Here is a 143,006-nt window from a genome sequence, read left to right as displayed (position 1 = left end):
TCAATCCTCAAGACATGATCCTCTCACCTAAACTTGATATATATTTTCATACAAAACTATTTTTGTCATTTGAACCATATTATATCACATCCCTAAAAATTTGGAATCAAATTATCAAAACTAGGTCACCCCAAGCCACCTATTTTAGGACCGAGTGATCCTAGTATAACACTTTTTTCTCCAAATTTTGGGAGGATAATATGTCAGTCTCGCCCTATCCAAAAATTTCCCCAATACAAAAATATAATAACTCTAAGTCAACCTAAAGGTGATTTTATTATGAAATTCATATATAAGGCATCACTTTCAATTCATTTCATCATCTAATCTTATTTTTGCATCTTATCACTATGCTCTCATTCTAATTCAAGAGCAACACTTCAAGAGAAAATTTCAGTCTAAGGAGCAACAAACTATATCAAGGCATATTCTTTTATTTTTTAATTACAATTTCATGATGGATTTATGTGGTTTATCATATTATTGCATCAACACATGGAGGAATCATCCCAAGGACATTTCTTCATCAATTGAAGGTATAATCAATTCAATCAATCATTTTAATTCAAGCATTTTCAATTCAATTTTAATTCAATATTCTAAAGTTGAGGTTTGACCTAGGAAAATCCCTATCAACAACACTATTTCCCTTCTTTCTGTGTGTAGACGAAAAAATTTAAAAGATATCAATGAAGATTCTAGTAGAGAATTGGATGATGATCAAATCCAACTTTTGTAGGAGCTAAAAGTGGAGGACCAAGTTGCCTAAAGCCACATAGTGCCATGATTTTTTGACAAAATTTTGGGAATAGATCCTGAGTGACATTCTAATTTTTAAAGTTCTCTTTGTTTGCATATAATAGCTGGAGGACCAAGATACCAAGAGCCTCCTAGTCCTAGGTACTTTCAACTAAATTTCCTGAAACAAGTTCTTCTTTGTTCCTTTTTCTCAAATTTAGCTACATGTTTGCATATAGTATCTATAGCTTGTTGTTCATGTTATTTTATGTCAAATTTTCACCATTTACCCTAGACCTAGCATTCAAATTAAATCCTTTCAATTAAAATTTTAACTCGCTAAGAAAGAGTAGAATTCAATTTGCATTCAACCCTTTTCCTAATACAATTGGGATTGAATCTATTGAGTTCATTTTCCTTTGAATATAATGTATGTGAAATAAGTGGATTCCTATTTCCATACATTACAATAACAACGATTTGAATAAGGGTGAGACATTGAAAGATTTGAATGCAACCCTTTTGAAGATTTTTTCAAGTACTTTCACAATCCTCCTCAATCACCCAAGAAACATCCAACCAACTCCATTAGCAAATAGCCTAACTCTAAAAACTATAAAAAAATTTACAATATAAGAGAAAATAAATTTTTTGCAACCTCCTTGAAAAATGAGACAACTTTCCTCTAAAGTCCACATTTTCTTAAAGTGTTTCAAAATGTATGCTCTAGTGGTTGTGTTGCAAACTTGGGCTATATTCAGCTATGTTGTCAATTGTCATTGATCTCAACCTGTTTGGTATTTTCATTGATGTCATTGTATGTAGTGTGGATGTTGTAGATGGTCTAGAAGTGTGTGTTTGATGTTGTTGTGTGGTTTAGTAGTGATTTTGAGCATGTTTGAGGTGTTTTCAGAAGGTTGGTGTAGTGAAAGTTTCAATATGCAGGAAATAATATTTATTTATAGAAAAGAGTATTTAATATTATAGTGGAAGAATGATTTGCATTCCTCTAGTATGTGAAGATTATGGAGTGTGGTTCTAGATATAATGTTTATGATCTTTTTATGTTGCATTATCAATTGTATAGGTCCTATGCTGCTCAAATGGTAGTTAGTTGTTGTTTTTGATAGTCCAGGGTGTTTGTCACAAGTGGTCTAGAGAATGCTTGGAAATTATCTAATATGTAGAATTTAGTATTGCAGCTTGGAGGACATGCTTATTTTCTTTGTGTAATATTCTAGTTTAGTTTTCTAGTGATGGCTTGATTTGAAAGTGAAGTTATGTGGTTTTGAGTTGAGTGGTGTTAGCTAGTCTAGTTTCTGGTTGACTGTTGTGGTGTATCTTATCTAGATCGTGCCTTTTTAGTTTGGATATGCTTTGGTAGTTGAGTTTGAAAGTTGATATGGATCTCACCATGGCATATGTAGATCCACATTGAGTTTTATGCATTGGAGGATATTTTTGTGCTGACTGGTTGTCCAAGACCATATAGACAATGGAGCTATACAAGTCAGTGAAAGAAAGTAGAAATATAACAAGTTTGTGGACAAGGCAAACAACGATCTGCAAATATACATAGATCCCTTTCCACCTCATTCGTCTAATTTTTTCTATGCATCATCTTTAGATCCAAAATTGAATGAGGTCTCATGCGTGAATATGGTCACTATCACTCCTATCTCGCCTCCTAGCCAGAGGGCGAAAACCATTGATATATCTTTCACCCCTTTGGATGTTCCTTATTGCAGAGATCCTGCTCCTTTAAACATCCCTAAGAAGTTAAATGGTTAGACTATCATAGCTCTGATGGTTGATCCTTCATGTAGAGTTGATTTTATTATAGAGGAGTCCTTATTTACTAATGGATGCCATAGGACGAGATACAATGAGTGTAATGCTCCCCTTCTTACGCATAATGAGTTGTCTCTTAGCCCTTTGGGATATATCACCTTAATGATGCTTGTGGAACCCAAGGTTGTATCAAGTATGTTTGTTATTATTCATGAATTAGATGTATAAAGCATATTATGAGTATAAGACGACGGAGTTGGCTCCTAAGTCAGTTTAGCTTGGGTATTCGTTCCCTCTTCCTACATTGATAGCTACTCTACTTTCTTTATCTACTCTTGTGTTGCAGTAGGTCATGCCTTTTGTCCCTTCTTTATCAGGGGTTGGGGATAGATTTGTTCCTCAGGGTAGACCTCCTTGCTCGCTTAGGACTGCACAACCCCTAGCAATGTCTTCTATTCTTGAGGCTTATTTTAATTTAGACAAGGAAAAGGCACCCATGTTGTCAAATTTTGTACCCTACCCATCATTTGATCTTTCAATCCTAGATAACATCCCTCCTCCTTCCTAGTAGACTAAAGGTAAGTGTTCATCTAATGATCACTTGTCACCATTGGCTCCTACTTCACAACCTCTAAGGGTGCCTCCTATTCCTCTAGCTATTCCTTGAGAAAAAAGAGGAAGGGCATCCATTGTTATGTTTGTAGTACCTATTTGAGTTACACCTCCTGCTCTATCAGTGGAGCCTTCTCCTTCATCGACAATGGTCTCAAAGGAATATCCTATGGAGAAAAATGTTGCTACTCCTTCTCAAACCTCCATTCCTAGTCTTGATTTACATCAAAAACAACTTGCGCGTGAGCGTAAGTGTCATCGAAGGACAATGGCCTAGGAGCATGAGGTCTCTTTGAATGCTATGAGTGAGTCATCGATGTCTACTCCTTCTTCTTTTGTTTCTAGGCCTACTTCCACTCCTGCTCTCATTATTCCTATTTCCATATCATCCATTTCATCTTCCATCCTGCTCCCACCTGCTTTAGGAATTGTTGGTGAGCCTCACCCTAAATGGGTCCAGGTTTTCATCTCTTCTTCCTTAGAGGCTCCTCTCATCATATTTTTGTTTTATGTGCCTCCTCTCTCTTAGTCGCTCGATATGTTGCATACATAGGTGGTGTCTAGTGAAGCCTCGATTGATCCTATAGCTTCGTAGCCATATCTTCGTCAGAGATTTCTTGGAATATTGCAACCTACCACGATTGGTCAGAGGCCCGTGTCTCTATTTCATCCTAAACACATGTCTCTATCTTGATCTATTGTGCTCTCTTTGAGGACCCGAGTTACCCCATAGGTGCTCGAAAATAGAGGTTTTTTGTCATAAAACTTCTTCTATTTGTCAATCGCTCTTCCTCTATTTGTCATATTTTACTTTTCAATATCGGGGATGATGCAAAGAGTTGGGGGAATTTAGGCCCTCTTCCATGTTGACATGATTTTTATTTTATTTTTGTTTTCCTGTGTCTTCTTTATATGATCCACACACCACCTTCTTTATTTTACTTGCTACCCATACTTGCACATACCCTACTATCTTCATGTCTTATCTAATTTTTCACTTTTTTGTTTGACATGTTTGTTTGCAGCTAACATATTTATGATGGAATAACCTAACAAAGATCTTACGAAGGTTCTTGACACTTTCTTGGACCGATAACTTTGGTTCAAGGATTCTTCTTCTTCTATGTGTCTCAGTGAAATCATTCTAACTCTTATCACTACATTAGCTTCGCATCTTGTAACAATGATATGCTTGCTAAAGTGGGGAAAAATGCAATTTTCTAAAGTGCACCTTATACAATTCCATGCTACACAAATGCCTTCGTTTTATGCTAGTTGGAGAACATCTTCACCTTTTGTCATTTTTGCTTGCATGACTTGCTTTGTTAGCTTTCACCTTGGCCTTTACTTGAATTCATTTACTATAGACTCATGGACACTAGCACGTCGCAGAGATGTCTACACCACTAATGTATCACAAATCTACAAACTGGAGGTGGCCATTTAAGCATTACACATGCTATTGGTAGGGTTTGTAACACCTGTATGCATGCCCACTAAAATCATATTCAAGCCAAATCTGTTTATCTTGCCTTGAGAGCTTCATTTGGGCTCTCTAGCAATTGATCCAAGCCTCCTAGACATTCTTTGAGCTCTCAAACACCAAGTTGCAACTTCTTGATCATTGTTCTTCCATTCTACCATTGTTGCATGCCATATATCTTGCCACTATCTTTGCAACAGTATATTAGAGGAGTTCTTGGTGCTCACCTTCATGCTAATAGACTCTTATTCTAAAGGGGCATTTACAATCTCCCATGCGTTGGTTTGAGCACTTGAATCATAGACAACATTACCAAATAATTCTTTAGGCAAGGGAGGATTCAACCTTTTTCTTCCTTCCACTGAAATGCTAGCTTTTGTTTTCACATCTCCATCAAGGCCTCAAGCTTTTGTAATGCATTTCCACATATGGGCAACAAGGATTTCAAAAGTAGTATAGGGTTTCTTTGATTTGTAAGAACCATTTAGCTTTGACTTGAGTTTCTGTAAAAACATTGCATCAAAATGAAACTCTTTTGTGGTTAGAGTAGACATCATTAGAGAGTGCTCATGGAACATATTATTATAGTCATAATGATCGAAGCATGGTTGGCGAGGATCCCCTTCTTTTAATAAAGATCGGTCATGTACTGGAGGTATAATACTCTCTCCTCTAATAATTTTCCCCCACGAATTCATGAAAAAAGTAGCTGCTTGTCCGTCTACAACATGATGATGACTAGCTATGCCTATCACCAACCCTCCATAAGTGAATCGAGTAAACTACATCAACAAATCTTTCTTAGTTTTAAAAAATAACTAAAACAAATCTTATAATACATCCATCAATCCTTGTTAGGGTTATCATACCTGAATGAGTAAGAGCTCATTGACCATGGTGGATGTGGGTGGCACCAACTTGAGGAGGAATGCAGATGGGAGGAAGGGCATTGCATCTACTATTGCCCCATCTGCTTTGCCTTCTACGACAAGCACACCCTTGTCATTCAGATTGATTCCAAGGAACCCACTAGGTGTGCCTTTCGTGTATCTCCCTGCCCATTCTCTGAACTCTACCAGAACTTTGGCGAGTGTTTCCTTCAACACCTCTAAGCTTGGGGTGGGAGCTTCAAAAACATGCAGCACCTTGTCGTACATTGGGTATGCAACTAGATCCAAATTGATCAGTTCAACAAGCTCACGATGATCTTTACCCGCATAGGGTTTGATGAAGACACCTTCACCTCTCAACACTTTCATTCTCCTTTCTCTTTCTCTTTCTCTCTTTCTGTCTAATGCAAATGCAATGTCTTGTCTTGTTTTTTCACGAGAGATTTTGTAAGGGACAGAAACCTATTTAAATACCTGACCAACGAACTCTTAAAATTTTTAAATACTTATTAAAATCTTTGATCATTTCTTCTTGAAAGTTTCCAAGAGCTCATCCCCACGTGCTCTCGAGTCTGGACTACAATAGAAAATGATTTCAATCATAGGAGGGACGTCGTACAACTTTATTAAAATTTAAAGAATTTATTGTTAATAGATATGCAGAGCTCATCTGTTCTAAATTCTATTCACGTAAACTCTTTCAGACCAATCCTATCTCAAATTGGCAATATAATAAGAAAGTTAGCCAACAACTCAATCTTTCAAAAAATGGATAAGTTTACTAGGCCAAATACTCTTCTAGAAATTTTTTGTTTAATGCTTCTTGGCTTTTCAAAGTCTTGGACATTTTCCTTTGCCAAATCTACAGGTAGCATATGCTTGATCCTAATTCATAATTCCTTATTGGCATTCTCCTAATTCATAATATAATCACATTTGTGGTGTATGCTTATTCCTTACGGATGCATCCCATTTAAGTAAAACAAAGCATATGCTTTATATGCTTTCTACTTGTTGGTCATTTTAATAGTAAAATATAGATCAATTGATAATAGATTATTATTAACAATATATTAACCATATTTATATTCATATTTTTAATTTACAATTTTATATAATGTTGAAAGTGTGGAGATGATTATAATGATTAAGTGATAATTTGAGAGATTAAATAATAATTAGAGTACATGCAAAAAAAAATGAAATGAGTTAAAAATATAGAGAATGCATTAAAAAAGTTAAGTTAAAGAAAATAGAGAATAAGCTTATGTTAAGAATCAATATGTGAGAAATAGTGGTTGAAATATAGGATTATAGTGTCTCTTTTTTAATAAATATTTGGTTTTGGAAAAAGTAGACTTCATGAGGTACCTTTAGCTCCTTATTTCTAAAAGTTTTCATTGATTAAAGCAGGATAAGCCTGAAACATTGCATAACTACTACATAGGTGCACAAAGGGAGGAACTCACAAGTAGTGAGACCTCCAAGGCCACAAGATCCAAAAAAGGACAAACCCTTTTTTGAAAGGAGGCTTTTGACTAGAGCACCCAACCAACAAGACACAGGCCCACACTAAAATCACATAATCAGAATAGAGGGGTTTAGGATAGCACCCCGAACAAACTTTCAAACAAAAACCCTTGCACTAAAAACAAACCAGTCAAGAAAAAGAAAAACAAACAGTGGATTTTGAAAGGCTTTCCACAACCTTCTTCCTGAAGAACCGACTTCAATAGAGGCATGTAGAGACAAGGATGAAACCACAAAAACTAGATTTGGATGGCACCTAGAAACTACATAACAATTGAAGTACCTAGCCATTCCCAACAAACACTGAACATTGGAGAATGAACTAGAATAATAAAGTTCAAAGGGTTTCGAAAGGTGTCCCTAAACCTTTTACTGGTAGAAACCCTTATAAACAAAGCATTTTGGACCTCCTAAATAGGTCCACACATAGCGGTATCCATAGTCACTGCAGAATAGCCAACACCAGAAGAGGTGTCGTTGTCCATTGAATAACGTAAATTGTAGAACCACCAAACTCCAAAAATTCTACCTCAAGAGCACCAAGAATAGGGAAAACAATAGAAAACACCATGTTGTTGAAATAGAAAAAGAGAACACAAATAGAAGGCTCCTAGAGAGAAATGGAAACCTCAGTCCAACCCTCCAAGGGAGAGCCAGTTCTACCCAACTGAGTAGACTCAAACTATAGAGGAGGCTCAACACAAAACACATGGATCAAGAAGATGAGAACCCCCACTAAGATGAGCCATCTACCTACTACATCTAGATTCACTACCGAAACCAACTCAATAGTAACAATAGGAACTAAGAATGTAGCAGAAGCCTCATGAATCAAAGCAGAGACACCCATTCCACTTAAATCCTCAAAACAAAGATGAAAGTTTCTCTCATCACCAAGAAAGGAGACCACACCAACTACATCCCCCAAACCTCTACAACATCAACCATAGAGTCCAACATAGCGCATGCAAGCAACTCACCCCTTCCCCACAAAAATCCATTGAAAGAGACTCTAGTAGCAAGTGCAACCCTTCTCAAAAGAATACATAGTCATGGGGAAAATAGGAAATCTCAAATGTAAGATACCATTGAGAAAACACCAAGAAGAAGGGAACAAGTCCCAACCACACAGAATCTAGGAGAGCTGAAACAAATCTGCCCACCACTAGCCATAGAGGAGGGAAATACATAGTACAAAGATAACTTTAAGAAACCCCCCCTCAAAAACAGATATAAAATCTTGGCGAATTTTTATTTATAGTAGGTATGCTAAATATTAGTATCTGTATTTACTTCTTTAATAGTGAGTAGGTATTTATTTGTTTTATTTTCTCTCATTTTCTCTAGGAGTAGAGGGGTTTGATATAAAATTAATATTTTAATATTATTTCTCAGTAATGTGTTTTTCTTGTGTTTGAAAAGATGTTTTAATTTATTTATAAAATTATTTCTCATGAATAAGTTTTTGTTGTGTTATAAAAGATACTGTATTAAAATTTATATAAAAAAAATGAAAGTTTAGGTTAGTTGACGTTTTAACTTGATTAATTTTTTAAAATTGTCTCTATCTCTCTACCTATCTATTTGCCCTCGTCTACCTTTCTCCCTTTCTCCCCCCTCTTCCCTCTCTCTCCCCTACTTCTCTCTCTCCCTCTCCTCCCCATCTTCACTCTCTGCCTCTACCTATTCTCTTCCTTTCTCTCCCTCCCTCTTTCCATCTCTCTTTATATTTTCCTCCCTCTATCTTTCTATATCTCTCTATTTATTCACTATCTTGCACTATTTCTCTATCTTTATCTTGATTATTGTTGTCCTCTATCCTACTCTATATCTAAACATGACTCATTTTCTCTATCCATCCATCTTTCTCCCTCCCTCTCTCTCTTTCCCTCTCCCTATAATTTTGTATATATATTTGTTCGCCTCTCTATCTCTAACTCTCCATATTTCTTCTTCCATCTCTCCGTTTATCTCTATCTCGTTATTGCCCAATCTCTCTTTAACTCGATATCCCTCCCTCTCTATATATGTATCACTTCCATCTCTATCTATCCCTCAATCATCTCTCTTTATCCTTCCCTCTCCTTCTCTTTATATCCCTCTCTTCCTTTATCTCCATCTCCATCTTCCTCTCATCTCTATATCCTTACCACTTGTCTCTCACTCTTCCTCCTATATCTCTCCCTCTTTATATCCCTATCTCTCCCTCTATCTCTCTCCCTCTCTCCCTATTGCAAATATAATATGAGTCTAGTGGTAATGAAGCTTGATTATCTTTTGGCTTTAGAGATTTTATTTCAGTCATGTTGGGATCCATATATGTGGATGCATAGTTGATTTGAAGCTATCACTTCTCTATTCAAACCTTTTTTGCACAAACAACATCATTTGCTAAATGGACTACCAGTTGACCTCATGTACTACACAAATGTATGCAAACAAATAGACCATTCTTTCTTAATCAACCTTCCACACATCATTGACATACTTATTACAAACCAAGATACAATTGCTATTTTATATTTTTATATGGGTAAGTATTGTATCTTCAATTTTCTATCATTGTTGTCTAACTATTATTTTATTATTATTTCAATTATCATAAATTAGTTTGTTATGGTTATCATATATTAGTTTATTATTATTTCAATTATTATATATTAGTTTATTATTATTTCAATTATTATAATGGCCTACCAGTTGACCTCATGTACTACACAAATGTATGCAAACAAATAGACCATTTTTTCTTAATCAACCTTCCACACATCATTGACATACTTATTACACACCAAGATACAATTGCTATTTTATATTTTTATATGTGTAAGTATTGTATCTTCAATTTTCTATCATTGTTGTCTAACTATTATTTTATTATTATTTCAATTATCATAAATTAGTTTGTTATGGTTATCATATATTAGTTTATTATTATTTCAATTATTATATATTAGTTTATTATTATTTCAATTATTATATATTAGTTTTTTATTTTGATTATCATATATTAGTTTGTTATGGTTGTTTGTTTACAAAACATTAGTTAGCCAACTTCTCACTTTGTTGGAAAAATGAATAAATTTTCTAGCATAAATACTGGTATATTTGCGATCTTAAGCCTGCAATATATTAAAAAAAAATTGTCGACTGCCTACTCTTTGTTGGTGTTTAGAAGTCTCCGGAGATGATGTGTTTGACAAGTTATCTGTTGTCATTGACTCTTCGAGCGCCTTATAACCATGCTACCACCTTGTAGATTTTCCTTTTTCAAATCTCTAATTTGTTTTTCATTTTATATTTGTATTAGTTTGGGTGAGATTTTAACATTCAAGCTTACAATTTATGGAAACATTTAAATATAATTCATCTTTCTATGTTCTTATTAATTTTTATTACAAAATATTATAGCAATTAATATTTACAAACACTTTTAATTGATTTCTGAGTTGTCTAGGCAAGGTCATAATAAACTCCATTAAACTATTAAATTCAAGAATATGATTGTTTGCGAAATTCAAAGTTGGAAGTAAAGCTCGTGGAAACAACCATTTGATGAATTGACCCATGGCACATGAAACTGTAAGCAGTATGACAAAGTCAACAAGGAATTATGAATTGGGATCATGCATATGCTTTTTCATTTTCAAGTGGCATATGCTTGATCCTAATTCATAATTTCTTGTTAAATTAAAATAATTCATAAATGTAATCATAGTTGTGGGCTATGTCTATTTCTTACCGGACGACCTAAATCACACACACTAAGCTTTGACCTTTTAGGCTTAAAAGTGTTAAAACACTGAGAGTTGATTGACATTCTCTAGGCTTAATATGTTGCTTAGTGTGGGTGGTTTAAGGCTAGTTGTACCTTACCAATGTTTCATATATACATATAACAAAGCATATGTAGGGAAATGGAGTTTGACAGGTCATATGAAATAATTATATTTACCTAAGAACTCTATTCCAATATACTCTAAGGGTATAAGCATTAGAATGGTTCTACGCCTTCTTAAATATTAATGACCATATTTTAGCCTTAGTAAAAAGATGTGTGAAGCATGTTCTTACAATATGAAATTTGCAGTTTATGTGATGGATTTATGCAACACTAAGCAAAGAAATTATAAAAGATTCTCTTCCTTTGTTCAAAGATGGTAAAGCTTGGCTAGTTGATTCCCTTGGTCCATTCCTATGAATTAATTAGTCAACATCTTTATCACTAACTTGAATCAAGAAATGGGCTTCCATTTACAAGTACATTATTATGTATTAAAACTTGATGAAAAATTAATAAGGGATCACAAATTGAAAGGTCCCTTGTTACTAAATGACTAGCTAAAACATACAACCAATTTTAGAATTTAAAATCAATTTAAAACGCCTAAGTTTTTTAATAAAATCACTAATATTTTTGGCACAATGAACTAATTAATTCCAAACACATTCAAGTAATCCAAAAGTCACCTAGTATCACATCTCTTTATTAAAACATAAACAAGAGCCTAAAAATTAGTTTACCTCCTTATATGAGTCTTTCGAAAATATGTTTCATAAGTTAGCCACCACAAACATGGTCCTATTTCCTCAACTAAAAGCCTTTGATTACAATAAGATCAAAACCACATGGTACTAATAAAATTAATATTATGAATACTATAAGCTTTAAGGAAATTCTATCAATTGATGCAAGAATGTAAGGGATTGTACTCCTGATATCATTCACAATAGAACTAGTGAAGTAGAAGGAAGCACACTGACATCATCAATGCACACTTGGTGATATATCAAGATCATATTCTCAAGCACAATCAACCTTATTCATAGGGTAACAAGGTCAAAATAACAATGTTAATAATATTTATTACAAGAAACATCCTCATATTATGACCCCATTAGTGATCCTATAGATTATCTAAATAGTCAAATAGCTACTATAAAAATAAAAAAATTCTAAATTTTTTATTACAATAATCAATGTAAAAAATTCACTATTTAATAGCTCCCTCTAAATATTCCTAAGGTGTAATATCTCCTTATCAAAAATCCTAAGAAGATTGTAGTGTAAATCTTACTCATGGAACTTCTTAAAACATATGATTTTCACAAGGATGTCTTGAGAAAATTCATATAGGATTCAAGAGTCTTGAACAATATTGATCCATCTCAATTCTAATATTTTATTTGGAATGCATCCTTGAACTATTATCTCACATTTAGAAAATGTAACATACCCCCCATAAGATCATATCATAACCTTCCCTTGTAAACTTAAAAATTTATGATTGAATACAAAGAGAATAGAGTTCTTGTGTTGGAAATCTAAGTTGTTTGATTGGTATCTGAGTTTGGTTGTCACTGAAGTCAAACTTGTTTTTTCAGATGGAGTTTGGTTCGGATATGATCCTGTACAGTTCAAGGTTTCTTTGTCTAGTGTTTTGAGTTGTTGTTGAGTTTGATGCTTTGGCGTTAGTTGTGGCAAGTCCAATATGTAGGAAAGAGTTTCTAATGTATGCCAAAAAGAGTACTTAATGTATGCAAATAATTCTTAATGTCTCACTGGTATAATTCTTTGCATTCCTTCAAATGGTAAATATTATATTTCGTGGAGAGTAGAAGTTGGTTGTTGTTTTTATCTGACAGTAAGGGTTTCTCTTAGACTAGTCTAGAAAGTCTTATGTGACCTCCAGTTATGTTGGATCTTATGTTGTGATTTCATGGACATGTTTGTGTGGTTCATGTAGTGTTTTTCAATTCATTCTCTGGTGGTGTTTTTGTTCCACAAGTGAGTTTGTACTTGGTATATGCATTTATGTTATTGTTATGTGTGTCTAGTTGGATTATCTTGTTTGGATTGTACCGTTTTGGTCCAGATATGCATTGAAGGTTGAGTTAGAACATTTCTACAAGTCTTACCATGTTGGGTAGAGATGTCTTAGGAAATTTTCATTAGAAGATGCCTTTTGACTAACTGAGTGCTAAGCCTTATTGTTTATCTACATGTTTCATTTGGTAGCAACTTTGGAGGATGTTTTAGTTTGTTCAATTTGTTGGATTTGACTTGGAAGGATGTATTGTGATTTGTTTGGTCTCTTGTTTCTCCTAGAGTGGACTGCTTTGATTATTTTTGGTCCCCATGGCTCATTTTGTGTAATAATATTTATTTGGTTCTTGGTCGACCCTCAATTAGTTTTTCGATGATCTATCTTATATTTAAGGAGTGCAAATTTGTGAGTTGTGCATGGGTAGTGTATGAATTGATGTGAAGAAAATGTGAATGATATGCAAGCAAATTTGAGATGGAAGATGTGTGAAAGTCAATGTGTGAAGAGCTTTGAAGGTGATGTATTCAATGAGATAGTGTGTTGTGAAAGTGGTTATTATTAGAGAATATTTTCCATGATGTTGGTCAATTGGCACAGAGGTTCATGAAAATTTCATGATCAAGAGATTATTCTCATATCATTTCTACTATTCTTTTTGTTTTTAAAAGATAGTGGGTCTCTTGGTACCCTCTTTTGTATCTTGTCCTAAAATAGTGTGCCTCAATTGAGCAAGTCCATGTATATTTTCCTAAGGAAGTGTGCCTTATTCTTGCAAGTCTAGCAGGTGCATGTTTTTAGTGTTGTTGTTAATCATTGTTTAATATCAGTTAGATCAGATTTAAAGTGTTCTAGACTAATTCACCTCCCTCTTAGTCCTTCCATAGGTTTAACAATTGACCTATCAAATTTGAGTTCCTCTTAAATAGATTAACCACTTGAGGTAGACCCGAAATGGCACAAGAACTTAATTTAAATGAACTAAGGTTTGATGGGAAAAAAATTTCTTATTGGAAGGAGAGGATGGAATCTTATTTGGAAACTTTGTCGGAAGGTATCTGAGAAAATGTTCAATTTTCTTATACACCTCCATAGAATGGTCCTCTGACTTTGGATGAACACAAGAAGCATGAGAATAATTCAAACACTAGAATTATAATTATCAATTGCTTTAGTGATGGAGTGTTTGGTAAGGTTAAAGGATTGAAAGAAGCCAAAGAGATTTGGAACAAATTAAGTCAATTATATGAAGGAGAACTGAAGACAAAGCAAGTTAGATTGATGAATCTAAAATAAAAATATGAATATCTAAGGATGGCTAGTGACGAAGGTTTTGAGAACTACATACACAGGGTAAATGAAATTGTGAATGGTATTAAGTGTTGGTGAAAATATAGAAGAAGGTGATGTTGTGAGAAATATTTTTTTGACTCTGACTAAACTCTACAAGCTAAAGAATTGTGCTATTGAATAATGTCATAATTTGGATAAGTATATAGCTAATCAACTCCTTGGTTCATTATCCACCTATGAAGTATCATAGATGGAAGATATCAAAAGAGAAAGAAAATATGTTGCATTCAATATTTCAAAGATAGTTGAAGATGAATCAGAAGGAAGTCTAAACATGGATGAAATTGAGGCCAACTTTGTTAGAAGATTGAAGAGATGAACAAAAAAAATACAAAGGTAAGTTACCTTTGAAATATTTTATTTATGGCAAAATTGGTCATTATTCTTCTAATTGTATGTACAAGGAACATTATAAGAGGTATGATGATGATTAGAAGTAAAGTAGACACAAAAGATATGATAAAAGGAAGAGGATAGATGATAGAGAGAAAGGAAAAAGGAACCTATGTGTAGGATTTTGCCAAGATCAAGGGCACAATGAAAAGCATAAAAGAGACAATAGAATGACAAGAACAAACTATATTATCATCAATATGCAAATGATCAACTAGATTAACCAATACAATGAATAGAGGCCTGCTTATATAGGCAAGGCCATATGGATGTATGAGCACACCAATATGACATGTGGCTCAATGAGAAACAAGGGTAGGTAAGAAATACTAACGGTAGGTAGGAGAAATAATATAATATTCCACAAGAGGTGGATGACCCATCGAATGTGGATTTTAACAGCAAAATAAGACCACACAAGGTGGAATTTCTCCTACAAGCTCTATCCCTAAGTGCACACTTCCCTAAGTGTCTCAAATCCAAACTACGAAGAGATGCATTATCCTAAGTTAACTTAAATAAGTGTAATAATATCCATAATGAATATTTATTTACACCAACACCCCCCCTTAAGTGCAACTTAGGGGAATGAAGACTCAAGTCAACAATGCAAGATGGGTCCTGGCTACTAGGCCATGATAGGTACCCATGTACAATATGCAAATGCAAGCAAAACTATGCAATGCAATCTCTCACAAACGGAGAAAGGGAGAAAACCCAGTGGGAAAAAACTCCCCCCCAAAAGAGAGATGAATGTACAAAAGACTCTCAAAGAAGAAGGACAAAACCTCAAAGAGGAAAAAGTCCCCCTGATAAGAGAGGAAGGAGAAGTCAGCTGACCCCCCCTAATGACACATCCCGCACCCCCAAGAGAGCTTGCAACTGCTGGAACTTACTCTTAGTGAAAGGTTTGGTGAATATGTCAGCAACCTGCTCTGCTGTAGGACAATACTGCAAATTAATGACCTGCTCCTGGATGAGCTCTCAGATATAGTGCATATGAATCTCGATGTGTTTGGTCTACTGGTGTTGGATCGGGTTCTTCAAGATTGCAATGGCACTCTGATTGTCACAATGTAGAACTATCGGCCGTGGAGTGGTGAAACCAAACTCTGTGAGAATCTGCTGAAGCCAAATGGTCTCAGTCGCTGCGTTAACAACGCCTCAATACTCAGCCTCAGTCAAAGAGAGAGCAATAGCATGTTTCTTCTTGCTCTGCCAACAAATGGGGCCCGAACTAGGGTGAAAACTGTAACCAGAAGTAGACTTACGATCAACAAGATCGCCAGCCCAATCAGAGTCTATGTAACCAACCAAGTGAAGTCCTGTGCCTGCTGCATAGTGAATCCCATAGTGATGTGTACCCTGGATGTAATGAAAGATGTGTTTGGTGGCTTTCCAATGAAGTTCATGTGGATCTTGCATGAAGCGGGAAACCATGCCAACTGCAAATGAAATATCAGGGTGTGTATGAGTCAAGTAGATGAGACTACCCACAACCTGATGATATAAAGTGGCATCAACTGGTGGAGAAGAACAATGAGCCTCAAGCTTGACTCTTGAAAGAAAGGGAGTCGGGGTAGGCTTACAATTAGCCATATGAAAGCATGCAAGTAGATCAAGAGCATACTTGGGCTGCGATAGTGTGATCCCGGAAGGTGACTATGAAATCTCTATCCCGAGAAAGTAGTGCAAAAGACCCAAGTCAGTCATAGCAAATCTATCATGCAAAGCATATTTGACCCTGCTAATGATGGATGAAGTACTCCTTGTAATGATCAAGTCATCAACATAGAGCACAAGTATCAAGTGAGAGTCATCCTGTCGCAAAATGTAGACATTTGGATCAGAATGACACCTGGTGAACCCAACGGAGAGAAGAAAGGAATCCATCTTGGCGTACCAAGCCCTAGGGGCCTGCTTAAGGCCATAGAGAGATTTCCTTAGTCTGCAAACCAAGGAAGTATCTTGGATGAAACCCTATGGCTGCTCCATATAAATCTCCTCATCAAGATCACCATGAAGAAAAGCACTCTTCACATCCATCTGATGTACAGCCCAACCATGAGCTGCAGTAATAGCAAGTGTCAAACGAATGGAGTTCATCTTGGCTACGGGTGCAAAGGTCTCAGTATAGTCAACACCTGCAACCTGTGAGAAACCTTTTGCAACAAGTCGAGCCTTATACTTATCCACACTACCATCTGCTGCAAACTTGGTCCGATAGATCCACTTACATCGAACCATGTTTCTCCCCTTAGGGAGATGGAATAAATCCCATGTGTTGTTCCTCATCAAGGAACTATACTCTTCCTCCATAGCTTGGTCCTACTCAGGAACCCCTGATGCTTCCCTAGATGTCTGTGGATCGGAAGCGGTAGCAATGAATGCATGTGGAAGATCCTGATGTTGTGATCGAGTTCTCTATGTATCGAAAGGATCCCCAACAAGAGAACCCACGGACTCAAGTGTCTATCAAGCCCAACGAGGTCTAGGTGGAGGTGGAGAACGAGGCTCCTCAACTGCAAGTGGACCCTGCAAAGGTGTAACCCTGCGAGTCGGAGTTGAGGGAGTCTCATCATCTGAATCACTAACATCACTATCCACAATGGAGGAAGGTGGAGGAGGTTGAGAGGCTAATCTAGGAGAGCTTTCCTCAAAGTGAACACTCCTCTCAATGAATACCTCATGTGTCTCTAGATCCATCAATCTATATGCCTTAACACCTTCAGGATATCCAACAAATATGCAAGGTCGACTCTGAGGTTCCAATGCCTTGTGTTTCTGTGGAGGTATGCGAGCCCATGTTGGACACCCAAAGACTCTGAAATGTCTCACAATCGGTTTCCTACCAGCCCAAGCTTCAAAAGGAGTAATACCTTGCAAAGCTTTGTGAGGAACCCGATTCTGGATGTGTGTGGCACAACTGATAGCCTCTGCCCAAAAGGCGGGATCAAGAGAATGTGCATGTATCATACAACTAGCCATTTCTTTGAGAGTTCTATTCTTGCGTTCTGCAACCCCGTTCTGCTGTGGAGTGTATGCTACAGAATGCTGAAGATCAATCCCCTCAAATGTACAAAAATCCTCAAGTCTCTTGTTCACATATTCCCTTCCATAATCTGTGCGAAGAATCTTGACCACTTTCCCTGATTGCTTCTCCACACGAGTCTTGAAGTCCTGAAATTTATCAAATACTTCACTCTTATGAATGAGAAAGTAGACCCAAGTGAAGCGGGAGTAGTCATCAATGAAGGTAAGAACATAGCAGGCCTTACTGAATGAAGGTACTGGAAATGGACTTGCTACATCACTGTGAACAAGTTGAAGAACTTCCAAAGCTCTCCAAGTTTTCCCTTTATCAAACTTTTCTTCGGGATGCTTGCCCATGGAACAACCTGAACATACACCCTCTGAAAAATTGATTCGAGGTAGACCTGTGACCATGTCTTTAGTGCTTAGCTGCTAAAGATAGTGGTAGTTGAGGTGACCAAACCGCTCATGCCATAGCTTACTTTCTGAATTTGAATGAGTAAGCAAGGCCCTAGAAGGTGAACTTGGCACAAAGTGGGAGAATGAATAAAGCCTTGAGTTGTCATTGACTTGTCCCACTGCTACCAAGGCATCATTATCAAGTTCCTTTACCACAACTGAATCTGGTGTAAACTCAACCTTTTTCCCATTCCCATAGTGAGTGATTTGGTAGATGGAGAGAAGGTTGGTAGACAAGTTAGGAACATAGAGAACATTCTCAAATGTTCCATCATCCATGTCAACTGAACCTTTCCCTTCAACCTCTACTTGTGTGTCATCACCTATGTAAATGTGAGGTACCTTAGATGGCTCCAATGAAGAAAACTGCTCCTTTGTAGAACCCATGTGATATGAGGCACCCAAGTCAAGTATCCATTGCTGTGAAGAACCTGTTGTAGCCACAAATGCTTGCCCTTTTCCCTTAGACTGTGAGGAAGAGGAAGGAGTTGAATCCTTCTTTGTGTAGGCGGATGGCAAGTTGATGTTGTTTTTCTTGAGAAGATTGGTTAACTCATCAACTTGCTTTGCGTGGCATCAATGCTCATCATGACCATACTTTTTGCAATATGCACAAGTTGGTTTATCCTTCTTAGGTGGTGTCCCCTTCTTGGAAGAGGATGAAAAATTGCCTTGTGATGGAGAGGATGATTGTCCTTTTTCCTGGTGTGGCTTAGACTTGGATTGCTTCTTCTTCTTGTTGGAATCTCTGCCTTGACTTCCTTGATTTCCTTGATTTGCTACCAAAGCCTTGGACTTTGAAGACTTGAGAAACCCCATGTTCAACAACTTAGTTTGTTCCAATATTAACATTTCCATGAAAGCATCAAATGAAGGCATAACATAAGAACTCCCCACTGTCAAACGATGAGTTTGGAAGCTAGATACAAATGCTGCATATTTTGGTGCAAGCTTGTCCAACAAGTTGAATATCAATTGAGCATCCTTCTTGTCAATTCCACAATCCTTTAGCTTTGCTCTTAGCTCATTTGCTTTGGTTACATAATCTTGGATTGTATCAAAACTCTTGGGATCTAAGTTGGTGAGCTCATTGTCAATCTGATAGCCTCTGATTTCATCAACTTGTCCATACAATTTCTGAAACATATCCCAAGCCTCTTTAATTGTTTTACACTTCTCAATGTGGAAAATGAGGTCATCTGATACATACTTGCGTAAGGTTCCAAGAGCCATGCAATTCTTTGTGAGCCATTCTAATTGAGCAATTGGATCAGCCTTAGGATCAGGTGGTGCTGTTATTGTTCCATCTATGTAGTGTGTGAGACCCTTTTCCATTAGTTTACTCCATACTTTAATTTTCCATGATGCATAATTATGTGGAGTTAATGGTGGAAACTTATTAGGACTCATTGCAACAAGAATGGAAAGAGAACAAAGAGAGGCACAGTCACACAAGACACCCCCCCAAATTCACTCAATCAAAGAACCCCCCCCAAATGTGATGATTTGGCACTTTATAAGTAGTGCATATACAATGAGCCACTTGCAAAAAATGGCAAAGTGGACTTCTGATTTACAATTTTACAACTACCTCAATAAGGCCAAAAGAGTCTCAAACTGATAATGTAAGAGATCTAACTAAGATCCAAGCAATTTACAAGTACCTAATAGGCCTGTTGGATTTTGCCAAGATCAAGAGGTCAATGAAATGTACAAGATAGAGACATAATATGGGACAAGAATAAACTGTATTCTCATCAATAGAAAAATGATCAACAATCAACTGGATTATCGTTGTTACATACAATGTAGATGAGCCTGCTTATATAGGCAAGGCTAGGGATATGTATGAGCACACAAATATGACATGTGGCTCAATAAGAAACAAGGGTAGGTAGGAAATATGTGTGGGTAGGTAGGAGAAATAATATAATATTCCACATGAGGTGGATCACCCATCGAAGGTGGAATTATCACTCCACAATAAGTGGATATGATAGTGTAATAACAAGATCAACACCATAAGAGGTGGAATTTCTCCTACACACACTATCCCAATGTGGCACAAACACCCAAGTGTCTCATATCCAAACTACTATGAAATGCATTATCCTAAGTAAACTTAAGTAAGTGTAATAATATCCATGAAGAATAATTATTTACAAGGTGGGCTTATGATGCAAATTTTACAACTTCCCAAATGAGATACAAGAGACTTCAATCAATAGTGCAATGAATCTAACTGAGATTCAAGCAAATATACAAGTACCAAGAGAGCCAAAAATGGCCAAGATCTGAAAGTACAATTTATACTTACAATGACATCAATTTGATAGCATCATATGAAAATAGACAAAAAAATACGCACTTTCAAAAAAAACGGCACCTAAAAAGGAGGTCGGATGACCCCAAACGAAGCCTCTGAAGTTGCAAAAACTGGGATTACTCAGGGACAGTCACCAAAAACTGCATTTTCTGAAAAATCCGTACATAAAAATCAAAAAATTCTTTCACCACTGCGGAGAGAACGAAATTCTAGCCCATTTCAAAAAAAATTGCACCCAAAAAGGAGCAAAAATGAGCAAGTTATGGCCATTTGAAGTTGAACTGCAAAATCAAAAATGCAAATGAGAGGGGGTCAAAAAATTTTCAAACCCTGCTGATGTGGCGCTGACGTCAGCAAAACACTGTGTTAAATTTGACGGTTGTATGACCGTCGCCAAAACTTCGCTGCCTGGCTGACTGGGCGTCCGTACCGTACGGACAGATAACGTGTCCGAGTGACTGTGCGTACGGAATACTGCGTGTCACTGTACGGAATATCGGCGTGGCAGGCTGATGTGGATGTCCGTACTGATGACATGGCGTACGGAAATTGCTGATGTGTCTGTGTTTAGGCCACGGGCCACGGGCCTCCTGCCACGTGGCGGGCGTGGATTCGCCTGTCTGGTTGCTGCGTGTCGGTGCCCGAGAATTTGCGCAGACGTGGGAGCAGGGAGGAGCCGCTTGTGGCGACGGAGCCCGGGAGAGGTGGTCGTGGCGGGAGCGGAAGACGGAGGCCCTCGCTGCTGGCAGCGAGCGCAGAGCGTGAGCTCGGGCGGCGGCTTTCGTGCACGACAGGGAGGACGCAGCTGCGGTGAACCGTCGGTGTCGGGATCTCGGCGAGGTACGGGCGCCGGCGGGACGGACAGTCGGGTGCCGGTGGGACAAGCGCGGAGGAAGCCTGAACGCAGAAGTCGAGGCGGAGGTGTCGGTACGGGCTCTGCGGCCGGAGCTGACAGACGGCGTCGTCAGGGTACGACGAGGACGCTGGCTAACCTGCGACCTGTAGGTTACGGAGGTACGTTCTCTGCAGACAACCTGCAACACGCGGGGGTATGGGGGGGGGTCTGCAGACCCCCCAAACAAATATATATATATTTTTTGATTTCTTTTTCGTTTTTTTTTAATTTTTTCGAATTTTTTGAAATTTTTTTTTGATTTTTTCGATTTTTCGAAAACAATTTTTCAGAAATAAACGAAATTTTTTTTCGAAATTCCGTACGATATAGCAAAATTGGGGAAAGAAAATTTTCTCACCAAAATAGGCCAACTTTATAACCAAAATTCATGGAAATGGCCTTCCGGACGCAATGGAGAGGTCGGATCTGGTCTAGGATGCCTCCAAATGATGATGCTCCTCAGATCTGCCTCTTGACGTCACAATAATGCCTCTTCAAGACGAATCAATGAAGCCCCAATAGCTCTGATACCATGTTGGATTTTGCCAAGATCAAGAGGTCAATGAAATGTACAAGATAGAGACATAATATGGGACAAGAATAAACTGTATTCTCATCAATAGAAAAATGATCAACAATCAACTGGATTATCGTTGTTACATACAATGTAGATGAGCCTGCTTATATAGGCAAGGCTAGGGATATGTATGAGCACACAAATATGACATGTGGCTCAATAAGAAACAAGGGTAGGTAGGAAATATGTTTGGGTAGGTAGGAGAAATAATATAATATTCCACATGAGGTGGATCACCCACCGAAGGTGGAATTATCACTCCACAATAAGTGGATATGATAGTGTAATAACAAGATCAACACCATAACAGGTGGAATTTCTCCTACACACACTATCCCAATGTGGTACAAACACCCAAGTGTCTCATATCCAAACTACTATGAAATGCATTAGCCTAAGTAAACTTAAGTAAGTGTAATAATATCCATGATGAATAATTATTTACACCAACAAGGCCAAATAAGACCAATATCTGAAAGTACAATTTTCACTCAAAATCTTTGAAATCTGATCATAGATTCTGAAAGTAGACAAAAAAATAAGCACTTTAAAAAAAAACAGCACCTGAAAAGGAGGTCGTATGAGCTCAAACGAGGCCTTTGAAGTTGCAGAATTGAGGATTGGACAGGTACAGCTGAGAGAATCTAAAAATTCTGAAAAACCTGTGCACCAAAATCATAAAATAACCACACCACTACGAAGATCATGAAATTTTAGCCCATTTCAAAAAAAAATTGCACCAAAAAAGGACAAAAAATGAGCAAGATATGGCCTTCCAAAGTTGGATTGCAAAACTGAAAAGCCCAATGGAGAGGGGTCAAATTTTTTTCAAAAAGTGCTGATGTGGTGCTGACATCAGCAAGTCACTGTGTTAAATTTGATGACCTTATGACCGTCACAAAAACTTCGCCTCCCTGCTGACTGGGCCTCCGTACTGTACGGACTGTTGACTGTGTAGGTGACTGTGCAGGCCGTACGGATGACGTGGCACTGCACGGACGGACTGCGTGGCAGACCGTACGGTTGATGTGGCATACGAAGGGCTGTTTGGGAGCCACGTGGCATTGTCGGTATGCTGACTGGACGCGTCGTAGGTTTTTTTGCCGACGGCGGGAGTCTGCACGTCGCTGGAGCTGGAGGCACAACGTTCGGAGTGGCTGGCAGTCAGAGCGGCGCAGTGGCGGGTCAGTGGCGGCACGACAGTGACCGGTGGGCATGGGCGGTGGGACCTGCAGGTACGGGCGGCCCTGCAGCTCAGGTACGTACCTGCAACCTGCAGTACTCGTACAGCGGTGGGGGGGGTCTGCGGACCCCCAAAACAAAAATTTTTCCCCCTTTTTTTTTTTTTTAATTTTTGATTTTTCAATTTTTCGAATTTTTTGAAAAATAAATTTTTAAATTTTTTTTTTTCGAAATCCGTACGACATTAGCCAAAATGGGGAAAAAAAATTTCTCACCAAAATAGGTCGACTTTATAGTCGAAATTTATGGAAATGGCCTCCCGGATTCAACGGTGATGTTCAAATCACTGTATGATGCCCCCCAAAAATGAAGATCCCCAAATCCGAAAATAGAAGCCTTCCACGATGTCTCCAAAAACCGATCAATGAAGCCCCAATGGCTCTGATACCATGTAGGATTTTGCCAAGATCAAGGGCACAATGAAAAGCATAAAAGAGACAATAGAATGACAAGAACAAACTATATTCTCATCAATTTGCAAATGATCAACTGGATTAACCAATACAATGAATAGAGGCCTGCTTATATAGGCAAGGCCATATGGATGTATGAGCACACAATTATGACATGTGGCTCAATGAGAAACAAGGGTAGGTAAGAAATACTAAGGGTAGGTAGGAGAAATAATATAATATTCCACAAGAGGTGGATGACCCACCGAATGTGGAGTGTAACAACAAAATAAGACCACAAAAGGTGGAATTTCTCCTACAAGCTCTATCCCTAAGTGCACACTTCCCTAAGTGTCTCAAATCCAAACTACGAAGAGATGCATTATCCTAAGTTAACTTAAGTAAGTGTAATAATATCCATAATGAATATTTATTTACACTAACACTATGTTCTATGGAGACACATTCATCTAAGGATGAAGATAATGATGACTCAAACAAAGAATCCTTATTTTTGGCTATAGAAAAAAATAGTAAGGAGATGTCTGGAAGATAAAAAATAATGAAGAATGAAATAAATTCAGTAAGAAAACCACATTACATGCTAAAGTAGAATCGAAAGTTTGGATCATTGGCTCTGGATGTTCAAATCATATGATCGATGATAAGGAGAAATTCGTTAAGCTTGAAAAATATGATGGAAGATCAATAAAATTTGTAGGAGAAGAAGATACACCAATTTTTGGAATAGAAAGCATTACAATCGATGCTAATCATAAAATCGATGATGTTTATTATGTTGAAGATCTGAGACATAACTTGTTAAGTGTTAGTCAAATATAAAATAAAGTCTATGAAGTTTTATTCAATGAATTCAAATATCTAATTAGAAAATGAAAATTAGGAAGATTATTAGTAGATTGTGTTAGAACAAATAGGAATATTTATTATATAAAAGATAAGAGTGGAAGTAGCTTTTTGCTGGCACACAGAAGTGACTATTGGCTATAGCACAAAAAAATGGGACATGTCAATTTTGATAATATGGTGAAGATAAGTACTATCATAGTTGTGAGATATTTACAGACAAAGAGATTCAAGAAAAAAGAATATTTTACTTCTAAACCTTTAGAGCTGATTCACACAGATCTTTGCAGACCTACGAGAACAAAAGGACTCAATAGAGAAAGGTACTTTATGTTGCTTATTGATTATTACTCTAGAATGACATGGGTTACATTCCTTAAAAAATTGAGGCTTTTGAAAAATTGAAAGTGTTCAAGTCAATGGTTGAAAATCATTTAGATTCTAAAATGATGCAGGAGCATCCTCGGTCTATGAGCAATCTTGCATCAGCCAAAAATATTTAGTTTCGTTCTTGTTCAGTTCATGTAGCATTTTTCTGTGTTTCTTTCAGTGTATTTTGGTAGCTATTTATCTTCCATTGCAGATTAGATTTTTGGGTTCTAGGCGTGCTATTGTGCATTATTCCAGATTTCTAGTTTATTTGGATTCTTTTCTGGTGAGTTGTTCCTTCCGAAGTAACTATTTCTGGGTTCCAGAGCAGTTTTGAGCTTATCATCTAAGTTGGAGACTTCTTATTTTCTGAAGAAATTTCTTGGATTGTGGATCAGTTTGGCACCACACTCGATATTCTTAGGCCCTTGACTAACCTTCCTTTGTGATCCGCACTTTCGGATTGTTCTTGGCAGATGAGATCTTCATGTTTTGGGGCCGACCTGTCTTACACATTTCATTTTCCTTTCTCAGTTAATGCAATCTTTTGTGGCCGACTCGGATGTGTTTGAGAGGATATATATATTGTTTTTAATAATCATTAGAGGAATATTGATTAGTATGAGGTTCTAGATTCATGATTAGAGATCCAGATAACTCTGAGAGTTCCAGATGGATTGTAATCTTGCATGTTAGCCTACATGTAATCGGTTGATTATCGGATGTTCAATTATGAATATATGATGATGTGGATGTCTGATTCTATAATATTTTTATGTGTTGTTTTTACTTCCATTGTATTTCTCTTGCTACATGATCTGGTCAGATCTCTTTGATGACCCATCAGACCATGGTTGCATCAAGTGGTATCAGAGTAGGTTGTGAACCTTGAGGCATTCCTTTGGGTGAACAAATCATCGAGTGGAGGTAGGTTGCGAGTGTGTTCAATAGATTGTCGAGTGTGGGGCAATTGAAACCTGTAGTTAGATCGCCAAGTTGATGCAGTTGCATTGGAGTAAAGGAGGAGATGTCATCTAGAAGGATGAATCCCCGAAGAGTAGAGCAGATGATGGAGGATTTCAAGAAAGAGATGAGGAATGAGATCCATATTGCATTGGTTGGTTTGCAGAGGAATCTAAAGTCTAAGGATGAATATGAAGAAGCTAGAGAAGAGATTGAGGCGGAAGAGGTTGATGGACTGGAAGACGGAAGAGAGGAAACTAAGAGTGGTGGCACAAGCAAGTAAAATAAATAAAGTGGAGATCTAAAATTTTTTCTAGAACGCTAAATTCGGAGGATTTGATTGATTGGATTGGAGAGTTGGAGGACTACTTTGAATTTGAGGATATTAAGGACCTGCGGCGGGTTAGGTTGGCACAAACTAAATTGAAAAGGTATGCTTCCTTATGATGAAAAGAATTGCAGAGAGACAGAGTGGATAATGGTGAAATGAATCTCACCCGATGTAGACAGATGGTTGCAATGTTGAAGGCTAAGTTCATTTTGAGAGACTTTGAGTTGGAATTTTTCAAGAAGTTGCAGAACTTGAAGTAGAGAAACATGAGTGTGAAAGAGTATACTGAGGAATTCTACAAGTTAATGATTAGATATGGACATAGAGAGATGGATAGGGAGATAGTGGATAGATAATTAAATGGACTTGCATTTAACATTCAGGATGAGATGAGTAGGAGAAAGATTTCTACAGTTGAGGAGGCTTACCAATATGCTTTGAAAGCTAAGGAGAAAGTGAAAAGAAGATACTAAAATAGCCCTAGAGAAAAAGAGATATATAAGGGGCAGATGAGTGACAGTTTAGAGAAGTAAAGTGGATGAAGAACTAAAACATAAGTGAAATAACGAACCAGATCAGGAGACAGAGAGAAAAGGCAATAGCAGTAGTGGATTTTTGGGCAGATGTTGCAAGTGTGGAGAGACTAGACATAGATCTTATGAGTGCAAGCAAGAGGTGGAAAGAAATCATGTGGAAAATGAGGACCAGGAAGCTAGAGTCACTGAATCTGAATGTGCACTGGAGCAGGTAGAATCTCTTATGTTTAGGAGAAGCTTGATGGAGTAGAGTAGTGAAGACATCAGACCTACTCAAAGAAGGAGTCTTTTTCAAAATTTATGCAAATCAGTGGGTAAGTGTTGTAAGGTTATTATGGACAGTGAAAGAAATTGTGTGGAAAATGAGGATCAGGAAGCTAGAGTCACTGAATTTGAGTATGCATTGGAGCAGGGAGAATCTCTTATGCTTAGGAGAAACTTGATGGAGTAGAGCAGTGAAGATATCAGACCTACTCAGAGAAGGAGTCTTTTTCAGACTTTATGCAAATCAGCTGGTAAGTGTTAAGTATTGTGGACAGTGGAAGTACTAATAATTTGGTATCTGAGGAGATGGTGGAGAAGCTTGGATTACAGAGGCTTAAGCATCCTTGTCCTTACAAGGTAAGTTGGTTACAAGATAATGAAAAGATAGAAGTGAAGGAGCAATGTTTAGTGCATTTTAATATTGGACCTTTTAGAGATGAGGTCTTATGTGATGTTGTGTCTATGAGTGCTTGCCATGTTTTGTTGGGTAGACCTTGGCAGTTTGATAGAAGAGTTATTTATGATCGTAGATGAAACCTGATCACTATTGAGAAGGATAGGTAGAAGTTCACTTTGAATTCCTTGAGGGAGAATGAGAAAGAAGTGATTCTTGGGAAGAGTTGCAGTAATGAGAAGCCAGTTGCAGAGGCTACATTGGCTGGTGGCATGGATTTGCAGAAGGATCTAGTAGATAAGTCTAATAGCAGGATGAAATCAGATGGCTGTAAGGTTATGGTGGTAGACCGGATGAAGTCTTGTGGCAAAAATAAATCCAAGTTATAGAGTAAAGAGAGAAGCAATAAGAAGAGACAGTGTGCAAGTAAGAAGCAAGGAAAGAAGAATAAAGAGAACCTGAAGTTGGAGAATATGGTTGAGGTTCTAGAAGAGGAAAGGAAGTGGTTTGTAGAAAAGGAAGATGTTTGGATCAGAAATGAGCATGGGGTTTATATTCTGAATCCTTTTCGATTTTCATGAGTTGCCACTCATGGAACATCTCTTTCTACCTAGGGTGTCTGATGCGGAAGCATCCCTGGTCTCTAAGAAATCTTGCATCAACCCAAAATATTTCCTTAGTTTAGTTCTTGTTTAGTTCATGTAGTAGTTTTCTATTTTATTGTGCATTATTCCAAATTTCCAGTTCTTTTCTGGTGAGTTGTTCCTTCCAGAGTAATTGTTTCTACGTTCTGGAGCAGTTTTGAGTTTATCATCTAAGTTGGAGATTTCTTCTTTTTCAGTGTGATTTCTTAGATTGTGGATCAGTTTGGCACCACACTCAATATTATTAGGCCCTTGGTTGACCTTCCTTTATGGTCTACACTTCCGAATTGTTCTTGGCAGATGAGATCTTCACATTTTGGGGCTGACCTGTCTTACACGTTTCATTATCCTTCCTTGGTTAATGTAATCTTTTGTGGTCGACCAAGATGTGTTCTGGAGGATATATATATTATTTTTTGTTGTCATTAGAGGGATATCGATTAGTATGAGGTTCTAGATTCATGAATAGAGATTTGTATAACTCTGAGAGTTCCCGATGGATTGTAATCCAGCATGTTAACCTACATGTAACCGATACCCAAACCAATAGATAAAAATGTAATAGGAACTAAGTGGGTCTTCCAGAACAAGCTAAATAAACATGGAAAGGTTACAAGGAATAAGGCAAGGTTGGTATGTAAAGGTCATTCACAATTTTAAGGTATAGATTTAGTGGAGACTTTTTCTCTGGTAGAAAAGATGGAAGCTATAAGGATGTTTCTTGCCTTTTATGATTATAAGAACTTTATGTTATATCAAATGGATGTTAAGTCATCCTTTCTAAATTGAGAACTTGAAGAAGAATTATATGTTAAACATTCAAATAGGTTCAAATTGTCAAAAGATCTAGATATGTTTTGAAAGTTGAAGAAAGTGTTATATGGACTCGGAAAAGCACCCAGAGCTTTCAATGATATACTAGATAGATATTTGTTACAATGAAATTTAAGAAAAGGTATTGCTGACAACAATCTTTATTTTAAATTTGAAGGTAACAAATTACAGATTGTTGTTGTTTATGTTGATGGCATTATGTTTGAAAGAAATAATGGTCTATACAAAGAGTTTTCTAGAGAGATGCAGAAGGAATTTGAAATGTCAATGATTGGTGAGTTATCTTTCTTCCTCGGTTTGTAAGTTACATAGATAGAAGATGGAATTTATATTTCTCAAGCTAGCTATGTCAAGGAAATGTTGAAGCAGTTTGAAATGGAAAATTGTAAACCAGTTAGAACTCCCTTGGTTGTTGCTTGTAAGTTGAGCAAAGATGATAAATCTCTAAAACTTTATCAAAACAAGTACAGATCTATGATTGGAGGACTGTTATATTTAACTACCTCTATATTGGATATTATGCAAGCTATCTATTTAGTATCAAGATTTCTGGATAGTCTAAAGCAATCACATGAGCAAGCAGTGAAGAGGATTTTCAAGTATTTAAAAGGCACCCCAAATTTTGATCTTTGGAATAAATAGAATGGAGACTTCATCCTAAAAGAATGTATAGATGTAGATTGGGTTGAATGTGTTGATGAAAGAAAAAGTACTAGTGGTGGTGCATTTTTCTTGGGAGGCGGGTTGGTCTCATGGCTAAGTAAGGAGTAGGATTCATTATCTCTATCTACTGTAGAAGCATAATACATTGCAGCAGTGTCTTGTTGTACTCAGGTTAGAAACAAACTCTTAAGGATATAAGAGTAACGTATTATGAAGCTATTCCCAACATATGTGATAATACTAGTGCCAGATAAACATTTCAAAGAGTTCGGTAATGCATTCAAGAACTAAACATATTCCAATCAGGTATCATTTTCTAAGAGGTAAGATTGCAAAAAGGGAAGTCAGATTGGAGTACATTTCTACAAAAGAAGAGGTTGTAAATTTTTTTAATAAAGCATTGGCAAAGGATACTTTTGTGTATCTTGGGTTGAAACTAGGGTTCATTTCCCCTCTTTTCTTTGACTAGATGCATATTTGAGGTGCATATTTCTAGGGGAAGATTTAGAGCTTATCCTTTGTCTCCTAAATTGATGTTGGTGCTGCTCTCAAGGGGAGCAATGGAGTATGTTGATTGTTGGATGATTAGCATGTCATTTTATGTCCTTTGTCTTTGATATCAAAGGGGAGAAATAGAGATATTTCTTGAAGGGGGAGAATTTTTTATTTTTCCATCAATGGCAAAGGGGGAGATTGTTGGAAATATGATTTATTTGATTGATATATAATTTTTTTATCATTGATGTCAAAACTGGTTGTCTGAATGGAATTTGGTCTAGATATGATCTTGTACTATTGCAGGTTTCTTTGTCTAGTGTTTTGTGTTATTGTTGAGTTTGATACTTTAGTGTTGGTTGTGGCAAGTTCAATATAAAAGAAATAGTTTTTAATGTTTGCAGGAAGCAATATTTAATATCTCATTGGTAGAATGCTTTGTATTCCTCTGCATGGTAAATATTATGTTTTGTGGGGTGCACAAGTTGGTTGTTATTGTTCTCTAATGGTAAGGATGTCTGTCAAACTAGTCTATAAAGTATTTGGTGGACTCCATATATGTTGGATTTTAATTTTGTGGTTTCATGGACATTTTTTTGTGGTTCATGTAGTATTTTTTAGTTCACTCTCTAGTGATGTCTATGTTCCACAAGTGAGCTTTGATAGTTTGTACTTGGTATATTCATTTATGTTATGATTATGTGTGTCCGATTGGATTAACTTGTTTGGATATTACCTTTTTGGTCTACATATGCATTGAAGTTGAGTAAAAAAAATTATGGGTCTTACCATGTTGGGTAGAGATCCACATAAAGAAATTTGCATTGAAAGATGTCTTTTGATCAACTGAATGCTAAGACTTATTGTTTATCTACACATTTCATTTGGTGGTAACTTTGGAGGATGTATTAGTATGTCCAGTCCATTGGAATCGACTCAGAAGGATGTATTGTGATTTTTTTGTCCTCTTTCTCCTAGAGTGGATCACTTTGAGTATTATTGATCTGGGTGGCACACTTTGTGTAATAATATTTATTTTGTTTTTGATTAAGCAAAAATAGGTTTTGAGGGGACCCGAAACCCCTTATAATATTTATTTTGTTATTGGTACACCCTCAATTAGTTTTTTGATTATCTAACTTATATTTAATGTAGATGTGTGAGTTGTGCATGGATAGTATGTAATTTTTTGAGAAGTAAATGTAAATAATTTATGCAAGCAAATTTGAGATGGCAGATGCGTGAAATTTAGTTTGTAAAGAGCTTTGAAGGTGATACATTCAATGAGATAGTGTGTTATGATAGTGGAACTACTATCAGAGATGTTTGCCATGATGTTGGTCACTTGACACAGAGGTTTAGGGATAATTTCATGATCAAGAGACTATTTTCATATTAGTTCTATTATTCTTTTTGTTGTTAGAAGATAATGGGTCTCTTGGCAGCCTCTTTAGTACCTTGCCCTAAAGGAGTGTGCCTCAATTAAACAAGTCCATGTATCTTTCCCTAAGGTAGTGCGCCTTAGTCTTGCAAGTCCATTAGGTGCATGTTTCTCCTTGGTTGTAAGCCTAAAACTTTGTAACCAATTATATTTATATTATGAGTATGATTATCATCATGGTCTCTCCTTGATTGGGTTTTCCATTTAAATTTGGTGTTCATGTGTTGATGGTTGATGTTTTTAGTGTTGTTGTTAATCATTGTTTAATATCAGTTAGATAAAATTTAAATTGTTTTGTACAAATTCACACCCCCTCTCAGTCTTCTTGTGGGTTTAACATCTTCTAGAAAATAGGTCAACCATAAATGCTTAAACATTGATATTAATGCAATATCTTTGTTACTCAAATCTCGTATGATTCACAAACTATTTTTATCAAGGAATATGATAATACAAAATATTTGTTTTCATTAATGAAGTTTATGAAAACTATTTTTATTTTGGCATGTCCATGCATGGTTGCTTGATTGGGTGTTTTTTTTATTTTTCTTCCATCTACATTAGCTATTAGGGTATTTCATAGCAATATCATTATGGTTTTTCTTTATCATGTTGTATCCTTTCATATGCCTACTTGGGTGTTAGTCCTGTAACACATAAATAATATCATCATGGTTTTATATACCACGATGCATCTTATCATATGCTAAATAAAACACAAAGTTTCTCAAAATATTTACAATTTCAAGAAATATGTGTATATAATTTATCCCATATGTAATTCATCATCATTTTTTCCTCTTTCATAATTTCATTCGTCATTCTCTAAAACCCTACAAGATACCCATTACAAAAATCAATATATATATATATATATAATAGTTTCATAAATTTATTATATTGAATTTCTACATAATAAAATTGAACCAATAATGTGTTTTATATAAATTAAAGTTATCACAAATAATTATGTTCACATACACATATTACAATTACGTGTACAAATTTGAAGCAGTGATATTATTCAATTGAAATATGTAATCAAACATGAAAACAATAATGTTCAAGTTCAGTCATATGTGCTCTTGACAAGCAAACCACAACGTCGACACCTCCAACATTAGCGTATGAATCAAATAGGATTATAAGACCTTCAACGAGCATCAATGAAGGGCCTACATACAAAGGCTGGCCCATTCCAAAATGAAAACTATTTATAGGAAATTTCATCCAGCTTACTGGTATCACATCAAATGCATCATTAACTCTTGCCGGCCCTAAACTTTGCTTTCTTAGCTCCAAAAAGTCAATTGCTGAATGTATAAAACTATCATCCACCTTAGTAATTGCCATGTGGATCAACTCTGCAATAATGTCTAAAGGCCTATTTATTATTTCTGATGCAATGGATTGAGCACTTGAATCATAAACAACATTACCAAAGTATTCCTTAGGCAAGGAAGGATTGACCCTTTTTCTACCATCAACTGAAATGCTAGCTTTTGTTTTTATAACCCCATCAAGGCCTCGAGCTTTTGTAATACATTTCCACATATGGGCAACAATGACTTCAAAAGTAGTATAATATTTTCTTGCGTTGTTGGATCCTCCTTTTACCTTTAACTTGAGCTCCTGTAAAAATATTGCATCAAAATGAAGCTTTTTTATAGTTAGATTGGAATCTATCGAACAATGCCCATGAGTTATATTACTATATTCATAATGATCAAAACATGGTTGAGGAGGATCTCTTGCTTTTAGCAGAGACCGATCATGTACTGGAGGTAGAATTATCTCTCCTCTAACAACTTTTCCCCATGAATTCATGAAAAGAGTAGTTGCTTGTCCATCTGCAACATGATGGTGACTAGCTAAGCCTATCACCAACCCTCCACAAGCAAATCGAGTAAACTACATCAACAAACATATTCATCAAAATCTTGTTAGTTTTTAAAAATAATTAAAACAAATCTTATTATACCTGCATGAGTAAAATTATTTTCCTTTTTAGGTTTATCATACCTGCATGAGTAAGAGCTCATCGACCATGGTGGATGTGGGTGGCACCAACTCTAGGAGGAATGAAGAGGGATGGAAGGGCATTGCATCTGCTATTGTCCCATCTGCTTTACCTTCTATCACAAGCACACCCTCGTCATTCAGATTGATTCCAAGGCACCCATTTGGTGTTTCTTTCGTGTATCTCCCTGCCCATTCTCTGAACTCTGCCAGAACTTTGGCCAGTCCTTCCTTCAACATTTCTGAGCTCGGGGTGGGAGCTTCAAAAACATAGACCACCTTGTTGTACATTGGGTATGCAACTAGATCCAAATTACTCAGTTCAACAAGCTCACGATGATCTTTACCCTCAGAGGGTTTGATCAAAACACCTTCGCCTCTAAACACTTTCATTCTCCTTTCTCTCTCTCTCTTTCTCTCTAATGCAAATGCAATGTCTTGGATTCTGCCTTCACAATGAGCGATTTCTGAAGGGACAGAAACCTCTTTAAATACTTGGCCACCCGAATCTTGAAAGTTTCAAAATCAATAAAGAAAGTTTTGATGTTTTCCCCTTGGAAGTTTTCAACAGAGCGTCCCGTTATGAGCATGGGCTGTCGAGTATGGATGGATTTAGATGATCACAGTTGACATTTCAAAAGATTTTATAATATTGTTAACTTCCACTAGCTAATCGGCAATGTCTGAAAAAAGTTAGCCAACTGCTCACTCTGTCGGAAAAATGAATACTGGTAATGTCGTTTTCATAACATAGTATATTTGCGATCTCAAGCCTGCAATACATTAAAAAAAATTTGCCTATTGTAGAAAAAATTTCATTTAATGGCTTCTTGGTGTTTCGAAGTCTTCTAAATTATCATTGTTGTTTACTTTTTTGACGACTCTTCGAGCGCCTTATAGCCATGCTACCACTCTTCGAGCGCCTTATAGCCATGTTTTAATATATTGTTATTTTATATTACAAAATTATTATTAGTATATTTTTATTTTATATTCTTTTGTATTCTTATGCTTGAGAAAAGAGTGGACTTTGGGTAAGGACACTTTCAATCCCCAACAATTAATAATATTAGATTGAGATAATTGTGAAGTTTTAATTGATTGCATGATGGAGACGGACAAATTGATATATTAGTTAAATGTAGAGGGAGTGGAGTTGAGAGATAAAAGTCAAGATATAATTAACATTAAATAAATAAAAATTAGTTAATTAACATTAAACCTCAATCCCCTACATGCTGCACCATGTCACCTCATCTAGATTGTAAGTTTTGATGTCTTCTTATTTTGGTACCCAGTATGCTACACTCCCAAAACATGTACACAACACTGACAATTCATTATTCCGTTAGGATCAACATTTCATATATATTCTTAATTAGGTACCTCACTCCCAAACCCTATTATTTTCCCTTGGTTTGTTAGGGTTTCAAACTTGTCCCTATTGGCACGCCTCCTATCCAAACTATGACTCCCCAATCCTTACACTAAGTCAACCATCAAAGATAGATTGTTTTCTTTAGCCCTTCTCAAGTTCCTTCCCATAGTACCCCAAACTTTGATCTCCAAAAAGATGTAAGAGACATCATGAGGTTCCTCTAGCTCCTTAATTCTACAATTTGTAAAACTTTTCTATATTCAATCACATCTACCTCCCTACACGACCCAATATTTCATTACTGACCAAATTAGATGCCTCCATTACTCTATAAGTATTTTTCACACATAAAATTATTGTTAAAATTCTAAGAGACGATTTCACATGCATTCATGATGTTAGATGTTAATGAAAACCATGCTTCATTAATGTAATAGTTGCATGATTTATTACCCTTGGTCCATTGTGGATATTAGCTATTATTTTTGAAGGATATTATAATATTTATTGATTTGAAGGATATCAGGAGTGAATGCATCCATTCAAACATTATTATGCATATTCTCTCTAAAACTCTTTTGAATGGTCTCATGTTTAATAAAATAGATATCTAAGTATCACAAATCTTAGGTTTGCTAAAAATTAGAGGATGAAAACCATTTTTATTTTGAGGATCAAAGGATGGAATCTGTTTGGTTCTATATGAAAATCTCAACCAAGGATTATGAGTTAGCTTTGCAGTGGTAGATCATAGCATCATCTAGTTTGCATGATTCATAATTGGTCATAGACTTTAGGTTCATCATGTTAGTATTATTTGTAGTTGTATGGGTGTAAACTTATTGTTTATTCAATTTTCTATCATAGTTGTACAACTATTATTTTATTTATCATATATTTTAGTTTATTATTGTTGTTTTTTATTAGTGTAAAATAGGTTTTACAAGGACCCAAAACCCATACAAAAAGAAATAGTTTTTAAAGAAAAACTAGTAGTGAAGCCATAGCAGGCTAGTAGAAACAAAAAATATAGAAAATGGGGTCAAAAGAACCCAAGATTACACAATTTCATTAAGCATTTGAACTGTCCTAACAATTTTCTTAATAAAAGCCCTATTGATATTAGCTAAATCTTCCATATCTGTGGATTTAACCTGCCTCCCTTTATCCCTACTTCAGGTGCAAGCTGAAGGTCCCTGATTAGTCAGGGTATCAACTTCTTGGATAAACTCCTTTACCTTGCCTTTGTTGCTATTGGGAAAATGGTGTCTACACCTTGCATTTACTGTTAGGAACTCAGAAGGAGAACTGAGAGAGGGGGGGGGGGGGTGAATCAGTTGTGAACCAGTTGTCAATAAATTATTCCAACTTAAGACTCAGTCTCGGTAAAACAAACTTTTAATGCCGGTAAAATAGATTAATTGTTATAGCAGTACCAGTATAACTTAATGCATGAAACAGAAAGGAAAACAACATCCACAACACATGACACAAAGATTTTGACATGGAAACCCTATAAGGGGAAAAACCATGGTGGGAAACCTTACCCACAATCAAATGATACTACTATAGATAGTAAGTGTATACAAATGGGGTTTGCACATGCAGAAAGGCCAACTGCCTAAAGCTCACTACTCAATCACAAAATAGGAGTCACACTGACTACAGTTGAATGGTTAAATCCAATGACAATCTACTGCTTCAGAATAGAATCTGCAATATTGGATTCAATTCTAGTTTAAGCTCTGAACATGTGTGCCAAACACCTTCATAATGATCCTTCAACCTTCAGATAATATATATGTGATTCACACAAGGATCTACTTATTTTCGCTATTCAATATTCACACACACTCATCTATTACATCTCTCAAATGAGATCTTACATTTATTTATACAAATCCGAAGACCTTAACATTAGGTTGGCTCACTAAAGATATTATATTTACAAGATAAGTCTTGATGCGATATAATATGTCGGCTTCAATACATTTACACAATATAGAATCAATAAACCATTTCCAAAACGTGTCATGTTGATCTGGAACATGATATCTTGTACCGGTCCATAACCTAGACCTATCTGTCAGTAAAGGCAAAAATGTCAACCCGATTAGACCAATAAGAAAAACACCAAATCCAAACATCCAATCCATGTCTTCGACATGACCAAATGATCTCCAGATGATAACAAGTCATCATCACTGTCGGTGAACATATGTCGGTGACTATGCATAAGCCACTAACCATGTCGGTGAACACAATGTGTCATTTCAACAACAAACCAATATAACTAGAGTGTCAAATCAACAATGTAGACCTCTAGAAGGATAAGTGTTGACATCAATGACAAAACCAATGCAACACATAACGAAGTCATCCATAATACCAACAATCTCCCCCTTTGGCATTGATGGCAACACTAGATGGAAAAACATCTAAGTGCCAAAAATAGAATGCCAAAAACCAATAAAGCAACAATCTCTCAAAATAGATCAATACCAGAAATCAAAACCAAAATACATCTCTCCAAGTAGAATGTTCATCTCTCCCCAAAGTACAAAGTTTTTCCATAGATATCTCTCCCACTTTCACATCAAATGTCGAAGTAGTTAAGAATAAAAAATCAGAACATAACATACAAAGCTAACTCCCCCCCTGAGAAGTATCTCTACTTCATCAAAATCGGAAAAAGATTTTTCTGCTAGTCCTTGTCAGTTTGATGCCAATCTTCATCTTTCAAGTCTCTGTCGGTGGGGAAATTACCCCAAGCTGCTCTCTGAGATATTCAAATATTTCCTTAGGAAAAGGCTTTGTAAAGATATCTGCAATCTACTCTTTAGTATTCACATAAACCAATCTCATTTCATTTGCTTCAACATTCTCTTTCAGAAAATTGTACTTAATAGAAAAATGCTTTGTCTTAGAGTGAAATATCAGATTCTTTGATATAACAATTGCTGTTGAATTATCACAATGAATAATTATCGGTAATTTGCATTTTATCTTTATATCCTTCAACATTTGCTTAATCCATAATACCTGAGTACAATTAGTTGCTGCTACAACATATTTTGCTTCTGTTGTAGATAATGATATACAACTCTGCTTCTTGTTGATCTCTGAAATCAATCTTCTGCCAAGAAAGAATGCACCACCAATGGTACTCTTTATGTCATCTACATCTCCTTCCCAATTTGCATCTCTATATGCACATAACTCAAAATTGTCATTCTTAGGATACCATAAACCAAGATTTGTTGTTCCGTGTAGGTACCAGAAAATCCTTTTTACTCTTGATTCATGATTTTTTTTAGGATTGCTTTGAAATATTGAAATAATACGTACTGCATTCATTATATCAGGTCTATTTTGTGTCAAATATAGTAATCCTCCAATCATAGATTTGTACCTTGTCGGATTAATAGGAGTTGAATCATCCTTTAATGTCAATTTATCTGTTGTAGTCATAGGAGTACTTACTAGTTTGGAGTTTTCCATACCAAATTTATTCAAAAGTTCCTTCAAGTATTTTGTTTGACATATGAATATACCTCTATCTATTTGTGGAATCTGCAAACCTAGAAATTTTTTTATCTCTCCATCATAGACATTTCAAATTCTTCCTGCATCTTGTTAGCAAAGTCTTTAAATAATTCCACTTCACCTCCAAAAATGATGTCATCCACAAATACTTCAATAACCAAAATGTCATCAATGGTAATTTTGTAGTACAAGTTACTGTCAGCATTACCTTTTGTGTATCCAAGCTTTAGAAGATATTTATCCAATCTAGCATACCAAGCTCTAGGAGCTTGCTTCAATCCATATAAAGTTTTCCTTAATCTGCAAACCATATCCTTATCATCTGTTAAAGAAAATACATCAGGCTATTCAATGTAAACTTCCTCTTCAAGATCTTCATTCCAAAATACACATTTTACATCCATCTGATAAACTTTATAGTTCTTATTTGCTGCAAATGCAAGAAATAGTCTAACTGCCTCAATTCTGGCTATCGGTGCAAAAGTTTCATTATAATCAATTCCTTCTTTTTGAGAATAACCTTTACAAACTAATCTTGCTTTATACCTGATTACTTCACCATCTTCATTAAGTTTATTTCTATATACCCATTTAGTTCCAATTACATTTTTGTCTTTAGGTCGGGGAACTAATGTCCAAGTATTATTCTTTTGAATCTGTTCTAATTCATCTTCCATTGCTTTTATCCAATGTTTATCCTGACATGCTTTAATAACAGATGCTAGTTCAACTTGAGAAATTAAACATACCTCTTCATTTGTCAATCTTCCTCCTGTCATAACACATTGATTTTTGTTTCCAATTATCTAATTCTCTGAATGATTCAATCTTACATACCTAGGTTTATTCACACGCTATTGTTCTTCAGTCACAGTTGAGTTTTCTAATGATGTCGGTGTGACTGGATCTTCACTCTGTATCAATGCAATTTGTGTCTGTTCATTTATAATCATTTCAACTACCAGTTCAGAATCTACAGAGCTTGATTCACCTCTAAAATGTTCATCTATCTTCACATTAGTACTTTCAATTATTTTCTGCACTTTTATTATAACATCTATAAGTCTTGCTTCTAGATGAATAACCAAGAAATCTTCCTTCATCACTTCTAGGATCAAATTTTCCAATAAACTCATCTCTCCTAATGTAGCATTTTCTTCCAAATATTCTAAAATATTTTAAGAATAGGAGTATGACCAAACCATAGTTCATAAGAGGTCTTATCGGTTTCACTTTTGATGTGAACTCTGTTGAAAGTGTAAACCACTGTATTCATTGCTTCTCTCCACTACACATGAGGTAGATTTGCTTCCATCATCATGGTTCTAGCTGCATCCAGAATAGTTCTATTCTTCCTTTCCACAAACCCATTCTGCTGAGGTGTCTGGGGTGCTAATAGTTATCTTTTGATTCCATTCACTTCACAGAATACATTAAATTCTCTAGATGTAAATTCTCCTCCTTGATCAGAACTCAAACATTTGATTTTCTTGTCGGTTTCATTCTCTACCATTGCCTTGTATATCTTGAATTTCCCAAAAGCTTCTGATTTCTCCCTAAGAAAAGTAACCCAGCACATTCTAGAATAAACATCAATTATTAGCATAAAGTATCTATCACCCTGAAGACTTCTTGTTCTTATCGGATCACATAAATCAGTATGAATTAAACCAAGAATATTATTGGATTTTTCATAAATGCTTTTAAATGTTGTTCTAACTTGCTTTCCCATTTGGCATTCCTTACATACCGGATTATGAGGTTTCACAATCTTAGGTAAATCCCTTACTGCCTTAGTTGAACTGATATTTACAATGCAATCAAAATTCACATGAAAGAGTCTCTTATGCCATAACCAACTTTCATCAATGTGTGCAATCAAACATGTCTTATCATTGGTATTCAAATGAAAGATATTACCTTTAGTCTAATTACTGGTTGCAATCTTCAATCCAGTTATGTTTATGATTTTGCATTTTCCATTATTGAATTGTAACTGAAATTCTTTTTCCACTAACTGAACAACACTCAAAAGATTATGCTTTAAACCTTCTACATAATAAACATTGTCTGTATTGTGCTTACCATCCAAAGAAATAGTGCCTCTTCCTTTGATTAAATAGGCTTTATCATCTCCAAATCTTACTAGACCTCCATTACCTTCCCAGAATGACAAGAATTTTCTTTTATTACCAGTCATATGATGCGAGCATCCACTATCAATGATCCATTCATCCTTTTCTTGAATTTTTTCTTCCATTGCCTGCTCTATCGGTTTGACAATAGGTGCTGGTTGATCTTCTTTTATAGCAACAAATGCCCATCCATTATTTGTTGGATCTTCATCTGAATCATCTATAACACCTTCATCTGCATAGTAACATGACTTATCTCTTTTTTTCTTAAATCTATATCACTGATATTTAGGGTTTGGTTTATATGTTCTTTTTTCTTCCTCCCTTAGTCTTGCATGTCTATCAGGACACCTAGACGCTATATGACCAATTTTATTACAATTAAAACATTTGAAAGGTGCTTTACTTTCATACTTACTTCCTACTGGGCCTTTAGGCATCTTCCTTGCAAATAGTGCTTCAAGTTCTTCATTTTCTCTTCTCATATCTTCAAGTTCATTTGCATAAAGTGCTTTCCAATCAGTTTTGTCAGATGATGATGATGATGCTTTGAAAGCTATATCATTCTTGACTGTAGCAACATGACCAAACTCTTCAATCTCAAATGTTGAAATTTTTCCAACCAAGGTATCTCTAGATACTAATGTATTAGGCATTGTTCTCAACTCATTAATAGAAGACACTTTCATTTTGTAAGCCGGTGGCAAATCTCTTAAAACTCTAGAAACAATTTCATCTTCACTTAAAGATCCTCCACAACATTGTATTCCTAAAACAATTTCATTAACTCTTTCAATAAATGCAGAAATTCTTTCATCTTCTTCCATTTTTAAATTTTCATACCTGACCCGGTAACATTCCAATTTTAAAATTTTGACAGTGGTATCTCCTTCATTCAATGTTTCCATTTTATCCCAAATAGTTTTAGTAGTAGATCGGTCTGATAATCCCATAATTTACTGATATGATAATACGCTCAGAAGTGCTTCTCTTGCTTTGCAATCATTCTCCAAGTCCTTAGCCAATGTTGATGGATGAGGGTAATTTGAAGTAGGACCAACATAGCCATTATTAGTAACATCCGATATATCTCTTCCAATGCAGTTCACATGTGTTTCTATTCTGATCTTCCATATACCATAATTAGTTCCATCAAGTTTAGTACTGTCCTTCCTGAAAATATTTGCTGCCATATGATCTCTTCAAGTTGTTAGGCTTCTGCAAAAAGAGGACTTAGCTCTGATACCAATTGCTAGGAACCTGGAAGGACAACTGAGAGGGGGGTGAATCAGTTATGAACCAACTCCCAATAAATTATAACCCAAAACAAATTATTCCAACTTAAGACTTAGTGTCGGTAAAACAAAATTTTAATGCTGATAAAATAGATTAACTGTCATAGCAGTATCGGTATAACTTAATGCATGAAATAGAAAGGAAAACAACATCCACAACACATGACACAAAGATTTTGTCGTGGAAACCCTATAAGGGGAAAAACCACGGTGGGAAACCTTACCCACAATCCGATGATACTACTGCAGATAGTAAGTGTATACAAATGGGGTATGCACATGTAGAAAGGCCAACCGCCTCAAGCTCACTACTCAATCACAAAATAGGAGTCACACTGACTCCAATTGGATGGTTAAATCCAATGACAATTTATTGCTTCATAATAGAATTTGCAATGCTAGATTCAGTACCGGTTTAAGCTCTGAACATGAGTGCCAAACACCTTCATAGCCTTCCTTCAACATTCAAATAATATATGTATGATTAGCACAAGAATATGCTTATTTTCGCTCTTCAATATTCACACACACTCATCTGTTACATCTCTCAAATGAGATCTTACGTTTATTTATACAAAACCTAAGACCTTAACATTAGGTCGGCTCACTAAAGATATTACATTTACAAGATAAGTCTTGATGTAATACAATATGTTGTCTTCAATACATTTACACAATATTCAATCAATAAACCGTTTCCAAAACATGTTGTGCTGATCTGGAACATGATATCTTGTACCGGTCCATAACCTAGACCTATCTGTCGATAAAGGCAAATATGTCAACCCAATTAGACCAATAAGAAAAATACCAAATCTAAACATCCAATCCATGTCTTCGACATAACCAAATGATCTCCAGATGATAACAAGTCATCATTACTGTTGGTGAACCATATATCCTGCTTGTGAACATATGCTAGTGACTGTGTATAAGCCACTAACCATGCTAGTGAATACAATGTGTCGGTTCAACAACAAACCAATATAACCAGAGTGTCAAATCAATAATGTAGACCTCTAGAAGGATAAGTGTTGACATCATCGACAAAACTAATGCAACACATGATGAAGTCATCCATAATACCAACATTTACATGAGGTTACTATTTATAATAAGTTTTTGTTTGAGTATGAAATAGTGTGAAATTATCCCCAAAGCTGTTGGTTGGCTAGATGAGCATGCCAATAAATTTTCATTGCAAGATCATAGCTAGTTTTGAAGATATTAAAGTTTTTTGTTTTTGGAGGGTGCGATGAAAGGTTTAAAAATTAATTTTAAGGACTTTAGAGGCTGTGAAACACCTTGAAAAGTGGGTGTAAACAGCCTATCAAGTTACAATTTGATAGAGCACTTTGCGAGCTTTTCGACGCTTCAAAGGGTTCGTCAATCGGACACACAGTTCACAAGTTATGGCCTCTGAAAGTTTGGACTCTTGAAATAGGAAATATAAATTACCTCGAACACATAAATGAGTTGTAAAAGGGAGGAACGCGTGTTGATGTGTTTTTTGACATGTCATAAGTCATCTAGAATGGAGATAAGGTCAGCTCTACATGATTGGGTGGTTCTAGCCCATGGTTTTGTAATACCGTTTGACGGTTTCTTGTATTGTATCTCCTAAATATGAGGTGTATGAGATAGAGTTTGTGTGCAAGAGTCTTATGGCTATTGAGTTACGTATGAGTCTTTGATTAGTGGTACTCCTATGAAGAGCTTTCTTTTCAAGTATATTGTAATGTGATATTAATTGTTGAATAATATATTGAGCTTATTTTGGAGTGTGGGATTTTTCTCTGGAAAGAATTTTTCCCACGTAAATCATTGTGTTGTTATGTTGTGGTATGCATTATATTTTGTTTATTTCTATTAATTTTATGTAACTACTGTAACGATTTATTAAAATTTTGCATTACCCTCCTCTTAAGGTTAGTGTAGTTGTTCCGCTACATAACTTCCTTACATCTGCAGATCGAGATTGAGGGGGACACATGAGTGGTTGAATGGGAAACATTAAGAGATTGAGCCTTTTCATTTAACCTCTGAAGGCCTTCATGCTATTGGTCATGGCTTTTTTGGTCACTGCAATGATCGCTCACAGCTTCTCATTATTGCCATTTGGAGGAATATGTGGTTAATTGATGTTTTGTCATTGATGTCAACACTATCTATTTTGGATTCTTTACTAGCACCCTTTCGGTTCCGGTAGGTTGAGTAGTTTCTGGTTGGTTTGGATTTGGCATGATCCGATATGCTCCGGTATGATTTGGTAATGTAATTGGCTTATTCATGCTACTCATGTTCATATTCAAGCAGTTGGTTTTGGTCTAGTAATCAGATGCTATCTTGTTTGCTTGGAAGTTTGGTTTGAGGTTCCGGTGAGGGTTTCACTACCAGAGCTTTTGATGAATATCTTTTATGAATTGCATAAGTGGTGTTTATGGAGCTTCTGGTATGTATTCAGGATGTTGGTGGTGATCATGTTCGAGACTTGGTGGGTTGGCATCATTTCTTTAGCGTGTGGACCTATATTGGGTCCCGGTTGATCTAGGTTATGGATCGACTTAATGTAACATGTGGATTGGACCTTTCGATGTGTTTCCACGATGTCTTATGAGTTGGATATTATTTTTTTGGGCTAAGGCCGACCTGTTTTGTAATTATGTAATTGGTTTATTGTCTGGTGGCCGCCATGATTGATTATGGTCAAGGGTTTGTATATATATGATGTAAGATCTCATTGTAGATGATAAGGATATAGAAATGGGATATGGATATGTAATGTGCGAATAATGTAATATCATTCAGGCAGAGGATTTGGTCTATTATTGGAGATCGAATTGGGTTTATGTAAGAGGATTTTGTCCTCCAGTATTGAGCTTAACCAGAATTGTACTTAGGCATAGAACTTTGATAGGATTTAGTCCATTCATTCTTTCGGTTTTATACAAGTGCAGGCCACTCAATTGTAATACTCCTTTTGTGATGAGCAGTGTGCTCTAGGTTGTTGGCCTTCCTGCAAGTGTAGGCCACTCAATTGTAATTCACATACTTACTACAGAAGTATTATATGACTGTGGGTAGGCTTCCCACATAGTTTTTCCCTTTACCTAGTTTTCCATGTATAAATCTTGGTTTCATCTAGATGGTATTTATTCTCTGATTATTATTTATGCTTAATTGGTTTAATTGGTATTGCGGTATTTGGTTTAAGCATTCTGGTATTAAAGTTTTAATTGATAAATGTTCTGGTAATCCATGACAACTGATTCACCCCCCCCTCTCTCAGTTGTCTTTTGGTTATTTAAACTATCTAACAATTGGTATCAGAGCTTTGGTCCTCTTTGCAAAAATCTTAACCGCTTGAGGAAGATCCTATGGCGACTATTAATTCAAGTTCATCTAGAGCTATCTTTCAAAGAGATATTCCTAGGCTTGATGGAACAAATTACACATTATGGAAGATTCAGATGGAGACTCATCTAAGATGTCTTGGCAAGGAGTTTTGGGATATCACATAGAATGGTATTACACCTCATAATGTGGCATCTGACAATCCTCCTTTGGCAAACTTGGATAATGAGCTTGAGAATGATTATAGTGCAAGAGAAGCTCTCTTGTGTGCACTTTCTGATCAACAAATAGAGGAATTAACTGACAAATCATCTAGAAAGGCTATATGGGATAAGTTGGAGACTCTTAATGAAGGTTACCCTACAGTGAAGATTGCTAAACTATGACATGAAAACCTAAAGATGGAAGAATATGAAAGGATTACTGCATTCATGGAAAGGGTAAATGAGATTGTTATGGTAATTCAATATTGTGGTGGAACTCCGAGTGAAGATGAAATTGTTTCTAAAGTTGTGAGAGCCCTACCACCAGCTAATAAGATGACGGCTACTACAATTAATGAATTGAGAACAATGGCTAATACTTATGTCAACAAAGATACCTTGGTTGGGAAATTATCTTCTTTTGAGATTGAAGAATTTGGACCTTCTGGAGTTGTGAAGTCTCAACCTATTTTTCATGCATATGCATCAACAACCAGTAAGGAAGACTGGAAAGATTTATATGCAAAGGAATTGGATGATACTAAGAGAGAAGATGATGAGTTTGAGCAAATTGAAGCACTATTTTCTAGAAGAGTACCTAAAGGACCGGTAGGAAGTAAGTATGAAGGAAAAGCATGTTTTAAATGTTTTGCATGTAATAAGATTGGTCATTTTGCATCTAGGTGTCTAGAAATGAATTCAAGATTTGAAGAAAGACTTAGAAGATCTTTTAAGCCTAACCCTATATATCAGAACAAGTATAACTATAGGGAAAACAGAGACAAATCATGCTACATAGTGGATGAGGAAGGTGTTACTGATTCTGATGATGAACTGGCAGAAGAATCTTCTAATGGTTTCGGCAATGGGAAGGAATGGGTGTTCCTGGCTATCAAGGAAGATGTTCTGGCACTGGACAAGACTGTACCTAAAGAGAAGGTATTTGCTGCTAAAATTGAAGACAAGGATGAATGGGTAATTGATAGTGGTTGTTCACATCATATGACTGGAGATAAAGGGAATTTTATTTCTTTGCGAGAATTTGATGGCAGTTTGGTTAGATTTGGAGATGCCAAAACATTTATGATCAAAGGAAAGGAACTATATCACTGGATGGTAAGAACAATACTGATAATGTTTATTATGTTAAAGGTTTAAGGCATAATGTTTTGAGTGTAGGACAATTGGTAGATAAGGGATTTCAATTATAGTTCAAGGATGGAAAATGCAAAATCATTAACAGATTTGGTTTGGAGATTGCAATCGGTACATAGACAAAAGGTAATATATTTCATTTGAATTCCGGTGAGAAGACATGTTTGATTGCACAAATTGATGAGAGTTGGCTATGGCATAAAAGACTGTCATGTGAATTTTGATTGCATTGTGAAGATCAGTTCAACGAAGGCAGCTAGAGATATACCTAAGATTGTGAAGCCCTATAATCTGGTATGTAAAGAATGTCAAATGGGTAAACAGGTTAGCACCTTTTTTAGGAGTATACAAGACAAATATAATGATGTTCTTGATCTTATTTATACTAATTTGTGTGGCTCTGCTAGAGTTAAAAGTTTTCAAGGTGATAGATAGTTTATGCTAATCATTGTTGATTATTCTAGAATGATGTGGGTTACTTTTCTAAGGGAGAAATTTGAGGCTTTTGAAAAGTTTAAAACCTTTAAAGCTAAAGTTGAGACAGAGACAAGATTGAAGATTAAATGTTTGAGGTCAGATCTGAAACTTCCTTTAAAGCTGAGAAAAGCAGCCAATCACATCAATTCACCTGGATTGTGCTTCCTCTTGGAGAATCTCTACTGCTCATCATTGATCGATCTTGACCATTGGTCTCTCTCTGGATTTTCTATAAATTCAGGCCCTCATCTCTCATAAAAAAGAAAGAACCTGGAGATTATTGTTTTTATACCATTTTTTTTGCTCTAGGCTTATTGAGATTTGTGCATTGAGAAATTACATGTTAGTTATTGCATATTTGTTAAATCATCTAGCTTAATGTTCATTCATATTGCTTAAAATCATGTTAGATTAATCATGCATATATAGCTTAATCTTGCATCTATTTAGCTCAATATCAAACTCATATAGATTAAATCTTTCATTTAGGTGTCGTCTAGTCACTGGTGTTGCATATGGAAATCTGAGAGAAAAACTAAACTCACATCTATTAGAAGGCAATGGGTCACTTTGTAATGTTTTATTGTTCATTGTTGATTATTGATTTATTAACCATGCATCTAATGAATTAATTTTAAAGTGTTGTGTATTTAGATACAGATATAGATACAATTCCACTTTTCACACATATTTTTGGCGCCCATCATGGGGCTCGAGAATTCAATTTTTGGTCTTGCAATATCGTTATTTGATTTTTCAAGTTTTCGTCTGTACAGCCTTTGCAAAAGGTCATAAGAGTTTTTGTGCATTACAGGATGAGTTCTAGGAATACTCATTCGGCTTTGTGGAAATCATCGTACGAGTTCTTGCTTTGTCATCTTCTTTTGGGGTTTACTCATTCGGTCTGGTGAGAATGCTCGTTCTGCGCTGTGAGAATTGTCGTATGAATTTATGAGTTTCTCATTCTATAAACAATATGTTTTTTAGGGTTTTCTTGACTTGGCTTTGAATTTCACTAACGCTAACCCTGAATTGTCTTCTATCTGCTTGATATTTTCACAACCTAGTTCATTTTTAGCAGAATACCTGTCGAAGAATTTATCAAATCAAATTCACGCATGTCATAGAATTGAAAACAACATGACTACTGATGCATTGATTTTGCAGGTTGCCTAAAGAGAATCATCTAGATATTGTGTATTCTTTAATTTTTTTTTTTAGGCACTTCAATTGCTATTTGGTTAATGAACAAATTTGTCTTTTGTGTTTGAAGAAAAATCTAAGAGGTAGGAAAGTATGCTCTTGTCTGCACAGACAATTAGAATTCTAGACCCTCGAAGCTTTTTTGAAGTTTATGATTTTTGTACCTTTTAGTGGGCCTGTCACAATGGGAAAAAGTAATCACCCTGTGAGAACAACCCAAGTGAGTACAACTAAACCCAAGCATTCCAACTCACTATAATAAATAAGCCTTTCAGGATTAAAGTCTCGGGGGACAGGATTATTTGAGTTTTCTCTTTTGAGATCTCTCATATCGGGCATTTTGTAGGGTCTCCTGGTCTCAATCATGCTTGTGTGACTACAACTTGTTTCAGTACCTTGTCAGGCTATAGGCCTCAATCGCACTTGCACGAATTCAAGGGGTAATTTTGAACGAAAATCCTTACTACGAACTTTAAAATAGAAGCTACCCAATTCACCTCTGAAAGGGGGATAATCTTTGTGCAAGAGAAATAGTAACTCTCCCAAGATACTTTCCATTTTGTGCCCCCATTAAAATTTGGAGTCGGTTATTACGGTGTTGGTAATCCATTGCATGAGACTCAACGACCGTATTCTGATTGGCTATTGGGTGTGTACCTGAGTCTGCAAGCAAAGGTTTTCTCTCTCAGCCAATTTCCTTAGGATTAGTGTGTTGTGTTTGATGACACTTTAGATCTCATGTGTTTGTTGTGTTTTTTGTCTGAAGCTAAAACTGAAAATCTAAAAAACTGAAAAAACTCAAAAACAGCGAAAAAAAAAAGGTGGTTGAAAAAATCAATCTCCTTGTCAAAAATTTATCTTTGAACATAATTGTCGTATGAGCTTCCTCATTTATCATACGAGTTGACTACATTGTCATTCGAGTCTTCTAGTTTGTCATTATAGCTTATTTAAACTGTCGTTCTAGTCACTGAAGATTGCCATTTGAGCTTATAAACTCTGTCGTATGAGTCATTCTAATCTGTGATAAGCTATCATCTGGTTAGCATTAAATTGTCGTTCGAGTATAGGCAACAAATCATACGAAAAACTATTTGTGTCATTTGGAGCCTATCAAATTGTCGTCCGAGTCAGTATTATCTATCGTACGAATCTCTGATTTTGTTAGTCGAGAACTTGTTTGTTGGCATACTTTTCCAGAACTAACATACTTTCCTAATCAGCCCGCAGTGAGCATAAATCTGATTTATAGATTGGAGAAGGCCAATGGAGGCCCAAGATTGATTTTATCATGAAGGGTTGAGATTCATTTTAGATAGAAGGCATGGATCAAGGGTGCCTTGGGAAAACTTGACCATAAACAGCCTCGATAGAGTACGTCTGCCATTGTGTTGTACAAAATTTTCAATTATCTCCCAAGCTAGTTCAAATCAATCGATTATCAAACTTATAAATCACTTATCAATTTCTTATCAAACTTAATCAACCTAGGTTAATTAGATCATGTCTTATAGAGCATGTAGATCATTCCTGAAACCACACCGAGTCTTAGTCACCTTTCTTAATCACTATGTTACAACACGTAACTAACTTTGATTTAATCTTGATATTTACATCACATTTGATTCTCGGTCATGTCGGTTGTAAATTCCTATTCAAACCAGGAGCTCCTCTAAGGACAAGAACAAGAAAAAGGAAGAGACAGTAACATTGCAAACCAATCCTTTTTACCAAGAACAACCAATTTTTGATGAATCTTTTGAACAACAATACTCAGACAAACCTTCGTCTTCAAACAAACCATTTTTGGATGAATCCTTATCTTCTAATATGTCTGAAGGAAGATAAGAAAAAGAGACTAATAAATGTAAAGCTCGTGATGACCTTAGTGTCCAGGATAATGATAGTGATTCCTCTTCTAGCGATTCTGAAGTTTCCAAACTCGAAGAAGAAATAGTAGCAAAATATCAAAAAGACAAAAACTTTAGAAAAATGATGAAGATTATCATGGCTTGAGAAAAAGAAGAGCACTTTCTAGAATTGGCCAAATAATGATCTAAACTCCCCCTAATTACAATGTTGAAAGTGTTATCACTAAAGAAGACGATACTCCACTAGCATTGGTGACAAAACAACTACAAGAACCACAAATTGATATTAAGAAAATGAAAGACAAAGACAAATATTTTATGAAATATTCCTTGGATACAATTTGTCCTTTTCCATTCGATGAGAGTCTTTACATTCCTTCGTTTCCTTCAAGAATGAAAATTCCTAATTTTGATAAATATGATGGCAACTCAGATCCCCAAAACCATGTCCGAGAATTTTTTGCCCTATGTATGGAGTTCATGCACAAACAAACTTATCTCATGCACCTCTTTCCAAGAAGTTTAGGAGGACCAGATATGGAATGCTTTTCAAGCCTACCTATAGGAATTAAATCTTTTGAAGAACTGGTTGAATTGTTTGTACAAAAATACTCCTATAACATTCGCCATCTGATCACAATGATCAAGTTTTTTAATACTAAACAGAAGATAGGAGAACCTTTTTTTACTTTCCTTCAGCGTTGGAGAAAGAGGTTCTCTAGGTATTCACAGCCCATTCCTAATTTTGAGAAAATGGACATCTTTGTCAATAAGCTGATTCCTGAGTTGAAATATAATATCCAAATGCAAGTATACCCTTCATTCAACAAAATGGTAGATAGTGCTCTCAAGATAGAAGATATGCTTGTAAGGAAAGGAGATATATCACTTTATAAATTAACACATCAAGGCTCTAGTTCTAAAGAAAAGAACAAAACTAGAAGTATGACAAAGATAATAACAAAAATGTTGTTAATGATGAAGTAGTTGATAATGTCAAACCAAAATCAAAACCTATAGTATTCAACTTGACTAGCAGAACACAATCCCTTAAAGAAACAGAAAGCAGTACAGAAAACCCACCTAAGAAATTAAAAGAGTGGTTTAAAGAGAAACCTTGGGTTTCAAAACCTAAGCGTGATTTTACTCCTCTAGGTGAATCCTATGAGTCATCTTTTAAAAATTTATTGGCAAACGAACTGATCACATTGCCAGACAACTCTAAGCCATATGATCCTGAGGTCAAACCTAAATGGTGGAGGAAAACCGAGAACTATGAATATCATTGAAACAAGGGTCATACAACAAATAACTGCATGAAACTCAAACATGAGATTCAAGACCTCATCAATGTTGGCAAAATTGTCGTTGGAAACCATATGACTAATGTTGATCACAAAGCCTTCAAAGATCCTTTACTTGCTGATGAGTAGGGTGATTCCTCAAAATCCAAGGGAGGTGCAAAAGTCAATTACACCTATGCCAACAATGACAATGTGATCAACATGATTGAATCTTCCCCATCTAAATATTGCAACATGATCATAGTTGAATATAAGAAAAATAAAACATAAACTGCAAATATCGTAACTCGCACTCAAAAGAAGGTTACTCTCAAAGGAGCTAGCTCTTCCTCTCCTGATAAAAAATCATCAAATCCATTGACAATGTCAAACCTATCGACTACTTCAAGCAAATAGCCATATACGATCACGGCTAAATCAAAATAGCTAGCTTCATCTTCTTCTTCTAGTTATAGCATTGTTGAATAATTAAAGTGAACCACTGCTCAAATCTCCATTCTTGAACTACTTAAAATCTCTTCTGGTCACAGAGAGATTCTAGACAAAGCTTTGCTCACTACTAATGTCCCTAAAGACTTAGATGTGGGTCGGTTTCAATCTATGGTGGGTCACCTGACTTCACCTCACTACCTATCCTTTTCTGAAGAAGATGACAATTCACTGAATCATCTACATAACCAGCCATTGCATATTGAAGCTATGATCCATAAGCACCGAGTCAAGCATGTTTTGATAGATGGAGGCACTGGGATGAATATCTGTGCCTACAATTTACTAATACAATTGGCATTTTTTGATAATATCATTGATCCAACAAAGAAAATAACAATCAAAGCTTATGATGAAGAAGAAAGAACATCTAAGGGTCTGGTACTATTGTCGTTCAAGGTGGGACCTATCGAACAAGATGTTATTTGATAGGCACTTGATCTTCCTCTCTCCTACAACACCTTGTTGGGTAGACTATGGATTCATGAGATACAAGCAGTGCCATCTACTTATCATCAATGTTTGAAATTTTCCTACAATGGGGTTGAAGTCTGTGTTCTTGCAAATACAACCTACACTTGTAATGCTTTAAAGAAAGGTGGTAATACCCTTGTTCCTCATAATAGATAAGCCTCTGCAGCTGAAAGTTCAGAAACTTTGATGAAAGACTTAGAACAAAAATTGAAAATCATAGGCATTGTTTATGGTGAAAGTGGAAATAATCAATATTGAAAGACTAAATGAATTCAACCACAAAACCCTAGCCTAACAACAACAAAGATCCACCATAACATATGAAGATTACCTAAGACAATGCAAATCAAATGAAATCACAAAGATTATACCATCACATGTCCAATAGGGTTTGGATCCCCATTCTTCCTATCTCCATTGATCTTGCTTGATATATTTGCTCTCAGATTTTATGTCTGCACACGAGCTCAACAAAGAACAAAAATGTGGTTGCAAGTAGGCCTGATCGCATATGAAAGTTTGAAAGCATAGTCGAGGAGGTTGATAATGAAGGAAGCATCTCCTTATATAGAAGACACTATAAGAAATGAAGGCATAAGATTGAGAGGTATAAAAGATAAATGGTCAGCTATGATTAGAGGGTAGGTAGTGTAGGAATTAAGAGATGAATGACATGTGTCATGGGTAGAAAAGGTTAATGAATTAATTAAATAAATAAAGATTCATTTAATTAATAGAAGAAGTGGGATCAATTAAATAAATAAGATATTTATTTGATTTAGGAAAAGGGGAATTTAAATAAATAAAGGTATTTATTTAAATGAGAAATAAGGCTGGAAGAGGATAAATAAATAAATTAAATAAATAAAGATTTATTTAATTAGATAGGATAATTTTAGGTGTCTACATTTTGTCCCTCTTTGAGACAATGTAGCTTATTGTGTTGTTTCAAAGAAGATAAGATGAACTGATACAAAGTTGCCCCAAGATGGGAATGATATGCCCCCTCGAGAGATTGGATGAAAATGTTTGAAAAGATCGCAGACAATCTCTTGATAAGAAAGAAAGGCTAGAATGGACTGACAAGCTAGGATAGAGTGATAGAGCCATGGGATAACGAAGACTGACATGGGAGACTAGGGCTAGGCTAGGGATAGGCTAGTCTATAAGATAGACCACGAGGGGAAAACATCCTCATTGTCATCCACAAATCCAAGAAATTAGAGTGCAGAGAGAGAATAGAGCAGCAGCAGTCAACAGCGATGGCATTGGTTCATAGATTCGATCGCATTCATCGATTTCAGAGGCTAGTAGATGCAGGAGAGCCGATAAGTAATGCAAAACCTCCTTGTACCTTTGTTGCATTAATTGTTGTCATAAATGCATGTTAGGTAGCGCATTTAATGCATTTGAGATATGTCAAGTAGGGTCAAAAAATGCTAGGGCACATCTGTGTTGGTGCCAGGCGTGTCTGGGTTGGCTAGGTTTATCTGTATTTGTGTCAGGTGCATCTATGAATGCAAAGGCATTTGTGTCAGATGCGAGCGTGTCTGTGTTGTGCAGGTGCTTTTATGCTATATGGGCACGTCTGTGCAGAGCAGAGGCACGTCTATGTATGTCAGGCGTGTCTGTGCAGAGTAGACGCGTATGTGCAGTATGTAAGCGTGTTTATGTCATAAAGGTGCATTTATGTATTCTAGGTTGAATCGATAGTTTTGTGATGAACATACGCTGTTGATTGGATAAGTTGCTGAGAGGATACACTCAAGGAGGTCCTCTAGGGAAGACTAGGATAGCAGATAGGGCTAGGATTGACAATTCCATGATAGAACATATGTTACCAATTAGGAAACTACTCAAGAGGATACACTCAAGCAGAGGCCCTAGGATAGGATAGATCGAGGCACTTTGTGATGAATAGAGAATGCCAAAACATAGTACTTTGTGATGAACATGGAGTACTAAAAAGAGAAGCATTTTTTGATGAACAAGGAGTGCAACTAGGATAGAGTGCCATAAGCACTAGGATAAAAAGCAACATTTTGTGATGAACAAGGAATGCCACTATGATTGACATAGTTGATTTGCTTGACTGGAGGAGGACCTACCTGTGCTGGAGTCACGAGAGAGATTCCCATTGACTCAGAGTTTGTGAGTAGAGCTGACAGTCGAGGAGAGAGCAGTAGTTCAAGCTATGGGCCTATGTCATATTTTGTATGTGCCTAAGTTTCGGGCGAACATGGGGTTGTTGACTGCACAACGATCGAGACAGAGACAGGGATGCATTGAGATGAGTGTTCTAGGATCCAGGACTAGAGATGAGGGCTGGACACATGGCCTGAGATACCATGACATGGACAGAAGTAGTATTACTAGTAGTACTGGTAGGAGTGATCAGTGGGTTCCTTTGTCCGGATAGGGCTACATGAGGATTGGTTGTGGGCTGGGGTGGTACACTAGAGACATTGGTGACAATGAACACCAGGTTTTTATGGGGACCATGTCTACTGGCACACTTGTACTATGAGTTACATTAGTTTGTATACCATGGATCAGCAGGATTGGGCATATGAGCATCTGCCGGTGACACGACTAATTCATTTCAGAGGCAGGGGCCATGGGTGCAGTTTTGTATATGTGTATGATATGATTACATCTCAGTCACGGATTGGGAGATTAGAGTACTAGTATAGGGTCATTGATGAGATTGACACTGTAGTATGGAGGCCATATCGAGAGTGCGAGGAGTGGGAGGATGATGTAGTGGATCTGTCGTATGTATTTAGGAGTAGGTATCTAATTGGGTGGATGCCATATGTTCTTGAGAGGCAGTTGGTGGATAGGGCGGACAGGCAGTTCGGTAGGATACAATGGCTGCCACGAGGTTCTGGGATGTATGCTCAGACAGTGAGAGATTAGGCGCACTTCAGGCCATTGTTGTCTTATGATCAGGCAGTGATGCAACTGGTAGAGATGATTCCCCTGCCTTGGGATATGTGGCCAGAGATAGAGGATGCAGGGATGGATGCAGAGTATACTGCATATTGGGCAGAGCATCCATTTCCATGGCTAATAGATCCAGGGGAGGTGATAGATGGAGATGGCGGAGGTGATGGGGATAATGATGGAGATGGTGGAGGTAGAGGCCGACGGAGGAGGTAGGGTGTAGTAGTAGAGAGGAGAGTGGCTCCAAGCAGAGAGGGAGGAGAGGAGAGACAGGCTCAACAGGCTGTAGTGAGGGGCAGAGGTGGAGTGCCTTTACAGGTGCCAGCAACATAGGTGCCCAAACAGGGATAGGGACAGGGGCAGCCATAGGAGTAGCCACAGGTACAGGGACAGGGTGAGAGTGGAGAGGAGGAGGATGAGTTACTAGATTTGAGGGATATCTGCCAGGGACAAACATATGAGATCGAGGATCTTGAGCGGGAGAGGGATGGGCTCAGGAGACAGCTGAGGGATACTGAGTAGGAGAGGGATTAGGCTATCCAATGGTATACAGAGGCTGAGACAACACTGAGGGCAGGGAGACAGGTAGCAAAGGACACAAGAGCTGGATATGCCTATGTTCTACGAGCCGGGGAGGAGATAGGCTATTGGAGAGACCTATATTATGGAGCAGTGCCACCAGAGTAGCAGCCTAGGAGATTTCATAGACCATCGTGGATAGTGACAACCATTGGAGGGAGGGATAGGAGACAGGTATTGAGTGGTGGGTTCATGGGTCCTCCACCACCACCAGAGAGAGGGGACAGGAGAGATGATCCTAGGGTGGGTCCTTCTAGGGCTCAAACTCCATCAAGGCCAGCCGGCTCCGAGGGAGGGAGTTCATCATAGCCTAGAGGGCTCCCTATGTATCAATTTTGTACCATTTTGTATGATGACACCTTCGGGTGATTGTAGCCATATTATTTTGACATCATTGTATCATGACACTTATGATTTTGATATATATGAGATGATTCATCCTTGGGGCAGTTATATGCATGTGTACCTATGTGATGCTTCTATATGTTTTATGATGTATGTTTCTATGTGATGCTTATGATATAGATGCAAATATGTACATGATGAAATGCAATATTTTTGTTCTTTTATGTTTTATATGTTATGCATATGCAATTGTGGATGTATGAAATGCAAATGAATATGATAATGCTAATAACTATTTACATGATGAGAATGTAAAATGTGCTAACATGTGTTGTGTGCAGAATGTGATGCAATTGTGATATCTATATGTATGTATGAAATGCTAACATGTGGTAATGCAGGTGCAACTACATGAAATAAAAACATTTTTGGTGTGTCATTATACTCAGTCATGTGATAGTAGGCTACACGGACTCAGGAATGATGATGGAGGTCACTCAAGAAAGGGGGATGGAAGGTAGAAGATATGAAAGTGAAAGAGCTTCTTATGCATTATCATCATTGAGCGTTTATTATGGCAAGTAGGTTATGACAATCCCGATATATGTTCGACGCAGAAAGTCATTATACCCATTTGCATGGAGATAAGACAGTCGCAAACAAGGAATGCCCTAGTTCACACTAGATCCCAGTGTCCTCATATCCTTGGACAAGTCATAGCATTACTAAGAACAATCCATAGATAGCAAAAGAAAAATAGGTGACGATACCCCATCCTCGCCTTTCTAGTCAAAGACATCCTAGAGATAAAATCTCTAGTCAGAGACATCCTGGAAAAGCTAAAAGACATGTCACCAAAAAGATAAAAATCAAAAGAAAACCAAGACTCAACACCAACATCGATTGTAGTCCTCAAGTTGAGTGTCTCTTGTCACTTGTATAAGTCAATTTGATTGTGGCCACAATGTTTAATTTAACAAAAGGATAGATAACATTGAACCATAATGTTGTCTGACTTTGTTGAAAGATTTGATTTGTTGAAGCCCAATGCTGCTTGTGTCTCATCTGAAACTAACTGAATCCATGAAACTGATAATTTATTGCGAAGAAGGAAAAACTTTATTGTGGATTGTGATGCAAGTGTTGCTTTATTGTGGATTGTGCATGGATAGACTGAAGAAAGTTGGAAGAAACTGTACTCCTCATAACGTGTGATGTTCTCAGTTCCACACCCATCACTAGATGTAGGATTTTCCTTAGCCACATATAGGAGCTGATTTATTATGGATGGAAAGAGATGAAAAGGAATGTTTATTATGAATGGCTAACCAATCTTAAGTGGATCAATAACAAGCCATGATGGGAATGGGTAAGTTTGTTATGAACGAATAGGTTGTGAGTGTGTGCAAAGTGAAAGGATGAAAGGGAATCATGAAGGAGGGAGGAGCAATGGCTCTACGCATGGCGCTGATGACCCAGTTTTCACCATGGTACTTGCCCAGGGCACCACTGAAGTGGTTTTCACCGTTGGACGAATTTATTTCTCTTTACTTTTTTTTATTTTTTCAATTTTTTTGTGTCACAAGGCGCCTGTTTGCTAGGTTTTCACCAAGTAACGATTTTTTTATGTTTATGATTTTTTTGTATTTTTGAATTAGGATACTCTAAAGAGCTATGTGTAAAATCTGCGAAGGTGTATGTTGTTGATAAGATCCTCTAGAGGTTCACCCTCTATGGTTGAGAGATGATATGCACCAGATCCATAGACTGCTATGATGATGTAAGGACCAAGCCAATTCGGTTCAAAGTTGTCCTTCTTCTCTCTGTCTTGTTGATTTTTAGGATTTTCTTTGAGAACTAAGTCACCCACCTCTAATGTGTGAGGCTTTACCTTATGATTGTAGCTGTGTCATTCCTGGACTAAATGATATGTAGCTCGAGTGACTGTCTTCCTTGATAAAGGAACTAAGATAAAATTACTATTGTGTGGACTACACAGGCCCATATGCATATCACCTAAAGAAGTTTCGGCATCCCTGATAACAAATTCCTTCGAGGAAGCTCCATTAAAGGTCCATGATGTATCACCAGATGAGAAAGGATGTGCGGAACAAGTGGATGAGTGATGAAGGCTTATGATTGTGAAAAGAAGTGAAAGTAGGATAGCATGATGGAGACTTAGGATCAACAAGTATGCTTTATGACTTGAAATTTTAGAAATTTTGCCTTGTTATTTTGATATTAGGGGAGATCATCTCTTGTTCTTTTTCTTTCATAGGATTTTTATCCTTGACCTTGATTTTTGCAGAGTCCAATAGCTTTTGATTTGGATTTGGACTAAAGGACTTTTCTTTATTTTGACTTTTAGATTTTTCTTTTCAAGGCTTGATTTTTGATCCCCAATTAGTAAGGGCTTTTGTGATTCTTGTCGATCCAAGTCTGGAAGTTGAGTGGAAATGGAAGGAGTGGATGAAATGGTAAAACTATGTGAGTTCTCAAGAGGGCTGGCGATACTCTCAATAGATTCTTCATTGGAACCACTCTTAGGAATATTGATATCAAGAGATTCTTGCACCACTAGAGGAGATTTGCATTCAGACTTAGTAGCCACAACACTAGGTGGTTCATACCCAGTTCCTTGGTATTGCAAATTATTTGTAGATTGTTCTTGTCGACTGAATACCTTAGGAGATAGTGGGAGTTGATCAACATGAAAGATATACTCACCACATCCCAGGTCTTTAACCTTGAATTTTTCTTTGAGCTCTGCTTGTTTTGATGCAGAAGCTTTCAAGGATTCTGGATCAAAATATTTTGAAGATGGAACAACTTCTCGATTGACTGGTATTTTTATTTCTAATCTAGGTAGCAAATTATTGAAATATATGAATGGATTTGGGTCAGCTTTGATGGTTACTTCAACTCCATTGTATGGAAACTTGATACATCGATGATATGTAGAAGGGACGAATCTCATTTCATGAATCCATGGACATCCTAGCAATATGTTGTATGTGAGATCTAGATCAAGGATTTGACAAATGACATCCTTTGTAACTAGCCCAACTCTGAGAGGTAAGGTGACCGTGCCTTTGGAGGATCACTCTTCATCATCATATGCCTTGATAGTAATTTTGTTTGTAGCATTCACAACTCTGTTTGAATATCCCAATTGTATTATTGTGTTCAAAGTACATATATTAAGACCAGCTCCTCCATCTATCAGGATTCACTTTATTCGATGTTTGTGTAGGAAGGATTCAATGTGTAAAGGTGCATTATGTGGTTGGCTCATGGAGGCGTCGTCAACTTCTATGAATGTAAGGGAGTGTGGAATGGAAAGGTATCCCACCATGGCTTGAAACTGGTCCACGTTCAGATTAGTGGGGACAAAAGTGTCTCTCAAAGTTTTGTCAAGAATGGCTTTATGTGCGGGGGCTATGCGTAAAAGTTCAAGGATGGAGATAAGTGCGGGTGTCTTCCCTAACTATTCTACAAGGTCATACTCAGGTTTAGTTGATGAGGAAGCAGTGGTTTTAGTTGGAGCACCTTGCAAGGTGAATTTTCTTTGATGAGTTGTAACATTACATTCAGAGGTAGGTTCGGAAGAAGATCCAATGCCTTTTAGGACAATCTTGGTTCTTTGGGTAGAATTCTTAGGCATTTTGTCCTTGATAATAATGGTAGAGACATAATTATCCATTGAAATGTGAATGACAGTTGAATCATAGTTATAGGATGCTTTTGTATAGTTGGTCTGCTCATCTGTGGCTTTGGCTTTTCCCTTGTCATGTTCTGGGAATGGTTCTTTAAACATTTCATGTTCTTGGTTAGATAAGTGTCCCTTGATCTCAATGACACCTCTATCAATAAGACCTTGTATAATATTCTTCAGCCGATGACAAATTCATGTTTTATGGCCCTTTCTTTTGTGATATTTGCAGTATTCATCGTCATTCCACCAATTTGATTTGACCTTTGGCTCATATGGAGGTATATCTAGAATTGTTATTATCTTGTTTGCCACTAGCTTTTTGAAAACTAACTCTAGTGGTTCTCCCAATGGGGTGTACTTCCTTCATGATTTTGAAGTTGTTTGAGTATTCACTTGATTGTTTGTAGAGATTGATCCCAAAAAAATGATTTTGGGTTGTACTGTATTGGCATCAACAACACCATCATTGACTGCGTTCTTGTTTTTATTCCAAAATCTTTGCTTGTCTTTTCCTTTAAAGTCCTCTTTGTTTTCTTTGAATATTTTAACGATGCCTTGCTCAATTAGGACCTTTTATGTCACTAAGCCTTTTTCAATGACATCCTTGAAGGTGGACAAACAAGATTTTCTCAAGTCATAACCAATGTCTTTGTTAACATTTTGGGTGAACATCTCTACCATTTGTTTTTGTGGAATTTCACAAGAGCATCTGCTGGCTAAATTTCTCCATCTTTGTAAAAATGATGAAAAAGACTCTCCATCTTTTTGCTTGGTGTTGCACAAGGTAGTAACTGATATGTCTGTCTCTAAGTTATATGAGAAATGTTGGATAAATACCTTTTCTAAGTCACCCCATGACTTAATTCCAGGTGGGAGTTGGGAGAACCATTCCATAGCTTGATCACCTAAGCTCTGTGGGAATAATCTCATCAAATTTGTCTCTTCCACTGCTATCTCAATGCAAGCTATAAAAAATTGTCTTATATGTGCCTTATGATCCCCTTTTCCTCTGTACTTATCAAAATTAGGTGTCACAAAATGTGTAGGAAATGGAGGCATTTGAATTCTTTTGTCAAATGGATATGGATATATGTCTCTCATTGTGTAAGTTGGCTTCGGTGTATTTATGTCCTCCATTTTCTTTTGTAAGTCCTTAATTTGCTGCTCCAAATTGTTCTTAGGTGGAGATCGACTTCTTAGACCATATCCCATGCCTGAACCACTGTGTGGAGGAGGAGCATGTTGCATATATGGATGGTATTGATCATACACATGTTCATATGGAGGAGGTCTATAATGATGTTGTGCATAGGGACCATTTGGTATAGAGTCATGATGAGGAATAGAATATCTGTTTTGTCCATGTATACCATACTCTACAGGTATGCCATGAGTTTGTTCCAATGTGTTGCCCCCAAATTTGACACGGGGTTTCCTTGTGTCCAAATTTTGATCAAGCCTTTGGATATCCAATTGCTTTGGTGGTTGGTCCTTAGCATTGATATGTGATTGAGTATATTTTTCTACATAAGACCTCCATAATGATCTGTGAAGGTGAGTGTCATATGCTTGACCATGTGTATGTGGGACCTCAGGTTTTTGAAGCAAAGATGATGGTGATTCAGGCATAAGATGTGGTCCTCTATTGCCTCCACTATTAGGCCTCCATTGATCCATGTTGAGGTGAGGTTGTTGCAAAGGTCGATTTTCCATTATTTGAGACATGTGAAAATCATGAGGGATCTTGGCTCCACTTTGTGCCATCACTTGTAAGAAATATTGTCTATCTCTCCTCATTATTTCCTCAACCAATCTATTAAAATGGGGATCCATAATGGAGTCTTCCACTTCTATTGAATGTACAGAAAAGTTGTCCATATTGTCATTGTGTTTATCATTGTTGTTTGTAGTGTCCATGTTCTCAACATTTGGAATGTTTCTATAGGCATCCATGTCAGGTAATGTGGTATGATCCGAATTGAAAAAGACATCATTATCATACTCATAGGCACTCATGTTTGCGGACTCTTGAGCCTCTTTAGTTTCTCTCCTATATTTTTGGGAACAGGTTTCAACCATGAACTAGGTATTGACCAAGATGTCGGAGACTAGATGAAAATGGAAAGAGTATGGAAGACCAAGAGTTGGATGGATGTAAATGAATCTAAGGTTTACTTACAATGTCCAAAGTGTAAGACAAAGTATGTATGTAGTAGAGTAGGTCTGGCTTCCAAAGAGATGATATTTTCTCTTGATGAGGTAAGTTGACCTTGACTCTAAGTAAGACCAAATGAGACCCAAAGGTGATAGACCTTGATGAGGGACCACTTAGCAAAATGTTGTTGTATGTAATGTGTTGACAAAGTAAGATGAGGACAAGAAAGTAACCTTTTGAGTCAAGTTTAGACAAATGTGAATGTAATGCAAGGTGTAAAGCAATGATGGACTTTGTGAGACCTAAAGATAGGTTGAATGTTAGATGAAAATCCAGAGAGATAACCTAGGAAGCTCAATAAGTCTAAAACTGATTGTTCTTGTTTGTTGGACTATAAATTTTGTCAATACTAAACACAGACATGCCTGTATACTTTACAGACACTGTTCTCAAATCTGAGTCCAATTTTTTCCAATTTTTTCCAATTTTTTCCAATTTGTGAAGTTATTATTGTGACCAAATTTGAATTTTTTGACTGTTTTTCATGACAAGATGACACAATATTGATGAAGACTCAATGTTTGCAAGTGTTTAGACTCAAACTGACTTAAAGAAAAGTGTGTTGTTTGATGTAAAATGTTTTGCATACACTTGAAGACACAAAAGACACAATCTTATGATGTTTGGTCTTGAATGTTTGAATGTTCAAAAGAAGACAAGCACAATTCTTATGGCTGGTCAGGACAATAGTTTTTGATCCCACATGGGGTTTCCCCCGAGGCTATGCTATTCAGAGTAGATACTTAGATGTTTTACACCACTAGCTCCACCCTCAGAACTCACTTCTTTGGGGTAGCTAAGCATCAGTCCCCACGAAAACTCCCCATGGCGAACTTTGTATCTCTACTAAGAATCGTATGTGTGTGGGTCACTCCAGAAGTCCGACCTCGTGACCCAACAACTAGAAGGATTTTGGCTTTCTAAAACAAAAAGGTGCTAGTAAGGGCATCTACTCATGTGGCCATACATGCGGCACTTTCAGCTCTGTAAATATAGAAGGCTCCCAGCCGATAGGGGTTATGCCCTACAACTGATCAAATAAATTTGATCAAACGGGTTTATGGGGAGACATAGTGTCGGTATGAACTAATCAGCACATGTTACCCATGGCTTTCACCATGGATACAGTTGTTTATAGTGGTTCGTAAGAGGATGGCTTTTCCTCGCTACCACTTGGGTCGTTCTCTCCTCACTAGTAGTCCTAATGACCACACAGGGAGACAGGCCCTCTAGAGATTAAACAAAAAAGAGCCTATTGCCCAAGACACAAAAGACACTGGTTCAATTTTAGTGCACCAATTGAAGTGTTTGATAATCTATGAAAACAAGGCACACAATAAAGATCAAAAGAAAATCCTTGTCAAGGTCCTGCAACAAAGATCTGTTAGTAGTTTGGGTTGTTTCAAATGATCACCCCTTCCTGCAAGCACACAAGTTAGGTAAATTTTTAGATCCAAAAGACTTTGTGAAATAGGGGCCTTCAACAAAACAATTTTTCTTTCAAGACAAGCTACACCAATTTCATTAGCTAGATCACAAAATGTTAGCTTGAAATAAACCAGATCTGACACATTAAATGCAAGACAAAATGGTGAAAAATGAAAACCTTAAATGAGGAATTTTTTTTTTTTTTTGAAAACATAGACTTGATTCTACCCTACACAGACGCGATTTTGTAACACAGATGCGTTTTAACACCTCACAGATGCGTTTCTACAAAAAAATGCAAAAACATAAAATCCTGCAGGCCACAAATGCGATTAAAATGATCACAAACGCGACTAGATATCACAGACGCTATTAAATCGCCCACAGACGTGCCTATAATGAAAGCTTGCAATCTGGAAAATGAAAATACTGTCGAAAACACAGACGTGGTTCAGAGGTTCATAGACACGATTAAGGAACACATATGCGACCCTGCAATCTGCAAAAAAAAGTGAAATAATGTCGAAGACGTAGACGCAATTCTAGATGTCACAGACATGATAGAAAAGAAAAAAACGGGATCTCAAAATGCACAGATGCGAAAAATGTCAAAATGTTGTCAGAAATGTCAGATCTGCAACTTCAGAAACACAAAAACTGCAACAAAAGATGTTAAATGCAAAAGGGAAAAGAGTCCCACCAGGTGTGCCAAAATGTTTATGGTGAAAGTGGATAATAACAATGTTAAAAGACTAAATGAATTCAACCACAAAACCCTAGCCTAACAACAACAAAGACCCACCATAACATATGAAGATTACCTAAGACAATGCAAATCAAATGAAATCACAAAGATTATACCATCACATGTCCAATAGGGTTTGGATCTCCATTCTTCCTATCTCCATTGATCTTGCTTGATATATTTTCTCTCAGATTTTATGTGTGCACAAGAGCTCAACAAAGAACGGAAATGTGGTTGCAAGTAGGTCTGATCGCATATGAAAGTTCGAAATCATAGTCGGAGAGGTTGATAATGAAGGAAGCATCTCCTTATATAGAAGACACTATAAGAAATGAATGGATAAGATTGAGAGGTGTAAAAGATAAATGGTCGGCTATGATAAGAGGGTAGGTAGAAGAAATAAGAAAATAATAAGAGGGTAGGTAGTGTAGAAATTAAGAGATGAATGACATGTGTCATGGGTAGAAAAGGTTGATGAATTAATTAAATAAATAAAGATTCATTTAATTAATAGAAGAAGTGGGTCAATTAAATAAATAAGATATTTATTTAATTTAGGAAAAGGGGAATTTAAATAAATAAAGGTATCTATTTAAATGAGAAATAAGACTAGAAGAGGACAAATGAATTAATTAGACAGGACAATTTTAGGTGTCTACAGGCACTGGTATGGATGGATACAAGATCGAACTTGTACTCTCATTGATGTCTCTTCCACCATCACCAAGATAGCCTAGAAAACTTTAAGAGGCTATGAAGCCACAAGGTTCAAATACAAATGTCATCTATGATGGTATTTTTATACAGTCCTCTACTTCCTTTGTAGATGAAATAAAAGAGGCAGCAATTCTCAAATGGATTTTCAAAGAAGAGAGTGAAAATAGAGAAGGGCAACACAGTGATATTTCCCCTGCCCAATATGGTTTAGGATATAAGATGATTCAACATATGGGATATTCAAGTACCGGCCCTTTGGGAAAGAGCCAAGAAGGAATCACTGAACCTATCAAGTTACAAACTAAGTCTACAAATGATAAAACTGGACTCGGATACCATCTAGAAGAGTCATGAAATAAAAAACATACTTCTCATCAAGAGCCTAAGTGGAAGAAAAAGATACTACCTCCAACATCACAAGAAGAAAATACTTAGAAAATTCAGGATGAGTATGAAAAAGAACAAGAAGAACTGGAAATCAAGAGAGAAGAAGCAGCTTGTAATCATGTTTCAACTATATCAGCAATAACATTACAAGAATTAAATGTTCCAGAAGACATGTGAGAAGAGGTCGAAGGAATTAAAAACCTGTTTGCACCACTAAATATTAATGTCACAAAAATAGGAGGAATACAAGCAGAGGATTCAGAAATACACTTGAATGAGTATGAATGGAGTCCAAAGCCTCTCTCAGATACATCTACTGAAGAGCCTAATGATATCATAGACAAAGCACAAGAGATAATACACTTGAAGTTGCAAAAGGAAATAGAATAAATCAGACTTTTAAGACAAGCAGATTATGAACAACAACTGAAAGAAGGAAAAGTACAAGAAAATTCTTCACCTACTATATTTCCCTCTAATGAGATAGAGCAACTTAGGTATGGGACTACAAATGAAGAATTGGAGGCTACAAAAGTAGGGCCAATCATTAGTCCAAAGGAAGATGAATGGGAAAGATGATAGAGACTAACAAAATCATCAAGGTTATATCAATAGGTATGTCAACTACAAGTGATCATTGAACCAAATCATGAAGGAAATTGCAACATCAAAGATGTAGATATTGATACTATACATTCTTTCACTAAGCCACTTGAAGTGGAGTTAGAGGCTTCATCTTCTGACTCTAATCACTCTGAAATAAGATCTATTTATGACATTTCCTATTCGACGCCAAACTATGACTACTTCGTCATGAATGTCAAAACTCTGTTTGATGACCCTATTACTATTGAACCACAATATGTAGTCCAGTCTGAAGTAGAAGACGGTGCTAGTGGGAGGTCTGTTGGGTTAGGTCTCCTAAATACTAATGTAAACTTTGATAGTCATGTTCTAACTATTCCTGGTCTCGAGATGCTTACGCAAGGTAGTCTTCTAAAACTCAACTTTTCGGTTCGAGGTTGTGATGACAATACCATGAATTCCCTTGAACCTATTAAATCTTTATCCCTGGTACATCCTAAGCTTATTGACTATACTCTCTAGGTTCAACCTTTGAATATACCTACCTTTTCCAATGACTATACATTAGCCTATTATCTTAATGCAGTTGATCAAATGGGCTCTTCCTCCAGTGAACAAAATGAGAACATGACACGAATAAATGTCAAGTTTCTTAGTCTCAAAAATTAAAAAATTAAAAATAAGTCTTCTGATGGCGAAAATGACACTCTGGCGGTGTCAGAATAAAAAATAGTAAAAGTAAAGGACATACCTAATGATGAAAGTACTCTGAGGCACATGAAGGTAAGATACTTGATATTTTGCCTGATCACTTTCAAGAGCAATCATAAGTGCTGATTGAACCTACACAGCCACTGAACATTGGAACAAAAGAAGCTCAACATACCATACATGTAGCTCAATCCTTATCAATAGAAGAACTGAAAGAATTTGCTGATTTCTTCATGGAAAAGAAAACCAATTTTGCATGGACATATGCTGATATGCCAGGTCTATATCCTGACCTCATAATGCATCATCTTTCTATCACTCCCGGAGTTAAACCTATTAAGAAAAACTGTGAAAAATGCATCCTCATGTTGCATTACTTGTTAAGGCTGAGCTATAAAAATGACTAAAAGATGGATTCATTAGAGAAATTGATTATGCTGAGTGGATATATAATATTGTACCTATTTCCAAACTTGATAAATCAATACGTGTTTGCACAGATTTCAGATATTTAAACAAAGGTTGTCCAAAAGACGATTTTACACTACCCAACATAGACATGATAGTGGACATGACTACTGGTTATGAAATGTACTCTCTGATGGATGGTTTTTCCAGATACAATCAGATCAAAATTGCACCTAAGGATCAAGAGAAAAAAGCGTGCACCTATGCACAGGGAACTTTCTACTAGAATGTAATGCCCTTCATCTTAACGAATGCAGGTGTCACTTATCAAAGATCTGTAACAACCATTTTTCATGATATGATGCACAAAAACATGGAGGACTATGTCGATGATACTCTACTCAAATCTATGAAAATATCAACACATCTATCTGAATTGGGTCCAATCTTAGACAAGATGGAAAAATTCAAACTCAGATTAAATCCCATGAAATGTGCATTTGGCATCACATCTGGAAAGATCCTAGGATAAATTGTTTCAGAAAAAGGAATTGAAGTAGACCCAGAAAAAGTTAAGGCTATCATGGGCATGCCACCTCCAAAGAATGTCAGTCAAATGAGGACTCTACAAGGGCGGCTCCAATCTATAAGACATTTCATCTCTCAACTCACAGATAAAGCTCAACCATTCACAAAAGCTTTAGGGAAAGGAGTTACCCACAACTGGGATGAAGAATGTGAACATCATCTAAAGCAAATCAAGGAATATCTTTCTAATCCACCTATCTTAATGCCACCGATTCAAAGGAAACCCTTGATACTCTACATATCAGATACTGATAAATCACTGGGGGCACTTTTGGCTCAACAAGATGAGAATAAAAAGGAAAGAGCTATATATTATATCAGTCAGACATCAGTGTCCTATGAGATGAACTATACTATTATTAAGAAAGCTTGTTTGGAATTGGTCTTCGCATCACAGAAGTTAAGACATTACATGCTATCACATTCTACCAAACTAGTAGCTAAGATAGATCCACTCAAATATCTTCTTAGCAAAGCAACGCTTATAGGGAGATTGGCTAAGTGGGTTATGATTCCTACAGAATTTGACATTGAATATATAAAATGCAAAGCTATCAAAGGACGGGTCATTGCAGTTCAACTTGTTGATGCTCCACTTGAAGACAATCAATCTTTACACATAGAGTTTCTGGATGAATCCATCATGCACCTTACTCAACAAGGTTCTGGTGCTGGAATTCTTTTTATCATTCCTCAAAGATATTCAATCCCAAAGGCTTACAAGATCCTCTTTCCTTTCACAAACAATATTGTAGAATATGAAGCTTTGGCAAATGGAATCAAGCTAGCTATTGAATGGAAGGTTGTTGAGTTACACATCTATGGTGACCCTCAGCTAATAATCAGCCAGATCAATGATACATATCAAACTCAAGATGAAAAAATGATTCCTTATAAAATAATGGTTGATGACTTTAAGAAATACTTTAATTTTGTATCATTTCAGCAGATATCTAGATCAACAAACAGATGCTATGGCTACAATGGCATCTATACCATAGCTACAAGAATTAGAGTATCACTATGAATTCTTAGTGGAAGAGCTTCATTATCTTGCTTATGATTCCCCTAGGTCCTAGATGGTCTATTCTATTATTGGACATGACTCATCTCGCTATAGTCATATCTACTCTTACTTGCGTGACCAAATTATTCTTGATAACCTTACTCATAATGAGAAAATAAACATAATCCAAAATGCTTCACAGTATGTCATCAATGCTAATGATTTGTATAGGCGAGGTTTAGATAGTACTTTTCTTAGGTATCTAGAACCTGAAGACTCCTTGTTACTACTTATCAAGTTGCCATTAGTTTTTATATTCAAAGTCATACTATATATTCTAGTCGGTTAGGACTACCAAATCATGCAGTTGGTATAACAAAGAAGTCGGTATGCACAGTCTAGTTGGTTACAGAAGAAAGCAGTCACAGAATGCAGTACACACCAAGCTGTCTACCGAGTATCTTTCTATGACTACCGAGTAGTAAAGATGACACACCGAGTTGATATTCACTGAGTGAAACGTGTTACCAGATACATTGAACCTGGACATGCATATGAAAACGTGTTACAAGATCAAGGCACATCTAACCGTTATTACATTGGAAATTGCATTAGAAGATTGTGTATGATTACGAGATGAATCTAACCAATGAAATATTTTGTTTAGTTATTCATTCAAGGAATCTTGTTTGTAAGATCGAAGCAATGAATTGGATCACCATTTTAAGAGATCTATTTATACAGCATGAGTTAAGTGCATGTATGCAAGAAGGAAGACTGTTATAGAGACACAAAGGTCACCGAGAACAGTCAAAGAACAGAGTAAACAAAAGGGTTTACCGAGTTACTATATGGGTTACCGAGGTATGCTATAAGCTAGGTAATCTATTTTGAGCACATAGAATCTTCTATAACATTTTAGATGTAAAGTTGCAGATATTTGTAATATTTTATTGTAATATTGTGAAGTTGTAAGAGAAACCTTTAATAGGGTAAAAGACTCTAATTAAGTCTATAAATTGCAAAGCCTCTAACCAAGTGCAACATTCAGAATAAATGTTGTAAAATCCTTTAGCAAGGTAGATCAAACAGATCTTGTTACTTATAACAAGGTAAGCTATCAGAAATAGCTAAATGTAGCTCTAAGCATTCTTTATTATTGCAGTAGTGAAGTTGTGGGTGCCATCCCCACCGCAGTTTTTCTCTCTAACCAAAATATATGTGTTATGGAGTGAATCATGTATGATTGTTATCTATTTGTTTTAACTTTATTTTATGTTACTGCATTATTATGTTTTTGCATAACAGTAAAGTTATTATTCAAGAAAATTTTTGGAGTATTGATTCATCCCTCCCCTCTCAATACATTAGCTTTCCATATTGGGCCTAACAATGGGTATCAGAGTTTGAATCTTGGAAAAGGGTTTAACTGCCTAAAGAGAAAGATCTTATCAATGGAAGGCTATAAACAATCTCGGAAGATTGTGTATCTGCAAGAAGAGTTGGATCATGCTATTCAAGTGATTGCAGACATGCAAAGGCAAATGCAAAAATCTCTGAATGTAAGAAGAAGATTATCTGATGACTTGTAGGATTCTCAAGAGTTAGTGGAACAAATTGAGACATCATCTGAGAACAGTATATCTGAAGAGACTGAAGAAATGATTGGAGTATTGAAAGAAAAGAACAAAGCATTGGCTGATCAACTAAAAGCAATGAAAAGAGAACAAGAATATTTCAGTACATAGATGACTGAAAATCTAGATGCATTGAGGACAACTGAGGATAAAGCAAGAAATCTATAGAGAGAGAAACAACAACTTGAAGTCTTAGTATCTGATAAGAATGATGAAATCATAAGGTTGACTGGAATTCAACAAAATATGACAGATCAACTAGGTTATGCACATCATGAAGCAATTCTAAAGAATGATGAAAATCAAGCATTGAAATCTAAAGTATCAAGGTTGACCGATGAACTTGAAATAGAGAAGAAATCCAAATAAACATTGAAGAAGAGCTATGAAGCATCAAAGATGTTGGATGAGCAGCTGAATATAAGAAGACCCAACAAAGATGCAGGACTCGGTTACAAAGGAAAAGACTCTACCGAGAAAGGAATTCTTACTACCAAGAGAGGATAATCATCAAAGCAAGTTGGAAATAGGAATAACATCAAAAGAAAGAAGCCTATTTGCTACTACTGTGGAAATCAAGGTCATACTGCCAACATATGCCAGATCAGAAAAGGTAAGCAATCGAATATCACTAAGTCCAATGGTTATTGTTACAATTGCAATAAATATGGTCACACATCTAATCAATGTAGGACAAAGTCTATTAACAACTATCAGAATGCAAAATTCAAAGGGTTTTGTAGAAACTACAATAGATATGGACATAGTACCGAGAAGTGCTGGTCTAAGAAAAAGAACTACATGTGGTCTGCACACCGAGCAAACACTAGAGGTTACCGAATTCACACAAATCCTTACCGACAATATGCAGTAGTACCATGGGATTACAATACAAGGATATGGTTTGAATGTTGTGGAAGATATGGACATATAAGTGCCAACTGTTTTATAAGGTTTGGAATGAACAACCGAAGATCATGGACAAATCCTGGTATGGCATGTTTTCATTGTCACAAGGTTTGACATTTAGCTAGAGATTGTAGAGATCAACCTAGAAGAGACACTGAAGAGATAAAAGAAAAATTCAAGATGATTTGGAAAAAGAAGGAAATCATGTCAGATGAAGAAAGTACCTTACCTACCGAGTTAGGTGCACCTATTCCAAATTAATCAGAAAAGGTATGAAGGGACTGCATTCTCTGAAAGTTAAAATCATAACAGTTCCTACTCTATTATGTACTAAATTAAAAATCTGCATAGTCAAGATGCATTAGTAAGTTTGGAATTCCATCAAAAGTACTTTACAGGAAACCTATCAAGTCGGTGTATACAAGAAGCCTATCAAGTCGGTAAATGAAGGAAATTTGGTTACTCGGTTAAAATGAAAGAAAAGAGAGTAAATCGGTTAAAGGTGAACTGAGTGCATTTAATGTTTTTGACCTAAACCCGCACAAAGCCCGATAAGGTATTTTGTGTACTTAAAAGTATTCTTGCGGTCATTTTCATTCACCAAGTTTTTGAGAGAGCAGAGCAAAGCGAATCAAGGCGATCAAAACTTCATTCAGAGCGAATCCAAGGTATTTACATCAAATCTCATCACTGATAAGCTAGTTTACCGATCTTGTCAAATTGCTATTATCTACCGAGTGTGAATCATCTGCCGTTTGTAAACCATCAAACCCTAAGGATAGTTTGCTAGTTTTATCTGAAATTTATAAATGGCACCCAAGATCCAAGATCCCGTAGTTTTCAAGAGTGTCAAGAAGCCTTCAGTAAAATACACTTTGACTTTGAAAGTCGCCTCTGAAATGGATGACAAAAATGCCTTTTCACTCATCCTGGATCGAGTCTTGTTAGTCGAAGATATTAGATTCTTCACCAAATGTCGTGTTGAAGAACTCGGTCATGTTGAGATAAGTGACACATATGATGAGCTATGTACCAATGGAAAAATGGATAGCAAGTACGAGCATATCAAAATCAAGGGATTAACTGAAGCCCTAACCTATCTTCGTGTGTTCAAACCCCAGTGGGTTAAGTTTGTTTTGAGCAGAGTTCATGATGATTTCATGTGGCTAGAAGAGAAACCATTCAAAATCACCAAGGAAATCATTCATGTGATCACCGGGTATCCTATCTATGATCATGCACGAGCATAGAAGATGATATCACATAAGGAGTTAATCAGTTTAACTGGAGTAGAATCTAATTATAGAGAACTGAAACTGAATAATGTCACTGATGCAGAACTTAAGTTTGCCATTAGAGTAATTGGTTACTGTTTCTTCCAATCAGCAAGGGAAAACAATGTACCCTGTGTCGCAGTTGACTTAGCCTATAAAATAGTGAAAAAGGGAATGAAAGTTGATTTATGTGAAGTGTTATTGAAAAATTTGTTTGACAACCTAAACACAATAAGGAAGCCGAAGAAGAACAACTCAGCAAATACACTAAAGTTTAATTCACTTCTTGTATGCATGTTTTTCTACTTTGAGAAGTTCTTTCCCTCAGTTGGTAAAGTAGTTTGGGAGCTACATCGACCTATCACCCATCAAATTAATGATTTTATCAAGAAGTTGGGAGATAATTTTAATGATATCATATATAATATAAAGATGATATATGCTTTGAGGTAGACACTAATTACTATTATGTGAATGTTGTGGAACCAAGGACTCAATCTTTGCCACCAATGGGTTACGAGATTGACTATGATATCACACAACAACAAATTGATGCCTATCTTTCATTGCCAAGGCATGCTACCAAGCTGAGATATGGAACTTATGAAGAAGTTAAGGAAAAAGTAAAAATGATCATTGTAGTACCCAAAGCTACAAGAAAGGGTAAAAAGATGATAAAGGTTCTATCTGAGAAATTCAGAAAAGACTCTTCCTCTACACCTGTCAAAGGCACTCTTGCCATTACTGAAGAGGAATTAGAAGCTCAAGAGGCAGCAATAAAATTGAGCACCGAATTGCCTAAGGGTAAAGTGTTGAAAAGAAAGAAACTGGACACTACAAAGGCCCTACCGACTCCACCTCCAACAAAGAGACCTAACACTAGAGCATCAACTACATCACCGAGTAAGAAACAAAAAAGTGTTACTGCTCCCAAGATAACCAAGACCTATAAGAAATCTACTTGAAGACTCATTCTGGCAAAAGAGTCTAGTGATACAGAATCTGAGGATGCCAACAAATTCTAGATTGTCAAAAGCAAGAAGATAAATATTCATAGTGTTGACAATTTCTGTGCCAATCTAAAAGAATATGGTGGATTTGGAGGATTTAGATATGTCAAGTATGAGACTAGCAATAATGATGAGAAGTGACAAATTGAAGAAGTTGTCATCTGCACACTTCTAAAGTTTTGGCTAGCTCCATTAGAACTAGTAAAGTCACTTCCAAATGAACTTTACTTGCATATTGATAATAGGTGGAAATATGCAATGGACTCGGAGAAACAAATTAGAGAAAGAAGCCTAGTCCATCTATTTCCTAATATGTCTGTAGCAGAAATAAAAGAGCATTTGACAACCTACAATTCTAAATTTCTTGTCAAACAGAGAGCCTTAAAACTGATGAATGGGCTATATATTGATGTAGAAAATGAGACAAAAGCAAAGTGGCAGGAAATCTTCAAAATAAAAGATGTCGGTGAACAATCTAAAGTTGAAATTGTTGATGTTACCGAGCACGATCCTGATGTCACCAAGCAAGGTCCTGATGCTACCAAGCAAGACCTAGCTAACACCATCATAACCATTTGTGGGGTTAGATCAATCTGGAAATAAAATATACAACATTTTCATGCTCACTATTAACCCTATGGCAGGGATATGACTGTTTTCACAAGAAATTAGACATCTTCACCAAAACAAAACCAAATCACTTCAAAATAAAGCCAAAATAAATTTATTTAATTATAGAAACATCTCCAACCATGAAGGAATGAAAACTAATTCATAAAAGCACTCAAAATAATGGAAAATCAGACTGTTCTATGTGGAAACCTGGAAAATATACATGAAAATCAGATTTTTATTGCTTCAAAACTCCAAACCCAATCTAAACACCTTTACCAACCACCAAAAATGATTAAATTTCATCCATTTATAACCCTCAATGCCTTCTAGGTCGAAATCCAACCTAAAACCAACTTATAACTAACTTATGACAACTTTTTGCATTCTTGACAACTTTTTGACAACAAAAAGTTGCTCCAAAGTTGTCAAGTTTGACAACTATGTATGTCAACTTGCCAAAACTATATATAAAACTTCTAAAACATTAAAATGGTCATTAGATGACCTTATAAACATATTTTATCCACCTAAACACACTTCTACCCCAAAAACCCAATTTTAGCCTTTTCTAGGCCTAATTGCTCAAAATGGCAATTTTACACTTTTTGACCATTACATTGCATTTCACTACATTTTATGGCTCACATGGCCATTTTACATCATTTAAAGACCTTATAAGTCTTGTTTGTCTTCATTTTTTCATCAAATCTTCCATAGCGCCTACCAGTGACCCTGCTCCACCTTGTCTTCCTGGGTGCTCCTACACCATACTCCCGAGGATAAAAAGAATACAAGGTCCCCTTGCATGGCTACCTCCTCTTCCTAGTTTTCCAATTCATGGGAACTTGCATTTTATTCCTTGCAAAAAATTGTACATGCTTTGGCAACTCATGGCACCCCCTCTCAAAAAAATGGTACTCAAGGTAAGCACCTCCAACATGATCATCCTTGTAAACACTCAGCAAACCTACATACAAAACATTAGGATAAACAAAAACATCATTTTCATTGATTACAATATCATCTTGTTCCAGCAAACCAATTGAAATCTCTTCATATTTAAAATGCCATTCTCCCTGGCATGTCACCATAACCTCACCCATAATCAAGGCTTCATCATGAGCCTTCTTCTTTGTTGCAACTAGCCTCTTCACAGGCCAAACTACCTTCTTGTGCACCCTCAACTGCCAACTCTTTGCTTTACCCTCGAGGTTTTCCAATTTCAACTTCATTTGTGCTTCCCTAAGTTCATCTTCCTTTCTCTTTTTCTCTATTTCCTCTTTAAGCTCCCTCAATCTTGCTTCATTCGCTTCTAAAGCCCTTCTTAAACTTCTCAACTCATCTCATGTCTTTTCTTCTTCTTCTCTCTTCATTATTTCTACTTCTTTTTTCCTCAACTCTTCTTCCTCTCTTTTCTTCTTTCCACCAAACATTAGTTATTTCCACTTCTTGTAAACACCTACTATCTCTATCTCGGATTTTGTTAACTCCATCTTCACCCCTATATCCCAGACCTTTCACTGGCTCTGATACCACTTTGATAGGGAGATAAATGGACCCAACTCAAACTTAACAATACAAGACCCTTTGAGACTTTACAAACTGCCTCAATGTATTGACAAAGAAAAATCATTGCAAAACTACCACCTTGCTGCCATATTGATAGACCCTTACACAGTCACCCATAACTTTTGCAAATGATCAAATTTATTCGATCTCTTCGGTGAAATTCTTTTTAACGTGGTTATACAAAACATATCCAAAACTCAGAATAATCCAACAGTGGAAATATGAGATATGGCTCCCGTATTAGGACTATATTTTCTGCAACAGTCTGCCCCTAAAATTTGATACCTTTACTCCCACAATGCACATGCCATCTTGTGCATGGCCTCCTGAAACCAAATCTTATGAAAATATACAATATAATACAATAAAATACCTATTTGTGGGGTTAGATCTATCTAGAAATAAACTATACAACATTTTCATGCTCACTATTAACCCTATGGCAGGGATATGACTGTTTTCACAAGAAATTAGACATCTTCACCAAAACAAAACCAAATCACTTCAAAACAAAGCTAAAATAAACTTATTTAATTATAGAAACATCTCCAACCATGAATGAATGAAAACTAATTCATAAAAGCACTCAAAATAATGGAAAATCAGACTGTTCTATGTGGAAACCTGGAAAATATACATGAAAATCAGATTTTTATTGCTTCAAAACTCCAAACCCGATCTAAACACCTTTACCAACCACCAAAAATGATTAAATTTCATCCATTTATAACCCTCAATGCCTTCTAGGTTTAAATCCAACCTAAAACCAACTTGTAACTAACTTATGACAACTTTTTGCATTCTTGACAACTTTTTGACAACAAAAAGTTGCTCCAAAGTTGTCAAGTTTGACAACTATGTATGTCAACTTGCCAAAACTATATATAAAAGTTCTAAAACATTAAAATGGTCATTAAATGACCTTATAAACATATTTCATCCACCTAAACACACTTCTACCCCAAAAACCCAATTTTAGCCTTTTTTAGGCCTACTTGCTCAAAATGGCAATTTTACACTTTTTGACCATTACATTGCATTTCACTGCATTTTATGGCTCACATGGCCATGTTACATCATTTAAAGACCTTATAGGTCTTGTTTGTCTTCATTTTTTCATCAAATCCTCCATAGGGCCTACCAGTGACCCTGCTCCACCTTGTCTTCTTGGGTGCTCCTACACCATACTCCCGAGGATAAAAAGAATACAAGGTCCCCTTGCATGGCTACCTCCTCTTCTTGGTTTTCCAATTCATGGGAACTTGCATTTTATTCCCTGCAAAAAATTGTACATGATTTGGCAACTCATGGCACCTCCTCTCAAAAAAATGGTACTCAAGGTAAGCACCTCCAACATGATCATCCTTGTAAACACTCAGCAAACCTGCATACAAAACATTAGGACAAAAAAAAACATCATTTTCATTTATGACAATATCATTTTGTTCCAGCAAACCCATTGAAATCTATTCATATTTAAAATGCCATTCTCCTTGGCATGTCACCATAACCTCACCCATCATCAAGGCTTCATCATGAGCCTTCTTCTTTGTTGCAACTAGCCTCTTCACAGGCCAAACTACCTTCTTGTGCACCCTCAACTGCCAACTCTTTGCTTTACCCTCTAGGTTTTCCAATTTCAACTTCATTTGTGCTTCCCTAAGTTCATCTTCCTCTCTCTTTTTCTCTAGTTCCTCTTTAAGCTCCCTCAATCTTGCTTCATTCGCTTCTAAATCCCTTCTTAAACTTCTCAACTCATCTCATGTCTTTTCTTCTTCTTCTCTCTTCATTATTTCTACTTCTTGTTTCCTCAACTCTTCTTCCTCTCTTTTCTTCTTTCCACCAAACATTAGTTCTTTCCACTTCTTGTAAGCACCTACTATCTCTATCTCAGATTTTGTTAACTCCATCTTCACCCCTCTATCCCAGAACTTTCGCTGGCTTTGATACCGCTTTGATAGGGAGATAAATGGACCCAACTCAAACTTAACAATACAAGACCCTTTGAGACATTACAAACTGCCTCAATGTATTGACAAAGAAAAATCATTGCAAAACTACCACCTTGCTGCCATATTGATAGACCCTTACACAGTCACCCATAACTTTTGCAAATGATCAAATTTATTCGATCTCTTCGGTGAAATTCTTTTTAACGTGGTTATACAAAACATATCCAAAACTCAGAATAATCCAACAGTGGAAATATGAGATATGGCTCCCGTATTAGGACTATATTTTCTGCAACAGTCTGCCCCTAAAATTTGATACCTTTACTCCCACAATGCACATGCCATCTTGTGCATGGCCTCCTGAAACCAAATCTTATGAAAATATACAATATAATACAATAAAATACCTATTTGTGGGGTTAGATCTATCTAGAAATAAACTATACAACATTTTCATGCTCACTATTAACCCTATGGCAGGGATATGACTGTTTTCACAAGAAATTAGACATCTTCACCAAAACAAAACCAAATCACTTCAAAACAAAGCTAAAATAAACTTATTTAATTATAGAAACATCTCCAACCATGAATGAATGAAAACTAATTCATAAAAGCACTCAAAATAATGGAAAATCAGACTGTTCTATGTGGAAACCTGGAAAATATACATGAAAATCAGATTTTTATTGCTTCAAAACTCCAAACCCGATCTAAACACCTTTACCAACCACCAAAAATGATTAAATTTCATCCATTTATAACCCTCAATGCCTTCTAGGTTGAAATCCAACCTAAAACCAACTTGTAACTAACTTATGACAACTTTTTGCATTCTTGACAACTTTTTGACAACAAAAAGTTGCTCCAAAGTTGTCAAGTTTGACAACTATGTATGTCAACTTGCCAAAACTATATATAAAACTTCTAAAAAATTAAAATGGTAATTAGATGACCTTATAAACATATTTCATCCACCTAAACACACTTCTACCCCAAAAACCCAATTTTAGCCTTTTCTAGGCTTAATTGCTCAAAATGGCAATTTTACACTTTTTGACCATTACATTGCATTTCACTACATTTTATGGCTCACATGGCCATGTTACATCATTTAAAGACCTTATAGGTCTTGTTTGTCTTCCTTTTTTCATCAAATCCTCCATAGGGCCTACCAGTGACCCTGCTCCACCTTGTCTTCCTGGGTGCTCCTACACCATACTCCCGAGGATAAAAAGAATACAAGGTCCCCTTGCATGGCTACCTCCTCTTCCTGGTTTTCCAATTCATGGGAACTTGCATTTTATTCCCTGCAAAAAATTGTACATGCTTTGGCAACTCATGGCACCTCCTCTCAAAAAAATGGTACTCAAGGTAAGCACCTCCAACATGATCATCCTTGTAAACACTCAACAAACTTGCATACAAAACATTAGGATAAAAAAAAACATCATTTTCATTTATTACAATATCATCTTGTTCCAGCAAACCCATTGAAATCTCTTCATATTTAAAATGCCATTCTCCTTGGCATGTCACCATAACCTCACCCATCATCAAGGCTTCATCATGAGCCTTCTTCTTTGTTGCAACTAGCCTCTTCACAGGCCAAACTACCTTCTTGTGCACCCTCAACTGCCAACTCTTTGCTTTACCCTCTAGGTTTTCCAATTTCAACTTCATTTGTGCTTCCCTAAGTTCATCTTCCTCTCTCTTTTTCTCTAGTTCCTCTTTAAGCTCCCTCAATGTTGCTTCATTCGCTTCTAAAGCCCTTCTTAAACTTCTCAACTCATCTCATGTCTTTTCTTCTTCTTCTCTCTTCATTATTTCTACTTCTTGTTTCCTCAACTCTTCTTCCTCTCTTTTCTTCTTTCCACCAAACATTAGTTCTTTCCACTTCTTGTAAGAACCTACTATCTCTATCTCAGATTTTGTTAACTCCATCTTCACCCCTCTATCCCAGACCTTTCGCTGGCTTTGATACCGCATTGATAGGGAGATAAATGGACCCAACTCAAACTTAACAATACAAGACCCTTTGAGACTTTACAAACTGCCTCAATGTATTGACAAAGAAAAATCATTGCAAAACTACCACCTTGCTGCCATATTGATAGACCCTTACACAGTCACCCATAACTTTTGCAAATGATCAAATTTATTCGATCTCTTTGGTGAAATTCTTTTTAATGTGGTTATACAAAACATATCCAAAACTCAGAATAATCCAACAGTGGAAATATGAGATATGGCTCCCGTATTAGGACTATATTTTCTGCAACAGTCTGCCCCTAAAATTTGATACCTTTACTCCCACAATGCACATGCCATCTTGTGCATGGCCTCCTGAAACCAAATCTTATGAAAATATACAATATAATACAATAAAATACCTATTTGTGGGGTTAGATCTATCTAGAAATAAACTATACAACATTTTCATGCTCACTATTAACCCTATGGCAGGGATATGACTGTTTTCACAAGAAATTAGACATCTTCACCAAAACAAAACCAAATCACTTCAAAACAAAGCTAAAATAAACTTATTTAATTATAGAAACATCTCCAACCATGAATGAATGAAAACTAATTCATAAAAGCACTCAAAATAATGGAAAATCAGACTGTTCTATGTGGAAACCTGGAAAATATACATGAAAATCAGATTTTTATTGCTTCAAAACTCCAAACCCGATCTAAACACCTTTACCAACCACCAAAAATGATTAAATTTCATCCATTTATAACCCTCAATGCCTTCTAGGTTTAAATCCAACCTAAAACCAACTTGTAACTAACTTATGACAACTTTTTGCATTCTTGACAACTTTTTGACAACAAAAAGTTGCTCCAAAGTTGTCAAGTTTGACAACTATGTATGTCAACTTGCCAAAACTATATATAAAACTTCTAAAAAATTAAAATGGTCATTAGATGACCTTATAAACATATTTTATCCACCTAAACACACTTCTACCCCAAAAACCCAATTTTAGCCTTTTTTAGGCCTAATTGCTCAAAATGGCAATTTTATACTTTTTGACCATTACATTGCATTTCACTACATTTTATGGCTCACATGGCCATGTTACATCATTTAAAGACCTTATAGGTCTTTTTTGTCTTCATTTTTTCATCAAATCCTCAAAAGGGCCTACCAGTGACCCTACTCCACCTTGTCTTCCTGGGTGCTCCTACACCAGTCAGCAAGCCTCACAAGCTATTGTCTTGGTACAACCGACCAAAGGTAAAGAGAAGAAGGTGAAAAAGAATAGTTTTAAAGTTGATTTAACTAAACTGATAGTGTTTCCCAATGTGGATCTTTCAAAATTAAAAGGGAAAGCACTTATTCATTTCGGTGAACTATGCAAAGCAAAGGCCGAACAAGAAAAACAGAAGGTAAAGACACTACTGACAAATATGCTACCTTCAGCTACAATGTCAACCGATGCAGCCATCCACATTCAACTGGATGAACTCTTTAATCAAATAGAAACATCTAGAGTTGATGCATCTAAGTACTTGAGCAAGCTAAAAGACAAAGAGCTTACTGCAAAAATGATAGAAGAGGTACAAAAAGCTCTAGCTATTGGAAAAGTCAAGCTTGTCAAATTAATTGCTGAGTTGTCCCCTCAACTCAAGCATATTCTTTATTTATTTCAGAAACTTTGTACATTTTCCTTATTCATTAAAGATATCAAGAATAATACTGATGCAATTGAGAAAGAGATCACCGATCTCTCGAATAAGTTGACCACTGAGCCCAATTATGTTCAAAATCTTTATACCAAGCTTCAATAGCTCATGGCTCAACAGGTAGAACTCAGAAATGAAGAACATAAGATCAGAATGGATATAATGACACTCCAGACATTATTTCTTCCTCATCTCTCATCAGTTCAGGAACAGATTAACTGAGCTACACGTCTATCTACTACACAAGAGGGAAGCACTCTTGATGGCTTAATATCACTATTGGCTGATATTCAAGCACAAAATTCTTTAATGGAAAGTGTAAAGGATGCACTCTCAGTCTCTCTCACCGATGCCCGGAAAAAGTATAAATCTATTTTTGATCGGTTACCGCCCCTGGATGGAAATTAAGTTTTTTATGTTTGTCAAAAAGGGGGAGTAATACTATATAGGGGGAGTAATATAATATATTTGGAGAGTGATACAGTTTTGATACATTATTTAGAGTATAGTATATAGGGGGAGTATACCAAGCAGAGTATACAGAGTATGCAGAGCAAGCAAAGCACACAAGCACATAACCAAGCATGCAAAATCAGAGTTATTTATATAATAATGATAAGGGGAGTATATCTTAATATACTATTTGATAGGGAGGAAAGTGCTGGGTGGTTGTTAGGTGATTAGTATGTTTGCTTGGCAAAAGTTCCTTACTGTTTTCAAGGTGTAAACACTAAGGTCAGAGTGCAAATAGATCAAAGGCAGTCTAACAACTCACCTTTCTCCACCTCCCTATGTCAAACTCTTCTTGGCTACTCAAAAGCTCCAACTCCCTAGTTTGATGACATCCTTCCAAGGGCTCCAAAACCATCTTATGAAGCCAAAATCACAAAATAGGTTGAATTCATGTTAGATTGACCTGTTTCAACTTGTTTTGTTGGATTTCATGCTTTGCAACCTTCACTTGCTTACCCGATTTGACAAAAACTTGGTTTTAGGCCTAAAACGGGCTACTAGGCAATTAACCCTCCATTAGGGGTTTTGTGCTCGCTCTAATGAACCGATGGACTTCCAGAACAAAAGATTTACATTTTTGGATACCCTTTTGGGAATAATTGAATATTCATAAAGTTTTAGGGTCTCTCAGACCTTCTCCATGATTGTCCCAAAAATGGGTGGAAAAGGAAGGTTTTAAAGGGTTTTGATGGTGAAAAACCAAGATCCAAACTATAAACCTCCAATATTGACAAGAGACCTTAGTGCCACCCTACTACTGACTATTTAGGCTACAAATAAGAAGATTTACACTTCAAAGTTTGAAAAACAAGTATTTACAAAAAGTTGCTTATAAGGAAAATGCAACATTTTACAACATTTCTAATATTGCCTCTTTCAAACACATCATTTGCAAACAAAACCAATTACATTCAACATGTGAACATGTCTACCATATAGAAGCAAATAAGATTCATGTTAGCCCTACATACAAGCATTAGGTAATTAAAAAATGGAATTAATTCACTATCAAGTTGACTGTTGCTGCCCTTTGTCTTTCATTGTTTTTTTATAGTTCACTGTGCCCTGCACTTTCACTATTAGAACTCCTCACAAAAAATCTGTTTAGTGATCCTTAACAAGGCTCAATCTTTGTTGACTTATTTTCCTTCATACCTGTCATTTGGAAGGAGAAGAATACATGTATAACTTCAAGGAAAAAGTAAAACTCAGTCCTAATTGACCGTGACAGCAAGTTTGCATTTCAAGTCTTGCCTCAAAGATCATTGATTGCAAGTCTTGCCTCAAAGATCATTGATTGATCTTGGCAACTTCAAACCCTTAGTTAACATTAATAACACTCCTTTTTCTTGTTCACAAGCAATTAGAAGGAGGTATAACAACCTTACAAGCTCCAATGCATGATGGAGAGTAGGCTAATGCAAGAAAATTGACTCTAAAACAGTGACTCACTGTTTTTTACATTATTTTCACAAAGTAAACTTGCAAACAATCTCCTCATGGCTTAGAAAGCCTCTTTGCCTTGGCATACAAACTTCTTCATCAAGGCAAGTCTGTTCAACTTTTAAATGCACTTTTTATAGTAAAGAAAAGCATTAAATTCCTTCAAGACCCTAGCCAAATGGCACACTTGCCTAGGGCTTAATGGCCACAAAAACTCCTTACACCTGCATTCTTAAAAAAAAAATATGTATTTACATAGTCTACAAGCTGACCAACTGGTTCTTGGGAAGCCATGAGCATTTTAGGACTCCAAGAAACCAAGTTGGTCATGCATCCTTGCCAATTCCTAGACAAGGCAGTGAAACTGTCAAATCAAACTAATTTTGCCACAAACTCAAAAATTGATAAAATCAAATGACACCAAAGGGAAAAGTTTAAGGAAACATATTAGAAACTAAAAATGCAAGAACAGTATGGCCAAGTACAGCTGGTGTACGGACTGTTGTTCACATGGAGCCAAAAACTAGAGAAAAACCAAAAAAACTAGTGTAAGTTTGCAAAATGCTTCTTAACTTTGAATGATCAACCCTTACAATAGTTAAAACAGGAGATTAAATACCTCTCCAAGCTGGTTAACCTCCTGTACAGATAGGTACATGTCCAAGGGCACTTAATTTTGACATTTTGATGCCTAAATGACAACTTTTGGTGCCTAGAAAATGCAAGATTGACCTCCAAAACTAACCCTCACCTAAAAATACTTCTCATACCTTAAACCCAAGCATAAAACATGTCTAAAACCTTTTCAAAACAAAAACCACAAAAAAAAACTCATTTTTCCATCATTTTGCCAGGCAACACCAAACTGGCAACTTTGAGCAAAAAGATGAAAACAAGAAACCAAAACCCCATAATGAGTTCAAAACTCATCAAAACAACCTAGAACAACTTCAAAAACATCCTAAACCACTTTCCAACTTAAAACAACAAAAATCAAACCTGAGATGAAAATGAAGCTGAGAATGAAGCTAGGTGCTCCTACACCACTATTTCATTGACTACTGTATATATTGTCAAGTATGGTCATTTTGCAAAGTATATAGATTTTTGAGTTATGACTTTGAAAGTAGTTTTTGTCAAACATCTCAACTGTATATGGTGAAAATGGAAACAACAATGACAATGTTGGAAGACTAAATGAATTCAACCACAAAACCCTAGCCTAACAACAACAAAGATCCACCATAACATATGAAGATTACCTAAGACAATGCAAATCAAATGAAATCACAAAGATTATACCATCACATGTCCAATAGGGTTTGAATCTCTATTGATCTTGCTTGATATATTTGCTCTCAGATTTTATGTGCACAAGAGCTCAACAAAGAATGGAAATGTGGTTGCAAGTAGGATCTCATATGAAAAGCATAGTGTAGTCAAGTGAATAAATTGATTAGCCAGGGTTTGATAATGAAGGAAGCATCTCCTTATATATAAGACACCATAAGAAATGGAGGGATAAGATTGAGAGGTGTAAAGGAGGTCGGCTATGATTAGAGGGTAGGTAAAGAAAATAATAAAATAATGAAAGGGTAGGTAGTGTATGAATTAAGAGATGAATGACATGTGTCATGGGTAGAAAAGGCTAATGAATTAATTAAATTAAATAAAGATTTATTTAATTAATAGAAGAAGTGGGATAATTAAATAAATAAAATATTTATTTAATTTAGGAAAAGGATAATTTAAATAAATAAATGAATTTATTTAAATAAGAAATAAGGCTAGAAGAGGATAAATGAATTAATTAAATAAATAAAGATTTATTCAATTAATAGAAGAATTAGGCTAAAATAATTAAATAAATAAAATATTTATTTAATTGGACATGACAATTTTAGGTGTCTACATCAACTAATGTCAAAAGGGGAGATTGTTACTACTTATCAAGTTGTCATTAGTTTTTATATTCAAAGTCATACTATATATTCTAGTCGGTTAGCACTACCGAATCATGCAGTCGGTATAACAGAGAAGTCGGTATGCACAGTCTAGTCAGTTACAGAAGAAAGCAATCACAGAATGCAATACACACCAAGCTGTCTACCAAGAATCTTTCTATGACTACCGAGCAATAAAGATGACACACCGAGTTGATATTCATCGAGTGAAGCGTGTTACCAGATACATTGAACCTGGACATGCATATGAAAACGTGTTACAAGATCAAGGCACATCTAACCGTTATTACATTGGAAATTGCATTAGAAGATTGTATTATTACGAGATCAATCTAACCAATGAAATATTTTGTTTAGTTATCCATTCGAGGAATCTTGTTTGTAAGATCAAAGCAATGAATTGGATCACCATTTTAAGAGATCTATTTATACAGCATGAGTTAAGTACATGTATGCAGGAAGGAAGACTGTTACAAAGACATAGAGGTCACCGAGAAGGTTTTTAGAGAACAGTTGAAGAACAGAGTAAACAAAAGGGTTTACCGAGTTATTATATGGGTTACCGAGGTATTCTATAAGCTAGGTAATCTATTCTAAGCACATAGAATCTGCTATAACATTTCAGATGTAAAGTTGCAGATATTTGTAATGATTTTATTGTAATATTGTGAAGTTGTAAGAGAAACCTTTAACAGGGTAAAAGACTCTAATTAAGTCTATAAATTGTAAAGCCTCTAACCAGGTGCAACATTTAGAATAAATGTTGTAAAATCCTTTAGAAAGGTAGATCTAACAGATCTTGTTACTCCTAACAAGGTAAGCTATCAGAAATAGCTAAATGTAGCTCTAACCAAACATTCTTTATTATTGCAGTAGTGAAGTTGTGGGTGCCATCCCCACCGCAATTTTTCTCTCTAACCAAGAGTTTCTGCATAACCAAAATATATGTGTTATGGAGTGAATCATGTATGATTGTTATCTATTTGTTTTAACTTTATTTTACGTTACTGCACTATTATGTTTTTGCATAACAGTAAAGTTATTATTCAAGAAAATTTTTGGAGTACTGATTCACCCCTCCCCTCTCAGTACATTAGCTTTCCATATTGGGCCTAACAGTCCCAACATGCATTATCTGAATTTCGTGAAGGTATTTGTGGATCTCACTCAAACAATCTAACTTTAGCTCAAAAATTGCTAAGGGTTGGCTACTATTGGCCAGATATGGAAAAAGATGCTATAAAATTTGTTAAAACTTATTAGAAATTTCAACTACATGGGCATCTCATACATGCTCCAACCAGAGAGATACATGCTCCTGCCAGAGAGATAATACCTTTTATCACACATTGGCCTTTTCAGCAATGGGCATTTGATCTCATCAGCCAAATCTATCCTGCACCCTCTAATGGACACAAGTTTATCATAACTGCTACTAAATACTTCACCAAGTGGGTTGAAGCTTCCACTAATCAAAGCAACTGACAAACAAGTAGCTATGTTTATCCTTAACTATATCATCTACAGGTATGGCATACCTTCTTTGATTTTAACTAACAATGGAGGATAGTTCAAAAATAAAGACCTAGATGAGCTCTATGAAAAGTTCAAAATCAAACAACATTGGTCTTCTATATATTACCATCAAGGTAATGGCTAGGCTGAGGCATCTAATAAAAATGTGCTGACTATCTTACGTAGAGCGGTCAATAAATCTGGAAAGGATTGGCATTTGTAGCTCAATCCAACACTGTGGGCTTATCGAATAAGCATCCAAATACCTATAGGAGCTACACCTTTTGCTTTGGTATATGGGGCTAAAGCAGTCTTGCCTATAGAAGTGGAAATCCCTTCTTTGAGAGTTTCTCTGCAAGGTCATCACTGATGAAGATCATGGAATATCTAGATTGCAAGAACTCAAATTTGCTAGATGACTGTTGGTAAGTTGCATTTGATCATCTATGAGCTTATCAGAAGAGAATGTCTAGAAGTTATAACAAGAAAGTTTGACACAGATAATTTTAGGCTGGTGACCTTGTTTTAAGAGAGAATCCTAAAAATCAACAGTTTTGAGAACAAAAGGCAAATTTTGAACCCAACTGGTTGGTGTTGGCATTTTTGATGTTCATGTTGTGATTGTCATTGATGGACACACACTTGCATTAAGATCCTCTTTATATGTGTGAGTTAGAGCACAACCAGTATTTGTTCCAACCGGTATGTTGTATTATAGTCTTTAGACTAGTGATGTTTTGCAGAATGTGTTTACCAGTCTAAAGCGGCATGTCGACCCCAAGCGGTTCGTGGATACCAAGCGGTACGAGGGATTAAAGTGGCATAACACATTTTTACCAGTCTTCATTTTGACAAACCGATAATTGGTATTTTGTATGAACTAGTAATACTCTATGATGAGTTACCAACCGACATTTTGTGATGAGTTACCATCCATCGATCGTTTCACGATGCCGACTCTCTGGTGGTTCTTTTTGTGTCGTGTTACCAGATATGTCCAGATGCATTGAACCTAGGAAATTGTATTATAATCCTATTGGACCGACATGAAATCAAATTCCTTTATAAGGACATCATGTCTAGGGTTCTAAGGTTGTTGTAGTTGAGGTTGATGTTGTTGCTAGGGTTCAAGGTAGCTGAGGAGTTAGAGAGAGTATGAATGTGTAGAAGACTGAAGTAATGCTGTAATGCATTAAGATCGAGCTATCAAGGATCTAACCAAGCAATCTATGCTATTTGCTAGATCACTCACTTGTTGATTACTCACATCTTCAACAAGTCTGTAGCTCTTAACCGGGTAGGCCCAAAAGCCTCTTGTAAATCCTCTAACAAGGTGGTTCACATCTGTGGATCTAAAATCATCTAGAAAGGTAGTCTTTAATCGGACTTATCTCCTAATAAAGATTGAGATTCCTAACAAGATCTATTCTGGTAAAGAACGTTGTAAGACCTTAACCGGTCTAGTTTGTATTCTATAGATAGTTACTTGTGAGTTCCATCTCACCGTGGTTTTTTCCCATTTTGGGTTTCCATGTCAAAATCTCTTGTGTTGTGGTGTTTGTGCTTCTGTGGGTGAATGCATTATTAACTATTTGGTTTGCATGTTTGTTAACTGGTTTGTCTGCTAAATTGTTTTATCGGTTTACTATCAGTCTTGCAAAGTGTTTAAGTGCAAAGATTTTTGGCATACTAATTCACCCCCCCCCCTCTTAGTATTCATCGATTGGTATCAGAGCCAACCTTTCTATAAGTTTAACCACTTGGAAAGACATATGGGGGAATACACCTTGAGGGAACTTACTCAATGACTCACTCAGTCTGAGCAAGCCTATGATGATCTTATGGTCAAATACAAGGCATCTCAAGTGAAAAGGAGAGAACATGCAGAAAAGTTGATGGAGCTATCTGAAAATAGTTCTGTAGATGAAGCAAACATGGAAGTCCTAATTGTAGAAGTAAATAAGTTGAATGAATCAAACTCCAACCTGAGAAAGGAGTTGGAAGGACTGACTATCCGGATGTGTCAAGAGCTTGAGAACCAGAGGAAAGTTGAAGATCTGGTGAAAGAAAGAGATCATGAGATCTCCAAGCCGGAACAAGAGATCATGCCCTAACTGCTCAACTCCATGCTATTAAAGTGGAAAAGGATGACATGCAAGGTGAACTGAACAGTGCCATCTCTAAGAATGAAAACTTGATGGAAGCAAATGCTGCTATTTCCAAAGAACTCTCTAAGTCAAAGGAAGTACTTGCTAAGTTCAACAAGAGTACTGTCAAGCTTGAGAAAAAGCTTGAATCTGCCAAACCGGTCAAGAATACCAATGGACTTGGTTATTCCAGTCATGAGGAAGGTGAGACCTCTGGTACAAATGCTGGAGCATCAAAGAAACAACTGACATCAAAGGATAAAGGTAAGCAAAAGTTTAAACCTGTTTGCTTTAACTATCTTAAAGAAGGACATACTGCAAATGTGTGTAGGAGTAAGGCTTACAACAATTTTTCTTATTTCCTAAATGATAATCCTAGATCCTATGGATTCAATGGTAACTGTTATGCATGCAACAAGTATGGGAATAGAGCATTTGAATGTAGGTCTATCATGAATGACACTGGAAGATATCCTCAGAGGACCCAAGGAGTTGGTCCTGAACCTTTTGTGAAACAGAATCACAACTGGTTTAATGTCTTCAATCATCATCCAAGAAGCGATGGCTATCAAGCGGCAACCAGATGGAGAGAAAATTGTTGGATTTGTCATGATCATGGTCACACTACTGCAACATGTAGAAGGAAGAATGGAAACATGAACAATGGACCTTGGAGAGCACCTGGATTAGTTTGCTATCACTGCAACAAACTGGGTCACATTGCTAGATTTTGTAGATCAAGAAAGAATATATCTGATGATATACCGGTCACTCTGATAGGAGATATTGATGTACAAATAGTTCAAGTGGATATGAACAAAACTTGGAAGAAGAAACCAGTAGTGTCACAAGAGGAACCAGTTTCTGCACCTAGTGTGGAAATATTGGAACCGACAAACTAAGCCTCAGAAAAGCTTAGGGGGAGCAAACGGCGAAATGTCTCGTACCCCTTGTTAACAAGGTAAAAGACCTTAACCAATATGTGATACCTGTCATTTGGCAGAAGATCAGAAATAGTAAAAGGGCAAATTAGGGTTTACACCCTAATAGAGGAGCATTAATGGCAGTAGGTGAGAGATATGTTTAAAGGCATTTTTCAAATCATTTCTCACTATCTGTTTTTGAGTGAAGAAAAGTTTTTCAAAGAGCAGAGAAACGAAAAGGCGATTTGAGCTAAGATCTTGAGAAATTGACAAACCGTGAAGGAGATTCAAACTCAAACTGCAAATAGTCAAGTGGAGAACACAAAGTGGTGATTCAGCAACCGACGAAGTGTGGAGTGAAGGAGAATCAAAAAGCCCTAAATTCATGTGTTTTAAAAGGTATTTCTCAAAGTTCTTAAAGTTTCTATCATGGCTTCCACATCACATACCAGTTCTAGTGCATCCATTGAGTCTGAAATTTTTATTCAATGAAAGTCCAAGTATAATGCCCTATCACAAGTTCCTGCTGGTGTGATAGTAGAAGAGGGAATTTCTAACTACATAGACTGCAAGATTGAAGACCTAGGGTCTCTAGCTATCCACTCCCAGTTAGGTTTGTTTTGTGACAAGGATAAGAAAATCAAACCGGAGTATAATATCTTGGAGAAGAAGAAACTCCACAATGCTGTCTACTTCCTGGAAGATTTTATAGATGATCACATAAGGATCATTTTGAGCAGAGTCCACAGTGACAAGATGTACCTGGAGAGGACGCATGATATCATGCTACAGGCAATTCATGCAGTCACCATTTTCTGCAATATAGGGGATGTGCCAGCCCTAAGGACGGTTAGCAAAACTGAAATGTCCAAGCTCACCAGTTCAGTGAGTGACTCACGTGGCATGATAGTCAATTAAATCAAGGATGATCTGGTGAAGTATGCATGTATGGTGATTGGTTATCAGACGTTTTCAGCCAGCATAATTAACTCTATATCTGCTGCAGCGGTAAATGCTGCTTACCGGATGATAAAGGAGGATGCATCATTTCACCTATGCACCGGTATGGAGAGGCAACTCCTATTGAACCTGAAATTAATCAAACAAGATAATGCACTAAGGTTCAAGTTTGGACAACTATTGGTTGGGTTGTTCTTTTACTTTCAAGGATACTTCCTAGAAGTGGGAGACATTCAGTGGTCTGTGGACCAATCGGTTACCAAATAGATAAAGGAAAGTTTGCAAGCAGTGGGAACCGGTTATCCTGAAGTTCTGAACAAGTATTTTGATGAGTTCAGATGAAAAATGAGCCAAAGGATGAGGATCTCAGGTGATATCATCAAGAAATATGAAGATGACATCTGTTTCACCATCCAGGTGGACAAATGCATAATGGAGGCTGTTGAGCCTAGAATGGAAGAAGTGTAGCCAATGGGCTATGAGGTGATGTATGATATGCTGGAAGGGTATTCCTCTACCCTTATTGCCTCACCTCTTGATCCTAAGGCAAAGAGGACTAGAACCTATCTAGAAAGGGTTACACCGGCCGAAGAACCCTCTGCAAAGAAAGGAAAATAACCTATAGTAAAGAAGGCAAAGGTAGTGCCTGCAGCATCAGCATTGGTTACTACTGCAACTCCAAAAGTGACCAAGCGGTCACCAACCAAAAAGAAACTGGAAGAAGCACCGGCTAAAGTCTTTGAGAGAAAAAGGAAGACAAAAAGCAACTCTCCGAACTCAGAAGAAATTATGTCTGAGGAGCAACCCAAGAAGGGGAAACAGACAAGAAAGAAGACAAAGAATGAATTGGTATCATTTGCACCGGTAAATATTGATATCTCCTCCTACAAACCTTTGACAAATTGTCAAAGAACTATCAAAAACATTAGGAGAAAAGTATTGAATGATTTAATTGATTATTTTGATGACTTTAATGATGATGAAAAGGAGGCGGTGGAAAAAGAAATAATTCAATATTTATGTGTTAATGATTGGTCCCCTTCAAAAATTAGATCTGAAACACCGAATTCTTTGTATAAGTCCTTAGACAATAAATGGTGCATTGCCATAGAGTAGGAACAGGAAATGAGAGAAAAAGTTATTGCTGAACATTTTCCTGATGTATCAAATTCAGAATTGTTCGATGTAATGAACAAATACAAAGGTCGACTCCTATTACTAGAAGGAAAAGGTAAGGAAGTGCTCAAGGATACACACACTCATGCTCTAGATGCTCTAAAGATGCATCGAGTGGCTGAAGCCAACTGGCAAGCTAAGAAAGAACCGGTTATATCTACACTGGGTGAAGTACTTGATGATGAAGGAAATCCGGTTGATGAACTAGTCGACACTATTGATGTCGATGCCCTGGATGAAGAAGATGTTACTTAGGAAACACCATCTAAGGAAACCGGATAGGAGCAATAGGCTAAATAGGTTGATAAGCAAGCTGAGGACAGACAGGAAGTGGCAAAAGAACAGGCAGAGAAGAGGAAAAAGGATGAAGAGGAGAAGAAGAAAAAGGATGAAGAAGAGAAGAAGAAAAAGGATGAATAAAAAAAGAAGAAGAAGAATGAAGAAGAGAAGAAGAAGAAAGATGAAGAGGAAAAGGAGAAAAAGGAGGAAGAGGAGAAAAGAAAAGAAGATGAAGAGAAAAAGAAGCAAGAAGATAAAAGGAAAAAGAAGGAAGAGGCAAATAAGGAACAGGAGAAGAAGAAGGAAGTAGAGAGGAAGAAGAAAGAAGAGGAAGATAATGAAGAAGAGAAGAGGAGAGAAGTAGAGAAAAAAAAAAAGGCAGAGGAAGACAAAGCAGAGGAAAAGAGAAGAGAAGTGGCAAGGAAGAAAGCATAAGAGGATAAGGAAAGAGAAGCAGCAAAGAGAACCCAGATGGAGACTCCAAAGGTAACTAGTAGTCAAGCCAAACCAGCTGACCTCACTAGTCCTATCGATCTCCAGTCTGCAAGTGAAATGGAGCTAATGTAAAGCATCAAGGTTTCTCAAGAGCGCCTTGAAAACATACGGAGGAAGAAGGAGTAGGATGTAATTCAAGCGGCTGTGGACACTCTTACCGATTTGATACCCAGTACTAACCTTCCCAGCACTGAATCATCACTGGCTAAACTTAAGCTCCTATGTACAGTAGTAGATGATCAGGTGCAGAGCCTAGAAGAGGCAGCAGAGTCAAATGTCAAGAAGGAGCATCAAAAAGCTCTTAATATAGCTCTGGTGAAGAAGTTGAATGAGCTTTGGACTAAACTGAAGAAAGAACAAAAGGATATAAGGGATGCTCTAGATGAGGGGAATTTGCTTCTTAGCAAAATCTACCAACCCCATCTATTCTATGATGATGTGCTAGCTCAGAAGCAAAAGCTTCAAACAGACTTACAGTCCTACATGAGCACATTCAAGATGCCTTATGATTCCTTTGCAACTTATGGGCAAAGCGTTCACCGGTTTCACATCTAGTCAGCCAAAATGGAGCAAGAGATCAACACACGGTCTAGAGATTTGCAGGAGCTACAACTGGTTCTACTCCCATGTCTGCAAATTCTTCAGAAGTGTTATTTGAACTTGGATGCCTTGACAGTTACACAGGAGATGAGCACAGTTGATGCCATGTAAGAACAGGTCTCTTAGATGTAGACAGAGAAAGAAGTAGCCACCTCCCTACTTGGGTCCTGGTCTCTATTGATGAAACAATTATTGCAGGACTATAAATCTATTTTTGACAAGTATTATTCCTTATTGTCATAAACTTTTATTATTTTAATATCAAATGGAAACAGGGTTGTTCAGCAGTACTTTGTCATTGTTGGCAAAGGGGGAGAAGTACTCTATCAATTTTGGAGAAGTATAGGGGAGAAGTATCTGGATTTAAAAAAATTCTATATGCTTTGATATATGCTCTGATATCTCAATGTTTATGCTCTATATGCAAAATTTTTATACATCGTATTGTTAAAGGGATAGTGTATATGCTTAGGGGGAGCAATTTTGCTAATGGCATGTTTTTGTTGTAAAACACTTAGATGTCAAAATTTTATTTTCCTAAGTGTTTCCATCAATGCCAAAGGGGGAGATTGTTGGAATTTTTGATGTTCATGTTGTGATTGTCATTGATGGACACACACTTGCATTAAGATCCTCTTTATATGTGTGAGTTAGAGCACAACCAGTATTTGTTCCAATCGGTATGTTGTATTATAGTCTTTAGACTATTGATGTTTTGTAGAATGTGTTTACCAATCTAAAGTGACATGTCGAACCCAAGCAGTTCATGGATACCAAGCGGTATGAGGGATTAAAGCGGCATAACACATTTTTACCAGTCTTCATTTTGACAAACCGACAATCGATATTTTGTATGAACTGGTAATACTCTGTGATGAGTTACCAACTGACATTTTGTGATGAGTTACCATCCACCAATCGTTTGATGGTGCTGACTCTCTGGCAGTGCTTTTTGTGTTGTGTTACCAGATATGTCCAGATGCATTGAACCTAGGAAATCGTATTGTAATCCTATTGGACCAACATGAAATCAGATTCCTTTATAAGGACATCATGTCTAGGGTTCTAAGGTTGTTGTAGTTGAGGTTGATGTTTTTGCTAGGGTTCAAGGTAGCTGAGGAGTTAGAGAGAGTATGAATGTGTAGAAGACTGAAGTAATGCTGTAATGCATTAAGATCAAGCTATCAAGGACCTAACCAAGCAATCTGTGCTATTTGCTAGATCACTCACTTGTTGATTACTCACATCTTCGACAAGTCTGTAGCCCTTAACTGGGTAGGCCCAAAAGTCTCTTGTAAATCCTCTAATAAGGTGGTTCACATATGTGGATCTAAAATCCTCTAGCAAGGTAGTCTTTAATCAGACTTATCTCCTAACAGAGATTGAGATTCCTAATAGGATCTGTTATGGTAAAGAACGTTGTAAGACCTTAACCAGTATGGTTTCTATTCTACAGATAGTTACTTGTGAGTTCTATCTCATCGTGGTTTTTTCCCATTTTGGGTTTCCATGTCAAAATCTCTTGTGTTATGGTGTTTGTGCTTCTATGGGTGAATGCATTATTAACTATTTGGTTTGCATGTTTGTTAACTGGTTTGTCTACTAAATTGTTTTACCGGTTTACTGTCAGTCTTGCAAAGTGTTTAAGTGCAAAGATTTTTGGCATACTAATTCACCCCCCCCTCTTAGTATTCATCAGTTGGGTTCCTACATAGTTACTGCAATCTTTGGCTTTGGTGCTTATCAACTCTCAACATCAGAAGGAGAAAATATATGTGAACTGATCAACACCATCCACTTGAAGAAATTCTACACCTAGCATTCATTGCTCCAACAATCTGTACAGCGAAAAAGTCCTGAAGAAATTCTAAAAATAAAAAAAAAGTCCTGAAGAAAAGAACAAAAAAATCAAAATATAAAAGAAAAATGCCTTGGTGAAAATCTAGTAAACAGACACCTTGGTAGTAAAATAAAATAAAAGAAAGAATCTTTTCCAAGCAAGTGAAAACCTAGTAAACAGACACCTCTTGTACTCAAGTGCTCCATCTATCAACACAAATTTGGCATTTCCTACTTTATTTCCTTCTTTATTGTATATTTTCTTTATCTTGTATATATTCTTCCGTCACTTACATGACACCTTGGTTCTTCTTGGAACCCTCATGGCTTGAAACCGATCAACATCCTAGTCTTAGGGAAATGAACTGGTCAATTTACATGTCCTAAGTAGTTCAACCAGCTCATCTTTCTGTCGGTAGTATCAGGTCATCCAATCTAAGTTAGTTACCTGTCTCCTATCCACTACTGAGTTTTGCCACTGAATAAACACATAAAACAAGAACATGGAAAACAATCAATGAAAACTGTTTGAGATTTCATTGAAATTTTCTTTGAATGTTGTGTTTTAAAAATTGGTTTTTGATTATTATTCCATCTGAGTAACTTAAGGAAATCTATCTCAACTAAGAGGAGCAAGGACAGGGGGCATAATACTTTTTTTGTTTTCTGCTTATACGAATAATTCTGATTATTTGAAAACATCTCATAAGCTGGGTGTTTGTGACAAGTGCCTTCACATCAAGGTGAAATAACCACACATATCTCGACTCTATTTATTTGTATGCTACATGGAGGTTGGAATAATTTCCTTGTCTATTTTGAGTAAATTTCTTTATTATGCAATCTGGATACATACTTAATCTGTCCTAGGATATGAATGATACAAGGATCATTCTAGACATGATAATCAATATTGCATATAACAAGGATGGAACTCTGCCTTGATGCTTATGTTGTCTTGCTATATTAAAAATGACATGACATTCAGGTCATCCTGGATCTTCATGCCTTGATGCTTATGTTTATTTTTGACATTGTAAAATGCTCAGTGATGATAAAATACAAATTAAAATCTAGTGACTCAGTCCTAGTTTTGATACACATTCATTTGAATTCATACTATTGCATGAAAAACAAAAAAATATATAATTTACATCCTTAGCTCATCATTATTATCATTTGTTGCATATGAAAAAAGAAACAAAAACATTCATCTTCATTTGCATTACATACATACATACCAAAATGAAATGCATTCATATAGAACAAAAGCATATAGAAAGACATCTCACAAAACATCTAATGTAACTCAATACAAGAACAATAAGATTGAATCACGACTCATATATCTCTCATCAAAAATATCAATGTCAAAGGGTAAAAATGACATCAAGCATCATATATATTTTTTATCAGAGCAAGAAATACGTCGAGTATGAAAAATGGGGTGTACAAAATAACATAGAACATCAAAGTCTAACTATGACCCTCTCTCTCATCACCTGGTGGTGCAGGAGGTGCCTGCTGAGGATGAACCTGGCTGGGTGCCTGTGCTCCCTTAGATTGAGTCATGTACTGGGAATATGGCACCACTTGTCTATTTGTTGGCACTGTTGCACTATATGCTGCCACATAATATGTTGTGTAACTAGTCTAATGAAGGACCTCATGCTGAGAAGCAGCTAGCTCTTCTCTCAATCTCTGAAACTCTTGGTCCCACTCTGCTCTCACTCTCTGCATCTCCTGGTCCCACTCTGTCCTTAGGCTCTATAGCTATCACTCATGCTCTATGATTTGTGCCTGTGCCATTGCTACCTGTGTCTGCAAACCACACACCATCCCCCTCGAGGTACGGATAATATCTCCAGGTGTTTGTCATCTTGGTCCAGCCTCCTCATATCCACCCCCTACTCCTCTCTCCTCTATCGTACCTACCTAGAAACATCATCTCTACCAAGTTCTGCTGCCTCACCCATCTCTACATCTACTGTAGCATCTCCTCCCTTGTTGCCATCTGCATCTCCACCAACTGCTCCCAAGGATCCACCCTCTCCCCTCAGTCGTTGTCGACCTTCCATAGGTGCTCTACTGCTACTAGCATTCAGATCTCCTCCTGCCCTCCTAGGTGCCATCTCTCCTTGAGCTCATGCAAGAATATCCTCAACCTCATCTATACGAGGTACATGATCTCCAAGATTTGTAAATCGAGGAAAGGGGTGTCTCTCAAACCAATCTCTATACTGGGGAAATACCCCCACGTCTACAACATCCTCTAGGTACTCCCACCTCTGCGACTGTAAACCCACTAACTCCTGCATGGTCAAGGCATATGAGAGTCTAGGTGCCCATCCTCGTCTTTCCTCATCCCCAAATCTAGCATAAGTTGTAAAATCTTGGGATATACTCTGTGGTCTCCCATACTGCCTCAAAACCCTAGACACTACAAAATGCTCAATAGTAGTAGACAATCTGCCGATGAGAGGTCTAGTCATAAACATATCTCTTTGGTGTATCCTCCAATCATCCCACAGCTCTAGACCCCTATATGGCCTCCATACTACAACTATCAAGTCATCTTACTGCCTCCTCCAAAAATCAGTCTTGCCCAGGTGGGCCTATGTGATATAACCTGAATATCAGCACACAATAGGCTGATGTGCCTCCCTCAAATCATCCACAATAGGTCTGGAAAATGGGATATGCTCCCATGCCCATATTTGCAAAACTAGAACACTTTTCACCATACTCTTTGCCCCTCTATAGGCAATCTCATGCATCTAATGGTACATATGCGCAAGTAAGCATGAACCCCAACCTAATCTAACTGGATGAGTAAGCAATCTCTCTAGAATTATACCCCATCCACATAAGAATCCCTGTTGTCCTCTGTCAGGCATCACGAAACAGCCAATAATGCCAGCCAAAATGCAAGCAAGAGGGTACTGTGCACCATACCTACTCAACAAATTTTCCCAATTGATAAAATTATCAAGGATAGTGTTATCATGGAAAATGCATCTGAGAGCCTCAATGCCCTATCGTGGAGTTGAATCATAATCTTCCTTATCTCCAACAAAAGGAATCCTCAAAATCATGTAAATATCCTTAGGAGTGATCGCCATCTCTCCAGTCGGAAAATGAAATGTGTTATACTCAGAATGGAAATGCTCAACCAATGTAGTCAACAAACCATGATTCACATGGATATCGGGCATCTCTAACAAGTATCCAAATCTGCACTATCCAATGTGACCTCTTTATACGTCTAATAAGTCACACACTAATCTCATAATAGGTGGATATGTACATCTGAACTGAATATCAGGCAACTGAACCTGTAAAATAAAACAAACAAATCATCACTATGTGATCAAATTTGGGCTAATGATGTGTCAAAATTGCTAATAAATCCAAATTTACAAAAATGACAACCAAAATTTGATGTTTTGGTCCTTAAAAACAAACACTCTTTCCCATACGAGTTAGTACAGTCAAGCAAAAACTCGTAGGACAAAACATTTCGAGACGCATGAGTAAACACTCCCATATGACAATTAGTAACATGCAGAATGATTAAATGGTCTATGAAGAACATCCTCATACAATGTAAGGGTAGACACCATACGATAAACCATACATGACCATACGACTAAACACAAATTGCCAGATACTTGTATGAGAAAAACTATTGAACCGAATGATAAAATGACACAAGACAACCTTACATGAAATTAAAAATGAGAAATTCAAGAAAAATTCAAATGATAAGAAATGAAAAAGGCTTGAGATTGATTGCATATTGCTGGGGGATAGTTCTGAGGTCGATTATGTCATCTCTGGCACTCGAATCGATGATCTTGAATAAGAATTGCCATTTTTCTTCATAGGAGGTTTTTCAAATTTTGAACTTTGAGAAGTAAAAATGAATTGACAAAGACACATTGCACCCCTTATATAGCCCAAACCCTAATTTTCAAACTTGATTCAATGGACATAAAATTTATACTTTGAGCTAAATCCACTATCTTGAGTACATTTTCAGAATTGAAAACGAAATCTGACGTCAATTTTCTAGTCGAAATTTCACAATGTTGACCCCTTAGTACTTTCCTCAAGTCAATTTGCGAATCATTTTGCACTCAATTTAACTCTAATCTCAAATTTATTCTTCAATCAATATCTGTGCTCAAATTATCATCAATAAAACAAATTTTTTTTAAGAACTTGCCTATAATCACTGCGCTCTCGCTATCTTTCGATTTCGCTCCCGAGGGGGCATATTCATTACATCTTTTCATTATTAGTGATTATCATTATCAAAAAGTCAAGATTTTTCTTTTAAATCTTCATCTAAGTCGAGCAGAAAATATTTTTAATCAAAGATTAATAAAACAAAACCCTATTGTTCTTCAAAATGGAATCAATCTCTAGGGGCATATCAGTTTCGTTGCACCAAATCAAGTTGATATTGTCTTCATTTGAATTAGTCTCTTAATAGTAATCAGTTTCATCGCATCTCATCAAACTAGTTATTCGTTTAAACTTAATCAAGGGTTTAAAGAGTCTTTTTGACAACAATCACATGCTTAATCCAAATAGGTGTTCAGTTTCATCGCATCACATCAAGCTGGACATTTTCTCTAACCGGTTCTTGTTCAATCAAGTTCAGAATCAGTTTTGTCTCTTCGCTCAATCTAGTTCAATCAAGTTCTAGATCGATACTCATTTCTTGATCTATCAAGTTCAAGATCGGTATCTCGCTCTTTGTCGGTCCTAGTTCAATCAAGTTTAGGATCGGTGTCGCTGTAATCACCCTGTTTAGCTTCATCACTTCAAATCAAGTTGAACATCTCGCTCTTCATCCGTTTGTGATCCATCAAGTTCAGAACTAATAATCTGTTTGATAGTAAATTTTCTTTGAATCAATGCACTTCTCGCACATCAATTCAAAGAGGGACAAATGTAATACCCTAAAAATGGTCACCTAAACCATAGGCCCCTAATTTCGACTACATCACCAAGATCCTAACCAAAGATAAATTAAATCAATCATGAACACCTAATTAATTAATTCTCGGTCATCAATGTCACATGGCAAATAAATCATTCAATATTAATTAAATAATCATTTAATTAATTAATCATTCCAAGTAAATCATTTTAATCATTAATCCTATTTATTTAATTAAATATCCTAGCATATTTAATTAATAAATCAATTTTCCATAAGATCATCAAAAAGAATTAATTTGAAAAAGAATTTAAAATTGAGAAAAGAAATCAAAATGGAATTAAATTGAAAAAATCTCAGAAAAGCAATTAAATGAATTAAATATCAAAATATAAAATATGAAATGAATCAGTTTCTTTTATTTTATCTTAAAATTAGTTCAACTTCCTTTAAAGCTGAGAAAAGCAGCGAATCACATCAATTCACCTGGATTGTGCTTCCTCTTGGAGAATCTCTGCCACTCATCGTTGATTGATCTTGACTGTTGGTCTCTCTCTAGATTTTCTATAAATTCAAGCCCTCATCTCTCATAAAAAGCAAAGAACCTGGAGATTATTGTTATTATACTATTTTTTTTTCTCTAGGATTATTGAGATTGGTTCATTGAGATATTACATGTTAGTTATTGCATATTTGTTAAATCATCTAGCTTAATGTTCATTCATATTGCTTAAAATTATGTTAGATTAATCATGCATATCTAGCTTAATCTTGCATCCATTTAGCTCAGTTTCATACTCATATAGATTAAATCCTTCATTTAGATTTCGTCTAGTCACTGGTGTTGCATATGGAAATTGAGAGCAAAACTAAACTGACATCTACTAGAAGGTAATAATTTTCTTTGTAATGGTTTATTGTTAATTGTTGATTATTGATTTACTAACCATGCATCTAATGACTTAGTTGAAGTGTTGTGTATTCATATATTGATATAGAAACAATTCCACTTTTCATACATACACCTTCCCCTCAATTTCGGTGTGTGGATGTAAGGACGTTAAGTAGCAAAACAACTTCCTACACTAACATTGAGAGGAGGGTAATGCAATTTTTTTATAAATCGTTATACAACAGTTACATAAACTTATTAGAAATAAACAAAATATCATGCATACCACAACATAACAACACAATGATTTATGTAGAAGAAGAATAAGGAGGTCTGGGAGGAAATCTTTGATGGTGGGATGGTCCCCTATCTGGAGAGACTTCATGGTAACTCTCCCCTGGTTACTGAAAGCTTTGTCAAAGGATGGAATAAGGGTGTGTTAGTTGTTTATGGGGTAGAATTTCATGTTGATGAAAACCTGGTTGCCACTATTACTCGACTTGCTATGGAGGGAAAGAAATTTTATAGAGAGAGGAAGTCGAGTGAGGAGGCCATCGTTTCTTTTTTTGACAAGGAAAATAAATGACAGAGGGTTACTAAAATGGTGGACGGTGGCTATAGCAGGAAAGAGTTGAATTCCCTCTAGGCCAACATGGTGGAATTCATCATGAGGTATATCACTCTTGATGGTAGATATACTAGTATTTTCTCGTATCATTTTACAATCTTAAACCATTTTAGACATGGTAAAATTATTTCCATCCCCTTCTACTTGGTTTGTCCTTGGAAAATAGTTTAGCTAAACATGCTGAGAATAAAGATAATTCGGTGCTTCATGAGGGGCTTATGTTAGTTCTGATACTAATGTAAAGTACAGATTCCAATAGCTAACAAGATGAGAGGGGGGGTGAATCATACAAACTTAAACTTCCATAAAATCAACAGATTCAGCCTCGGTAACTTCTACTTCAACACCATAACCAAAAACTGCTAAACATGTTAACTCATAACCACATAATCATCATAACACTCATAACACCAGATTTAACATGGAAACCCAAATAGGGAAAAAGAACTATGGGATTTTGGACCCACTAAGAAATATACTCTTCTAGAGTATGCTCGGTTAAAAGAAAATCTTGTTAAAGATTACAAACACATTGCTAGATGTGACCTGGTTAAGGGATTTCCCTCAGATCTGTTAGGATCTTCACTTTGTTAGAAGTGACCTTGTCAAAGGATTTCAAACACTCATTTAGAATGTTACCTTGCTAGAGGGTTTACAAATAAGACTGTTAAGTCCACTTGGTTAAGAGATTTTCTGTTACTTACAAAATAACAGTAATACAATATATCTGCAACTTCACATCAAAAATGCTAAAGCAGATTCTTATTTGCTCAAAACAATCTAGTCATAGGACTTATCTTGTCCCTTTGCTGGGCTCTCTACTCTTTTATTCAAACAGGTCTTCAAGCTTCTATGCTAGGTAATTATTATGTAGCATCCTTGTGCTTACACTTTCCCACATACATTGTTTATTAACAATTCCTTATTTATAAACAATTGCTAACCGCTTAATCTCCTTGATCACATTTCCCATGATTAATCTTAGCCATCAGATCTTCAAAATTGACCAGGTTCAATGTATCCTTCCGATTTGAAATTTTTTTACCTTGCCTTGGGACTTGCATTCCTATCTTGGAACTTGCACAAGGTTATTACGGCTCAATCTGCGATGTAGATCTTCTTGCCGATTTTCCTTTGCCATAGATCTTTAACAAACTTCATGCACGACATTCCAATCATTTATACATCTCCAGCTAATCATTGTCCTCCATTAAATAATGCTTGTATTCATCTAATGCGCACTGTCATAACTCGGTAAATACTAAACTTTACTCGGTAGACATTCTGCCTTCATTAATCGATATTGATAACCTTAGGGTTTACCAACTAGGTTCTTTGCTTGGTGACATAGTATAGTATTAACCTTACAATCAACAACATATGTAGGATATCAAAACAATCTAAACATCACGATCTCATCATTGTCTAACTCAGTAATAGTTTCCCATTGAATAACTTATTTCTCCCCTTATTCATCACATTCAATCTGTGTCTTTTACCGACATATTAATTCTCCTCAAATCAATCTTCTCAAGATATGGCAACATCATACTGAATCAGATAATCAATTTCTTGACATCAATGACAAAATAATGTTATAAAGATAGTTATCATCCTGCTTCAGTTATATCAACAATCTTTCTTACTGTAACGCCAACAATCTCCCCCTTTGGCATTGATGGCAAAACCAACAATTTAAATGGTAATAGCAACAAGATATTCAAATTGATTCAAATTCAGATTGTTGTTAGACTTCTCCTGTTATCCTTGAGCTATTAAAATCTTCTGAAGTCTTCTCCCTTTTTCATTAGGCTTCTAGTTGTGGACTTGCATTTAGTCTTCTCCGTTTTTGCATTCTTCTCCCCCCGTCATTAGTCTTTTGTTATTTTCATCATTCAGGGCTTTATCATTCAGTCAACCATTTAGTCTTCCAACCATTTAGAGTCTTCTCCCCCTTTGACAACAATGCCAAAAAGTAAAAGAACTAAATCATGATTTCTTCCACTGTGAAGTGATTTGCCTTGCTGTGTATCATCTCAGTCTTGGTCAGATCAACTTGTCTCTATTCACTATTTCCTGCACACCTTTTAGAAAACCTTCTAAAGTGCGTAAATCAGCATCAATCCACACATAATATTCTATAGATTCATCGAATTGATGCTTTCACCAAACTTGGTGAGATACTCAAAAGTGTCCCTTGGCAATGGCTTTGTGAAGATGTTTGCTAATTGCTCCTTTGAACTGATATATTACAGCACAACTTTCTTCTCTTGAACTTCTTCTCTGAGATAATGATACTTTATAGATATATGCTTTGTCTTAGAGTGCATTACTGGATTCTTTGAAATGTTAAAGACACTAGTATTATCACAGAATATAGTTACTAGCTCGGTAACTTTCTCATTTATACCTTCCAACAGTTGTTTGATCCATGCTATATTGGTACAATTCAATGCTGCAACAACATATTCAACTTTTGTTGTTGACTGTGAAATACATCCTTGTTTCTTGCTAAGCCAACTCACTAGTCTTTCTCCTAAAAAGAAAGCTCCACTACTTGTGCTTTTGCTGTCATCTATGTTGCCTACCCAATCAGCATCAGTATAAACTTTTAAATCAAAATTATTCTTTTCATATACTAAGCCATAATCTTCAGTGCCTCTCAGGTATCTGAAAATTCTCTTGATTGCTGTCATATGAGTTTCCTTAGAATTTGCAGAGAATCTTGCTACAATACCTACTGCATGTGCTATATCCGGTCTACTATGCACAACATATTGCAATTTCCCAATCATAGATCGGTAAAGTGTCTCATCAACAGATGCAGATTCATCATTCTTTGATAATTTACAATTAGTAGTCATAGGAATACTTACTGGTTTAGAATCCCGCATTCCAAATTTCTTCAAGATTTGTTTTATGTACTTGGATTGAGTAATAAAAATCTCATCTTTCATTTGTAGTATCTGTAAACCTATAAAATACTTTATCTCTCCAATTAGTGACATCTCAAATTCTTTGCACATTTCATTTCCAAAGTTCTTGCATAAGGAGTCATTTCCACAAAATATAATATCATCAACAAATATGGTTGAGATCAGTATTCCATTGTCCTCATCTTTCTTCATGTACATATTGTTGTTTTCACTTGTCCTTATAAAACCAATCTTGATCAAAGAAGAGTGCAGTCTTTCATACCATGCTCTAGGTGCTTGCTTCAGACCATATAAGGCTTTGTTCAGTTTGCATACTTGATCTTTACTTCTATCTTCAACAAATCCTTCAGGTTGTTCTATGTAAACTTCTTCTTCTAGTATACCATTCAAAAATGCAGATTTAACATCCATTTGATATACCTTAAAATTTTTGAAAGTAGCATATGCCAGCAATGTTCTTACTCCCTCAAGTCTAGCCACAAGTGCAAAGGTCTCACCATACTCTATTCCTTCTTCTTGAGCATAACCTTTGCAAATTAGTCTTGCTTTGTTGCAAATAACCTCACATTTTTCATTTGGCTTGTTTCTGAAAATCCACTTTGTACCGATTATATTTTTGTCATTCGGTCTTGGGATCAATGTCCATGTGTCATTCTTCTTGATTTGATCAATTTCTTTTGTCATAGCATTTACCCAATCTTCACTGTTAAATGCCTCTTTTACTATTCTCGGTTCAAGTTCAGAAATCAGACATGTGTTCTGTCTCAGTTTGTTCCTTGTCATCACTAGATCATCCTTATCTCCTATAATCTGACTTGATGCATGATGTCTTTTTACATATTTGGCTAATATAGGCTTGGTAGGTTCTGTATGATCTTCTTCATCACTTGGTAACTGGACATTATCTTCATTTGCTCCAGCAGCTTTCTCGGTAGGACTTCTCGGTTGAACATAAATGAATTCTTCATAATCTTTTGGTTATTTGGAATTTCCTTCATCATTTCTTTCTACAAATTCATCAATTTTCACATTTGCACTTTCCACTATTTTGCTAGATGATTTGATCAGACATTTAAATGCTTAACTTCTGGAAGAATAACCAAGAAATGTTCCTTCTTCACTTTTCTGATCAAACTTTCCATTTCTGTCATCTTTGTGAACATAGCATCTACTTCCAAAGATTTTAAAATAACTTACATTATGTTTCTTGTCATACCGGATTTCATATGGTGTCTTCATAGTTCCTTTCTTTAGTTGAACTCGGTTCAGGGTGTAAACTACAGTGCTGATTGCTTCTCTCCTAAATGTTTGAGGTACCCTCTTTTCTATCATCAGGGTTCTTGCACAATCCACAATTGATCTGTTTCTTCTCTCGGCTATCCCATTTTGTTGAGGAGTTCTCGGTGCAGATACTTGCCTCTTTATACCATGATCATTGTAGAATAAGTTAAATTCATCAGAAGTGAATTCTCCTCCTCTATTAGATTAAGACATTTCAACTGTCTTCCTGTTTCATTTTCAACTCTTGCCTTGTACCATTTAAACATTTGAAAAGCTTCTGATTTTTCTTTTAAAAACATAACTGACATCATCCTTGAGTAATCATCCACAAATAATATCAAATATTTATCACCATAATAACTTTGAACTTTCATAGGACCACAAAGATCAGTATGTACTAGATCTAAAATTCCTTTAGAAGTGTAGGACTTACTTGTAAAGCTTGATCTTGTCATCTTACCCATCTAGCATCCATGACACATAGCATTCTCAGGTTTTTCAAGACATGGTAGACCTCTTACTCGGTGCTTCTTACTTATTTTGATTAGATTATCAAAATTTACATGACAAACCTTTTATGCCATAACTAGGTATCATCTATCTTTGCATAAAGACACTTGTTCCAAGTTGAGTCAAGATGAAATGTATTACCTTTTGTTTATGTCCTGGTAGCAGCTAACATTTCATGTTTGTCATGAACTTTGACAATTCCTTTCTAAAATTCTATTTGGTATCCTATATTGTTTAGCTGTGCTACACTCAACAAATTGTATTTCAAACCTTCAACCCAATATAGATAATTACATTTAGCATTGTCAAGAAGTGTTATAGATCCTTTACCTTTCACCGGACATGGTGCATCATTACCAAATCTTACATAGGCTCCATCATAGTCTTCTAATTTAACAAACTTGTGTTTATCACCTGTCATATGATGTGAGCATTCACTGTCTATGATCCAAGAATCATTATTATTTATGTGAGATATTAGGGCTTTTTCTTCATACCTTTCTTCATCAGATCCATCTTTAATAGCCACATAAACAACTTCCTTAGTATCAGTTTCATCAGATTTATCATCGTTGGATTCCCCATCAGCTACTAGACATGTCTTTCTATCTCTCCTTCTGAAGTCTCAGTGTCCTCTGTATTGGTTGTCTTTCTGCCTGCTATCTTGGTATTCTCTCTTTTCACTAGATTCTTTGTCAAGACAGTTAGAATCCATATGTCCTATTTTATCACAATTGAAACATTTTAAAGGTAGCTTCCCTTTAGACTTACCTTTACTTCTCGATAACCTTCTGGCTAATAATGCTTCAAATTCTTCTTGCTTCTTGATTTCCTCATATAGTTTGTGCACTTTTTCCATGTTCTTGCAAAATCTTTCACTTCCTCCACTGTGGTCCCCTTCAGAGTACTTACTCATTCTATCATTGTAATCATCAGATTCACCAATATGAAAATAACTGACTGTAGATTCTACTTTATTTACTGAAGATCCACTGTTATCAAAATTACTTAACTCAAATGCATGTAGCTTACCAATAGTAGCATCCAAAGAAACTGGTATGTTAGGTACAGACCTCAATTCATTAATTGTAGAGACTCGAATAGCATAAGTTGGTAGAAGGGTTCTCAACAACTTACTTGTTATATCCTCTTCTTCAATAGTTCCACCCACTCCTTTAATTTGATTGACAATCTCCTTTAGTCTTGTATTGTATTGTGTTATGTTCTCACCTTCATTCATTCTCATGGATTCAAGTTGTCCTCTTAGACTATCTACTTTTTCTCTTTGAACATGTTCATCACCTACATACATAGATATGAGCTTAGTCCACATTGCTTTTGCATCATTACAACCTTCTAGATCATTAAACTCTGAGTCAGTCAATGCTGATGTTATTTCAATCATAGCTTGAATATGTTCTTGTTTTTCCTTAATCTCTTCCAAGGTCATAGGGTTGGTGCTTGGTGCAATGTAATCATTCTCTAGATAATATGTTGCATATTCTCCAATTCTTGATAAATCTAGCTTCATATTTTTCTACCATGTGGAGAAACTTGACTTGTTTAGCTTCGGTGCATCCCTTTTATACATCTTCTGATCTTTGCCTCAAGTAACTTTATAATTTTTCTTCCAGAGTCCAAAACTCTGGTACCAATTGTTAGTTCTGATACTAATGTAAAGTACAGATTCCAATAGCTAACAAGATGAGAGGGGGGGGGTGAATCATACAAACTTAAACTTCCATAAAATCAATAGATTCAGCCTCGGTAACTTCTACTTCAACACCATAACCAAAAACTGCTAAACATGTTAACTCATAACCACATAATCATCATAACACTCATAACACTAAATTTAATGTGGAAACCCAAATAGGGAAAAACCACTGTGGGATTTTGGACCCACTAAGAAATATACTCTTCTAGAGTATGCTCGGTTAAAAGAAAATCCTGTTAAAGATTACAGGCACATTGCTAGATGTGACCTAGTTAAGGGATTTCCCTCAGATCTATTAGGATCTTCACTTTGTTAGAAGTGACCTTGTCAAAGGATTTTAAACACTCATTTAGAATGTTACCTTGCTAGAGGGTTTACAAATAAGACTGTTAAGTCCACTCGGTTAAGATATTTTCTGTTACTTACAAAATAACAGTAATACAATATATCTGCAACTTCACATCTAAAATGCTAAAGAAGATTCTTATTTGCTCAAAACAATCTAGTCATAGGACTTATCTTGTCCCTCTACTGGGCTCTCTACTCTTTTATTCAAACAGGTCTTCAAGCTTCTGTGCTCGGTAATCACTATGTAGCGTCCTTGTGCTTACACTTGCCCGCATGTACATTGTTTATTAATAATTCCTTATTTATAAACAATTGCTAACCGCTTAATCTCCTTGATCACATTTCCCATGATCAATCTTAGCCATCAGATCTTCAAAATTGACCAGGTTCAATGTATCCTTCCAATCTGAAAATGTTTTACCTTGCCTCGAGACTTGCATTCCTATCTTGGAACTTGCGCAAGGTTATTGCAGTTCAATATGTGCTATAGATCTTCTTGCCGATTTTCCTTTGCCATAGATCCTTAATAAACTTCATGCGCGACATTCCAATCATTTATACATCTCTAGCTAATCATTGTCCTCCATTAAATAATGCTTGTATTCATCTAATGTGCATTGTCATAACTCGGTTGCAACTCAATAATTACTAAACTTTACTCGGTAGACATTCTGCCTTCATTAACCGATATCAATAACCTTAGGGTTTACTGACTAGGTTCCTTAGGGTTTACCGACTAGGTTCTTTGCTCGGTGACATAGTATAGTATTAACCTTACAATCAACAACATATGTAGGATATCAAAACAATCTAAACATCATGATCTCATCATTGTCTAACTCGGTAATAGTTGTCCATTGAATAACTTATTTCTCCCCTTATTCATCACATTCTTTCTATGTCTTTTACCGACATCTTAATTCTCCGCAAATCAATCTTCTCAAGATATGGCAACATCATACTGAATCAGATAATCAATTTCTTGACATCAATGACAAAATAATGTTATAAAGATAGTTATCATCCTTCTTCAGTTATATCAACAATCTTTCTTACTGTAATGCCAATAGCTTATCATGTTAATCATGGAGTATGCCAAAGCTCATGAAGTGAAACCATCCCCCATGGATAAAAACCACATTTCTTCCTCTAACCCTAAGATGTAGTTTGTTTCTGACACGGAGATGGAAGAGGATGACAGTGGCATTGCCCTGGATTGGCATGATATCAAGGATTCAGAGGACCCTAAGTATAGACCGAAGAAAGAAGGGGAGCCTATGGTGACCCAATGAATGAACCATAGTAGGAAAACTAGTCCTCAAAGGTGGGCGACAAAAAAATTTAAATCCAGTAGCAGGAAAATGCAAGACCTGGAGACCCCCATCAAGAAGAAAATAAAATTGACAAAGTCAAGTGGATCTAAAGACAAGGACCACAAGATTAGGTTAGGCATCCCCATCAATGTAAATAACGAGAAACATGAAACTGTGAATAAGGAGAATGAAGGTGACAAAAAGGGGGAGAAGGTGTTGGAAGACCTGATTTTGGAGGTCACTAGGGGCCAGGAGAACAACTGGAAGTGGGTGGATAAGGAAATTGGAACCCTAAAAGATGGAAGAGTATGTGAATGACATCAAAGACAACCTGAATAATTTGGTGGAAATCAGTAGGTAGGCGATGAGTAATAGTGCTGGAGGTTTGGAGTAAATCAATGCAATGATGGTTGACTATAGAACTAGACCCATAGCTAGTGATCCTCCCTTGGGGGAAAAATAGAAAAAGAATGCTTCGGAGGGCGGCCAGAGTGCTATTGGAGGGAAGATTAGTTCGGGTCCCTGTACTAGGACCAGGAGCCGGAGCCAAGACTAGGGTACCTCCAGATTCATCATGGTGGATCTAGAAAAAATCATCAAGAAGATTATTCAGAAGAATACTGAATTGGTGCACTCTCTCAGGTGACTGCCTTTTCCTATTTTTTTGAGACTTTTCATTTTTTTTTGGTATTAGGTCTTTGTGGGGTTTATCCCCTATTTCGCTTTTGTTTAATGCTTTTTTGGCTGCTGGCCTTGATCTGTAAAAATAGGGTTTCAGGTCCCTATAAAACCTGTTTATCTTTATCAAAATAAAAAAACAACACAATGATTTACATGAGGAAAACCCTTTCGGGAGAAAAACCCCACACTCCAAAAGAAGCTCAATATATTATTCAACAATCAATATCACATTACAATATACTTGCAGAGAAAGCTCTTCATAGGAGTACCACTAATCAGAGACTCATAGGTAACTTAATAGCCATAAGGCTCTTGCACACAAACTCTATCTCATGTACGTCCTATTTAGGAGATACAATACAAGAAACCATCAAACGATATTAAAAAACCATGGGCTAAAGCCACCCAATAATGTAGAGCCGACTTTATCTCCATTCTAGATGTCTTATGACATGTAAAAAAATACATCAACACGTGTTCCTCCCTTTTACAACTAATTTATGTGTTTGATGTAATTTATGTATCCTATTTCAGGAGTCCAAACATTCGGAGGCCATAACTTGTGAACCGTGTGTTCGATTGATGAACCGTTTGAAGCGTCAAAAAGCTTGCAAAGTGCTCTATCACCTTGTAAATAGATAGGCTATTTATGCCCACTTTTTAAGGTGTTTCACAGCCTCTAAAGTCTTTAAAATTAATTTTAAACCTTTCATCGCACCCTCCAAAAATAAAAACTTTAATATCTTGAAAACTAGCTAGGATCTTGCGATGAAAATTTATTGGCATGCTCATCTAGCCAATCAGAAGCTTTGGGGATAATTTCACACCATTTTGTGCTCAAATAAAAACTTACTATATGTAGTAACCTCATGTAAATGCAAGGTGTGGATACCATTTTCCCAACAATGACAAAGGCAAGGTAAAGGATTTCATCCAAGAAGGTGAGACCCTGACTAATCAGGGACCTTCATCTCACACCTGAAGTAGGGATAAAGGTAAGCAGGTTAAAGCCACTGATATGGAGGAGTAAGCTAATATCAATAGGGATTTTATTTAGAAAAATGTTAAGACAGTTCAAATATTGAATGAAATTATTTAATCTCTGGTTCTTTTGACCCTATTTTCTATTATTTTTGTTGCTACTAGCCTGCTATGGCTTTACTACTAGTTTGTCTTTAAAGACTATTTCTTCTTTTATGGGTTTTGGGTCCTTGTAAAACCTATTTTACACTAATAAAAAACAACAATAATAAACTAAAATATTATAAATAATAAAATAATAGTCATACAACTATGATAGAAATTTAAATAAATAATAAGTTTACACCAATACGACTACAAATAATATGAACTTGAAGCTAAAGTCTATGACTAATTATGAAACATGCGAACTAGATGATGCTATGATCTACCACTGCAAAGCTAACTCATAATCCTTGGTTGATATTTTCATATAGAACCAAATGGATTCTATCCTTTGATCCTCAAAATAAAAACTGTTTTCATCCTCTAATTTTTAGTAAACCTAAGATTTTCATCCTTATTTATCTATTTTATTAAACACGAGACCATTCAAAATAGTTTTAGAGAGAATATGCATAATAATGTTTGAATGGATGCATTCACTCTTGATATCCTTCAAATAAATAAATATTATAATATCATTCCAAAATAATAGCTAATATTCATGATGGACTAAGGGTAACAAAACATGAAACTATTACATTAATGAAGCATGGTTTTCATTAACATCTAGCATCATGAATGCATGTTAAATCGTGTCTCTTATAATTTTAACAATATTTTTATGTGAGAAAAATACTTCTAGAGTAATGGAGGTATCTAATTTTGTCATTAATGGAATATTGGGTCATGTAAGGAGGTAGATGGGATTGAATAAAGAAAAGTGTTACAAATTGTAGAATTAAGGAGCTAGAGGAACCTCATGATGTCTCTTACATCTTTTTGGAGATCAAAGTTTTGGGTACTATGGGAAGGAAAACAATCAATCTTTGATGGTTGACTTAGTGTAAGGATTGGGGAGTCATAGTTTGGATAGGAGGCGTTCCAACAGGGACAAGTTTGAAACCCTAACAAACCAAGGGAAAATAATAGAGTTAGGGAGTGAGGTACCTAATTAAGAATATATATGAAATTTTGATCCTAATGGAATAATGAATTATAAGTGTTGTGTACATGTTTATGGAGTGTAGCATACTAGGTACCAAAATAAGAAGACATATGATCTTACAATCTAGATGAGGTGATATGGTGTAGCATGTAGGGGATTGAGGTTTAATGTTAATTAACTAATTTTTATTTATTTAATGTTAATTGTATCTTCACTTTTACCTCTCAACTCCACTCACTCTGCATTTAATTAATCTATCAATTTGTCTATCTCCATCATGCAATCAATTAAAACTTCACAATTATCTCAATCTAATATTATTAATTGTGGGGGATTGAAAGTGTCCTTACCCAAAGTCCACCTTTTCCTTAAGGATAAGGATACACAAGAATATAAAATAAAAATATACTAGTAATTTTATAATATAAAATAACAATAAATTAAAACACAATAATATAATCATATATTGATAATAATTTAATATTAATTGCAATATCATAATATAATAATAATTTAATATTAGTTAGAATATAATAATATAATAAATTTCTAAGTTGACTAGTCAACAAATATGATATCTTTTTACGTACTTTACTATATTTCTTTAAAGATAGGTATACTAGTTTTACATATAATCAAATTATTATTTAATCACTAAATTTATCACTTAATCATTATAATCATTTGTACACTTCAAATATTATATAAAATTGTATATTAACAAAGACCGATTATTCATGAGATATTCATATGATAATAATAATAATAATAATAATAATAATAAATAAATTGACCTGTATTTGATCAAACTCATATATTCTATACTTATAGATTGACCAACAAGCAACGGAATAACAAGTAGAAAGCATATGCATATGCTTTGTTTTACGTTTGTTTTACGTATATTTGAAGCATTAGCAAGGAATAAGCATACCCCACAAATGTAATTATATTTATGAATTAGGAGAAAGTCAAGAAGGAATTATGAATCATATGCTACTTAAAAATGATTGTCATAATGCTTTCTAATTCATCAAATGATTGTCATAATGCTTTCTAGTTTTCTAATTCATCAAATGATTGTCTCCACGAGCTTTTCTGCCAACTTTGAAAATTGCAAACAATAATATTCTGGAACTTAATATTGTTTATTGCAGGCTTGAGATTGCAAATATACTATGTTATGAAAACTACATTACCAGTACTTTCCCCAGAAAATATATTCATTTTTCCGACAGAGTGAGCAGTTGGCTAACTTTTTGCAGACATTGCCGATTAGCAAATACCACCTACGTTTTTAAAACAAAGTGAAAAGATTTTGGACAAGATGATGAGCTGTGTATGTCTATCAGCATTAGTATATGCTTTACATGTGAAAATTTTATAATTCAAAGTTGTACGATATCAACTTATATGCTCATAAGTACGGGATGCGATGTTGAAAACTTCCAAGGGGAAAACATCAAAACTTTCTTTATTAATTTTGAAACTTTCAAGATTCGGGTGGCCAAGTAATTAAAGAGGTTTCTGTCCCTTCAGAAATCGCTCATTGTGAAGGCAGAATGCAAGACATTGCATTTGCATTAGAGAGAAAGAGAGAGAGAAAGGAGAATGAAAGTGTTTAGAGGCGAAGGTGTTTTCATCAAACCCTCTGAGGGTAAAGATCATCGTGAGCTTGTTGAACTGAGTAATTTGGATTTAGTTGCATACCCAATGTATAACAAGGTGGTCTATGTTTTTGAAGCTCCCACCCCGAGCTCAGAAGTGTTGAAGGAAGGACTGGCCAAAGTTTTTGCAGAGTTCAGAGAATGGGCAGGGAGATACACGAAAGAAACACCAAATGGGTGCCTTGGAATCAATCTGAATGACGAGGGTGTGCTTGTGATAGAAGGTGAAGCAGATGGGACAATAGCAGATGCAATGCCCTTCCATCCCTCTTCATTCCTCCTAGAGTTGGTGCCACCCACATCCACCATGGTCGATGAACTCTTACTCATGCAGGTATGATAACCCTAACAAGGAAAATAATTTTACTCATGCAGGTATAATAAGATTTTTTTTAATTAATTTTAAAAACTAACAAGATTTTGATGAATATGTTTGTTGATGTAGTTTACTCGATTTGCTTGTGGAGGGTTGGTGATAGGCTTAGCTAGTCATCATCATGTTGCAGATGGACAAGCAACTACTCTTTTCATGAACTCATGGGGAAAAGTTGTTAGAGGAGAGAGAATTCTACCTCCAGTACATGATCGGTCTCTGAAAGCAAGAGATCCTCCTCAACCATGTATTGATCATTATGAATATAGTAATATAACTCATGGGCATTGTTCGATAGATTCCAATTTAACTATAAAAAAAGTTTCATTTTGGTGCATTATTTTTACAGGAGCTAAGTTAAAGGTAAAAGTAGGATCCAACAATGCAAGAAAATATTATACTACTTTTGAAATCATTGTTGTCCATATGTGGAAATGTATTACAAAAGCTTATTACAAAAGCTCGAGGCCTTGATGGGGTTATAAAAACAAAAGCTAGCATTTTAGTTGATTGTAGAAAAAGGGTCAATCCTTCCTTGCCTAAGGAATACTTTGGTAATGTTGTTTATGATTCAAGTGCTCATCCATTGCATCAGAAATAATAAATATGCCTTTAGACTTTATTGTAGAGTTGATCCATAAGGCAATTAGTAAGGTGGATGATAGTTTTATACATTCAGCAATTGACTTTTTGGAGCTAAGAAAGCAAAGTTTAGGGCAGGCAATAATTAATGATGGATTTGATGTGATACCAGTAAGTTGGATGAAATTTCTTAGAAATAGTTTTCATTTTGGAATGGGCGAGCCTGTGTATGTAGGCCCTTCATTGATTCTCATTGAAGGTCTTATAATCTTATTGGACTCATACATTAATGTTGGAGGTGTAGATGTTGTGGTTTGCTTGTCAAGAGCACACATAAGTGAACTTGAACATTATTTTTTACATGTTTGATTACATATTTCTATTGAATAATATCCCTGTTTCAAATTTGTACACATAATTGTAATGTGTGTATGTGAACATAATTATTTTTGATAGCTTTAATTTATATAAAACACATTATTGATTCAATTTTATTATGTAGAAATTCAATATAATAAATTTATGAAACTATTGTCTCGATATATATATACACACACACACACACACATACATACATATATACATATATACATTTGCATATACATATGCATATATTGATTTTTGTAATGGGTATCTTGAAACTAATGATGGTCTAACCAACATTTCAAGTGGCAGATGAAATGCCAATAAAATAGTAGGGTTTTAGAGTGTGGCATATGAGGTACATAATTAAGAATATATATGAAATTTTGATCCTAATGGGATAATGAATTGTAAGTGTTGTGTCCTAGTTTTGGGAGTATAGCATACTAGGTACCAAAATAAGAAGACATTTAAACCTACAATCTAGATGAGGTGAGATGGTGTAGCATGTAGTGGATTGAGGTTTGGGCTCACTTCATAATAGGTATCTAGATAAGGGGAAGGACAAAGTGTTGAATCAAAGAAGATACTTAGTGCGAAGGGGGATCGAGGAGTCAAATTTTCAAAGAATAGGGGGGATAATGAAAGAGGTACTTGAGTAAGGGAAAGTCTAAAATTTTAGCATAGGTAGGAGTTTGATGGAAGGGGTTGGCATTTCAGAGTTTGGGGATGAGAGCTAGGGATATGTTAACTTAGAAAGTGAATGTATGATACTTTGAAAAGAGTAAAGGAAAGTCAAAGTTTGGTAGAAATGTATATTGGAAAGGAAAATGAAGCAAAACTTTGATATCTTGCAAATAATAAATTGAGCCTACCACCCCACTAAGAAAATTTTGAACTTGATAGACATGTGGGGAATGAAAAGAGAGAACGCATACGCATACTTTGATCAAGGGAGACACTAGAAATAAGGATTTGGACTTTGGTCCAAAGCCACAAATTTATTAGAAAGAAAACATTATAATCCCAAACTCTAACCACTGTTGCTCACATAGTGATTCTTAATATAATCTAATTCTCCATTTGCTCTAACTTCACCTTTTTAATATAAAATGTACATTGTTGACTCATTTAAATTTCTTTTACATGTGCTCAAATTATCAATTAATTATTATAATCATCTCCACAATTTAAATACTATTTAAAATTGCATATTTAAAAATACCAATTAATCATAAGATATTCATATTCATATGATATTAATAATAATAATAATCTAATATCATATTGAGCTATATTTTATCATTAAAATATCAAAATTCCTATATCCTATCCTTATAGGATGACCGACAAGAAATTAGGTAAGAAGTGGAAAGCATCGGTAAGGAATTCTAAGCAGACCCCACAATGTGATTATATTTATTTATGAATTAGGATCAAGCATATGCTACTTGAAAATGAAGCATATGCTTGATCCTAATCCATAACTCTTATTGACTTTCTGATAATGATTGATAGTTTTAGGTAGCATTTTTTAAAAATACCTGTTTTTTAAGGATCAATTCGTCAAATGCAAATTGCAAACGATTACGATCTTGAATTTAATAGTGTTTAATGAATTTTTTTATGGAGAGGCGACCTTACCTAGATAAATCAGCAATCAATTAGAACTTTTTATATATATATTGTTTTGGAAGGTGAGAACGTAGAAATATGAATTATATTTTAGATGTTCTCATGAATTGTAAGCTTGTCGGCAAAAGTCTCACCTAACCTAATACAATTTAAAACTAACAAATTGTAGATTTGCAAAAGGAAAATGTGAAGGGTGGCAGGTTGGCTATAAGGCGCAGGAGGAGTCAACAATGACGATAATTTCTCAGACAAATACCAAACACATCATCTTAGAAGACTTTCAAACACCAACAACCATTAAATAAAATATTTCTACAGAGTAGGAATTCGGTTGGGTTTTTTAATGTATTACGGGCTTGAAATTACAAATATACTATGTTATGAAAACTACATTACCAGTATTTAACCCCAGAAAATTTATTCATTTTTCAGACAGAGTGAGCAGTTGGCCAATTTTTTTTCATATATTGCCTATTTGAGATAGCAAATACTACCTATGTTCAGAAAACAACTTGAATAGTATCTGGATAGGATCGTGAGTTGTGGATATCTGTCAACAATACATGGTTTACATGTGAAAGTTTTATAAAGTAAAATTGCACGACGTCACTTTTGTGCCTGAAACGATTTTCAATTGTATTCCGGACTCGTAGTGGGATGCGCTGTTGAAATCTCCAAAAATGGAAATCACCAAATTATTTAATTAGTATTTAGAGTTTTCAAGATTCAAGTGGGCAAGTATTTAAACAGGTTTCTGTCCCTTTAGAAATCGCACATTGTGAAGGCACAAGACAAGATATTGCATTTGCATTAGAGAGAAAGAGAGAGGGAGAGAGGAGAATGAAAGTGTTTAGAGGTGAAGGAGTTTTGATCAAACCCTGTGGGGGTAAAGATCATCGTAAACTTGTTGAACTGAGCAATTTGGATCTAGTTGCGTACCCAATGTACAATAAGGTGGTCTATGTCTTTGAAGCTCCCACCCCGAATTCGGAAGTGTTGAAGGAAGGACTGGCCAAAGTTCTGGCAGATTTCAGAGAATGGGCAGGGAGATACACGAAAGAAACACCAAATGGGTGCCTTGGAATCAATCTGAATGACGAGGGTGTGCTTGTGATGGAAGGCGAAGCAGATGGGACAATAGCAGATGCAATGCCCTTCCACCCATCTACATTCCTCCTCAAATTGGTGCCACCCACATCCACCATGGGCAGTGAGCTCTTACTCATGCAGGTATGATAACCCTAACAAGGAAAATAATTTTACTCATGCAGGTATTATAAGACTTTGTTTTAATTATGTTTTAAAACTAACAAGATTTTGATGGATATGTTTGTTGATGTAGTTTACTCGATTTGCATGTGGAGGGTTGGTGATAGGCTTAGCTAGTCATCATCATGTTGCAGATGGACAAGCAACTACTCTTTTCATGAATTCATGGGGAAAAGTTGTTAGAGGAGAGAGAATTCTGCCTCCAGTACATGATCGGTCTCTGCTAAAAGCAAGAGATCCTCCTCAACCATGTTTTGATCATTATGAATATGGCAATATAATTCATGGGCATTGTTCGATAGATTCCAATCTAACAATAAAACAGTTCCATTTTGATGCAATATTTTTACAGGAGCTGAAGTTAAAGGTAAAAGGAGGATCCAACACTGCAAGAAAATATTATACTACTTTTGAAATCATTGTCGCCCATATGTGGAAATGTATTACAAAAGCTCGAGGACTTGATGGGGTTAAAAAAACAAAAGCTAGCATTTCAGTTGATGGAAGAAAAAGGCTAAATCCTTCCTTGCCTAGTGAATACTTTGGTAATGTTGTTTATGATTCAAGTGCTCAATCCATTGCATCAGAAATAATAAATAGGCCTTTAGTCTTTATTGCAGAGTTGGTCCACAAGGCGATTACTAAGGTGGATGATAGTTTTATACATTCAGCAATTGACTTTTTGGAGCTAAGAAAGAAGAGTTTAGGGCCGGCAAGAGTTGACGATGGATTTGATGTGATACCAGTAAGTTGGATGAGATTTCCTATAAATAGTTTTCATTTTGGAATGGGTGAGCCAGTATATGTAGGCCCTTCATTGATGCTCATTGAAGGTCTTATAATCCTATTTGATTCATACGTTAATGCTGGAGGTGTAGACGTTGTGGTATGCTTGTCAAGAGCACATATGACTGAACTTGAACATTATTGTTTTCAAGTTTGATTACATATTTCTATAGTATAATACCCCAGTTTCAAATCTGTACATATCAATCATGATATGTCTACGTGAACATAATTATGTGTGATAGTTTTGCACATAGTATTGGTTCAATTCTATTATGTAGAATTTTAATATAATAAATGTATGAAACTATGGATGTATTATGTTGTTTTAATAATCTCCATGTGCGTGTGTGTACACACATATACAAATTGATTTTTGAAATGGGTATCTTGAAATTAATGATGGTTCAACCAACATTTCAAGTGGCAGATGAAATTTCAAGAAATAAACATAAGATAATATCATGTAACAAATAAAAAATACTATCCACAAATTATTGGAATGAGTCAGTAATAGAAATTATAGTATTTTGAATCTAATTTATAAGATGCTAATTTGAATATATGCTAGCAAAGCTCAAATATTTCATAGAGGTACTACACAAGTGTGCAACACTTATGTGCAACACAATCAACTCTAGATTTAATCCCAAGTTCTTCTCTCTATTTACACTATAGATTTGCATTACTATATTTGTATTTCATGTTGTATCTGCTATATTATATCAAACTTAGTCATTTTTCCATTGTCAGCATAACTCTCTCTCTCTCTCTCTCTCTCTCTCTCTCTCTCTCTCTCACACACACACACACACACACACACACACACATTTGACAACCTCAATCTTTTTCAATGAAGGAACATAATCCTAATGCCTAGATCATCCTTAAGGATAGTAGGTAGGCCTATTCATGTTCTACTATATGTAGGATTGAGATATTATACATTTCATTGATTAGTCTAGGGATCTAATTTCCTACATTTGACCTCCTTTTTTTGAAAAATATGGGTCTTGAAGATTTTAATATGGATTTTCCTATTTCTTACCACCTAATTATGGTATTTCTATTGGAAAATATTGCATCTCTAGATTATTTTATAGTTTAGATTTAATAAATAAGTAAATTAGTTTAATATTAGTTTTGGGGTAGTTACATTCCTATAGGGAGTTTTTCATGAGAATAATAGGGCTATAAAAATCCATTGCACTATAATGTAAATTAAACAATTGAATCCAATTTGAATTCTAAGTGTAACCTATTCAATATCACTATATTAGTTTTTTTGTGCAATCATGGTGTGATTTTTATTTAAAATCTACTCACTATTTTAACATGATATCAAAGTAAATGATAATCTTGTGCATGTGAATAAGGTGTGCCAAATTGTTGGATTTGTTGTGTGCCTTTTTTGCTATGGAGAATGATGTAGTTGAAGATGTAATGGACTATGGATAATGCTCAATTTTTAATAATTGGTTGCCATTGTTTTTTATTAGTTTAAAACAGGTTTTATAGGGACCTGAAACACATACAAAAATAAACAGTTTGTAAATACAAACCAAAAGTGAAGCCAAAATAGGCTATTAGCAACAAAAACAACAGAAAATAGGGTCTAAAACCTAGAGATTAAATAATTTGATTCAACATTTGAACATAGTTGGTTGCCATTGTTGTGAAATTAGTTACACAACTATTTCTTAGACATAGGTTTTGAGTAGATAACAAAAGATGAAGTTAAGAATTTCCTTTGTCATTATAGTAGAGACTTCATCTTAATCTATTTCTCCATGGAATCCAAGCATTTATAGTCATGAAAATTATAGTGGTATTCATGGTGTGAAGAAATTTAAGGCACAATGAGGAGCTATGAAATATAAAGTAATCAATAAAGAGAAAGTGCTAGGAGTAAGAACATTGTGAAAAAAATATTACATTTTTATCTAAAACATAGTGAAGGGCACAAGAATGTATTTCATAATCATCAAATGTTAAAATAATATGTTTATTACATAAAGGTAAAAATGAGAGTTAGATGTAGAGGAGCAACATTGATACATACAGATTCAAGATAATAATTTCTCTTGCTAGGTGGTGTGGTCCACTTTTGTGTATTTATATTAGGATAAAGTTTTATTTTTCTATAAATATCATAAAAGGTAGAGTCCTAAAAGACATGATTTCATGCATTATTTTTTTTTATGGAGGTCAAAGGTTCAAATTTTCAAATAGATCATCTTTTGGGAGTTTCTGTTTAAGAGGTCTAGTGTTTTTAAAAAGGAGTCTATTATTTTACAAGCGTAAGTGTGTAGTCACATAATAGGCAAATAGATTTATTTTTAATGTTTTATAAAGATTTCATTGTGAGTTTATATTATCATTTAAATCTAACTCCCACTCTTTTCTTTTAATCATGGCCACACATCCCAAATTTTTCTTGTGTTCTCAGTGCCATATGTGCTATACCTAATAGCTGCTTGAAATCTTCATAGATTCATATTCTATATTTGGTATATAAAGTGTAAAAATTAATATGAAAGGATGGAGGAAATGGAGGTAGGAGGATATTTATCATCTCAAGATAGTTTCTCACTCAAGGGTGATTTATTATATGGGAAGCACCTTTCACATTTGTATCCTTGAAGAGAAGAGGGGGCTTGGAATCATTTATATAATTGAAAAAAAGAAGGGAGTTAGATGTAGAGGAGCAACACCGATACATACAGATTCAAGATAATAATTTCTCTTGCTAGGTGGTGTGGTCCACATTTGTGTATTTTTATTAGGATAAAGTTTTATTTTTCTATGAATATCATAAAAGGTAGAGTCCTAAAAGCCATGATTTAATTCATTAGTTTTGTTTGGTAAAGGAGGTCAAAGGTTCAAATTTTAAATAGATCATATTTTGGAGTTTTGGTTTAAGAGGTCTGTTGTTTTTAAAAAGGAGTATATTATTTTACAAGTGTAAGTGTGTAGTCACATAATAGGCAAATAGATTTATTTTCAATGTGTTATAAGTATTTCATTGTGAGTTTACATTATCATTTTAATATAACTCCCACTCTTTTTCTTTTAATCATGGCCATACATATCGGAAATTTTTCTTGTGTTCTCAGAGCCATATGTGCTAGACCTAATAGCTACTTGAAATATTCATAGCTTCATATGTTATATTTGGTATATAAAGTGTAAAAATTAATATCAAAGGTTAGAGGAAATGGAGGGAGGAGGATATCTATCATCTCAAGCTAGCTTCTCACTCAAGGATGTTTTATTACATGGGAAGCACCTTTCATATTTGTGTCTTTGAAGAGAAGAGGGGCTTGGAATCATTTATATAATTGAAAAAAAGAAGGGTGATAGAATCTTTAGATTTAATATGAGTGTCACTAAAGAAAAGAGGGGGCCTAGCATCTTGATATTTAGTATGAGTGTTACTGAAGAAAATAGAGGGCCTAACATCTTGAGATTATTTTGAGTGTATTTAATGTATTTATGTTTGGTTGGGGTTTTTTTATAATAGAGGAGGGATTATTTCCACAACACTAGAGGAGATATTTGACACACTTGGAAGAGATTTGGACTCTTGAAGGAGATTTGTTCTCTCATGTGCATCTCTAGAGGGTGTATTTTGACATACTCTGAAAGAGATGTGGAGTTTCAAAGGAAAGTTGTTGTCTTATTGCACAAGGAGGTTGGAGATACTTTATATTCTCTCATGTTGTATTATGTTTTATAGGTTCCCTAGTGAGGAGATATATTGAAGGAGTTAGTTTCATGTTTCCTAGGTGAGCAAAGAGGATTAGTGAAGGTGCTTCATGAAAGTCTCCAAAAGGATTGCATTCAACTCTTGCAACGTTACACCTTTGTTCGGATATAAATCAATATATCTTTTTATTTTTTTTACACAATCACAGTTATTTTTTATTTGCAATTTTCTCACCATTGTGATGATTTCCCTTGCTACAAAAAAAATCCTCATGTATGTTACCATTCAATATCAACCAAAAAAAGAAGTCAAAAGTAGAAAGAAAAACTAATATGGAGGATTACAAACAACAAAACTCATTAGAAACAAAGATGGAGGGCAATGGTGCTAGGGTTTCAGAGGAAGACAATGTTGTAGAGGGTGATGTTGAGGATGATGGATATTTTGAGATAGATGAAATCACTTTGGAAGGATTATTCTTGGTCCTATTTCCTACAAGGTTTGTGGTTATGGTAATTTTTAAATTGTTCTATTGTGTCATTTTCCTAGTGCATGGGAAAGCCCCTAGTTTTGTAGCTCTTGGATTCCTCCTTGAGAGCTTGATGAGGGCCTCTTTAGCTACCGCTATGGTTTCTATTGCTGGTTCTAAGTGTTTTGGCACTATTATTTTGTTCAAAGGGTTAGTTCTAGAGTGTAGGGTCCATCTTGTCTTCCACTACACCCTTAGATTCTAGTCTCTTTTGGTGGTTGAGTGTTCTATTTTCCCATGCTTCTATGTCCCATGTGTTGTCAATTTTGATTCTTTGGATTGTTTGGTGGTGGGTTCTCCCTACTCCATCCCATGTGTGTTTCTTCTACTAGTATTATTTCATAGATGGGTGTGGTGTGTTGGGAACCTATGATTTGATCGTCCCTCTTTTCCTTCCATTTATGGGTGAATGTTGAGGCCTGAAGTTATTTTGGCTTCATGGCTCTTGGTGAAGCATTTTATATTTTAGCTCTATTTAGATAGTCTTTCTAGAAGTGGTCCCCAATGTTCTCCATGGGTTTCTAGATATGGGTGTTCTTGGCCTATCAGTTTCGATGCCTTTCTTTGGAGGTTTTCTTCTTGGTTGGGTTTTGGGGCTAATTTGGTGTGCATTCTATTTATGAAAGTCAATGGGACATATTTTTATCTACTTAAAGGCATTTTTGCAAGGTACCTACTCCTACTTCTCCAATAAAGATGGAGATATATGTGTGTTTGGTGGGTTTCCTTTGGCGTTTCTAGTTTTTGGAGGCTATCTTTGTTAGGCCCAATATGGAAAGCTAATGTACTAAGAGGGGAGGGGTGAATCAGTACTCCAATAATTTTCTTCAATAATAACTTTACTGTTATGCATAAACCGAATAGTGCAGTAACATAATATAAAGCTAAAACAAATAGATAACAATCTACATGATTCACTCCATAACACATATATTTTAGTTACGTAGGAACTCTTGGTTAGAGAGAAAAATTATGGTGGGGATGGCACCCACAACTTCACTACTGCAATAATAAAGAGTGCTCAATTAGAGCTACATGTTTAGCTATTTCTGATAGCTTACCTTGTTAGGAGTAACAAGATCTGTTAGATCTACCTTGCTAAAGGATTTTACAACACTTAAACTAAATGCTACACTTGGTTAGAGGCTTTACAATTTATAGACTTGATTAGAGTCTTTTACCCTATTAAAGGTTTCTCTTACAACTTCAAAATATTACAATAAAATTATTACAAATATCTGCAACTTTACATCTGGAATGTTATAGCAAATTCTATGTGCTCAGAATAAGTCACCTTGCTTATAGCATACCTCGGTAACCCATATAGTAACTCGGTAAACCCTTCTGTTTACTCTGTTCTTCGACTGTTCTCTGAAAACCTTCTCGGTGACCTCTGTGTTTCTATAACAGTCTTCTTACACTCATATACACACTTTTAATTCTTAACTCATGTTGTATAAATAGATCTCTTATGACGGTGATCCATTCATTGCTTCGATCTTACAAATATGATTTATCGAATGAATAACCATGTAAATTATTTCATTGGTTAGATGACATCAAAATCATACACAATCTTTAAGTGCAATTTCAAATGTGATAAAGGTTAGATGTTCCTCGATATTGTAACACATTTTCGTATGTATGTCTAGGTTCAATAAATCTGGTAACATGTTTTACTCGGTGTATATCAACTCGGTGTGTCATCTTTGCTTCTCAGGAGACATGAAATGATACTCGGTAGACAACTCGGTGTATACTACGTTCTGAGACTACTTTCTTCTGTAACTGACTAGACTGTTCATACCGACTGAATATCTCGGTAGAGATAACTGACTAGAGTATATAGAATAACTTTGAACATAAACTAATGGCAACTTGATAAGTAGTAACAATCTCCCCTTTTGACATTAGTTGAGATGTTTGACAAAAACTACTTTCAAAGTTATAACTCAATAATCTATATACTTGCAAAATCTGACTATGCTGACAGTATATACAATAGTCAATAATATAATATATCCAGATATACTCCCCTTATCGATATACTATACAAAACTTTGGATTTTGCATGCTTGGTGATCTATTCTGTGTGCTTTGTGGTGCACTGCACTTGGATACTTTGCTTGCTCTGCTCGGTATACTCCCCCTGCATACTATACTCCTTTTGTTTGATTTTATACTTTGATGCTTTGAATGATACACTCCCCCAACACTGTATCACTCCTCTAATACTATATCATATAACTCCCCCTTTTTGACAAACATAAAAAATTAATTACCATTCGGGGGTGATAACTGATCAAAAATGGATTTGTACTTGGTCCGAGCTTCGGTGAGAGCAATAGAGAGGGCATTCTTTATACTATCCATTAAAGAATTATGTGCTTGAATATCAGCCAATAATGATATTAAGCCATCTAGAGTGCTTCCCTCTTGTGTAGTAGACAAGGAGGTGGATCGGTTGATCTGTTCTTGGATGGATGAAAGATGAGGAAGGAATAATGTCTGAAGAGTCATTATGTCCATCCGGATCTTGTGTTTTTTCATTTCTTAGGTCCAATTATTGAACCATGAGTTGTTGTAGCTTTGTATAAAAAATATGAACTAAATTTGGCTTAGTGGTCAACTTGCTTGAGAGATTGGTGATCTATTTCTCAATTGCCTCTATTTTATTCTTAATGTCTTTAATGAATAAAGAAAATGTGCAGAGTTTCTAAAATAACTAAAGAATGTGCTTGAGTTGAGGAGTCAACTCAACAATAAATTTGACAAGTTTAACTTTGCCAATAGCTGTAGCTTTCTGTACCTCTTCTATCATTTTTGCAGTGAGCTCTTTGTCTTTTAGCTTGCTCAAATACTCTGATGCATCTACTCCAAATGTCTCTATCTTTGTTAGGAGTTCATCCAGTTGAATGTGGATGGTTGCATCTATTGATACTGTAGCTTCAGGTAGCATATCTATTAAGAGTGCCTTTACCTTCTGAAGTACCTTATTTTTCTTTTGAATGGCCATTTGCTTCTCTTGTTCAGCCTTTGCTTTGCACAGTTCACTCAAATCAATGAGTGCTTGCCCCTTTAATTTTGATATGTCTACATTGGGCAACACTATTGGTTTTGACAAATCAACTTTAAAACTATGCTTTTTCATCTTCTTTTCTTTACCTTTTACCGATGGAACTAAGACAAGGGCTTGTGAGGCTTGATGACCCTCGGTAGGTTGCTTGGTAGAGGCAACACTTTGATCGGTTTCTTTAGCCTCTGTAGAGTCCTTTGGTGTCTCGGTACTTGGTGTCTCAGTTTCAACATTTGTAGTGCTAGAAGGTGCTTGAGATGTCTATTCTTGAGTAGTACCTTCTCTTGTTGTAGACTTGTGACCTTTGGTGCCCTGCTCCGTGTCATGAGGGGTTTTAGTTGAGACAGGTTACTTGACTGGTGGATAAGGCTGAACTTGTTCCAAGACTGATTCACTAGATACAAGTTTTGCATATGCATTGCCTTCTATCATTTCTTGTTCTGGTGCCTCTGTCTCCATGACATCTTCATATATTTGAATGGTGTCAGTAGGGTCTCATTCAGTGACATCAGGATCTTGCTCAGTGACATCAACAATTTCAACTATAGCTTGCTCACCGGCATCCTTGATTTTAAATATTTCCTGCCACTTTGCTTTTGTCTCATTTTGCACTTCAATATACAACCCATTCATCAGTTTTAAGGCTCTCTGTTTGACAAGAAACTTTGAATTGTAGGTTGTCAGATGTTCCTTAATTTCAGCTACTGACATGTCAGGAAAGAGATGAACCAGACTTCTCTCTCTGATCTGTCTCTCCAAGGCTATTGCATACTTCCACCTATTATCAATATGCAAGTAAAGTTCATTCGGAAGTGACTTAGCTAGTTCCAATGTAGCTAACTAGAATTTTAGAAGTGTGTAGATGACAGCTTCTTCAATTTGTCTCTTCTCATCATTATTTCTGGTTTCATACTTGACATATCTAAATGAACCGAATCCCCCATATTCTTACAGATTAGCACAAAAGTTTTCAACGCTATGTATATTTACCTTCTTGCTCTTGACAATCTAAAATTTGCTTGCATCCTCTGATTTGGTATCACTAGACTCTTTTGCCAAAATGAGTCTCCGAGTAGATTTCTTGTAGGTCTTTGTTACCTTGGGAGCAGAAACACTTTTTGTTTTCTTACTCGGTGAGGTTGTAGATGCTCTAGTGTTAGGTTTCTTTATTGGAGGTGGAGTCGGCGAGGCCTTTGATGTGCCCTGTTTCTTTCTCTTCAACACTTTACCCTTAGGCAATTCAGTGCTCAGTGTTATAGCTGCCTCTTGGGCTTCAGATTCCTCTTCGGTAATGGTAATGGTTCCTTTGACAGGTGTAGAGGAAGAGTCTTCTCCGAATTTCTCTGACAATGCCTTTATCATTTTTGTTGCCTTTCTTGTAGCTTTGGGTACTACAATGCTCATCTTTACCTTTTCCTTCACTTCCTCATAGGTTCCATACCTCAGCTCGGTAGCATGCCTTAGCAATGTAAGAAATGCATCAATTTGTTGTTGTGTGATATCAAAATCAATCTCATAACCCATCGGTGACAAAGATTGAGTCCTCGGTTCCACAGCATTCACATAACAATAATCGGTGTAAACTTCAAAATATATATCATTTTTGTATTTCTCCACTAGCTGGGGTGGAATCCTATATCTGTTATGTATTTTCTCTTGAAATTTACTAAATTAATCATCCATAATATCATTGAAATTATCTCCTAACTTCTTAATGAAGTCATTAATCTGATGGGTGATTGGTCGGTGTAGTTCCCAAACAACTTTACCGACTGATGGAAAGAATTTTCAAAATAGAAAAATATGCATACCAGTAATGATCCAATCTTTAGAGTATTAGCTGAGTTGTTATTCTTCGGCTTCTTGATGGTGTTCAGATTTTCAAATAGGTTCTTCAACAACACCTCACATAGGTCAATTTTCATTCCCTTTTTCACAATTTTGTAAGCCAGGTCTACTGCTGCATAGGGTACACTGTTTTCCCTTGCCGTTTGGAAGAAATAGTAACCCATTACTCTAATGGAAAATTTTAGTTCTTCATCTATGATATTGTTCAATTTCAATCCTCTGCAATCAGATTCTACTCCGGTTAAACTGATCAATTTCTTCTGTGATATCATCTTTTGGGCTCGGGCATGATCATAAATGGGGTAACTGGTAATCAGATGAATGATTTCCTTGGTAATCTTAAATGGTTGCTTTTCTAGCCACATGAAATCATCGTGAACTTTGCTTAGAACAAACTTGACCCACTGGGGTTTGAACACATGGGGATAGGTTAGGGGTTCAGTTAATCCCTTGATCTTGATGTGCTCATACTTTCTATTTAATTTACCATCGGTACATAGCTCATCATAGGTGTCTCTGATTTCAACATGACCGAGTTCTTCAACACGATATTTGGTGAAGAATCTCACATCCTCTACTAATGACACTCTATCTGGGATGAGTGAAAAAGTGGTTTTGTCATCCGGTTCAGAAGCAACTTTGGGAGTCAAAGAGTATTTTAGTGAGGGCTTCTCTACATTCTTGACAACTATGGGATCTTGGATCTTGGGTGCCATTGTAGATTTCAAATAAAAGCTAACAAAGGATCCTTAGGGTTTTAGGATTTTCAAATGACTGATGCTTTATACTTAGCAGATAATGGCAACTAGATAATATCAGTAAATCAACTTAACAATGTGTTGAGATTGATGTAAATACCTTGAATTTGCTTTGTAGGAGGTTTTGATCGCCTTGGATTCACTTTCCTCTTCTCTCTCAAAAACTTGGTAAGTGTAAATGACCGCGAAAATACTTTTAAGTACACCATATGCCTTATCAGGCTCTATGTGGGTTAGGTCAAAAACAATAAATGCACTTGGTTCCTTTTTAACCGATTTACTCACCTTTTTCCATTTTAACCGAGTAACCAAACTTCCTTCATTCACCAACTTGACAGTTTTCTTGTATAGTGCTTCAAAAGACTTTGATAGTATTTCAAACTTACCAATACATCTTAATTATGCAGATTTTGAATTATGTATATAATAAAATAGGAACTATTAAGATTTTAACCTTGAGAGAATGCAGTCCCTTCATACCTTTACCGATTAATTTGGAATAGGTACACCTAACTCAGTAGGTAAGGTGCTTTCTTCATTTGACACAATTTCCTTCTTTTTCCAAATCATCTTTAATTTGTCTTTTATTTCTTCAGTATCTTTTCTAGGTTGATCTATGCAATCTCTAGCCAAGTGTCCAACTTTATGACAATGAAAACATGCCATACCAGGATTTCTCCATGATCTTTGGTTGTTCATCCCGAACCTTATAAAACAGTTGGCACTTATATGTCCATATCTTCCACAACATTCACACCATATCCTTGTATTGTAATCCCATGATACTGCAGAATACTGTTGGTAAGGATGTGTGTGAGTTCGGTAACCTTTAGCATTTGCTCGGTGTGTAGACCACATATAGTTCTTTTGCTTAAGCCAGCACTTCTCGGTACTATGTCCATATCTATTGTAGTTTTTACAAAACCCTTTGAATTTTGCCTTCTGATAATTGTTAACAGACTTTGTCCTACATTGATTAGATGTGTGACCATATTTATTGCAGTTGTAACAATAACCATTGGACTTAGTGACATTCAGTTGCTTACCTTTTCTGATTTGGCACATGTTGGTGGTGTGACCTTGATTTCCACAGTAGTTGCAAATAGGCTTCCTTCTTTTGATTCCAACTTTCTTTGATGACTTTCCTCTCTCAGTAGTATTAATTCCCTTCTCGGTAGAGTCTTTTCCTTTGTAACCGAGTCTTGCATCCTTATTGGGTCTTCTTGTATTCAGTTGCTCATCCAACATCTTTGATTCTTCATAACTCTTCTTTAGTGTTTCTTTGGATTTCTTCTCTGATTCAAGTTCATCAGTCAACCTTGATACTTCAAGTTTCAATGCTTGATTCTCATCATTTTTCAGAATTGCTTCATGATGTGCATAACCTAGTTGATCTGATAGATTTTGTTGAATTCCAGTCAACCTTGTGATTTCATCATTCTTATCAGATACTAAGACTTCAAGTTGTTGTTTCTCTCTTTCTAGATCTCTTACTTTTTCCTCGGTTGTCCTCAATGCATCAAGATTTTCAGTCATCTATATGCTGAAAATGTTCATCTTCTCTTTTCACTGCTTTCAGTTGATTAGCCAGTGCTTTGTTCTTTTCTTTCAATACTCCAATCATTTCTTTAGTTTCTTCAGATATACTGTTCTCATATGATGTCTCAATTTATTCCACTAACTCTTGAGAATCCTGCAAATCATTAGATAATCTTCTTCTTACTTTCAGAGATTTTTGCATTTGTCTTTGCATGTCTGCAATCACTTGATTAGCATGATCCAACTCTTCTTGTAGATACACAATCCTCTAAGATTGTTTATAGCCTTCCATTGATAAGATCTTTCTCTTTAGCCAGTTAAACCCTTTTCCAAGATTGAAGCTATGATACCAATTGTTAGGCCCAATATGGAAAGCTAATGTACTGAGAGGGGAGGGAGAATCAGTACTGCAATAATTTTCTTCAATAATAACTTTACTGTTATGCATAAATAGAATAGTGCAATAACATAATATAAAGCTAAACAAATAGATAACAATCATACATGATTCACTCCATAACACATATATTTTGGTTACGCAGAAACTCTTGGTTAGAGATAAAAACTATGGTGGGGATGGCACCCACAACTTCACTACTACAATAATAAAGAGTGCTCGGTTAGAGCTACATGTTTAGCTATTTTTGATAGCTTACCCTGTTAGGAGTAACAAGATCTATTAGATCTACCTTGCTAAAGGATTTTACAACACTTAAACTAAATGATGCACCTAGTTAGAGGCTTTACAATTTATAGACTTGATTAGAGTCTTTTACCCTGTTAAAGGTTTCTCTTACAACTTCAAAATATTACAATAAAATTATTACAAATATCTGAAACTTTACATCTGGAATGTTATAGCAGATTCTATGTGCTCAGAATAAGCTACCTTGCTTATAGAATACCTCGGTAACCCATATAGTAACTTGGTAAACCCTTCTGTTTACTCTGTTCTTTGACTGTTCTCTGAAAACCTTCTTGGTGAGCTTTTTGTCTCTATAATAGTCTTCTTACACTCATACACACACTTTTAATTCTTAACTCATGTTGTATAAATAGATCTCTTATGACGGTGATCCATTCATTGCTTTGATCTTACAAATATGATTTATCGAATGAATAACCATGCAAATTATTTCATTGGTTAGATGACATCAAAATCATACACAATCTTTAAGTGCAATTTTAAATGTTATAACGGTTAGATGTTCCTCAATCTTGTAACACGTTTTCATATGTATGTCCAGGTTCAATGAATCTGGTAACATGTTTCACTCGGTGTATATCATCGGTGTGTCATCTTTGCTGCTCGGTAGACATGAAATGATACTCGGTAGACAGCTCGGTGTATACTATGTTCTAAGACTACTTTCTTCAGTAACTGACTAGACTGTTCATACCGACTAAATATCTTGGTAGAGATAACTGACTAGAGTATATAGAATAACTTTGAACATAAAACTAATGGCGACTTGATAAGTAGTAACAATCTTTGCTAGTTTTCCTCTAGGGTTTTGGTAATTTGGTAAGGGGACTCCTATTTCCTTGATATTTGGTTTTTTCCTACTTCTCCTATAGAGGTGGAGAGGATGCTTGTAGGTGGTTGTGGGGTTTGGTTTATTTCCAATAAGGAAGTTGATGAAAGGTCCTATTTCATTGTGAGCCTTTGTGTGAGGGTTTTCCCTATTCAGGTTTATAGTTTAGTGGTCTCCACCTCTAGGTAAGAATATTTTATAGGATAGTTTTCCTAGAGTGTATGCCTAATTCTTATTCATTTCTTATTACTATGGACCCTATAAAGGTGGGTTTTGTTGAACACACCAAGAGATTGAGAGGGGGGTGAATCGGTCTGGACATCAAAATATTTTACTTATGATCTATATTAAACTTTAAACCATAAAATTAACTAATTATTACAATTAGAAAACATAAAATTAAAAAGAATGACATCCACATGAACACCAAAGTTACCCAATTAGAAAAAAGACATTTTTTTTTTTAGACCAAGTATATCATGGAAATGTTGAAAAAGTTTGAGATGGAAAATTCTAAATTAGTTGCAACCTCTATGTCTACAAGATGTAAGTTAAAAATGGATGATGAATCTCCAGATATATATCAGAAAAGGTATAGATCTATGATTGGAGGATTGTTGTATTAACTTCTTGAAGGTTGGACATTATGTAAGTTGTCTACTTGGTTACAAGATATAAAGGTAATCTTAAGAAATCTCATGATCAATCAATGAAAAGGATATTCATATATTTGAAAGGGGTACTAAATTAAGGATTATGATTTCAATGTGAAAGCATATATAGATGTAGGTCAGGTCAGATGTGATAATGATAGGAGAAGTACAAGTGGTGTTGCATTTTACTTTGAAGATAGATTGGTGTCTTGGTTGAGTAAGAAACATGATTCAGTGTCATTATCTACTATAGAAGTAGAATACATTGCAACAACACCTTCCTGTACTTAGGTTATGTGGATGGAAAAATGCCTTAGAGATATTAAAGTTAAGTATGATGAAGCAACTAATATTATGTGTGGTAATAAGTATTCTATTAACATTTCAAAGAATCCAGTAATGCATTCAAGGACTAAACACATTACAATTCAGTATCATTTCTTAAGAGAGAAGGTTGTAGAGAAGGGAGTTAGATTGGAGCAAGTTCCTCCTAAAGAATAGAATGCATATATCTTTACTAAGGCTTTGGTGAAGGATAACTTTGATTATCTCTGATAGAAGTTGGGGGTTTTTTACCCTCCTTTAAACTAGATGCATTTGGTGCATCTATCGAAGGTGAGTTCTAAAGCCTATTTTTTGCTCCTAGATTGATGTGGTGCTTTTCTTGAGGGGTAGCAGTGACTGTTGCAGTTATCAAAATCAAGAGAGAGGGAGAGAGAGTTTAGTAGAAGTGCCCTTTGTCATTGATGTCAAAGGGGGAGAGGGATACAAATTGGGAGAGAGTTCAATTCTTTTGCTAGAAGTTGAACCATCATTTTTCTTCAGCATTTTTAATTTAGGTGATTTGAGTTGAACTTCCTTCATAGGTTAAGGTGAAGGCTGGACAAATGGGACCAAGTAAACATTTGGTGTCTTCGGGGAGGAAATGGTTTGGGAAGCAATTTCACAAGCCTTAGCACAACATTTTCATCTGAGTTCTTTTTCACAACTATTTATTTTTGTTTTGTTAGATATTGTTGGTCATTGCTACTACTACGATATATTGTTGTCATTGATGTCAACATATTCCTATGATTTGCTTTGGTGTTTACTGACTGGGAAGATCTTATGATCTGGTTTGTAGTGTTGTTTTGTTGATCACTATTTTGCAAAGTTCAGTATTTCCTCTAGTATATTCCAGTGTAATTAGATCTTGTGGTGATATTTTGGATATTATTTGGGATGGTCTTGTGTATCTTTATTTCAAATGGTTCATGAATTGTGCTCCACAAGTTATCTTTCTTTGTGATAGTTGTTGATTAGTTGTATTCCTGAGTTTCAAATGTTGATCGATGAAGATTTGATAAGTGGTATTGGTCCAGATATTATTGATGATTCTAACATGCTTGCTGGTGTTTCCTAGTCATTTCCTATTTGTTTTGGTGATTCACATTGATCATTATGCGATTTTTTGATGGTTTCTATGAATTAGTGAAGATTTTCGTGTTATGTGGTAATCCTAGTGGTGTAACTATGTGTGTGAAAAGTGGATCATCTCTATATCTGTATCTGAATACACAACACTTCAATTAAGTCATTAGATGCATGGTTAGTAAATCAATAATCAATAGTGAACAATAAACCATTACAAAGCGACCTATTTCCTTCTAGTAGATGTGAGTTTAGTCTTGCTCTCAGATTTCATATGCAATACCACTGACTAGACGACACCTAAACGAAGGATGTTTAACTTATATGAGCATGAATTGAGCTAAATGAATGCAATATTAAGCTAGATATGCAAGATTAATCTAACATGATGTAAGCAATATTAAGCTAGATGATTGACTAAGGATGCAATAACTAATATGTAATATCTCAATGTGAAATCTTAGTGAACCTAAAGCAGAAACATCATAATAACAATATATTCTCCAAGATCCTTGAATAAGAGATGAAGGCCTGAATTTATAGAAAATTCAAAAAGAAACCAATGGCTGAGATTGAATGATGATGAGGGGTCAAGATTTTCCAAGAGGAAGCACAATCCAAGTCAATTGATGTGATTGGCTACTTTTCTCAGTTTTAAAGGAAATTGAACTAAAATTAAGATAAAATTGGAAAAAACTGATTTATTCTCTATTTCATTCAATTTTGATATTTAATTGTTTTAATTACTTTCTTTGAGATTATTCTTCAATTTTTAATTTGATTTTCAGGATTATCTACAATTGATTTCTTTTCTCAATTTTTAATTCTTTTTTTCCAATTAATTTCTATTTTGATGATTTAATGGCAAATTGATTTATTTAATTAAAAATGCTAGGATATTTAATTAAATAAATAGGATAATTGTTTAAAAATGATTTACTTGGAATGATCAATTAATTAAATAAATATTTAATTAATATTGGTTGATTAATTTTCCATGTGACATTGGTGATTTAAGAAATTAATTGTGTGCTCAAGATTAAATTAATTGCCTTTGGTTAAGACCTTGGTGATGTTGTGGAGATTAGGGGCCCATGGTTTAGATGACCATTTTTAGGGCATTACATTTGCCCCTCTTTGAATTAATGTGCGAGCAATGCGTTGGTTCAAAGAATAGTTGATGTCTAGGAGATACTAGTTCTGAACTTGATTGATCGCAAACTAGACGAAGAGTGAGGTATTTAGTTTGATTTGAAGTGATGAAACTGAACAAAGTTGATTAAAGCAATACCGATCCTGAACTTGATTGAACTAGGACCAATGAAGAGCAAAGATACTGAAATTGAACTTGATTGATCAAGAAGTGGATCTTACTGATCTAGAACTTGATTGAACTAGACACAGTGAGCGAAGAGAAAAATTGGTCTTGAACTTGATGGATCAAGATACGATGAGAGAAGATAAACTATCCAGCTTGATTTGATGTGATGAAAATGAACACCTACTTAGATTGAGAATGTGATCAAAGATACTCTTCAAACCCTTGATTGAGTTTAAAGGAATAATCAACTTGATGAAAAGCGATGCAACTGATTAACGTTAAGAGACTATTTCAGACAAAGACAATATCATCTTGATTTGAAGTGATGAAACTAATATGCCTCTAGAGATTGATTTGATGAAGCTTAGTTGGTTGACTTCTAATGAAGATTTTTGAAAGAAATTATTGACTTTGAGGTCATGAGTATGCCCCCTTGGGAGTAAAATCGAAAGATAGCAAGGGTTGCCCAGTGATTTTAAGCAATTATTTGAGCGATGATAAGTTATTTAAGAACAAATATTATTGTTGATGATTAAAATTAGAGTTGATTTGATAATTAAATTGAGATTTAGCATTGATTAACGAGAAATTGAGCATAAATTGAAGAAGAGAATGAGCAGTTGATGAAAGCGCCAAGTGGTCTCAGTTGTACAAAATTGACTAGGAGGATGATCTCGGATTTCTATTTCAATCCCAAAAATGGAATCGAGACCATCGATTTAGCTTAGGGTTCAAATTTGACTTCTATCGGAGCAAGTTGAAAAATTAGGGTTTTGGCTATATAAAGGGTCCATGTGTCATTTTCAAGTCATTTTCACCTCTCCAAGTTTGAAATTTTAAGAGATCTCTACAAAGAAAAATGGCCATTTCGATCCAGGATCACCATTATGAGCGCCAGAGATGTCACAATCAACTGCAAAAATATGACCCAGCAGTAAGTGATCAATCTTAAGCCTGTTTGAATTCTTAAATTGTGAAATTTGATTTTTTTTGCATTTTTGAGTCGTGTAAAGTCGTGGCACATGGTATATTGTGTGGTTCAAGTCCATTTATTGTACGATAAATTGTCTCTTTTGTGGTATATCATATGGGCATGTAGGGTTTGTCGTATGAAGTGCCCACGTCTCGTATGGACTTGTTCTTGAGTGCCCATTTTGTCGTACGATATCTAATGTTTTTTCATATGGAGTTAGTTTGTCGTACTAACTATAATCCTGATTCATACAAAATTCTGCCCTTCTATGAAAACTCATATGAAAAAAACAAACATATTTTAGGGTCAAAATATCAAATTTTGATTTTGCATTTTGTATATTTGGCTTCGCGAGCATGTTTAGCATATTTGTGAGATTTTGCAAAGATCTAGAGGCAATGGAAAGCACAAATAAGAGAGAACAAAATATATGTTAGGAATAAAATGTGTTCTATCAAGATACAAAATATGATCAACTGGATCATTACGAGATGTTAAATGATTGCCCGTACAATTTAGATAGGCCTTCTTATATAGGCAAGGCTATATGGATATGTGAGCACACAAACATGACATGTGGCTCAATAAGAAACAAGGGTAGGTAGGAAATAGGTGTGGTAGGTGGGAAAAACAATAAAATGTTCCATATCAGGTGGATCACCCACTAAAGGTGGAATTATCACTCCACAATAAGTGGATATGATAGAGTAGTAACAAGATCAACACCATAAAAGGTAGAAATTCTCCTACACACACTACCCCAATGTGGCACAAATACCCAAGTGTCTCATACTGAAACTACTATGATATGCAAGTACCTAAGTAAACTTAAGTAAGGTGTAATAATATCCAAGATGAATAATTATTTACACCAACAATATTGTAGTGCAATTTGGATCGCCTGTTGACAGTGTTTATGGTTGATTTTGTAAGTTGGTTGCCAGATATCTTGTTTCAATGTGTATATCCACCTATGATGGGATTAGTTTGTGTTTTATCAGATGCAGATGGGGCGCATGTTGATTTGTGTGGTTTTGGACACCTTTTGTAGATGCTAGATATCCATGTAAATCATGGGATGTTGACCACATTAGCAGAGTGGTTTCATTCAGAGCATCACACTTTCCATTTACCTATAGGAGATATGACTATCACACCTGAGGATGTTTATCGGATTCTTAGGATTTCATTCACTAGTGATAAGGTCGATTATGATTCTGCTCAACGACCTAGTTTTTTAGCTTTGAGACACATATTTCATGATGAGACTATCCTTGAGCAAGCCATTACATAGGATGTTATGATGGCTAGGTATAGTGATAAGTTTCCATTGGCATGTGGGTTAGCAGGTATCATTGGGTGCTTTGTCATACCGGATAGGGGACAACAGGGCTTTGTATGTGGCTGGGATAGGATGCTTGAGAGATTACTGACTCATCTTGAGAGATTAGGGTGGGGATCTTGTTTGTTAGCCCATATGTATCATGAGATGCATGAGGTTGCATATAAGGATGGGAAGAGCATGGTAGCAAGAGTCTTAGTTTTATAGATATGGGCATGGGAGCACATCCTAGTATGCAGGCCTATAGTAGATGATGCAAGAGAGCCTCACCAACCTATTGTATATTTCTATTCAGGTTATGTCACTCAGCCCCATCTAGGAAAGATAGACTATTGGAGGAGACAACTTGATGATTTGATCACGGTACTATGGAGATCGTACAGGGGTCTAAAGCTATGGGATGAATGGAGAGGTCAGAGGAAGGATATATTTATGATGTGCCCACTTATTGGTAGGTCGGTGTCCATAATTGAGCAATTCACAGTTTCTAGGGTTATGAGGCAGTATGGTAGACCATAGGGTATGTCATAGGAGTTTATAGCCTATGCCCAATATGGAGATGAAGAGAGAAGAGGATGGGCTCTCAGGTTATCCTATGCACTTTGCATGTAGGAGCTAGTCAGTTTACAGTGACTGAGATGGGAATACTGTTGGGATATGTGCAGAGTTTGATAACATGATGATATTTTATGTTGTCATTGATGTCAATATGATGAAGTATGAACTGGTATATTGAAGAAAGCAACTGGCAAGAGAAATGGTATGATGGTATGAAGTGAACTTGTATGATGATGTGAACCGATATATGTGAAAAGGTGAACCGGTATGTTGGAATGTGAATCAGTATATGCAAAGTTTGTATTGGGTTTCATTTGATATGACTATCGGTTGGTAGTCTCAGCTTCAGGGTTTCTAGTTGATGAATTCCAATTCTGTGTGATTCGACCGATGACATTTTGTGATGAGTTAGCATCAAAATGAAGATTAGATTGTGTTGCCACATCAACCTTGTGTGTGTGAAGAATTTCCTTGAGGATCTTGCATGAAGAAGATTGATTCCATCTACCTCAGGAATGTGTAAAATCTTAGTAAACGATGGAGAGCGCATGATGAGTTATCAGCTTCTAGAAGCGGCAAAGAACAAAAGATGGAGAACGTCTTGAGATTTGTTCAAGATTGTTTTACTCTATGCAATGTGATTAAATGGTCAGGATTGAACTGACTGTATTGATAACCTAGATGCTTAGGGTTTTAGGTTTTGGCTATCGACCTAATTATTGTCTATAAGATTGATGATGATTTGCATTGTGAAGTTGTTGGCAAATGTTATGTGTGTATCCAAGTGTAGAGATACTTGATTCTTTCCAAATTGATGTAGTGAGTTGAGATTTGTTGAGTGTGATTGTAGATGTGAAGGAACTAAAGTGGATCTGCCTTTGTATTAAGTGTTGTTATCATATCAGTGTATTACTTATTGACTTCTAACCATTTCAGCAGTTGAAAATCCCTTGACCGGGTAGCTTTAACAGGGTGACTCAAAATCATTGAGTTCTTCAAATCCTCTTGCGAGGTAACCTTTAACAGGGATCTAACCTTTAACCGAGTATTTAGCCATCCCTTAACCGAGTGATCCCTAGTAGGATCGGTTCCTAGCAAAACCTATTGTAAAGTCCTTAACCAAACTTGGCTCTTAACAGAGTGGACTTCAAAAGAGTTCAAGAACAACTTGTGGGTATTCATCCCCACCATGGTTTTTTCCAGTTGGGTTTCAACATGAAAAAATGAGTGTGTCATGTGTGATGCTTTTTCATGTGATGATTAGTGTTTTTTGTTAAGTGGTAAAGCATGTTGATCCAGTGGTCATTATATTTCTGATGATGTATTACTTGTTTATGCATATGGGTGAAGTGGAAATAAGATATTAGGTTTTGTGAAGATCTAAGTGTTACCAGTTTATGTCTTTCACAGTCTCACTGTGTTTTACCGGTAGTGCCCTTATTTAGAGCGTTGATAATGTTTGCCAGTTAGTGCAGTCTTTGTAGCTTAAGTTGTGAAAGAATTTTTTGTCTATACTGATTCACCCCCCCTCTCAATATCTGTTGAGCATTTACTGTTCATCATTATTCATCAATTGGTATCAGAGCGTCCTCCAAGTCCTCTATGCTATAAGCTTAACCGCTTGAGGAAAATATCCTATTCTAAGGATGAAGAGGGAAGGTCCTAAGTTCAACAAAGATAACTACAAGATATGGAAGGATAGAATTAAGATATACATTAAAAGCATGGGTTCTCAACACTAGAACTATGTTGAGAATACTTATGTTGTCCTTACTGACACTCTCACCGATGATCAAAGAAGAGAAATTCAGGAGAATGGGCAAGTCATGGAAGCTCTTATTAGCAGTCTATCTGATGTTGAGTTTATAGAAGTTCAGGAAAAAGACAATCCCAAAGATGTATGGGATACTCTAGAGTCTATCTATGGCGGTGATGAGCATGTAAAGCAAGCTAAGGAAGAAAGCCTTAGAGGAAATTTTGAATACATGCATATGGTTGAAGGAGAGACCATTCAACAATATGGGATAAGGATTAAAACTGTTGTTGGAGACATCAAGAGTGAAGGAGGTACAATGGATGATTCCACCATTGTTAGCAAATTTTTGAGATCCTTACTACCGATCTATGCAATAAGGGTTGCCGCTATTTAGGAGTTGAGATCTATTGACAAGACAAAGGTGTCCCTTGATTCTATCATTGCTAAGTTGACTGCATATGAGCTAAACAACTATGATGGTAGTGTTCAGCAGACTGATTCAACCTTTAAAGCATTTGTTGCACTATCTAGAAAGGGAAAAGAAGCCATTACCAGTTGTGAACCAAGAGAAAGCAGAGATATTGATGATGAGGAGATCCTAGTAGAATTTGAAGCTCTTCTTGCTAAGAGACTTCCTAAGGGAACTAGAAAATACAGTTGTAAGCTCCCTTTGAAATGCTTTTCTTGCAATAGGATAGGACACATTGCTATAAATTGTCCCAATAGTGATAATAAGGACAAACTGGAGAAATTAAAAAATTTCAAAGGAGGAAATAGGAGAAACAGTCTTGTTGTAGTTGATGAAGGTGTCACTGATGATGAATTAGAAGATGAAGAAAGTGAAGACATACTATTTTTAGTCATTAAGGAAGATGTATCAGACAAGAAGGCTCTTGTCTCCTGCTTTGATAATTCTAATGATTGGATTATTGACAGTGGTTGTTCTCACCACATTACTGGTGACCGGAGAAATTTTTTGGCTCTGGAAGAGTATGATGGAGGTGTAGTCCAATTTGGTAATGATGCATCTTGTATGGTAAAAGGAAAAGGGTGCATCTCTTTAAATGGAAAAAGCAGTGTTGATAATGTGTATTGGGTAGAAGGTCTTAGGCATACCCTTTTGAGTGTTGCTCAACTGAATGATAAAGGGCTCACTCTGGAATTCAAAGATGGAGTATGCAAAATCAAAGGAAAGAATGGTTAACTGATGGCCACCGATATGCAGACCAAAGGTAACCTATTTTAGTTAAATACAAATATCAGTCAATATCTAATGGATAAGTTTTATGACAGCTGGATATGGCATAGGAGACTCTACCATGTTAACTTTGATAACATTGTGAAGGCCAGTAATATCAAGGCAGTTAGAGGATTGCATGTGCTGAACAAACCGAAGAATCCTTTGTGCAGAGAATGTCAACTGAGGATAATGTCTTTGTTGGCATTATGTGAACCGGTATGAGGATATAATGATATTGTATGTTGTCATTGATGTTAATATGTGATATGATGTGAACCGGCATATGTGTGAACCGGTATATAAGCCAAAGTGAAGCGGTATATTTGTTCAAGGTGAACTGGCATGTAGTTATGGGAACCGACACATGGAAGCATTGTATGACTACTGGTTAGTAGGTAGTTTCCACTTTAGGATTTCTGATTGGAGTACCTCAAGCCTGTGTGACTCAATCGGTGATCTTTGTGTGATGAGTTAGCAGTATAACAAAGAACAGATTGTGTTGCCACGTAAGAATCCAGTTTTACATTCTATAACCAAGCACTTTGAGCTTAAGTATCATTTCTTAAGGGAAAAGGTTCAAAAAAAAGAGATTGCATTGGAGCATGTGTCTAGTAAGGAGCAGTTAGCAGACATATTCACCAAGCCTCTCCCAAAAACTACATTTACACACTTAAGAGGTGAATTAGGGGTACTACCCTTTCAAGAGGTGAACTAAAGGTATATTCTCCACATCAGTCATGTATTGCATAGTCAAATATTTCTTCAGGATTGATGTGTTGAAGGATGCTACTCCTTAGGGGGAGCAACATAATGGAACCGAGAAGCTTGTGCCTCCACTTTGGCATTGTTGTCAAAGGGGGAGAAGAAGTGAAGCAGAAAATGGGGGAGAAGATGTGAAGCAGAGAGATATCTTTGTATATTGCCATCAATGCCAAAGGGGGAGATTGTTGGAATTATGTGAACCGGTATGAGGACATAATGATATTGTATGTTGTCATTGATGTCAATATGTGATATGATGTGAACCGGCATATGTGATATGTGAGAAGAGAGAACCGGCATATGTGTGAACCAGTATATATGCCAAAGTGAAGCGGTATATTTGTTCAAGGTGAACCAGCATGTAGTTATGGGAACTAGCACATGGAAGCATTGTATGACTACCGGTTGGTAGGTAGTTTCCACTTTAGGATTTTTGGTTAGAGTACCTCAAGCTTGTGTGACTCAATCAGTGATCTTTGTGTGATGAGTTAGTAGTATAACAGAGAATAGATCATGTTGCCACGTAATCCCTATGCGTGTGAAGGATCTTGCATGAAGAAGACTATCCCTATCTACCTTGGGAATGTGTGAAGTTTGTTAAACAGTGATAATGCGTGATGGGTTATTAGCCGCCAAGAAATCGGTGGATAATGGATGATGGAGAAATGTCTTGAGATCAATTCAAGATTGTTGCATTTAATGCAGTATGATTCAACGGTCAGGATTGAACCGTTTGAATTGCTTAACGTAATAGGTTTAGGGTTTAGGGTTCTTGCTACCGACCTATCTGTTTCCTA

General features: G+C 35.9%; 4 protein-coding genes across 4 annotated transcripts; 2 read left to right on the top strand and 2 right to left on the bottom strand.

Annotated features, from left to right (window-relative positions):
• Nucleotides 1-5,025: 5,025 nt before the first annotated feature.
• On the bottom strand, nt 5,026-5,883 carry LOC131870577 (agmatine coumaroyltransferase-1-like). The gene is made up of 2 exons (XM_059215893.1): nt 5,494-5,883; nt 5,026-5,406 (listed from the first exon to the last, which is right to left on the bottom strand). The coding sequence occupies exons 1-2, from the start codon at nt 5,881-5,883 to the stop codon at nt 5,026-5,028; spliced, it is 771 nt and encodes a 256-aa protein (XP_059071876.1).
• Nucleotides 5,884-32,381: 26,498 nt separating this feature from the next.
• Nucleotides 32,382-97,269, bottom strand: LOC131057848 (agmatine hydroxycinnamoyltransferase 1-like). Its single transcript, XM_057991990.2, has 4 exons — nt 97,092-97,269; nt 96,640-96,762; nt 33,363-33,868; nt 32,382-33,251 (listed from the first exon to the last, which is right to left on the bottom strand). The coding sequence occupies exons 1-4, from the start codon at nt 97,267-97,269 to the stop codon at nt 32,382-32,384; spliced, it is 1,677 nt and encodes a 558-aa protein (XP_057847973.2).
• Nucleotides 97,270-114,136: 16,867 nt separating this feature from the next.
• Nucleotides 114,137-115,166, top strand: LOC131057847 (agmatine hydroxycinnamoyltransferase 1-like). Its single transcript, XM_059215892.1, has 3 exons — nt 114,137-114,526; nt 114,638-114,928; nt 115,014-115,166. Exons 1-3 carry the CDS (start codon nt 114,137-114,139, stop codon nt 115,164-115,166), a joined length of 834 nt encoding a protein of 277 aa, XP_059071875.1.
• A 2,680-nt stretch (nt 115,167-117,846) lies between these two features.
• Nucleotides 117,847-119,517, top strand: LOC131057849 (agmatine coumaroyltransferase-2). Its single transcript, XM_057991991.2, has 2 exons — nt 117,847-118,375; nt 118,488-119,517. Exons 1-2 carry the CDS (start codon nt 117,986-117,988, stop codon nt 119,355-119,357), a joined length of 1,260 nt encoding a protein of 419 aa, XP_057847974.1. The 5' UTR covers nt 117,847-117,985; the 3' UTR covers nt 119,358-119,517.
• Nucleotides 119,518-143,006: the final 23,489 nt, after the last annotated feature.

Source organism: Cryptomeria japonica, chromosome 2 (genome assembly GCF_030272615.1).
Source record: "Cryptomeria japonica chromosome 2, Sugi_1.0, whole genome shotgun sequence".
NCBI lineage: Eukaryota > Viridiplantae > Streptophyta > Pinopsida > Cupressales > Cupressaceae > Cryptomeria > Cryptomeria japonica.
This window is presented reverse-complemented; position numbering and strand designations above follow the sequence as displayed.

Excerpts from the sequence above, each read along its gene's own strand:
- LOC131057849 (XM_057991991.2), top strand. The coding sequence starts at position 117,986 with ATGAAAGTGTTTAGAGGTGAAGGAGTTTTGATCAAACCCTGTGGGGGT. Across the intron at positions 118,376-118,487 it reads GTGAGCTCTTACTCATGCAG|TTTACTCGATTTGCATGTGG; the intron begins GTATGATAACCC and ends TTGTTGATGTAG.
- LOC131870577 (XM_059215893.1), bottom strand. The coding sequence starts at position 5,883 with ATGAAAGTGTTGAGAGGTGAAGGTGTCTTCATCAAACCCTATGCGGGT. Across the intron at positions 5,407-5,493 it reads ATGAGCTCTTACTCATTCAG|TTTACTCGATTCACTTATGG; the intron begins GTATGATAACCC and ends TTGTTGATGTAG.
- LOC131057848 (XM_057991990.2), bottom strand. The coding sequence starts at position 97,269 with ATGGCACCTAGGAGGGCAGGAGGAGATCTGAATGCTAGTAGCAGTAGA. Across the intron at positions 33,869-96,639 it reads GGCACCTCCTGCACCACCAG|ATTCGGGTGGCCAAGTATTT; the intron begins GTGATGAGAGAG and ends GAAACTTTCAAG. Across the intron at positions 33,252-33,362 it reads ATGAGCTCTTACTCATGCAG|TTTACTCGATTTGCTTGTGG; the intron begins GTATGATAAACC and ends TTGTTGATGTAG.
- LOC131057847 (XM_059215892.1), top strand. The coding sequence starts at position 114,137 with ATGAAAGTGTTTAGAGGCGAAGGTGTTTTCATCAAACCCTCTGAGGGT. Across the intron at positions 114,527-114,637 it reads ATGAACTCTTACTCATGCAG|TTTACTCGATTTGCTTGTGG; the intron begins GTATGATAACCC and ends TTGTTGATGTAG. Across the intron at positions 114,929-115,013 it reads TTACAGGAGCTAAGTTAAAG|CTTATTACAAAAGCTCGAGG; the intron begins GTAAAAGTAGGA and ends GTATTACAAAAG.